Below are 144,179 nucleotides of genomic sequence, written 5' to 3'. Positions count from 1 at the left end.
ATATAAATTGCATTGTAGGATGTGTTCTTGGGGGTATTTTATTTATTTATAAGTTCAATTAAAAATAAACATAAGCAGGGTGTGGTGACTACATCTACAATTCCAGCAATCAGTAGAAGACTTGCCAGGAGTTTGAGGGCAGCCTGAGCTATCTAATAAGTGCCAGGCCAGACTAGGCTGCAAAGTAAGAACTTGTGATACAAATAAATAGAGATTGCACCAGAAGAATTTGTAAAGAGCTAGCTTAGATGATCCCTGAATCTTCTCACTGTAGTGCTGGGCCTAAAGCAAATAAGATTTATGAACAGTTGTTTGATGGCCCTGTATATGTAGGTATTTACTTCCTGAATATTAAATTTCAGCACATTATCCATGTAGACCACCAAAGCTTACTCTCTACATAAGGATCTGCCTTGTCAGAAGGCAAAAGCCAACTGCAGTTCTGGGACCATTTCAGAAGTTTAGCTTTATAGTCTATCAGACAGCTTCTAACCCTTTGGATCCTTTTCTTGGAAGCATAGCCATGTGATATTTGACCATCAGAGAACCTGACAGGATTCCCAGACATGAAGCAAGAAAAACACACACACACACACACACACGATTAATGTAATTTGTGTACAGTGTGTGGGAACAAAAGGCCCTTCCCACTGCACTGCATATCTGTGCAGTCTTAACTTGCAAACTTCATGTACATTGTATATTGATCCTACTCCCTCCTTACACACTCCAGTGACCTCACTGTGCCAAGTTAAACGCTAAACAAGATTACAAATTTGTAGGCATACTTAGTTTTATTTAAAATGCCTATTTTCAAATCTGGCTTCTTTGAGGTATCAAAATACCTATCATGAGTCACCAAAGATACTGGCTTGAAGACTGCCAAATGTTGCAGTGCACTTAGCCTAATTCGTTATCTGTCTGAGATTATAAAAGTAGTTAGCAGAGGATTTGAAGTTTCATCATTGGTCTGAAAGCCTGATCTATCTGTTATGAAAATGTATTATCTTGATCAGTGTATAATAATAAGATTTTTCTTTCATCTTTTGCAACTCATAGAGCACTGACACATCATCCCACACAAATTACAGATACCCCAAAGACAAAAAAAAAAGACCACATAACAAATAAAATGAGTAAAATACAAATAAGGTTAGTTAGCCTCATGGAAAGTGTATATTCAATACAAACTCAGAAATGTGTGGGTCCATTAAGGGCCCAGGGAAGCAGATTCTATATTAAGACTCATAAAAATGCATTGAAATTATCTGGCACCCTTGTGTTTGTTCTCTACTTCCAGGGTCCCAATGCAAGACCTTCTGCATGCTATCCAATACTGGACCACTGAACTACATGGCTCAGCCTGAAGATCAACTGGGCTTATAAAATAACTAATTAAGGTAGCTAGCTGCAGAGAGAAACCAGAATTGTTAGTTCTTCATCTCATGAAGAAACATTGATAGAGACTCCAAAACCTTCAAGGAACCCCCAGCTATGGATGATCAGACATTTGTTGGCTGTAATGCCAATTGGTCAGGTTCAGAGAGACAGTTGGCTATCTCATACCATAACCGAATGCTGGTTCCATGCCACGTAGATTCTGGAGCATTTACCAATTTCCCTAATGATGACAAGCCTACTATCACCTAACAGCTTGCTGCAGAATTTGGATATGAACAGGGGAAAGTATCTTGTAGTATCTTACATGGTTTAGGAAGAAAACGGAGAAGAGTTCAGAAAATGTTTAATTACATTTTATGTGCTTGTTTTCTCCCTTAGCAAATGGACTTAACCGTGACTGCTTCTTCAGACTTTTACACTATTTCTCAGGAGATTCAATACGAAAGCCACATCACTTCTTCATCATATATATGAGATAAATCCAATGAGGACATAGGAAGTCAGATGTATGTGAAGAATCTCTCAACATTTCCCTGGTATGTATAGTGTGTGTGTGTGTGTGTGTGTGTGTGTGTGTGTGTGTGTGTGTGTTTGGAGAGGGGAGGGTTGACGGCCAAACCAATGGCCTTGGCCTTTACTCTTCCTCCCTGTTAGAAAGGAGCTTGTTCCTAAATTCTTCAACAGACTGGCCCCTATTGTTATTTATCCTTTGCTTAAAACAGCAAGGAATCCTGATTGCTTTCCAGCTCAGCTCAGCCTGGTTAGCTACTCTACACAGAAATGGGAGGGAGAAGAACATTACATATTCCCATGTCTGCATTTCCTCCTTGATGCCAACATCATTAAAAACTATAAGTTCACATTCAAATTTCTGTACAATTAGTCATAATACTCAGCAGCTAGTCTTGGTGCCCAAGTGTCTTCTCTCAGTGAGCATGCTTCCTCTAGATAGCTACTCTAGTACTCAGCTCATGGGTTGGTCATGTGGACTGAATTTGATAATTTTCATGATTAGAAGCAATTGTACCAGAACAAGTGCTTGGTTACTGTTAGAGGGTGTCTTAGTCAGGGCTTCTATCCCTGCACAAACATCATGTTCAAGAATCAAGTTGGGGAGGAAAGGGTTTATTCAGCTTACATGTCTATGTTACTGTTGATCAGCAAAGGAAGTCAGGACTGGAACTCAAGCAGGTCAGGAAGCAGGAGCTGATGCAGAGGCCATGGAGAGATGTTGTTTACTGGCTTGCTACCCTGGCTTGCTCAGCTTTCTCTCTTATAGAACCCAAGACTACTAGCCCAGGGATAGCACCACACATAATGGGCCCTCTCCCCTTGATCACCAAGTGAGAAAATGCCCCACAGCTGGATCTCATGGAGGCACTTCTCCAACTGAGGCTCCTTTCTCTGTGATAACTGCAACCTATGTCATGTTGACACACAAAACCAGCCAGTACAGAAGGACTTCACATTTCCCTGCATTAAGTGCAAAATGTACAAGGGTCTTAACATGTAATGTCCAAATAGAACAGGAGAAAGATGATATGCCTGTGAGGGCTTTCTTTCCTATAGTGAGTGGGTATTTATAGTACTGCTAGAGCATCCCACTTTCCTGAAATGTTAGATGCTTGTGCTACGATTTAACTGGTACCAAGCCAATAAACACACAGCTCATGAAAACAGTATACTCTGGGATAAAATGCTCCTTGATGGGTTTCTTTGTCCAAGTTCATAGACAAATTAAATGCCTTAAGAAACTTTCAGGTAATGTATAGGTAATGCAAGGGACATTAGCTGTTATTCCCTTTGGGGAGTTATCCAGCAGAGCCATGCTTCTCTGGACTTGGAAATTGGACATTGGACAAGCTCCTAAAATTCCAGTCATGCCATCTATAGATGACTGTTCTAAATTTCAGTGCACAGTATCTCATTAGCCACATTGGTTTTAAACATAATATTATATCTTTGAATTCATCAGGAAGCACTCAGAGTTTCTGATAGCAGTCTGGGACACATGTCTCTAATAACAGCTTTTGCTGTGCCATGCCCCACCCCACCCCCTTTGTGTCCCTTCAAGGTACACGAGTTATTGAGCAGTCCAGGCATTCTAACATTAAACTGATGAGATCAGGCAAGCCTAACTGCTTTGTTTTCTAGAAGCCAAACAGACTGCACATTTACAGGATACAAGTAGTTCTGTTAGACAGGGAGGCACCACTGGGGAGACAGATGCTTATTAAGTTCGTGGATTAGAGCAGGAGGAGCTTGTGAAGGACTGCTTCCAGGGCCCAGCTCTCGGCACTGTGATCTGGGTTCCACCGTTGTCCCCGCTGTGACAAGGCAGCCAAGTGGAGCCTGTTCCAGGACAATCATCAAAGCCATCCAAGTCCGTTTCCTTTCTCTTGCTTGTTTGCCGTTTACTGTAATGTTGATTTAAGAAAAACACCTTGTGTCACCAGTTCTTTTAGACTGTTTAAGATCTGGGCAAATTCAAAGGTGATTTTAAAGAAGGTTATAAAAATGTCCTGGCAGAAATTATCATATGGCTCTAGCTAAGATTTCAAGTACTACATGGATTAGGAATGGAGAGTTTGAAGGACCTTGTTTTTTGTTTCTGATTTTAGTGGAAATGCTTTGAGTTTCTCTCCATGTAAGTTGATGTTCACTCTGGGCTTGCTGTAAATCTTCTTTATTCTGTTGAGGTATGTCTATTGTATCCCTAGTCTCTCCAGGACCTGTATCCGGAAGGTGTGTTGGATTTTGTCAAAGGCAAACATTATTGTCTCAGTGAATGGCTTACAAACACAATGCAACATTCTTTGCTATATTAAACGGTGGTAACCTTTAAAAACATGCTCCCGAGATACATGGGAATTCCTTTATGGCAGACTCCCCCAATCCCTCATTCCTTACTACCTCTCCTTCTGTACGCTTTTTACTTTAGAGCCTTTAATCATTATATCTCTCATCTGTCTTTACTTTGGTATTGATTATTTGTCTCTGTTCCCAAGCCTTTCTGTCTCTGAGTTTTAAAGAGAAATTGCTACAGGGTCAGGGATACATGGGCTGAAAGTTAATGACATTAGCTGCTCTTCCAGATGACCATTGACATGTTGGCTTACAACCCTCAGTAACTCCAGTTCCAGAGATCCAATGTTCTCCTCTGGACTCTCTGGAAAACAGACACAACAGAGTGCACACACACACACACACAAACACACACACACACACACATATGCATATATATGCATATGTATATATACATATGCATATATATGTATATGTATATATCATATGCATATGTATGTATATATATACACTCATATATATACATGTACACTCATACACACATGATTTTATATATATATATATATATATATATATATATATATATATACACATATATATATATATTTATAATCATGAGATGCTTACTTACAATGGACATTTAACCAATATAACTGATGTTTTTAAGAAGAAAATGAGACTGCAAAGACAGGAAGAAGGAGGCCATCTGCACACCAATGAGATAGGACTCAGGAAAGCATATCCATCCAAGATATAGAATCAAGGACAGACCAAAGTAACTGTCAGACCAAAGTCAAACTTGGAAAATATATGAGTTTATTAGGGGTTTCCCAGTATAGGTAAGAGGTTACTTACAGAAGCAGAGATGACTCAATGTCAGCCAAGTCACTGAAAACCCACACATCACTGGGGGTGGTGACTCATGAAGCCTATATCCTTAGAATTCTCTGCATGAACATGCAGTACCGACCCTTAAACTGGTGGGAGAGTCTCTTCCCCCAGGAGCTGTTTACTGTTCTGTAGTCTTTGTGGATTTCGCTTCAGCTTTCTCATACTTATGAATTTTGTTGGCTTTCTGAACCTCATGATCCTCCCACCTCTTCCTGGAAGGAATGCTTCAACTTGGAACTCCTTGATCCTCAAAGGAGGCACGGTCCAGGATGGAGTGCTTTAACTCTGAAGAGAGTGCTGCACCACAAGAGACAATGAGGAAAGAGCATGCTGACGACTGTTGAAGAGTTGAGGACAGTCCTCTTGTTAATATATAGCTTATCCTATAGCTATACAACTAATATGTTAATAATGCTTACTTTATATAAAGAATATCAACCAGTAATGTTGGGAGATCCCAATTATGAATGTAGATCACAGTATCATATGGCCCTCATAGCTATGTATGTGAATTAGAAAACATTAGTTGTATTAAAAGTTTATGAATGTTAAATTACCCAAAATTAACTCAAAATCAAAGACCTAATGAATTGCATGTATTTCTGTGTGTGTGTGTGTCAATGTTGCATGTCACATCTTCATCATAACACACACAAAAACAAGCAAGTTCACTCTGCATTGTGTATGTTATTGCAAAATGCCAATAGAAATGTTATGGTTTAGCTACAGAAAAAAAATGAAATCTTTTAATATTTCCTATCAACATTCTTAAATATATAGATATCAAATTAGTGTGTATTTATTTTGCATTGTGCTAGAGTTTTTAATTTAAGATAAAAGCACTGCTTGAATTTCTGACTTAAATTTTAACTTACACAAATTAAATGAGTTTGTCTTGTGCTTAAGACAACTTTTCAACAATTTGTGAAATGGCCCTAGACATGCTTTTATAATTTTGTACATTGCATTTATGCAAAACAATGTTCTCTGTCTTGGTTATTATAAAATTAAAACATTGATCAACTCTGAAAAACATTTTGGATGCTCTCTGTCCTGCAGTATCAAACACTCAGCCAACATTCAGTTCTTTATGTAAAACTAAACAAGTTTTATATACCCATCACTGTCTGAAAGTTAGTCTCATCTTTAATAAGTAGTAAAATGACATGCACACTAAAGAATTGTTTTAAAAACAGTTTTGTTATTTCTTATGTATATTTTGCATACTTACAATTTTTATTGATTTTCTCTTGCTCTGATAATATACCATGACTAATGAGAATTTATGCTGCATGCAGAGGGAATGCTCATAATGGTAGGGAAGGCATGGCAGCAGGCAGCCAGAGAAAGAAGCTGAGGGACCACATGTCCAACTACAAACAGGAAGCAGAGAGATCTAACAGGAAGTAGAATAAGGCCAAGGATTCTCAATGCCCAACTCCATGATATATTTTCTCCCCCCAAATGAGGACCAAGGTCATATTCAAATCCCAACCTCTGAGAGACATTTCTCATTTAAACTACTTTACTGATAAACCTTGGTCATGGAAATTTTCCCAGAGTGAAAAGGATTGGGTAATAGAGAACTGTAAGGGATGTCTTTTTGAGATTTTGATTTGACTTTTCTCCAGAATATCAGTACTCACAGGGCTTACTTTCTTCATGGGAACGCTCAACATTGCTATTGGGTTTATGAGAATCTCACCATGACAGTCACATTACTCTTCCTAATTGTTGCTGCTCTTCCTGTAGAGGGATTGTACATCCTGCCCCACTGAGTTCAAGTTTAGCCCAGTGACTTGCTTTGGAAAGCAGTGGGAGTAGAATAGGTTCTTTATCGGGAGTAGTTTGACAGACCTTCCTATGGTCACCCCATCAATCTTTTGCTTTGAATACCTAATGACATCTCCCTGATAGAGGCTAAGCGTCAACCCAGGAGAGATTAAATATAAAACAAGACCCAATTTAAAACACATTAGATAGATATGTAATGCAAACTGAAGATATTGTATGACGTTAATAATTTTGGGTTAATTGTTACTGCTGCAAAATCTAGCACAAGGTAATTGAAATTTCTTTCTTTCTTTCTTTCTTTCTTTCTTTCTTTCTTTCTTCCTTCCTTCCTTCCTTTTTTCTTTCTTTCTTTCTTTCTTTCTTTCTTTCTTTCTTTCTTTCTTTCTCCCTCTCTTTTTCTCTGAGAGGCAGTTAAAATATTAAGAAGAGTCACAAGACTGCAAATCAACATTTATTTTCCTCCTGCCTCATCTCTTTGTCTATAATTTTTTTCCATCAATGATTCTGGAGTAAAAACAATTGTTTAAGTATGTTAATTCCTGAGTACGTCTAATAGTATTTGATATGGGCTTCCCTTTCCAGATGTCATAAGCAAATCATAGAAATGTGACTGGAGGTTTCTGGCCCAGTGCTGTCATTGCACATAACCCCATAAACTCAAGCCCAGAGACACACATTGCTTTGTCCACGTTCTTGCAGCCAAGGAGTGACAAAATGAACTACAGAGTTAATACTAAGGAGCAGTTCCCATTCCAGACTTCAACCTCTTCAAGGAAATTCAGTAGGCTACAATGAGCTCTGACACAATATTTTTGTCTTTGAAACATTTGGAAGATGACTCATGTATATAACAGACACCACAGGAAAATAGACATGAAGCATTTTGGGGAACAAAATTATAACTTCTTAGTCTGTTTCCAAGAAGTGAGAGGAGACAGTTGAAGGAAGGCAAACAGCACTGGCTATCTACCCTCATTGGATCAAAGAGTAAATGCTTATCAGGACAAATAAACTATGTGGAGCCCTGAGCACATGAACTCCCAAATCAAAGTTATTTCATGACCACAGAATAAGGGAGGGAGAAACAGTACAAACCCACAGGCAAAACGTCTCTGGCTCTCTTCACATTGAGCCTTCTTTTGCTGGTTTTCAGAAAAAGTAAATGGGTATCACTTTTTGCTTCAGATCCCTTCACTCCTTTCTTCTCCAGGCAGTGAAAGAGCTGTCATTGTGTTTTTTTTTCCTCCAAAAACAAAAACAGGGATGACTTATGGGAAATCTATGGTCATGACTTACTAGCTCAGGAAGGGAGAGGGTCCTGGTGCGTCCAGGATCCCATTGCTTTGATTTTAAGTACATCATACAGATGTAAAATAATTCATTTGCAGGAATTACTAAGTGACTAACCTTTGATTCCTTTCAAGAGTCTCTGCCTGCATGGCCCTTTCCCCCACCTATGCATTGTGAGGGTGCTTGTTCAACAAGTACAGATGGCACAGGGCTTATTTTTATGCTCGAATAAACAATCTACCTCATTGAAATTTAGTATAAGGTAATATCAGGCAGGTATGAATAATTATAACTTACAGAAAGCTTAAACTGGATAGTCATTAGTATTTTTGATACTATGAAGTACGTGCTTATACTGTGTCTTAGTTAGGGTTTTACTGCCTTGAACAGAACCATGACCGAGCCAACTCTTATAAGCACAACATTTAATCGAGGCTGGCTTACAGGTTTAGAGGCTCAGTCCAGTATCATCAAGATGGGAGCATGGCAGCTTCCAGGCAGGCATGGTACAGGAGTAGCTGAGAGTCCTACATCTTTATCTGAAGGCAAAAGGAGAAGACACTCCCATGTGGTTAGGAGGAGGGTCTCCTTGCCCACCCCTAGAGTGACATACTTCCTCCAACAAGTCCACACTTCCCAATGGTGCCACTCCCTGAGACAAGCTTATTCAAACTACCACATACCTTAATGACACCTAACCATACCATTTCACTCCAGTCTGTTAATGACCCCACTTGCTGATAATAACAACCAGATCATTTGCGTTCTCAGACCCTCTCATTTCCATGGTATATTCTATCTGGGTTCTATACACCTTGCTTTGAGAGGTTACAACCAACATATCATGTGTGTACTTGCAGTCTCTCTATCTGAAGCAACTAAAGAATCTACTCCGGCATTCCCTGTTCACTTTCATAGAACACTTATATTTCTGCAACATTTCCATTAGACTTGGAAACTCATTTTATAAGCACTCAGAATAACCTCACTTTCCAGTGTACACTCAGCACATACATTCATCTTTAGATGACGTCATTGCAGCCATGATGGCCTTCTAATGAACCATCAATTTAGATGAGGTTCCTCAAGCACTGATATCATATATCTCTCTCCTAACACACAGCTACGTTTTTTTCTCTTTTTTTCTACATTCTACCAATACTGTTTGTTTTCTTAAATCTTTTCTCACGTGTTAACTGCTATACATTGCTCTCTTTGGCTGTAAAGTGTCCTCTATCAATCTCCTCTTCCTTTGAGTTTCAATTTCCTGTAGGTATATCAGCCAAATATTTCAAATAATAGAAACTCACAGCATTCCCTAAATGCACACAAGTTTGTTTAATAGCATAGAGACATCAGTCTTGCCCATACATGTTTCCACAGTAGCCAAGAAAATGTTCTATCTGATTCTGACTATTCTTTAAAATTGTCACTGTCTTCTTTCACTATAAACACATCCCTACTCAGGAAACATTGAGAGAAAAGATTAGACAAGGGAATGGATAGGCATGGGAAGGGGATACAGAGCACATAGGGTAGGGATTAATAGTGTTGAGAAAGGGCACAAGAACCCAACATAATCCAATGAAAAGGATACTCATAATAAGCAAGCCTCTGGGAATGATGGGACATATATAAAGCATTGTTGATCCCAAGAAAACAGAGATGAGAGAAGGAATGTAATAACTAACCAGATGAAAAATGTGACAGGTAGTAAACAGCTTTTAGTGGCGCTTGTGTTCTCCAGGAAATCTGAGCAATACTCAGAAATCAATCTTGAAAGAAACTCAATGTTCCAGGCCGCTAACTAGGAATTCCAGGGCTTTATGTAGCTGTTATTCTTCACGTCCCAGACCAGAACACACACACACACACACACACACACACACACACACACAGAGAGAGAGAGAGAGAGAGAGAGAGAGAGAGAGAGAGAGAGAGAGAGAGAGAGAGAGAGAAAGAGAGAGAGAGGGAGAGAGAGAGAGAGAGAGAGAGAGTTCTCCAGTTCACCAGGCATAAAATGCCTGGCAGCTCTCAGGGGCTCACCATATCGACAGGCAGAGAAACTTAGCTTGTCAGATAACATCATTATCCCTGGCCTGATAGGCACTTTATCTGGCCCCATGCTGATTCATGGGCAGTCTAGATGATGTACTCGTCTACCAAGCTTTGCTAAGAATAATATTTTTGATCTACAAATATAATTGAGTGCCATCACACATTCATAGTAGGTTACTTAAAAATTCAACTCTTTGAGCAGCAAAAAATGACAGCTGACACAATCTCTTGCACTAGAGGATGTTATTTTGTATATGTAAAAAAATATTTCAATGAAGATGGCCATCTCTTTCATGCTCATGTAGCTGACACTGTGATGAATAACTTTCTATTTAAGGATAAAACACTGGCTAATAATTGCTTAAAACACTAAAGTTTGCATCTTTGTTATCTCATATTCATAAAAATATTAATATGAATATATACTTAATATTCACATTATACACTAATAGTAGATATCCAAAGTAATTTCTAAGATTACAAAATTGGAGGACTTATACTTCCTAATTTCAAAATATATTACTACCAACAGCAGCTAAGGCAGAATGATCTTAGCATAAAGTTAGATGTGAGGATTCCAGGGCTGGACTTAATTCAAGCATTTCCTGATATAAAGAAGTGTCAAGCTGTATGAAAAGGAATATTCATAGAGGGGGGCTATGAACTGAGGGCTTTTCTTAACACCAACATGCAAGAGCATCTCTTTTGTTGCGGTTCTCATCTGACCCACATGCAAATCCCCCCCACCCTCTCCCTGTATTCTCACAGTTATTCAGTTGCAGCATGAGCTTGAAATCCTGGGCTTAAAAGCGGACCATGAATGATTTTTGAGATTTGGGTATAGTTGCTTTTAACCTAGACATGTCCTGTCAAAAGTGGCAAGCTATCTGTCCATATAGCCCACCAGCTACTCAAAGTAGAAAACAAGCCACAGAATCACAGGAGAGGAAGGTGAGGCAGAGGCATCCTGCCCTGATCCACAGCATGGGAAACTGCGCAGCCAGTTCTGCCAGGCAACCTGCTCTGGAAATGAATGTCCTGGGCTTTGCTCTGAGCCTGATTCTTCTACCTGGGAATTGTTCATGAGTGAGTTGAGGTTTTATTGTTTGCTTCCCTTTACTTTTTCCATGGGGTTCTGGCTTTGCTCCTTGAGACTCACTCTCTTTTCTCCCTATGTTAATGATGCTGATACAATCACCACAAGACTCTCCAACTGGGCGACATTCTGGGCGGAATCTCGCAGAAAAAAAAGATCTTCGAAAGGTCCTGTTTTGAGTCATGTGGTACCTTTGCAGAGAACTGAGCCTATTAGATTGTCCTTTGACCTCCGGACAGGTGCCCCACACGTGTTCTCTGACATGCCTGCTGCTGACACATACATAAACCAATGATTTTAAAAAATATTCTATTTAAATTTTTGGAATATACTCAGTTATATTATAAATGTTTTGCTTTAAAGTCAAGCTTCTGAAATTACACAGAACGTTCATGTGGGGTCATAAACTTAGGATTTCTTGGTCACATTATTTGTTCTAACTAAGCTGAACTACCTTCTAGGAAACACATTCTTCTCTTAATCTAAATTGTACAGTTTTAATTAGTACTGGGGTACATTTGAGGTTTTGATAGATACAAACTGCCTTAGTTAGGGTTTCTTTTGCTGGGATGAAACTGCCCACTGCTGAAGCAACTTGGGAAGAAAGAGTTTTCTTTGGCTTAGAAGTTCATATCTGCTGTTCATCACTGAAGGAGGTCAGGATAGAAACTCAAACAGTGCAGGAACCTGAGTCTGGGGGGCAGGAGCTGATGCAGAGGCCATGGATGGAGGGGTACTGCTCAATTGCTTGCTTCCCGGGGCTTGCTCAGCCTGATTCTTTTATAGACCCTAGGATCATCTGCCCAGGGGTGGCTCTACCTACAAAGAGCTGGGCCCTCCCCTATAAGTCACTAATAAAGAAAATGTCCTAAAAAGCCTGCTGATCACCCAATCTTATTGAGGTATTTTCTCATTTGAGGCTCCCTCCTCTCCCATGACTCTGGCTTATGTTAAGTTGACATAAAGCTAGTCAGCACAATGATATTTTGCAGTGTTTAATGCATGCTTAACATATCTATCTCCTGGAATGTTTACAATTCATTTAGGACAAAATCTTTGAAAATCCTTTCTGTGGTTCTATGAAATAACTGGCAGGTTATTTTTATCTATAGTACCACAACTCATTCCTCAGCCTCTTACCTCCTGCCATTCTCCTGCTCTCCCCTAGTTCTAGTAACTACAATTCTCTTCAATTTTTACAACTTATATGAGTTTAGATCATACACACTACTGAGATCATTCAGTCTCTGCTGTTGCTGTGCCTGCTTATTTCGCTTAACACAATGATGTCCAGTTCCAGCCATATTGTTCATATAATCGAGTTCTGTCCCTTCAATGGTTGGCTGACCTACTATCGTATGTGTGTACCATATTTTCTTTTCCATTCACCAGTTGATTGATTCTTAGGTTGTATGAAATGTAACAGGGCTGCAAGAAACATATCCCTTCAATATGCTGAATTAATTTTCTCTGGATGTATGCCCAGAAGTAGGAATGCCTGGTCATATATAATTTTTATTTTTACTTCTTTGAGAAAACCACCTCTATCATTATGGAAGGCTTATAAACATTGTACAAGCATATACTGTATTCCCTAAGTCGTATTTTATTTTTACAATCTTCTGCTGTCAAGACAAACTTAGAATAATTATTTTCTAACTCAATAAGTCCCTTTTTATACTTCTTCTATATTCTTCTTAAAAATTAATCAATTCTGACCTTAGATCATCTCTTTCTTATCTTTTCTGATACTCAGCTAGCAGAAACTAGCTAGTATGTTCAATATTTTATAGGAAGTCAAATTTGTTTAGCAGATTTTTCTCTTGTTACATATCCCGTCTCAGTATTCTCAAGTCTTATACTTATTGACACCTCATTTTTTTCAGCCTTGCTAAATATCTCTTGACTGTTTTCAGTTTCCTCTTGTCATATATTTCCAAAGCCAACCTCATAGCTTTTAGATTTTTATCATGCCTGTCATTCCTCCTTGGTTCAAATTTCTGAATCAAATGTGTGCTGAGGACGCTCTGAAACATATCATCCTAAATGTCAACTTTTGTTTCTATTAGCAGTCTAGTGACTTTTTCTGGGCCTATATGATGCTACACATGTGTCTGTGAACAATACGTAGTTAATCAGGCCACCTATTTCCAGGGACACTCTACCTAGAAGTATGACAGCAGCTAGTTTTAGCTAAGGTGATGATGCCAGGCAGGGTCTTGACTTTTTAGTTGTCTATCAAGCATTATCTTAAGATCAGTATTTATAGTGAGTCTATTTTTTTACTTTCTAAGCCAGTTCAAAGTTTAAAATTGTTTCGGCACACAAAACCAAATTAAACACTACTATTAACTGTTATATCACCTTTATACTACATAATTTTGCATTTTGATATCTGATAATTGGTGAAATTTCAATGCATGAAATCATTTAATAAAAATACTTTTCAATTAGCTCTCTGTACCTCAAGGGATTATTTGTAATAATGAGTCTTTGGTGTGTCTGGTTTGTTCTGGTTATGTTGAGGTTCATTCCAGCTTCCAAGTTCATACAACCCTTGTTCTCGCAGAACAGGGAGGCCTTAAGTGACATTTAACTGGTAGCCTTCAGCACCTGATCCCTGAAAAGACCAAAAAGAATGAAAGGTATGTGCCCAAGTCTACTGTGAAACAGATCAAATTGTGTCTTCTAGTGTTTCACAAGAAAGGTGTTAATACTCAGGTTTAAAATGAGACTGGCGTCTAGAAACCTTAAGAAGTCTTGACAAAATTGCTGACCTGGTGAGAAATGTATCCAGTACTTGAAGTTGGGTATGTTTAGTTTTAAGCTGATAGATTATGATCGTCTACTAAAAACTAAAGCATAAAATAGCATAGATTTATAATAATGATTAGACAGTAATGATGAGGACAATCTATTAAATCTTACATTGGTGAGTGAAGTGAGTTGATGAGTTCAACTTGGCCTTCTTCTTCCTTCCAATGCTCTTTCAGGTTTTCTGATCACCACCAACTCAGAATACTGATTGGGTCCCAGTAGACTCTCTGTCTGTCACCAGTACCTACTTTCCTGTAATTGCCTTGGCTCCAGGATAATCCAGTAGTTCATTTTCGTTGAAACTACATAGGAAGCTCTTTTATTGCAAATTCAAATACAGTTGCTCTTCTCAGACCAGGGAGAGTCTTCTACATGAAGGACTGAAGTCAGCCTGGACATGTTGCTTTAAGGAAGTCTGTGTTCATTCTGAGAATCTAATAGGAAAATAGAAGTGGGGTTAGCAACTAAGTGGAGCTCCTGGGACATTCAAAATTAATCCAGGGAGCAGAGAGATGAGCCCCATATGTTTTCAATTTTTCATCTACCTAATAATTTTTACATCATCTTCATGAGATTAAATTCATTATAAAGACTCTTAATTCATTTTACTATAGTTTGGTCATTATGCCTACACATGATGGATATAATGTCAAGTCCTTCCAGTAAGTAAAATATTTTCAGCAAATTCACTTTAATAATGCTTTACAGAGATTTTTGCAACAGGAAAAAGAAATGTCAAATGTAGTAAACACTATTGCTGTCTCTGTAATTCTTGCCACCACATCATATTCAGTGGGTTCAAGCCAATATTCTACACTCCTATTAAGAGTGACAAGGCAGGCAAGGGAGCTCTATACAAAAGAGAGATAATTAGAATATTCAGACAATGGAGGTGAAAACTTCATGTGGATTACTACAGACACATTCTCTTACAAAGGGGACACACAGCTGAGGACAGGATTGCTATGGGACAAAACCTTTGGAACTTTTGAAAGCACTGAATGACAATTTAGAAAGTCTGTGTACAAAAGCTGAGATTTGTTTTTAAACATGAATGAGTAAAATCTCTATCATCATTTGACTCCTGTTCTTTCTTTCGCAACTCATGGAAATCTGCCTAAGATCAAGCTCTGCTGCACAGCACAAATGAATGACTTCCCTTTTTATGCGGTGGGAGTTTTTCTGGAGGGCTCTTGTGGCCAGTGCCTAATCCTGTTTGACAGCTTATCTAATGCTCTTTCATTTAATTATGATAGTGTAAAATGAAAGAATTATTTTTCAGGTGACCAGATTAAAATAAGGTATAGCCCAGCGAGATGTCAGTAGGAGCAGAATGTCTGCCTCTAAGCTTGATGACCTAGATTTGAACCCAGAACCCATGTGGTAAAAGTAGAGAATTTGTCTTCTGGCCTACACACACACATACACACACACAAACACACACACACCACATGCACACTAACAGACACACAAACACATGCTCCACATATTCGTGCACACATGCAAGTGTGAGTGTGTGCTCGGGCACACACACATGCGTGCGCGCACACACACACACACACACACACACACACACACGAGCTAAATGAGTAAATAAGTGTAAACAAAAATGAAATAAAATCACAGATGAGTAGAAAACAGCTATGTGTACAAATAGAATGTTCACTGTTCCGCTATGGCGAGGCTCCTGTTGTAGATTCCTATAGGTGACTATGAGAGAAGTCCTCAAATGTTGCAATATTCTTACAGTGTGTTCTTTTTAGAAGAGAGACATGGGTGGATCTGTGACATGGCTCAGCAGGTAAAGGTGCTTGCCTTCAAGCTTGATGACCTGAGTTCAATTCCCAAGATACACATGCCAGAAAGAAAGAACTAGCAGCTGCATGTTTCCCCTTGACTCCACATGTACACTGTGGTATTTGTGTATCCATAGAAACACACACACACACACACACAAACACACACACACACAATTAAAAATTTTAAAGACAGGGGTGAGGGAGCCCTTGCTCATCTGCTCCCACAGGTGTTCAGCACTATGGGGACAAGAGGAAGATGAAGCAAGCTTTCTTTGATAGCATGCCACCACTGTGGCTTCTGAACCCTAACTGTTATCATTGCCTTTCAGTCTTTGCCTCTTCTGATTTTTTTAAGTCTTCCCACAGGAAGTGCCAAGTCCCTACTTGGGTATGGTACTCATTTTTCAAATATATCATAATGGCAAATTGATTCTTAGGGAATATGAGTGTTTTCTCTCCCTTAAGCTGATCTTCTATACACATGGGTCACCTTGTGTGTGTCTGCATTTTATTCCAACCAGCCTGTCACTGTTCTTTTAAACTTAATGCCTCTCTACGATTGTCCCCTGCCATGAGAGTACATTGTCCCCTGATCTTAAGTTCTGGAACTGAGGAGTTAAACATGGGTCTTAGCTAAAAATCAAGGTGTCAGCAGAGATTCTTCTGGAAGCTCCAGGGGAACATCTGTTTTTAGAAGCCACCTGCCTTTCTTGGCTCATGGAATTTATAGATCCCTTTCTCTGTCTTCAAGGCCAGATGTGTGACATCTTCAAAGTCTTTGCTCTGCCTCTGATCTCCTCCTTTCATTTATAAGAATCTGTGGGATTACAGGGGGACCACCCAGATAATGCAGAACAACATTTTATGTCAGTGTTCTTAACGGTAAATGTTTAAATTTCATTTCCAATGTAGACTAATCTGTAAGTTTATTAAATTGGGATGCAAACAGATCTTAGGAAAGAGAATATTTGGTTCACTGTAACAACTCAGGAATTTTTCATAGTGCTCTCATAGAGTGATCTCCCACTTATTTGTTGTAATTAGAAAGTCTGGATATCAAAGAAAATTGTCTGTTGTGATTGCTGCTAAGGTGACACCTGATAAAAACATAAGTTCTGTACTTTATAGTTCTTGCATCCCCATTTTTATTTTCCAATGCATTACCCACTTTGTAATTTAATATGCTGACCATTATATTTCACATACACTATGTATGCAAAAATAGGTCTGTCTAATGCAAGATCCATTTTAGTGAAAGAATGACAGCGAATTCCATCTCATATCATTATTTAACCATGAAACATTATAACATCATTTAAAGGCCCTGAGAGAAGAAGATAGTGATTATGAGTGCTAGGTTTCTAAGACAAGAAAATACTCAGAGCTTAACCTTGATAAAATTGAGGGAACCCTCAAGCCCCTTTATCTCCAGGAAGGAAACAGTGTGATGAAGTAATGGTGCAGTGAACATTACCTCATATGGGAGACAGCAGAGCCAGGATCTCTTGAAAGTGTCTCCACCTACATCAGCTAGGACCAGCAGCTCTTCTCACCAAACCTGAGATGTGAAGCTGGAATCTGGGGCAGCTGCTCAAACATTTCTGTTTTGTTTCATTTTGCTCATAGCCTTTCAACGTAAATGATAAAGACCTTCAGAGCAGGTTTTTACTTTATACAATCAGCACATGTTATGTGCATAATCAATCTAATGCAAGCATCTTAAAGAACATGCAAGATATATAGCTTCGAAATCTGTCTTTTTAAAAATGATCAGGGAAGTTTCTTCAGGCCTTTAGGCAGTGTGTGCAGATCACAAGATGGTGGCTGTGGGAGCAGTCTGAGAGCTGCTGTGGCCCGTTGGGTTAAGTTTCTGTACCCACTTCTCTACAAGTGATGCCAAGAAACAGCTGAGCTGCAGCACGAAAGGGGACTCCAGGCTTCAAGGTAGTCTTCTTCACCACCATCTCTGTGTGTGATGTTCAGCCTCTGGCTTTCGACTAGACCTTCTTATAAGCTCAGTAGATTATTTCAGACCCTCAGCTGTTTAATTTATTTCAAATGAAAACTTAGTGGGTTATAAAGAAAATAAAGCTACTAACAAAGAAAGAGAAATATTAGGTTTTGTTGCACCATTTAAACTTTAAGGCCTAAGATAAAATTGTTTTTAATGTTGGTTAGTCAGATTCATGTTGCTGTAACATAGTATTTGAGATAATCAACTTAAAAAGAGGAAAGATTAGAAAAAAACTTCCCAGTCCTTGAATTGGCAGAATTCAGATGTGACAGTTCTGAATTCTTCAAGGTCAGCTGTTCCTTTGTTCCTGGGTTTATGGTAATCTACGACATCATGCAGAGGGAACCAATATTGAGCCAGGTTGCTTATTTCAAGGCTGCAAGGAGCCAAAGAGAAGACACAGGGTGTAGTGGGGGATTATGCTCTTCAAACACATTTATTCAATGACCTAAGTTCTTTCATTAGGCTACTTCTCCTGAATTTTGCACAACCCTACAGTGCCATAGGTTAGAGACACAGCCTTTAGGGTGTGTGTGGGGAGTGAGGGGTGTGGCGTGAAGGGAACAAGGGAAGTCGAAAGGGTCAAGGTACAATACAGGGGGAAAATGTAGCACAAAGTGGAGTGATAGTAATCTGGGATATGCCTGCTGCTTATGCCACATGGTATGTATGTGTGCTGCCTCTTTCCTTAGTGTTCCTCAGTGATGAATGTTTTCCCTTTGTGTCTCACATGGCTTGCTTTGGTGACACTGTCATAGGAATGGTGAGCAAGCATGTGAAGACTTGACTCTCAGGCACTGAATTACTGCTTAGGTTCTCTATTGTCCCTTTTGGTCGTTGACACTGTCTTATGTAAGCACTGGCTCTGGGTCTGCATGATGACGATCACAAAAATAATGGGTTCATTTTCAAAAACTCATGACCATTCATTCTGTGAGGAGGACACTCACATATCCATACATCATCTTGCAATAATAGTAAATCAAGAAATAGGCAATTCAAGAGTATACAGTAGCACAAATTATCCTGACAAAAGACTCTTTCTTATATCTTTTTTTTTTTTTTTTTTTGCATTTTCTTGTTGAGCTTCCAGTAACCATGCTGAATTCTTACACAAATGTAAAGAGAAGGAAAGACCATGGGATGAATCTTCTGGTAGCATGTGCTTGGATCTTTACATCAAACCAAAGGATTATCATGATAGCTTTGTGAACAGGGAGAATATGTTGGCTCTTTTTTAAAATCATACTTGATTATTTTATGTTCCTTAAAGCTATAAACATTGGCCTAGAACATACAGCCTTTCAAGAAAATGAAGAGGTCTGCTAAACTCTTTATAGTTAATAAGTAGGAATAAAAGTTTCGGTTTTGTAATTGATTCCATAATTGAGATGCTTCTAGAAGCTGTCCACTTCAAAGAAAAATGCCAGTAATTTTGAAGGTGGTTCCTTCATTATTCTAGCATTCTCTTTTTCTTACTAGAGGAAATATTCCTCCTGCACAGGCTGGATAAAAATACTTATTCTGTATATATTTATGTAACTGGAAGCTTTGATACATAGTTTATCAATATGATAGGGTTGTTTTAACTATAAGACTTGGAGAAAGATCTCAAGACAATTGGAATGTCTTATAAATTATAGTGAATTAATTACTTCTTAGAATAGGTTATAGAATGCTTCTTAGAAAGAATCATTACTTTAACACCCCCTTAGCTGTTTTAATGTAAAAACAAATATGAGAATACTACTATCTTCTAGGCAATGCAGAGTACTACCTTAGGTAGGTTATTTGCACCTCAACCACATCTTGAAATATGGTAACCCTTTTAGTAGTTATATTTGTCATCCATGTGGCAAAATACCAGAAGAAAGCAACTCACGAAGGGAAGAGTTTCTTTTGGCTTACCTGGTGAAGCAGACCATCATTAAGGTGACAGTACTATGGCAGGAGTTTGAGACAGCTGGCCACATTATATCGCCATCCAGGAAACAAAGAGAGATGAATGCTGATGTTCAGCTGCCTTTCTCCTTTCTATTCTGTTCAGACCCCTCTTCGCGGAATAGTGCTGCCCACAGCTAGGTTGAGTTTCCCTTCTTCAAGTGGCCTAATCTACAAATTCCCTGATAGACATTCCCAGATGTTTGTTTGTATGGTGATTACAAATTCTATCAGGATGACAGTCTCTCAAGACTGAGAGATTTAAAGAGATGATAGCACTAATTATAACAGTAGTTTTCTGGGAGTGATTTCTTTTAAGAATTTATAGACGTGGTTATTATTTCTACATTATATACCAAAAATTAGGGCATAAACATTGTAAAGAGATTATGAAGTATGTGCAAAGCTTTGTTTTTTATCGTAGCACCAAGGAAGAGTGCTGAGAAAATTCAATATGATCACATGTTAAAAAGGCACTACATACACTTGTTATTCATACTTCTCTGAAGTTTTGTAAATTTATATTAATAATGCCTCTTAAATTTTAATTTCTAGTTTGCATTTCTGACCATAGACACGGCTTCTCTCAGTTCCCAGGGTCCTTATGCCCCTGAAGGGCTGCTGGGTAGCACATAGGATGGGCAATGGGGTTTGAGACGTGGAATAAGAATGTCCACATCTATGCTCTTCTGATCTCAAAATCCTCGGCCAAAAGTCCTATCTTTTCTAATGGCTTCACAGCAATGGAGCCTTTTAATTACAATGCTGCACTAATTGTCTCCTCCACATAAATTCCACTAAGTTCTGCTAAATATGTCCTTAGGTGACACCAAGCTTGAGATGTCAGTCCTTTTGTTAGACAGTTACTGTCACATTAGGAATTATATAAATTAAACATTATAGATGTTTCCCAAGCCTCATGGACCAAACTGTGGAGAGCCGTTGCTGCCTCAAGAAATGTGGTTCAGGGCTAATATCCACTTATCAGTGAGTACATATTGTGTGAGTTCCTTTGTGAATGTGTTACCTCACTCAGGATGACGCCCTCCAGGTCCATCCATTTGCCTAGGAATTTCATAAATTCATTCTTTTTAATAGCTGAGTGTAATTGTGTGGTACATTGTGTAAATGTACCACGTTTTCTGTATCCATTCCTCTGTTGAGGGGCATCTGGGTTCTTTCCAGCTTCTGGCTATTATAAATAAGGCTGCTATGAACATAGTGGAGCATGTGTCCTTCTTACCGGTTGGAACATCTTCTGGATATATGCCCAGGAGAGGTATTGCAGGATCCTCCATCCTCCAGTAGCACTATGTCCAATTTTCTGAGGAACCGCCAGACTGATTTCCAGAGTGGTTGTACAAGCTTGCAATCCCACCAACAATGGAGGAGTGTTCCTCTTTCTCCATATCCTCGCCAGCATCTGCTGTCACCTGAATTTTTGATCTTAGCCATTCTGACTGGTGTGAGGTGGAATCTTAGGGTTCTTTTGATTTGCATTTCCCTGATGATTAAGGATGTTGAACATTTTTTCAGGTGCTTCTCTGCCATTCGTTATTCCTCAGGTGAGAATTCTTTGTTTAGTTCTGAGCCCCATTTTTAATGGGGTTATTTGATTTTCTGGAGTCCACCTTCTTGAGTTCTTTTTATATATTGGATATTAGTCCCCTATCTGATTTAGGATAGGTAAAGATCCTTTCCTAATCTGTTGGTGGCCTTTTTGTCTTATTGACGGTGTCTTTTGCCTTGCAGAAGCTTTGCAATTTTATGAGGTCCCATTTGTCAATCCTCGATCTTACAGCACAAGCCATTGCTGTTCTATTCAGGAATTTTTCCCTTGTACCCATATCCCTTCTTAGAATTAGGAACAAAACACCCATGGGAGGAGTTAAAGAGACACAGTTTGGAGCTGAGATGAAAGGATGGACCATCTAGAGACTGCCATATCTGGGGATCCATCCCATAATCAGCCTCCAAATGCTGATACCATTGCATACACTAGCAAGATTTTGCTGAAAGGACCCAGATATAGCTGTCTCTTGTGAGACTATACCGCGGCCTAGCAAACACAGAAGTGGATGCTCACAGTCAGCTATTGGATGGATCACAGGGCCCCCAGTGGAGGAGCTAGAGAAAGTAACCAAGGAGCTAAAGGGATCTGCAACCCTATAGGTGGAACAACAATATGAACTACCCAGTACCCCCCAGAGCTCTTGTCTCTAGCTGCATATGTATCAGAAGATGGCCTAGTCGACCATCAGTGGAAAGAGAGGCCCATTGGACATGCAAACTTTATGAAGTTGGCTTGCTGAACTGAGAAGCTGGGACTTCACAGCAAGCGGTTAGTCTTCACAGTAGTTTGAGCAGCTATATGTAATCAGAGGAGGGAAGTTGCTTTTTAACTTCTGATTATCCCCAAATAGACTTTAGAGTCATTATCTGACCACATGCAAGATCACTTTTTACTCAAAGGTCATCTTAATCTCAAGACATAATAATGATTTTATGATTTGTTATGATTCAATTGTTAATCATTGGTAGTGGTTTGCTAGAATCTTATTGAATAAACTTCATCTCAGTTCAAGTCATCCAAAAGCAAGCATTGAATTTAAGCCTTTCTTGATTAGTAGAGGGAGACTGCCAGGTCAGACTCTGGGAAAGAAGATTGCTCTTGCAGTTTTGGCTGATGGAACTGAAGGAACAGGTTAGACCAGAAGCCTCCTCAGGACAGGCCACACCCACTCTCTTCTCTAATAAGTCAGTTCCTCACAGATACTGGGAGCTCGAACATACCTTACTGTTTCAAAATGTCTTTCCAGGCACTTGTTAGTGTATTAGCAGACCCTTTGTGGGTAAGAAATGCAGCAATCATTTGCCATTTATAACAGCAGAAAACTGAAAAATTTTCCAACTTTCTCCCAAGGTTTTGTCTCAGTAAAAGATTTACTAATATTATCAACCACGGGTAAGTAGTTTCTAGAATTGTCTAAACAACAGTAAAATATTTTTAAATTTTCTCCAAAAGAAAACAAAGAATTCTTCAAATTGACTTTATTATAGTACCACAATGTGTTCACTTCAAAAGCGTCATCTTTTCAGGCTACAGGAACGAGAAGAGAAAGATCATAACGTTCTTTGGTTTTCCTAGGTCAATTCTAATGAACACCTTGACTCTTGAGTAAACCTGAAACCAAACATCATAAAACAATTCTCCCATTTCACATTGAGACAGTTCTGCATATGCCTCTATTACTCTGCAGGAAAATTGTTAGGTTGAACTATCGCCCTTGGCACCCCATAAAAATTCTTCATACATACAGGACTTGCTTTGTGTTAAGGTAGTTTGTCAGCCCCTGGAACCTCTAAATTACATGGATGCAGTCAGTTATCAGATGCTGGGCTTTCCAATCTTCCCATAATCCCTTTCTCACATCTTTGATGTTGCTCCACGGCTTAATTGAGCTTCACTGTTTCCAAGATGGCATGGGAAGTGTAGAACACCCAAGAAAAGCACAAACAGTCATGTCTTCAGTTTCTTAAAACTTAAATTGTAAAAGTCGAGCTTGAATAAGAGCTTTGTATAGAGAACTTGGAAGACTCAATCAACTGAGTGCCCACCACCTTCCTGGCTTACCATAGTGATCCACTGACATAAATTTGGTGGTGCCTGAGTTGCTAGATGAAAAGTCTCAGGAAAGAAAATTGTGCATTTGAAACCATGATTCCTCACATGGAATGAAGCATGCATCCAACCTGTACGCATAGCCTTTTGGTTTTTTTGTTTGTTTGTTTGTTTTTTGTTTTTCAAGTGAGGCTCAGCAATGATGAACCACAGTGATGGACCCTGAAGATGGGAGAGACTCAGAGTTCGGGCAAAATCACTGTCCTTGCATCTCTGTGGTAACTCTCTGCAATGAGGAATAACAGCACGAATGTGAAGTCAGATGTAGTGATTTATCTGTGTTAAATGGAATTTGGGATTTGTTGTTCTCTCAAACTTTAGAGCCTTGATGTATCCCCAGAATAAGCTTCTTTATTTGCTTATTATTATTAACCATAGTTGTATTTTCACATCTTACTTAAAATATACCTAGGTAAAGAAAGAAACACCTTGGCAATAAACTTGCTGTCCAAATGCAGAACTTTTCCTTGGCAAATGCAATCATACCATATATAGAAAAACTTTTTGCACCTGAGGTATCTCTTGGCTTGAGCCCAAGGGATACATCAGGCCCCTTGTTAAAAAAAAATTACATGTTGAACCATCTCTCAATGATTTACAACTTCCTAATTTTGTCAGCCACAGAGTAACAAAATCAACTTAGTGGAAAATATCACTTTAAGTAATAGACATGATAGTTGAGGTAGTTGATATGGAGTATGACATTTTCCACATTGATTTCCTTCAGTCTCACAAGCTAAGGTTTTTCTTCACTAGATGGTTTTTCATGCAGGCACTCACAAGTGACAGTGGAGTGCTCAGCTACAAGCAGGGCATTTATATCACCTCCCTTCCCTCTTAGGCTCAGGGAACATCGTGGAAAAAGGGGTAGAAAGCCTATAAGAGCCAAAGAGGGAGGGGCCAAAGGAAAACACTATCTGCTAGGAATTGAAGAGCTTCTGTGCTCATGAACTCATAGCAGCCGCAGACACGTCTATAAGACCCGCACATGATCAAGCCAGTTAACGTTTTAGTGTGAAGAGAAGAGGGGATTCTCAACTGAGAAGAGTTCTTGAGGAGGTAAAATCAAAAATTTTAAGGCCGCTGTTAGCAAGACCCATCCTTCGGGGGGATGGTCCCATACCAATGAATATATGGAAAGCACAAACTGTGGGCTATGGCTTATAGAAAAGCCAAACTTAAAGGAGATATAATATTGGGAGGGAGGGGTGGAAAAGTGGGGGTGTATCTGGGAGTTGCCTGATCTGCCATGGCCTTGGTGGGGACAGAATGACATGATTCCTGCACCTGGAACAGAGCCAGCAGATGTGAGTCTCCCATAAGTTTCAATGGCTGCCATGGCATTAGTCTGGTTTGAATATTAATGTACATATTTAGCATTATTCCTTTAAGAGGTGTCCCCCCTGTTAATGTTAATAACTCCATGACAATCAGAGACAGCACAAGTCCAGGAGGCAAAGGTGTGGCTAATGTCTAAGCAAAATGGTAAATGCTGAATCATTCAGGAGAGCCCTTAAAGCTGTGGAGAAGAATTCTAAAATCATGAATTAAAAAATATAATTTCTCAACTCTACAAAAAAATAAGGATGTAATATGAATTGTATTAGGGGCTTCATGTATCTAAAGGAACAAAGGCAGCTGCATTAGTTAGCCAGCTCATCAGAAAGATAAAAATGCAGGCAGATTTCTGAGTTCAAGGTCAGCCTGAGACAGAGCAGTTAGTCCCTGTGTGGCAGAAATGGTAGTTTCAGGATGGATTGTCATCTTCTGTTCTCAGCATCTGTGCTTAACAGAGGCAGGCAGCTCTCTGAATTCGTTTGCAATGTTAAAAGGATATGCTATCTTCTAAGAATTAAGGGGCTGAGGTCATGGGATGCTGATTCATAGGATGATCAAAAGAAAACCTGGAGGAAATAACTGGATTGACATGTAAAATAAAAGACTGGGCTTATGATCTGCAGGAGATGAGTTATCCAGAGAATTTTTTAGAATAGCAAGAGAAAACTGCTTGGAGAACTGTCTTGAGCAGAAACCAGAGAGAGCGCTGTCTAGAGATCTCCAGAGAAAGCAGAACAGAAAGAGACCAGGCTGGAAAGCTGTCTCCAGCAGAGCATGGGCCACCAGCTTGGACCCATGATTTGACTTCGAGTCATTTGTTTCAGCTCTCCCAAACACCCTCTCTCAAGAACCTGGACCTAGCAGAGGGTGGGTCTTGGCAGGGAGTAAGGAGAAAGAGAAGTGCAGGGTGAATTTCTCAAAGTTCATTGTATGTATGGGTAAAGTTCTCAAAGAATCAACAATATATTAAAATAAATTAAGGGTCTAAAGTGATGACTAATGTACTGGCTAGTTTTGTGTCAACGTGACACAGCTGGAGTTATCACAGAGAAAGGAGCTTCAGTTGAGGAAATGCCCCCATGAGATACAACTGTAAGGCATTTTCTCAATTAGTGATCAAGGGGGAAAGGCCCCTTGTGGGTGGGACCATCTCTGGGCTGGTAGTCTTGGTTCTATAAGAGAGCAGGCTGAGCAAGCCAGGGGAAACAAGCCAGTAAGGAACATCCCTCCATGGCTTCTGCATCAGCTCCTGCTTCCTGACCTGCTTGAGTTCCAGTCCTGACTTCCTTGGTGATGAACAGCAGTATGGAAGTGTAAGCTGAATAAACCCTTTCCTCCCCAACTTGTTTCTTGGTCATGATGTTTGTGCAGAATAGAAACCCTGACTAAGACAACTAATAATACCCATTGCTTTTGTAGAGGACCTGGGTTCAGTTCCAATCTCCCACATGTTGTAATTCCAATTCCAGGGAATCCAATGTCCTTTGAGGGCACTGGGTACACACATGCTATGTGTTTGTATAGATAAGAGACCTGCAAGAACCTTCATGTCATTCTATAGAGATTATCTACCTTTATTATTCTTTTTTTTTTTTGGATAGGTTCTCCTCATTGGTCTGAAGGTCCCTTGGTAGACAGACTGGCTACCCAGCAAGTCCCAGGGACTCACCTAGCCTTATCTCCCCAATGCTGGGACTATAAGCTTCTGATACCATACCCAGCTCTTATTTACAGGAGTTGTGGAACTCTAACCCAGGTCTCTGTGTTTGCAAACCACAACCAGATGGCAAATCCTATTGCTGAAGAAAGTACTTGGTTGCAGGACATAGAGATGTCGATCTCTGCTCTCTAGGTTTCATAGCGCTGGAAGGTGCTAAACAACCTTGCAGGAGAAAGACAGCAGTGCTTTTAGCTATTACTGTATACTGCATGCTATAATTCTGACATGCCTTACCACCCATGCCCTTGGAATGCCCAGACTCTTCCAGTTTGGAGTGGGAACATTTATTCTGTGCCACTGCATGTTTAGAAGTAAGAAAATTACTTACATTCTTTATATATTAAAAAAAAAATTAGACTACTACCATAGCACCCTGAATGCATCTAACTTGTCTGATTTCAGGAGTTGAGCATGGTCAGCCTTGGGTAGTACTTGGATGAGAGACTGCCCAGAACTTTTAATTTTATAGGGGTTCACAGTTAAGCATTTGCCTCAATCAATGTAGACTTTGAAGTTTTAAACCATTGGCACTCCTAAAGGTTGTGGACATTTGAAGTCAGATCACACTTTGCTTTATAAGATAAACAAGAGATGTGGGAACAGATGGTGAAAGACTTTGATTAGAAATGATGTGTTTGGGTATCATCTAGGAGAAAGGTAGGGTTGTAATAGGTAATCTCAATTATTTAGAAGCTAGAATCCCCTGGGAGGGGAGCCTTTGGGAGGTTATCCTGAAAGGGTTAATTAAGTAAGTGAGTGCTGCTCCGAGTGAGTGGTGTCCTTGCCTGTACTGGGATCCTGGATTGTTTAAAAGGGGAAAGTGAGCCATGCACAGGTGTTCACCATTTTTTGAGTCTTGACTGTGGAAATGATGGGCCTGCTGCCTTGACCTCTCCACCATGGTGTATTGCATCTCTGAACCATGAGCCCAAATAAACTCTTTCTCCTTTATGTTTCTTTATTTGGGTGTTTTTGATCACAAGAATGAAAAGCAACCTAGATAGCCATCATTTATTTTATGTTTATATTGAAATGAAGGGTTTCACAAGAAGAAAGAAAACCCAGCTGTGCTGGTCCAAGTCTTTAAGGAGGCAGACTTGGAGATAGGCTCCAGCTTGCAAGGGTTTTATTAGGGGAAATGCCTGTGTGAGAGAATATGAGGTGGGAGGGAGCCAGGAAAGGCTCAGAGAGCCTTTGAAAGACTGTGAATCAAGTCTGAGCTCCATAAATGAGAGACAGAAGGAAGATTGAGTAAAATCCTCTAGACTACAGCTAGAGAGAGCCTCAACAGAGGGGTGAGGGGCACTTGAAGCTACTGTGAGTCACCATAGAGGTGACTGCTGCAGGGCAGTGCGAATGCCTCAGTCACCAAGATGTCCATGGTAATTGACCAGAAGCAATGCGAGCATAGGCTGCACAAAAGTAGTGCGGAATTCAAAGAATAGCTGAAGGATACTGTCAGTTAAATCCCAGGTAGCTGAAGGTTGAAACTACATCCTTAGCTGTCACACCAGCTAATAGAGTTTCAGAATTCTGACACCACCCAATCAGGGTATCTAGTAAGTAATGACCTATAAATGTCTTGCCTTGTTACTCACCCATCAGTGGAATGGCCCAAATCCAGGCTTCTTGGGCTTAACATTTAAGTAGCTGTCATCAGGTACCCTTGCCATTTACTAATGATATACTGCAGTTTTCAAACTTCTTATTCATACTAGTTTTTTCTGTGTAAATAAATTACCTTAGCCTTCACTGCCTAAAACAATGGCTATTGCTATCTCGCAGATATGCAGGTTATAAGCCCATAGTCCCTCAACTGGGTCCACTGTTTAGGATGAAACAGACTGAAATAAATTTGGGGGCAGGGCAAGGGCAAGATTCACCATTTATTTGAGAATTCTGGGAAAGAATAATTAATTTTCAGGATCTTTCAAAGTGTTATGAAATTTAGTTCCTTGTGGTTGTGAGACTAAAGTGGCAGTGACTTTGCTGGATGCCAACCATGGGTCATTGATGGTTTTAAACTCTGCTTCTGTAAGAAGTCCTTCTACCTATTGCCTCTCCCACCTCTTCAATTTTTTGTATAGTGTGTATATTTTTTGTGTGTACATATATATATATATTTATATGCCTATGTGTGTCTGTATATGTGCATGAACGAAAAAGCCAGAGGTAAACATTAGATGTCTCTCAATCACTCCACCTTAATTTTTGAGAATGTGTCTCCACTGAACCTGGATTTTACTGATTGGCTATACTGGATTCCAGAAAGTCATGGAGCTCCTCTTTTTCCTGTTACATATGGGCCACCATGGCTGTGGATCCGAATTCAGGTCCCCATGCTTATGCATCAGGCAGTCTAGAAACTAGGCAATCTTCCAAGCCTTTATTTCATTTCAACATTCTAATCTCTATGACATTATCTTTTGTTGCCCATCTTCTTTCTCCTTCCCACCCTCCTGTTGTTGACCACCTTCTTCTTCTTCTTCTTCTTCTTCTTCTTCTTCTTCTTCTTCTTCTTCTTCTTCTTCTTCTTCTTCTTCTTCTTCTTCCTCCTCCTCCTCCTCCTCCTCCTCCTCCTCCTCCTCCTCCTCCTCCTCCTCCTCCTCCTCCTCCTCTCTCTTCCTCCTCCTTCTTATCCTCCTTCTCTCCCTCCTCCTCCCCCTCCTCCTTCTTGTTCTTTCTATTTCAGTGTGTGTGTGCATGTGTGTGTGTGTTCCTGTGTATACGTGTGTTAAAGATAAAGAAAAACCAGAGTATGAGCTACGGAGATAGCACATTGGGTACAAGTGTTTGATGCACAAATCTGGCAACTTGAGTCAAATCCCAAAGACCAATCTAGAGTTGGAAGAAAACTAACACAACAAAGTTGGCTTATGAATTCTACAAGTATACTTTGCCCTCCTATATGCATCACACACTGCACATACTTGGGCACTTTAAATAAGAACACCTTTCCTGCATAGGCTTATAGATTTGAATGTTTATTCACCATGGTGTGGAACTATCTGAAAAGATTATAAAGATTGAGGGTGTGGTTTTGTCGGGGTAAGTATGCCCTTGTTTAGTTGGTGTGGCCTTGTTGGAGGAAGTTGGAGGTAGACTTTAAGACTTTAAAAACCTATTCCAAGCCAAATAACTCTTTCTCTTTCTGCTGCCAGTGGATCAGGATATAGCTCTCAACAACTTCTCCAGCACCATGCCTGCCATGCCTGCTACCATGTTCCCTGCCATGATAATAATGGACTAAACCTCTGAAATTGTAATCAACCTCCAAACTAATTGCTTTTTAAAAAATAAGAGTTGCCTAGGTCATGGTATCTCCTTACATCAATAAAACAGTGACTAAGAAACATACCCAAACTAATAGATGGGGAAAAACATTGATCTTTTATTAAAAATTGGTACTGGGGTATGTATCATTGGAGAGATTAATTCATTTAAGACTGATGGATTTATTCACGCAAACAGTCAACCAAAATTTTATTGATCAACTACTATGTGCCAAAACCTAGGATGTCTTCTGTGTCTTTGGTATGCATTTGTGAAGAAAGTGAACATTTCTGTGCTTAAGGACCTGTCTTCTATAGAAAATTCAAAGTTATATATTAAATAAATGTAGTAAATACAAAAGTCATATCTACTCTAGAAGGTTCTGATCATTGCAAAACAAAGAAATGGAAAGTATTTAATGACTAAAATGAAAAACAGATTTTATAATAAAACAGTATAGTCATTGAGAAGGTCATATCTGGCCACCCAGTTAAAATGCATGCAAGGACTAGACATGATTACATCTAGGAACATGCTCCAAGCACAGGCCATATCTAATGCAGAGATGTTATGCCAGGGAACTAGTAGCTTGCTGGAGAATCTGGGATCCAAAACATTGCTATCACAGAAGCAGAGAGTAGAATGGTTAGTGGGGGCTGGAGGAAGCATAGAGAAAGGATGAAGAAATACCTAATAATAAGAGTGGTGTAAGATCTGTTGTTATGTCTCCCTTTTCATTTCTGATTTTGTTAATTAGGATTTTGTCCCTGTGCCCTTTAGTGAGTCTAGCTAAGGGTTTATCTATCTTGTTGATTTTCTCAAAGAACCAACTCCTCGTTTGGTTAATTCTTTGAATAGTTCTTCTTGTTTCCACTTGGTTGATTTCACCCCTGAGTTTGATTATTTCCTGCCGTCTACTCCTCTTGGGTGAATTTGCTTCCTTTTTTTCTAGGGCTTTTAGATGTGTTGTCAAGCTGCTAGTATGTGCTGTCTCCCGTTTCTTCTTGGAGGCACTCAGAGCTATGAGTTTCCCTCTTAGAAATGCTTTCATTGTGTCCCATAGGTTTGGGTACGTTGTGGCTTCATTTTCATTAAACTCTAAAAAGTATTTAATTTCTTTCTTTATTCCTTCCTTGACCAAGGTATCATTGAGAAGAGTGTTATTCAGTTTCCACGTGAATGTTGGCTTTCCATTATTTATGTTGTTATTGAAGATCAGTCTTAGGCCATGGTGGTCTGATAGGATACATGGGACAATTTCAATATTTTTGTATCTATTGAGGCCTGTTTTGTGACCAATTATATGGTCAATTTTGGAGAAGGTCCCGTGAGGTGCTGAGAAGAAGGTATATCCTTTTGTTTTAGGATAAAATGTTCTGTAGATATCTGTCAGGTCCATTTGTTTCATAACTTCTGTTAGTTTCACTGTGTCCCTGTTTAGTTTCTGTTTCCACGATCTGTCCTTTGAAGAAAGTGGTGTGTTGAAGTCTCCCACTATTATTGTGTGAGGTGCAATGTATGCTTTGAGCTTTACTAAAGTGTCTCTAATGAATGTGGCTGCCCTTGCATTTGGTGCGTAGATATTCAGAATTGAGAGTTCCTCTTGGAGGATTTTACCTTTGATGAGTATGAAGTGTCCCTCCTTGTCTTTTTTGATAATTTTGGGTTGGAAGTCGATTTTATCCGATATTAAAATGGCTACTCCAGCTTGTTTCTTCAGTCCATTTGCTTGGAAAATTGTTTTCCAGCCTTTCACTCTGAGGTAGTGTCTGTCTTTTTCCCTGAGATGGGTTTCCTGTAAGCAGCAGAATGTTGGGTCCTGTTTGTGTAGCCAGTCTGTTAGTCTATGTCTTTTTATTGGGGAATTGAGTCCATTGATATTAAGAGATATTAAGGAAAAGTAATTGTTGCTCCCTTTTATTTTTGTTGTTAGAGTTGGCATTCTGTTCTTGTGGCTGTCTTCAGAAATCCAAAACACCATCAGATCCTTCTACAAAAGGCTATACTCAACAAAACTGGAAAACCTGGACGAAATGGACAAATTTCTGGACAGATACCAGGTACCAAAGTTGAATCAGGATCAAGTTGACCATCTAAACAGTCCCATATCACCTAAAGAAATAGAAGCAGTTATTAATAGTCTCCCAACCAAAAAAAGCCCAGGACCAGATGGGTTTAGTGCAGAGTTCTATCAGACCTTCAAAGAAGATCTAATTCCAATTCTGCACAAACTATTTCACAAAATAGAAGTAGAAGGTACTCTACCCAACTCATTTTATGAAGCCACTATTACTCTGATACCTAAACCACAGAAAGATCCAACAAAGATAGAGAACTTCAGACCAATTTCTCTTATGAATATCGATGCAAAAATCCTCAATAAAATTCTCGCTAACCGAATCCAAGAACACATTAAAGCAATCATCCATCCTGACCAAGTAGGTTTTATTCCAGGGATGCAGGGATGGTTTAATATACGAAAATCCATCAATGTAATCCATTATATAAACAAACTCAAAGACAAAAACCACATGATCATCTCGTTAGATGCAGAAAAAGCATTTGACAAGATCCAACACCCATTCATGATAAAAGTTTTGGAAAGATCAGGAATTCAAGGCCCATACCTAAACATGATAAAAGCAATCTACAGCAAACCAGTAGCCAACATCAAAGTAAATGGAGAGAAGCTGGAAGCAATCCCACTAAAATCAGGGACTAGACAAGGCTGCCCACTTTCTCCCTACCTTTTCAACATAGTACTTGAAGTATTAGCCAGAGCAATTCGACAACAAAAGGAGATCAAGGGGATACAAATTGGAAAAGAGGAAGTCAAAATATCACTTTTTGCAGATGATATGATAGTATATATAAGTGACCCTAAAAATTCTACCAGAGAACTCCTAAACCTGATAAACAGCTTCGGTGAAGTAGCTGGATATAAAATAAACTCAAACAAGTCAATGGCCTTTCTCTATACAAAGAATAAACAGGCTGAGAAAGAAATTAGGGAAACAACACCCTTCTCAATAGTCACAAATAATATAAAATATCTTGGCGTGACTCTAACTAAGGAGGTGAAAGATCTGTATGATAAAAACTTCAAATCTCTGAAGAAAGAAATTAAAGAAGATCTCAGAAGATGGAAAGATCTCCCATGCTCATGGATTGGCAGGATCAACATTGTAAAAATGGCTATCTTGCCAAAAGCAATCTACAGATTCAATGCAATCCCCATCAAAATTCCAACTCAATTCTTCAATGAATTGGAAGGAGCAATTTGCAAATTTGTCTGGAATAACAAAAAACCTAGGATAGCAAAAAGTCTTCTCAAGGATAAAAGAACTTCTGGCGGAATCACCATGCCAGACCTAAAGCTTTACTACAGAGCAATTGTGATAAAAACTGCATGGTACTGGTATAGAGACAGACAAGTAGACCAATGGAATAGAATTGAAGATCCAGAAATGAACCCACACACCTATGGTCACTTGATCTTCGACAAGGGAGCTAAAACCATCCAGTGGAAGAAAGACAGCATTTTCAACAATTGGTGCTGGCACAACTGGTTGTTATCGTGTAGAAGAATGCGAATCGATCCATACTTATCTCCTTGTACTAAGGTCAAATCTAAGTGGATCAAGGAACTTCACATAAAACCAGAGACACTGAAACTTATAGAGGAGAAAGTGGGGAAAAGCCTTGAAGATATGGGCACAGGGGAAAAATTCCTGAACAGAACAGCAATGGCTTGTGCTGTAAGATCGAGAATCGACAAATGGGACCTAATGAAACTCCAAAGTTTCTGCAAGGCAAAAGACACCGTCAATAAGACAAAAAGACCACCAACAGATTGGGAAAGGATCTTTACCTATCCTAAATCAGATAGGGGACTAATATCCAACATATATAAAGAACTCAAGAAGGTGGACTTCAGAAAATCAAATAACCCCATTAAAAAATGGGGCTCAGAACTGAACAAAGAATTCTCACCTGAGGAATACCGAATGGCAGAGAAGCACTTGAAAAAATGTTCAACATCCTTAATCATCAGGGAAATGCAAATCAAAACAACCCTGAGATTCCACCTCACACCAGTCAGAATGGCTAAGATCAAAAATTCAGGTGACAGCAGATGCTGGCGAGGATGTGGAGAAAGAGGAACACTCCTCCATTGTTGGTGGGAGTGCAGGCTTGTACAACCACTCTGGAAATCAGTCTGGCGGTTCCTCAGAAAACTGGACATAGTACTACCGGAGGATCCAGCAATACCTCTCCTGGGCATATATATATCCAGAAGATGCCCCAACAGGTAAGAAGGACACATGCTCCACTATGTTCATAGCAGCCTTATTTATAATAGCCAGAAGCTGGAAAAAACCTAGATGCCCCTCAACAGAGGAATGGATACAGAAAATGTGGTACATCTACACAATGGAGTACTACTCAGCTATTAAAAAGAATGAATTTATGAAATTCCTAGCCAAATGGATGGACCTGGAGGGCATCATCCTGAGTGAGGTAACACATTCACAAAGAAACTCACACAATATGTATTCACTGATAAGTGGATATTAGCCCCAAACCTAGGATACCCAAGATATAAGATATAATTTGCTAAACACATGAAACTCAAGGAGAATGAAGACTGAAGTGTGGACACTATGCCCCTCCTTAGATTTGGGAACAAAACACCCATGGAAGGAGTTACAGAGACGGAGTTTGGAGCTGAGATGAAAGGATGGACCATGTAGAGACTGCCATAGCCAGGGATCCACCCCATAATCAGCATCCAAACGCTGACACCATTGCATACACTAGCAAGATTTTATTGAAAGGACGCAGATGTAGCTGTCTCTTGTGAGACTATGCCGGGGCCCAGCAAACACAGAAGTGGATGCTCACAGTCAGCTAATGGATGGATCATAGGGCTCCCAATGGAGGAGCTAGAGAAAGTAGCCAAGGAGCTAAAGGGATCTGCAACCCTATAGGTGGAACAACATTATGAGCTAACCAGTACCCCGGAGCTCTTGACTCTAGCTGCATATATATCAAAAGATGGCCTAGTCGGCCATCACTGGAAAGAGAGGCCCATTGGACTTGCAAACTTTATATGCCCCAGTACAGGGGAATACCAGGGCCAAAAAGGGGGAGTGGGTGGGCAGGGGAGTGGGGGTGGGTGGATATGGGGGACTTTTGGTATAGCATTGGAAATGTAAATGAGTTAAATACCTAATAAAAAATGGAAAAAAAAAAAAGGAGTGGTGTAAGAGATAGATGGAAGAATAACTATTGGTGGTTTGAGGAATAGCAGGGTGAATAAACCTAAAGATTTTAAAACAAGAGAGAGGAATCTAAATGTATTCTCCATGAAGATGTGGTGACAGTAACAGTAACACCTAATACATGAATCAAGCATTATACTATAAAATAAATACATACAAACAGTAAAGTCAAATATATAAAAAGATGTGACTTCAATAGGATATCACACAAAGAATTAATGGTGAGACTCGTCATTGTAACCACTTCCTTGCTCTCTCTGCATAAAATGGATCATTATTGCTATCTTTTGTTGAGACAAGTGATATAGTATGATTGATAGTCAAAATGGATTTCTGCCACTGTCTTAGAAGAAATTGAGGACAGCCAAAATATGTCAAAAGAAAAGGGTGATCATTAGAACTCAAGGAATCAATAGTGGTGATCCAGCTAGAGTTTGATATACATCAGAATAATCACTAGGGGATTTTGAGGGTGAAAGTGATGTATCCATGGTTTTGGCCTGAGTCAGTATTATGATGGTGCTCAGTTGGATTGCAAAAGGCTGTACGAGTATAGATTTGGGGGGAAGATCAAGACTTAGGGCATGTCCAGATTTTGTTGTCTATTGGAGATGACTTCATAGCAGGGAAGGGTGAACTGAGAATAACCCTGGTGTTGATAGACATCATGCAAATGCTTTGGGCTCCCAGGAACATAAAGAGCATGGGTGCAAATGTAGAAGTCAAGTTGGCCAAGCTCTGGGCCCTGATACATCACAATGATGAGTGGTATGGAAGGACAGAAACCATGACCAGAAGACAGGTGTGACAAAGGATACAGGAGATAAACAATGAGGATGATCCAAAGTCAACAGAATGCAGTGGAGAGCATGGTGGAGCCATCTGTGCGCTTGAACTATAATTATTTGGTATTTATTTGCTACTTACATGGTAATATTCTCTCTCTCTCTCTCTCTCTCTCTCTCTCTCTATATATATATATATATATATATATATATATATATATATATATATATATATATGTATATATATATATATACATATATATATATCTTGTTTTTTCCTAATACTATCATTATATAATATAATTGACAACTGTTTATAAATGTAATACACATCATATGAATTATAAAAGAAAAATGTATCCTTGACTACAATAAGAAATCTATATCAACTAAAAGTCAGGAAAGGTTTGACTTATCCAGATCTTTTGATAGTTGCTTAGTACTAATACATTTTTACTATACTTCAACCTGTATTTTTTTTTGTAATGGTATAATAATTATTCTATTTCAAATCAACTGAGAGTTATTTTTATAAATGTATTTTAAGAAAATTTAGCATAGTAGAAGGTCAAAATGTACAGTCTCCACACAGAAGAGGTGAATGATAACAAATAACTTTCATGGTACAGTTGTTGATTTTAGCTTCAGAGCTAAACCTTTTTGTTTTTTTGTTTTTTAATGTCACTTGTACCAGAGAAGATGGTCATAGCAGAGAATATCAGGCTCTCCATTATCACTTCTCTTTGCTTTTCAACTTTTAAATCATGGACAAAGAAATATTACAATCTAGCTATTATACACACACACACATACACACACTGCTGTAAAAAAGTTCCTTACTGAAATGTTCAGTTAAAAAATAAGGAAAAGGAAAAACTAGTGAAAATGTAGTTACATGTGGAGTTTTGATTATAAATACTATTGTTCTAGGAAGTGTTCGTGAGCCCCAAAAGACAACCAAGGAGCTGATTCCGATGCAATCTCTTTAGGGTATCTATTTACAAACTGGAGCTTGGGCCACACCACCATCTCTAACAGCAACATGGGAGGATGTAGGTCCAAGCTCTTGTCTGGGAGGGGACAAGGCTTTATAGGAAATGGTGAGCAAGGGAGGGGAGTTTAGCCTGGCAAGTATCTAATTGAATAACTATCATACACTGATAGGTGGCTTCTCTGAAGCAAGACCATATACAATCATGCACTAATCTTTGACTAACTATTGCTAGGAAGTACCTAGGGAATATCTCTAGCCAAGAATAAGCCATGGGGTCGGTCCTTCCTGGTATGTGGGTACAGCTTGGGTTCTGTTGTATATCAAGTTCTTATGTATTATTATTATTATTATTATTATTATTATTATTATTATTATTATCTTTAAGCTAGAGACTGGTCCTAAGATGGAATAGGTTTGGCCTCTTAACACAAATAATACAAATACAAGTACAACATAATAAAATTAACTGCCGGCTTTGTGAATAAGCACTCTCTATTAATCATCTATATCTAGCAGTGTAATTAATCAACCAAGAAGTCCAGATTGACAGATCAAATCATTCTTCTCACCTTGCCATGATTTAGGGTGATTGAAAGGCACAGGTTCCTCAGACCCTAGTGATAGTTAGAGGCTGCAGACATTCCTATGTGGGGTCCAATCAGGGAGAATTAAATTCTTGAGAATGTCTTCTTTAGCAGGAATATGGTACTTTGGCAATGCCCTGATTTCCTCTTTTGCTTTCCAGTTGCCTTAGGGATGCCAGTTTCCTCTATTATAGGCTTTCTGCCTCAGTCCTGAAAGCAACGGGGTCCAGTAATCATGGATTGAAACTGGAAGCCCAAATAAACTTGTTCCATCACAGATTTTTTTTTTGGACCAATTATAGAAAGCTAATTCAATCAGAAATCTGAAGTCTTTGGAATGAGTCCTTATTGGTGCAGGGTTTGTCATAGAACTGGTCATAATCAATTGCTGAGTTAGTGTGATATGCTTCTGTCATCACAACATGTAAGTGGAAAAGAATCCCTTTAGAAAAATACCCATGTGGTGACTGACAGGATCCAACACTTGCCTAGAAGACCTTTCACAAAACTGCTGCATAATACAGATGCTTGTTGACCCAAAGAGAATAGTCCATGAGGAAATAAAAGAGAGGAAGCAACATGGAAGTCTCATTGACCACATCATCTTTTAGAAGTGACCCTCCATCTCCTATGCTGCATTTATTAGATTATGCCACTAGGTCCAGCTCATGTACAAAGAACAGAAATGACACATAAACTTAAACATATTAGGAAATAATAAATTCACGTTATGAAAGGCAGTTCCCTACTCTTAAGATGGGTGATGTATGGGGTCAGAGGTCATTCTAATTTGGTTTTGATGGTTTTAATAAAACATTGACAAAACAAGAAAAAGATTGATTTTACTTACAGTTTACAACGGTCTATAGTCTGGGGAGGCTGAGACAGGAACTTCTGAGACCACAGAGGAATGCTGCTCACGGTCTTGCTTCTCCTTACTTGCTCTGCTATCTTTTACATGCAGCCCAGACCTTCTTGCCCAAGGATGATAACACTCTGAGTGAGCTGGGTCCTCTGACATCAATAAGCAGTCAGCAAAATGTCCTGCAGACATGCTCAGAGGCCATTCTGATGGAAACAATTCCCCAACCGAGATTCTCTTTTTCCAGGTATGCGGAGGTTTGTGTCAAGTTGCCAAAAACTTACTGACACAGTTGTTAAATATAATAATGTGTACACGTTATTGAGACTTTTAAGCTTTTGGTGCCTGAAGTTCTTTCCTCCATTATAGATATCATCCAGGTGCACTGGAACTCTGTGGTTTTAATTACACCATCTCTCTTCCAGGCAAGGATAATTGCCTCCTAAAGTCAACACCTCAGATAGCAAACCGCTGTTGCCAATCCCTGTTCTTGCTCTGTGGCTTAAAATTGTCTGGGAGTTTCTACCCTTCAGGACAATAGACAAAGTTTTAACATGGTTTCTCTAGCTTTTTCCCTACAATTTACTTATCTCTTTTCTATTTTTGATTAGATTCTTCTTTTATATAATACACCCTGACCACAGTTTTCCTTCCCTCTCTTCCTGTCACTTCCCTGCATCTCCCCTTTTCTCCATATCCATGGCCCCTCCATCTCCTTTACAGAAAATAGCAGGCCTCTAAGAGACCACAGCCAAACAGTACAAAACAAGGTACAATATGACAAAGCAAAAGCCCTCATACTGAAACTAGACAAGGCATCTCAATAAGAGGAAAAGAATCCCAAGGGCAGGCAAAGGAGGCAAAGATATGCCTGCACTCACTGTTCAATTTCTGTGAAGCCATGTGAGGACTGCTTAGGTTGATTTAATAGGCCATATTCTTCTTAAGTTCTCCACCCCCTCTGATTTCTACATTCCTCCATCACCCTCTCCTGGGGGGGGTTCCCTGATCTCTGAGGTGAAGGACACAATAGAGAACTCCAATTTAGACTCTCTCCCTCTCCCTCTCCCTCTCTCTTTCTCTCTCTCTCTCTCTCTCTCTCTCTCTCTCTCTCTCTCTCTCTCTCTCTCTCTCTCTCTCTCTCTCTCTTGTATCTGGCCATGGGTCTCTGCATCTATTCCCATCAGCTGCCACAGGAGGCTTCTCTGGTGAATAATAAACAAACAGTACGTCAATCTACCCATCTATGAGTATAGCAGAATATCATTAGGAATCATTTCATTGATTGATTGAATTCTTCCTTCCTTCCTTCCTTCCTTCCTTCCTTCCTTCCTTCCTTCCTTCCTTCCTTCCTTCCTTCCTTCCTTCCTTCCTTTCTTTCTTTCTTTCTTTCTTTCTTTCTTTCTTTCTTTCTTTTTTTTTGGCAGCCATATTTGGCTATACACTAGGTCTCTGGCCTATCTAGTCTCCTATCCCTGTCCATCCGGACAGCATAGAGCATGGTCTACCTTTATGGGCTGGCTACTCCGACAAGTTCTACACCACAATTGCCCCAGCACATCTTGCAGGCAAGATAGATTGTAGGTGAAAGTTTTAGTGGCTGGGTAGGTTTCCATTTTATTTTTCTTTTCATAGCCTACAGAGTACCTTCTTATGTCAAAAAGATTAGACTATAGAGGTTTGTCTACTCTTGAATGGGACATGGGGTAGCCCACCTCCACAGGGAACTCTGTTCCAGCCACCACACTAACTTCTTTCATTTTCTTGAATTATTATTTTTCCCAGTACTAGGTGCCTGTACCTGTTATTTTCTCAAGCTTGGATGCTTTCTGTATTAGTCTCCTGACCCCAAACAGTTAACATTTTAGCTTCTCTTCTTCATCTGCAGAAAGAAAATATTACAGTAGACCAGCTTGGGCCATCTTAAGACTAACTCTAAACAGTGGAGCTGTTAAAGGATTTTGGCCCTAGAATCTTTTTGGCATATCACACCTTAACTCCATCTAAATTAATGCTCTTCACCAACTAACAATTGTATCATTTTTATTTTTCAGCATGAAAAGATCTTGGACTTATTCTTTCTGTCACTGTAAAGGAGGTTTTAGTCTTTTTTACATTACTAATAATATTCCTGTCTATATTAAACATGTTTCATTTTTTCCCATGAGTTTTTGGCAGGGGTATGTGTTCCTTTGCTGTGCACATTGATCAAACTCAGCTACACTTTGACTTTTTCTTCTTTCTCGAAGTTTCCACTGGTCTCCTTTTCATTCTCTAGCCCTTTCTTTTGAAGTCCTCTAATTACAGAAGTGTGGTTGAGATCTTCATCTGTAAGTAGAGTTCAGGTTCTAAGAGATAATGAGTATGTCTGCTCTCACTCTGATGTACCCCAGCACTTAGCTGTACAAGTAAATGCAGGGCTTCCTGGGGCATGCTTTTGAAACAATCGAGTAGATAACTGTTGATTTCATGACCTCAAATTCAAAACCAAGAAAGTGCATGTATACATACTTCTTTAATTTTCAGTGTTTTAAGACTTTGATTTTAGGCAATGGTTGATTTTTTTTTCTACATAATAAAGGAGGATACATCTTCCCCCTGTAGTAGGCTGTGTTTACCAGTTGTGAAAGCCATCTAATAGTCCGGAGAAAGGCGATTTCACCACCCTTGCCTTCTGACATTACAACAACATGCCTGAGCAGCTGTGCAGCACCAGAGCTGCCACAGAAATTCTTCTCTGAAAAGGTGATCATGTTACACCCCAGAGCCTGGGATCTGATTACTCTTGCTATAGAAGCCTGGAAAGCTACAAATGTCATTAGTGGCCATTAAATTACTTGGCTTGGCTTTCAAAGACTATCTCTGATGTTTGCCTCTGTGATCTCTCATGGCTGTAAACGCTATAAATTGGGGATGTATTTTCACAGGGATTCATATTCTTTGAAAGATTCTATGCATTTTTTTTGTCCTTCTGCAATGAAATCAGAGGCTGCACTTAAGAATTCAAATGGAGAAGCAAATCTTGGAATTAAGTCTGTGTGAGTATTGGCATGCTCAGACCCTCTTCTGAACCCACCCACTACTCCCTTCTGTTTTACCATGTTCAAGCACTTTCATTCTACATCTAATTTTAATGTGCAAACCATCTCATTCCCTGCAATTATAAAGCATGTGTTAGCACTTAAGCAGCTGGAGGGGGTTGCCTAAGGTAAGAGGATTGATAACATAGACCAGGCATCTTAAAAATGGCTTTGTGTGATCTGGCACTGCTAGCTAAGACTTTATGTTCATGGTTCCAAGCTGTCTGTCCGGGACTTAGAGAAATTCAGGCAGTGAACACACGGGGCTATTTTATTCCTGTTACTTGGTGTTGATATTTCAGGATATTTTTGCATAGCAAATGTCTAGTTAAGGAAGTCTGAAGGTATTCACAATCTGCTTTCTTAAAGGAGCTGGAAAAGGGAATAAATTTGTCTAAGGTTGATGGCGAAGTGATTGGAAAATATGACTAAGATCTAACAAAACTGTACCACGTTCTGACAGCATTGCAGAAAGCAAACAGATTTGTGAAAATGCAGATTTCACTGCTACTTCACCAGTGCCTCTTCTCATTACATCTTCAAGATTAAGAAAAAAAAATCAGCTTATGTCTACACGTTATCCTTACCTTAAGGATAAGGGGTAAGAATTCACATTTAAAGTCAGTACCTTGGATAAAAATAACCACGAGAATCCAAAGTAATCTTAGAAAATTCTTTAAACATCTGTAAACTTTAAACGACTCAGAATTACAATAAGTGCCCCAGATTTTCCATCTGTTTTACATACATCAAGTTTTCCAGGCCTAACCTAATTGTATTTTAATGTAAGCAGTAAAACCAAATAGGGATATTCTGTAGGTACACCATTTGCTTTCTGATCCTGAGACAATCCTACCTACATTGCTAGCATCTCAGCAGCTGACAGTGTCATAACTGGTGATTTTTAAAAATCGTGATTCCTTCCGTTTTTCCTCTTTTTTTTTTCTTCTTCTAATGATGGATTTTGGAGGCAACAATAGGTTCTTAGATTTGACTAAGTAGTGCAGTTAGATCCAACAATATGATCAGCAGGTGAGGGCATTTGCCACCAAACCCGATGATCTGAGTTTGATCCCCTGGTACTCATATGGTTAAAGGAAGGAAAAGACTCCAGCGCGTCTTCCTCTGACCTTCATATGTGAGCCGTGGCAGGCAGAGACACATGCACACATATATGAACACACTCACAACAAAGAAACTTTAAAAAAAATAAGCAGAGTAGTTAAATTCACATATAATAAATACAAACATAAACACTAGGGTCCAATAATTTAGAAACATTATGTGTGCCATAGATATAGATAGATATAGATATAGATATAGATATAGATATAGATATAGATATAGATGATGTAGATATAAATGATATAGATATAGATGATATAGATATAGATGATATAGACATAGATACAGATACAGATATAGATCTTCCCAAGACATCCACAACTTAGTTTTGACTCACAGCCTGTGGCTGAAAGTATTGAGTTATATGAGTTAGTTATTCATTTATAGACACTGCTGTGGGAACAGAATGGAGGATGGGGGGAGAGCGGCAAAAGAGACATATCACCAATTCCAGGAATCAGACATGGGAGACCAACATCAGGGTGCAGATCTGAATTTATTGCAGAGCACATACATTTGTATACAGTGCTTAGCCGATCCCTAGGCATAAATTCTTGGCCAATCATATCTTGTCACACTGTCATTTTGCTCCAATGAGAACTCTGCCTGCTGAGGTTACTCAGAAGCAGCAGGGTAGAGGGGAGCATTGTCACTTGTTATGCTTTCCACTAAGATAGGGGAAGCAGCCACCACCTTCACCTTAGTTCCTTTTTGGTGTCTCACTGATGTTCAAGGAGCCATCTAAGATCTAATTCAGTATACAGAAGCTCATGACTCTGAGGAGTCCCAGGAGACTCTGGCAGCTTGCTCTCCATTCTACTCTTCCCATCACAAGGTTAACCTCCACTGCTTTCGCTAAGTAGACATGTTTTTGACTTACTTATTCATCCAAAATGTATTACATATATTACACATCTACTATAAGCTTGACATGTCTTTTGTATCAAGTTTAGAGCAGAAGAAAGAAAGAAAGAAAGAAAGAAAGAAAGAAAGAAAGAAAGAAAGAAAGAAAGAAAGAAAGGAAGGAAGGAAGGAAGGAAGGAAGGAAGGAAGGAAGGAAGGAAGGAAGGAAGGAAACCAGGAAGTAAAGCCCTCTAACTTGTGCAGATTAAGTTAATTTATGAGTAAGCAAGACCAAATATTTTTTGCTTTTAATATTTTATTAAATGTTTTGGAATTCGGTACAATGTATTTTGATCAAATTAACTCCCAATTCCTCCTGTAAGACCTTCTCCAAATTCATGGTCTCTTTTGGTAAACTATTTTAAGTTAATAACCCATTGGCTCCACTTTGAGCATCCATATACTTTTGGGAGGGGGACCATCCACAGGAACACTGTTGATCTTCTAGGAGCCGCATTCTTAAAGAACCCCCAGGCATCCCTTGAAAAGAATCTGTGATTATTTGCTTCTGTAGACTCCTTACCTGTCAGACTCTACACCCTCAGCCCTAGAACATGAACTCCACAGTACAGCTCTCAAGCCCTCGCGTGGCCTGCACTGTGACATTTGCTATGTTAATGTCTTGTCCTATTTATAAAAGAATATCTTCTCTCTCTAATGGTTTGTGAGGATTAAAGGAAAAGTTGTATCTCTGTTTCTGTATGATAAAGGTAATTCCATTTAGCCTTATTTTTGTAAGTTCATCAAATCTTTTTTTTTAAATTTATTTTTTATTAGGTATTTTCCTCATTTACATTTTCAATGCTATCCCAAAAGTCCCCCATACCCACCCCCCCAAACCCCTACTCACCCACTCCCCCTTTTTGGCCCTGGCATTTCCCTGTACTGGGGCATATAAAGTTTGCAAGTCCAATGGGCCTCTCTTTGCAGTGATGGCCGACTAGGCCATCTTTTGATACATATGCAGTTAGAGACAAGAGCTCCGGGGTACTGGTTAGTTCATAATGTTGTTCCACCTATAGGGTTGCAGTTCCCTTTAGCTCCTAAGTGTAACTTTTCCCTTTCTTTCTTTCTTTCTTTCTTTCTTTCTTTCTTTCTTTCTTTCTTTCTTTCTTTCTTTCTTTCTTTCCTTTCTTTCTTTCTTTCTTTCTTTCTTTCTTTCTTTCTTTCTTTCTTTCTTTCTTTTCTTTCTTTCTTTCTTTCTTTCTTTCTTTCTTTCTTTCTATTTTTCTATCTTTCTTTCTTCTTTCTTTCTCTCTCTCTCTCTCTCTCTCTCTCTCTCTCTCTCTCTCTCTCTCTCTCTCTCTCCCTTCCTTCCTTCCTTCCTTTCTTTCTTTCTTTCTTTCTTTCTTTCTTTCTTTCTTTCTTTCTTTCCTTCTTTCTTTTTCAACCAAAGTTTTTAGTGTTCAGGACAGCAAAGAGGCAGATATTGTGGCTTGAAACAAAACACAGCAATATAAAAAGAAGCACACTTTTTGTGTGTGTATATGTATGTACATGCACATGTGTATGTGTATTTATGGAGCTATGCCACATATATACAGGTTCTTATGGAGGTCAGAAAGGGACTCCAATTGCCCAGAATTTGACTTGTAGGCTGCTAGGAGCTACCTGATATGGGTTCCAGGCAAGTCCTGTTGAAAGAATAGCAGTGTTCTTAATCACTGAGCCATCTCCCCAGCCCCATGAGAAAACTTCTCAGAAAACATCTACCCAACAATAGAGATTTTAACTAAGTGAATTTGTCAATAACTGTACTTGAGAGAAAACAACACATGAAAATGAGATGATCTCTTTTTTGAACTACCCAAAGAAGAAGAAAGAGTTATGAAATATAACTAAACAGCCTAAGAATGCCTTTGAATTTTGAGAACATTTTGTTTTCCTGTATATATTCCTTATCATATCTTGGCATTACAACTTGGACAATGACTGCCTACTATTACTTATAATTACATCATAAGCATGATGTCATAAAAAGCTGTGATGCTAGGACTCTGGAAGCTGAGAACAGAGTAAGCCACCAGACCTATATGGTCCACACATGGAGATGCTGCCTCAAAAATCGCCGTCTTTAGAAGTACAACCTGGGATATGAATTTTGTACTTATCTTCCCATCAAGAATCAGTAAGACTTGTAATTCATAAATTTCTAAAAACTCACCATTACATAGTGAATTCATGTGATAATAGTTCGTGTAGCTCATAAAAAGTCAAACTCAAATGAGTAATTAAAATTTAATATTTTATTATGCTTTGAATTCAAGCCTATATACATGAACAGTACAATCTTAAGAATTTTTTTTTACAAATTGACTTTTATATCATTCACATCAAACACTCAGACTGTTTTAAAGAAACATAAATAATAATAAATAATGTACTAAAAATTTAAAGTGCAAATATGTGGAAAAATTTTGTCACCCCATCAGGTAAATGCACATTGAAATCATAATCATTTTATGCCTACCCCCTGTTAGAATGGACATTATCAAATACATGGTAGCAAGTGACAAGAGCTAAGAGGGTAATGGAAAGGAATAAAGACACAGGAAACCACTGTGAACGCTAGATGTAAATTAGTGCAACTATTTGGGAAAACCGGATGACATGTCTTCCAAAAAATGAAAATAGTATCCCTAAATTATATGTCCTCACATCCCTACATCCTCTGTGTGTGTGTGTGTGTGTGTGTGTGTGTACTGAGATATGTATATCAAAGAGGTATTTGTACTCTCTTCATTTCAACATTATTGATAATAGCCAAGCTTTGGTAACAAAGTGTCCTTCAATCAATGAATGAGTAGAGAAAATATTCTGACATTATGGATGTTTTCATAGGTATACACACACACACACACACATATATATATACACATATATGTATACACACACATATACCTATATATCTACATATCTCCATTACCTTAGCATATATACGAATACACACACACACACATACACACACAAATACACATATGAAATGAAATACTATCCAGGCTTAGAAAAGTTTATCAACAAATATATACCTGGATGAATTTATAATCAATGAAATAGAGGCCAGTGCCGCAGGATCCACTTAAATATGGAACTTAAAGGGAATGATTTTATGGAAGAAGAGTAGGAAGTTTGCTACCAGGGGTGGAATAATACTGGTGATTTGGTTTCACCAAGACCAGCTTCCATTAAAAAAAAATCTGCACAATTGGGAGAGAGCAATGTTTCAAGATGTCAAATTGTGGGCTGAAGAGAAGTAATGAGAGAACACACAAATAGAGACTCTTCTGCAGGTTACTAATTAAGTGACGTTTCCAAACTCATAGCTTTTTAAGATAGAAAAAAGAAGGGGGCTGTTCAGTGAATGAAGCAGGAATAGAAACTTTTTTTTGAACTTCTTGTTTTTTGTTGAGATTAGAGCCTTGTCATACGTTAAATGGAACGAAACAGACGGTGGGAGAAAGGAGTTATGATAGATAGAGATGCCCCAAGCAAGGCAGGCACTTGTGAACTAACTACGTAAAATACTGTGGGAATGAATATTCTGAACACTAGAGCAAGGTCCCAGGAATGGATTTCTGTAGTGGGAGTTGAATGTATATCATAATAAACTGATCAAGAGAGAGAAAGGACAATATGTTTGATAGATTTTTTCCCAACGAATTAAAATCTATTAGGTACCATGTACTAGGTACCATGTACACACTGTATGCTGAACATCCTGTTATAAATATTAACTCCAACCACTGTACTTACTATTGGAGGTGATGAACCTTAATGACAGATGTTCTTTTTGAAATTATAGAGCCAAACTAGTTAGGAAACACACACACACACACACACACACACACACACACACACACACACACACACTTGCTTGAAGACAGTCCCTGGAATCAAGTCTACCATTTCAGAAGAAAGTAGAGGGTAAATAAAGATGATGAACTATAATCTTAAATCTGAGGTCTCTCTGGGGAAACAAATCTATTGCATGATTATAATGAGCCCCTGGATAACAAAGTACTTGGCTATTGAGGTACTATCCCTCTGCCTACCAATTCCATAGAGAGTAGAGCCATTTCAGCGATTCTTTATGCAGAGCAAAAGAATTCCCTCTTGCTTCAAGCCCATTTTGACCAAGAAATCTAATGAAAGATGAGGGGATGGTTATTTTCTGTGTAACAATGTGACGGATAACGGGGCAGGAAGTAAGATATTTCTTTGGTTCTTCCTCCCACCAGCACAGCAGAGCAGGAAGCCGTGCCAACCCAGGGCTACACAGTTGATTCTGGGCATCCAACACTTTAGCATTTTTAAGAAATGCCCCATTTGTAACCCCCAGGAGTATAGAAAAGCAGTATTCTTATATAAATTAGTGACTTCCTCACAGAAATAGGACTTGATATGAATTGAATAAACAAACCTGAAAGTTCAGACAGCAGAAGTTAAACCGAGAAACGGCGTTAATACCCCCAGGACCTCTATTAGGGAGGGAACGTCTGTTGATTGCGACAGCAAAAAGCGGGGCCACAGTTGCATTCATTGTTCAGTGAGCTTTTCTACACAGTTCAACCCACCGACAGCAATGAATGTTGATTGTGACCTTTGTAAACATAGTCTCTGAAGAGGCGGGGAGAATCCTGTCGGGTCCTGCTTTGCGGTTCTGTCTTCAGCAAACGCAGAGGGCCATGGAGTAGATGATGGTTAGCTATAGGGTACAATCAACGGTCGATGGTTTTTATTTGAATTCCAAACTCACCGACAGCGTTGAATGTTCACTGAAGCAACCTGTGAGGCAGAGATGTGCTGATTTAAACAGTATCTGTGGGAGTCTGGAGCAGGAGGGAGGCAGAGGAAAGCCCAATCCTTTAACCAAACCTGTCACACATTTTAAACCATTTCAAAAGAGTACAGAAGAAAAGAAGCAGGATTCCTCCAGCCCAGAGCTTGGCAAACCTCCACTTTGTGCTGTGTCAAAGAAAAGAATCGGATTTTTTTTTTTCAAAAGGGAAGAAAAGTCCTTTTGGGGGGAGCTTAGTTACAGGCTGTTAAAGACAGGGAGAATTTATCATTCAACAAAATTGGAACTATCAAAAAGCAAAACAAATAGTATCTAAGTATCTCATAATTTAAATATTGGTATGTATATAATAAGAACTGCAAGGACGCATGTAGGTCATGCAGAATCAAGCAGAAACCACTTAGGTTTTCTCAAGTTACATTGCTAACAATTTTGAACTTCTATGTTTACAATGTGCATGGAATAAGCATTTATTTTACAATAGGCATTTTAATTAGTATAATTTCTTTTAAACATACTTATTTTTAAAACAATCAAGGAATCAAACCAATTTAGCACATCTTTCTTTGCTTATGACACAAGACTTTAAACTACAATGAAAATTAATACAACCTATGCCTACTGCCTGAAATTCAACTCCTCTCACTTTGGTTATTATATCCTAATATTGTTATTTGTTTTGATTGAGTGGATCTGGCAGTAACTTCTATCCATTTCCTAGGTGTTCTTGAAATGAAGTGCATTTACAAGTTAGTATGAACTCTATTGAGCATGTCTTCAAAACTGATTTCAAATATCAACTTAAACAAAAATCCCTTTGTACTCCTCAAAACTAGGGTAGAAAGTTACTACATTATACTTATGTAGACTCTTAAGTGGCTTTAATAAGTATATATATATATATATATATATATATATATATATATATATATATATGTGTGTGTGTGTGTGTGTGTGTGTGTGTGTGTGTGTGTGTGTGTGTGTAACTATTAATAAAATATTGGTGAACCATTCAGTCCAAATTTTTATACATATTCATTTTATTTACTTAGAATATTGTATGCTAAACCTGTAATCATTTATTATCTTGTACACGAAGAGATTACAGGACAAGTGTCTCTGGCTGGTATTTTGAGGTAGATAAGGTAACGATCTGCTGATGGCATGCATTCAGACTTCAGATAGTTACAAGACATAAAACTGATGAATCTGAATAGTCCTGTGTGGCTTCCTTTGAGATAGCTTTCCTGCAGAGGGCTGTCTCTTGTGGAAGGAAAGCAAGTCTTCCTGGGACCATCTGTGTTATCAGTTTCACCAGAATGCATGTTGCTCATGTTCCCTTGCTTGACCACTGCACTATCATATTCAGGCCAGCATCCCATTGCTTCTATACATACCTGTCATTGCTTTTGATATCATTTTTTCAAGGCTGCTGAGCTGAGACTCTAAGCCATGATCATTGCCTTATCTCAATATACAAAATTGGAACTACGATCAAGCAATTTCCATCCGAATCACAATTAATAGCAAAGCACCGCAATGTGAGGGGTTTCCAGAACCTTCTAAAATTCTCTGTAGAAAATATAAGTCCAAATTTCTCAAATTCTTAGAATAAAATTACGGAGAATACTATCATGAAGTTCTTAGGAGATTGAAAGTGATTGGTGTTTAGTAAGAAATTAGATTAAACATCACATCACTGACATATTTTAACTCCTATTTATCCAATGAAACATGTACTTTTCTCATGGCTATAGTTTTTGATGAGAAAAACCTCTCAATAACTTAAACTCACTCTCCATGAGGAAAAGCACCTCTGCTCTTGCTGCACCTGCCTCACAGTAAGAGAATAACTTCAGGACGGTATTCTACAGGGGAAAGATGTCTACTTGCTGATTTAGCTTACCTTTCCTCGGCTTTCTACAATGCTGGTTCCAATCACTATTTTACTAGCTAACCTTGTCTGCACTGTTATTTTCCAAATTTGATAATTGGCTGGAATATTAATGTTGGACAGTATTGAAATTTTACATTTTCTGTCAGGTGTCGAGTCTTATTTGACTATTTTTAGAAAATGTTAAGATTCCAGGATTCTAAATTGGTGTTAACCATCTGCTTCCTTGCAGTTTTTCCTGAATCAAGAGCCACCAGAAATATGTCATTTGTGTGCACGTAGGCAACCATTCTCCCTTCATAATTTTTGGAAGGTCTTCTGGACAGGTTAAAACTGACTTGCACCATTGCCAAATTTACTTTAGCTTTTATTTCTCCTCCCGGGGCTTTGGAAGCATTAAGAAGTTCAGCTTTGCTTAAGGTTAGCGGGTCATAAATAAACCAAAGCAATTTCTTTGCTTTGAGCAAGAGGGTCAGAGAATACATGAAATATCACTTTTAAGCAAAGCAAACTTTAACATGAATTGACAGAGGAGCATGAAAAAGAAGCACAGTGCGCCTCAGTAAAAGGCCACAGGGATTCGGGATGCTGGGCTTGTCTGTTTTAGAAATAGACTGTATATCTTGTTTGATGACCTGTATTTAATTTAAGTGACTGCCTCTGCCAGTCCTTTCCAGAGGGCAAGTGTGTGAAATAGAGCATCTCACTGTCACTCTGCAGCCCTCTCTTCTGCCGGATGCCTTGACCTGAATTGGGATGGGGGCATTGATCTGACAAATGAGAGGGAAGGAGATGGCGCTGCCACGCACATTTCATCCTTAAATTCTAGTCAGCTGGAAATTGTCTTCGTGGTCTGGGGTAGGAACACATTCATAAGCTCATTAAAAACTAGTTTTCTGCTGTGAATATGACTCTTTTCAAAATGCAAGAAGTAAGAAATGTCATACTCGCAGTAGGAAACATTACTGCCTCCTCCTTTCCAAAGCAAGCGCATGCCCTCTGTGAAATATGATGAAGAAGATTCCAGAATGACTGGAGTTGGTGTTCTCAAGACGCCACTTCTTAATGTCCATGTCTATTTCTGTTGGGGTATCATTTATCTGTTCAAGAAATCTCATGAAATGTCTCTGCTCTAGCAATTTTCTCTTCCCAGTCAGACAGATAAGAGCTCAAGTTACAAGTGCTCACTCTTTGGGATTATTATCATAATCACAGGGTCCTCTGCCCATCTCAGTAGGAAAGGTGAAAGCATCAGAGAGGCCAAAATGGAGGCAGTACGGTTAAAGAGCTCAGCGGAGACCATAGGCATTGGTCTCCACCGAAGGGAAATAGGACAGTCACGCCAAAGCTTGACTGAAAGACAGTCATCACTTTAGAGATGAGGGCCCATAGGAATGATACTCCTCTCTTTCAGCACTGTTGTAATCTACATTATTCGCCCTACAAAATGTCTTATCGTTTTGCTTTCTGAAAGTAAAATGTCCTAGTAGTCTATTTAATAAAAATGTCAGTGATTGAAACAAACAAACAAATAAACAAAACACTGGATTGATTTTTAATGTACATATCAGCTACATTTAAGTATAAGAAACCCACACAGTTTAGTGTAATACATATACATCATAAATATTTTATGCTTTCCATTTAAAAACAATATACAAACTGAAATGTTTACAGTAATAAAAAAAGACTTAAAAATGAACCAATATAACTCCAACATGAACTTCTCCTTTATTTGCAGATATTTTAAATATAAATGAACCTTATATTTATTTTCTATTACATCTATTTGGGACAAAGGGCACAGATATGCTAGGCCTTTCATACAGAGGCCAGAGGAAACCTTTCAGGAGTTGTTTTTTTCTCTTTCTACCATGCAATGATGGGGATCTAATTCAAACTGATAGGCTTGGTCAGCAAGAGCCTTTAGTTGCACAGTCATCTCATATCTATACTTTTACATTTCTTTAGTCTTTTAAGATGCCTAGTCAGGCTGGCCTCAAATTCTTGATCTTCCTGTCTGTCTCAGCCTCTCAAGTGGTGGGACTATTTATGGTAAGTGTGAACCACCATGTTTGCGTATTGAACATCCCTTTCTAATACCCAACAAATATTATTTTGCTTACATCTCTCACTGTAGAATAACTGTTATCATATGCTGCGTTTTTAAATGTGGCAGTAGTTGAAGTCTACATTTCATCTCTGTTTGTGAAGTTTTCTGTGCAGTACTTTAAAAAGGAGCACCTCCGAGGTGATACGAGAAAATGAACACAAGAAGAGTACTAGAACTCAGGCAAAGGCTTGGGACTCGCCACAAGGGCTCAGTTATATAAGCCCTCTGCCTGGATAAAATCTGCATAATAAAATCCTTCTCATTTAGACCACCTAGTTTCTGTAAAACCTCCATGTAACAGATACTCTATAAAGTATAGCATTCCTTCCAATCATTACTTAAAGGCCAAATTAAGTCCAGGTCTCCTAAGTATTTAATGTCTTCCCATTAAAAAACAAAACAAAACAAAACAAAACAAAACCTGTCTTTTAAATTCTAAAGTTGAAATTCTCATATATAGACACACATGCCCATATACAATGTTCTTATAAGTATATGCAACAAACATTTACTTTTAATTGCATGTTGTCAAGCCCAGAAAGCCAGGCTGCGCTGCTGCATTCCCAGCAAGCTAGAATGCTCTGTAGCAGTGGTGTTCTTACCTGGCTGGTAGGTGGTGGTGACTGACAGGCAGGAAGAGTTCTTTCTAGACAGGTACTTCTGAAGACGGTGATGGCTACGTAAAAGTAACAATTAATCTTAAGCTCTTCTAAAGTTAGGAGCCCTTGATTAACCTGATGTATCTGTCTTTATCGTCAGCACTATGGCAGTGTGAGGACGGTGATTATTCCTGATCATCTGTCAAAATGGTTGCTTGTCCTTGGGCTTCTGTCCTACATTGCTTTAATTTAAATCATTATATCACACAGATGTGCACAACTGTGCTTAAGAAATTTAACCAGGCATCATTTAGAAAATGGTGTCCACTAGAAAACCCTTTCAGTTCTCTCTGTGTGTCTCTCCCTCCCTCCCTCCCTCCCTTTCTAGTGTGTTGTGTATCTGATGTATGTATTTTCTGAAATTGATAATTCTTCCTAAAACAAGGAAAGAGGGAAATAGAGAAAGAAGAAACAGAGTTTATTTTATTTCCCCAACTCAAGAACTATTTTAAATAAATCAGGCTGAAATATCCAAAGTATTTTTAATTTTTAAGTAATTATTACATAAATCCCTTGTTTCTCTTTCTTTTACTCCCTCCAAACTCCCTCCTATGTAGATCTGTTATTTAGAATTGCTAATTAATTGGTGCAATCTTTTCTGGGGAAAACTGTTTTGTCTACTTTCAGCATTCCTTAGTTTCTTATATTTCTTTGACTCGTTAATGATAGAGCCAAATAACTCATTGATATGAAAAATTAACTAGGGTTAAATTATGTTTCCATAGAGCTCACAATGACTGAAAGTCACAATAACGTGAAACTTAGAACAAACACTGAAATAAACCATTGAGCCAGAATTGAAGCGAGGATCCTGTTCATGAAAAACTTACAGTCCTATCATGACTACAGACGGTGGCATTGACATAGTGGGCAGTGGTTAATTTTTATAGAAAAAAGGTCCCCCAGAGCTCCCAGGACTCTTTACCGCCAACCAAAGAGTACACACATGGGAGAAGCCATGACTCCAGCTGAATATGTAGCAGAGGATGGCCTTATAGGGCATCACTGGCAAGGGAGCCCCTTGGTCCTGTGGAGGCGATGACCCAGGGTAGGAATGCTAGGGTGCTAAGTGCTAAGGCAGAAGTGGGAGGTGGGATAGGGAGCACCCTCATAGAGGTGGGGGGAGGGGACAGGAGGGTTTTTTTTTTTAGGGGAAACTGGGAAGGGGGTAACATTTTAAATGTCAATAAATAAAATAACCAATAAAAATGAAAATGAAACAAAACAAAACAAAAATAAGTGTCCTGCCCTTGATCCAAGACTGTGTAACAGTTGACTCCTCCCTTGACTGGGAAAGGACAGATATGTTAACTACAATTCAAAGTAATTTTAACAACATGAATTGATCTTTGAAAATTGAAAAGCATACACATATTAGAATAAATCAAACTTTTTCTGGAAAAAGAATAAATCAGAATCTTTGGAAAGAAGCAGAGCTCTTATTTATGCAATTTTTGTTTCCAGTGAAAGAGATCTAGTATACACAATCACAAAAAGCTAAACACAAGACGCCAATCTAGGCTCTTAAGATTTTGTTTCACTTGAAACAAGACATTTCATTTTTCTGTCTAGAATGTTATATTATAAAAATAGTTGAATTTTTAGGTTTTAAGAATACAATTGAACATCTTTCAAAATTTCTGTGTTACATTCAAAATTCAGTCTCTAACTTATTCTCTTAAGCTCTCTATTTTTTGAACTGCATTCTTTACTTACTATGTCATTAAAATACTTTACTGTTTTCATAGTTTTATAAGATATTGTAGATATATTTCTGGCTTCATAAATTGTCCAGGCATATGTTCTCTCAATCAACAGGGAACCAAATGTTCTATACATTACTCTGTGTGAACAATGCATATAATACAACTTATCTTCTGCAGGATTTTAGTGAGCCTTAAGTTTGTTGTAAAAAAAAAAAGAATAATTGAGATTGTGGGAGAGGGTTTAGCAGCAACAATAAATACATTTCAAAATAAAATCTGTGGGAATTAAAAAATTATAATTTTTTATACTTATAGCAGTCATGATATCTTTCCAGGTAACTCTTCTGCATGGTATAGAAGAACACAAAACATTTGAAGTATAATCCACCTTTCTATAAAATGTTGATTATGGCATGAAACATATTAAATGATCATATTTGAATATGAAATATGAAAAATTATGACTTTTTCTATGAGTTTTGGTATATATTGCAAAAATTGGATGTTTGTTTTATTGTCTCAATAAAAATTGCTGTGTTAAGAGTGAATAATCCAAGCAGACGATGGTGCGCGCTGACCTTCAGGGATGGAGCCAGGTCAGTTGTGTCGTCTTCATACATCCATGAGGCCAAGAAAAAATGTCAGCAAACATTAAAAACTCAATGTCATCAATATCATATTCCTATGAAAGATCCATGACATTAAACATGTTGGCTCAAGTTATATATCAAATATATCATAGCCATGTGTTTGAATTACTCCAAGCATGGAGGCATTGATCTTTGACTCTGATAACTGACCTGTTGCCTAATGATCCTATATTTTGATAGCTCCTATTTCTTAGTTTCTTAGATAAAGAATATTTCTAGAGGGCTCCACCATTATACATTTTTAAATAGTGCAGAGTAACAAAGTTATTTAATAAATAACCTATAATTTTTCTGCTCCTAAATCTAGCATCAGGTCATCATAGTCCCTGAACAATAGGATCTTGTGAAGGCTAGAGTGACTGCGATAATAAACTGGAAAAAGGAAAACACTTAATTTAGACATCATTTGATTTATGTCAACGTGAAAATATTCTTTTTAAAGGGTCTGTTATACTCTAGACACTTTAGCAATGCTATTATACATTGTGACTTTGTTTCTTTAGAAACTTACTTGAAAACTATACCATACTTGAATGTGTCTCCATAGAAGGAGAGACATGAGATCATTTTTCCATAATGAAAACTGACCACATCTTCTCTGTTGGGGTGCTTTCTTCTGAATTTACATATTTTCAGAAATATCAATGGGCTTAAGTTTTCAAAATCTATTTGCTATAAATGAGAGTTTGTCAAGGACAGGAGTGAACAACCTTTTATATTTCTAGCAGAGTAGGAAATTACGGTTGGCTTTACTGTGTATAATTCTAATACAATGCCCTGTAATGATGATTAGTCTCGATAGGGAATACTTTAAATCAAAAACACAATGTCACTGTACTCTACTTTTCAAAGGTATTCTGAACTAAATTTATAAGCAATTCATCTCCTGTATCATTCATGCATGGTTATTGGAAATCAACGCAGAGGAAAACTGGCCCGATTGACCTGTTTATATAACTACTTTCAACAATTCATTAACCATTAATGATATACAGGCTTTTTGCTTCCATTTTTTAAAGATCAAAAAGTGTATTGATTCAATAATTTTGGTTCAAACTCAGTTTAGGCACTGAAAAGAAATCCCCTCTGCAAATGTAAGCAAACATACTATTTTTCCTACGTTCCTGTCTTAAACCTCGATTTTACCATTGCCTGGAGGATGCTAAGCAGCTGCAACATTCCAATCATGTGAGTGAAGCACACAACTGCAGAGGAAGTTAGATTTCCTGGAATAGGGGCCATGCATACACTGATTTTTTTAAAAGAAATTAAGCTTAGTTTTAAATTTCAAACATGCACATTGTAAACAAATCCACGAATGTGAAGTACTTTATAGAGAAAATGGTTTTACTATACAAACAACCAGAACAAATATTACCCAAAGGATAAAGAGAAACACTTTAAAAATTGCACTTATTCTATAGTTTAATTGGCATTGAATCAAGAATATTGAATAATTTTGGACAAGATTAAAATAGTGCTGAGATCTGATGACCACTGTGAGCTGAGTCCCTCTTCCCTTTATCATCTAATGTCTAAAAATGTATTTACTTCTATTCTTAACACTATTTCATTTGTCCATATTGGAAAACATATTTTTATCCAAAATTACACAAGCAATCTCTGTAAATTGCATGTGATATATGCACCTGGAGACTTAAAGGTCTTTTGATATTTCCAGGTGATATTTAAAACGAGGGAAGAATATGTTAGTCTGGGGATGGGACCCAGACTCTAACCTCAATGTTACGTATTTCCCTGTGAAATGATTTTCTAAAAATGAAAGGGACATTTAAGACCCTTATCCAAGCCCATCCTTCTTTGATGTGAGTCTCTCACACCAAAATGTATGCCTGTAACCCCGAGTTGGGCAGAGACAGGTGGATCACAGTAGTGTATGGCAAACCAACCTATACAAAATGATATGTTTCAGGTTTGATGAGATACTCTGATTCAAAAAATAAGTCAAAAATTCGTGAAAGATGAAACTTGGCATCCCCTTCTGGCCTATTCATATGCATTTGCAGATGACCCCTCCTGCCCCTGACTCGACATGGGTGTTACTGTCACTCTGTCTCCTCTTTCGTCTTTCCACAAGCATCTTTTTCAAAGCTCCAATTTACACTGTAACTTGTGGTCCTCATATCTTCTTGAAATTGCATTTCTTAATGTTACATTGCATTTCTGCTTTTTTTTGTCAAAGGAAGAAATTTAGAACAACAAACCAAATTAGTCACCTGAAAAAAAAAAGAGGATTCCCCAACATTGCTTCAAACACATTGACTGGCCTGTAGACCCAATTCATTTCTCCCTACACCTTATATTTAACTAAGAAAAATCATGATGAAATTCAGAGGCATTATCACCCTAGAGAAAGAGTTTTGAAAATATACTACATGTCAATCTACTTTTACCTTTATTTCCTGGTTAAAAACAAAATAGACAAAGACAAACAAAACCCCTACCATTTCAGCAATAACATTTTTTAAATGTATCTGTTTTACTTTGTCAAGAAAGAAAATGTCTACTAAGTGGAAGTTTATTAAGCTAAAATCTCATCTGTTAATAATTTCACATTATTAACTGTGTGGCAGAATTATGACAAAAGGCACTTTGAAATGAATTATTAAATTTTAGAAAATAATCCAGATTTCAGTGTCCATACAAAGTACTCTTTATTCTGCAGCATTTCAAATAAACAAAACTGTGAGATAACTTTTACATTATCCTAATTAACCCATGATTTGATGGAAACCTTTGGTGGAATTCCACTATCTTTACTCTGACATTAGATAATTTATATCAGAAAGCTAAAAATGTCCCTTGGAGAGACAGAGTGTCAACCATAAGCTCTCATTCCTGCTATGGGAAATAACTGGAGGCATATGGAGAAAAGAATGGGAAGGACCTCAATTTTCCTCAGCCCTTAGACATAATTTTTACTTTACTGCAAGCTGCGTGGAAAGCATACATTTTATAAGCCTTTATAGTTACTAAAGTTATGTTATTGGAATGGACAGTGAAATTTTAAAATTAGATGTACATTCATTATTATAAATTTGCAATACTTTGGGAGAAATAGTGGAATTAAGATACACACAACATACTGGAAATTAAAAACATCTGTCCCTAAAATTCAGTACATTCACACTCTTGTAAACAGCATATGTTTTCAAACATGACTTTCTTCCTTAGCACAGTTGCATGTGTCTACTGCATGGTGGGGGCTGGAGAGGAAAAACACATGTATTCGAAGTTTCTTAGTGGATGAAGCTGCAAAAGCCTGAGCCGTTACAGTTAGTCCAAGCATGACAGAATGCTTCTATTTGAAGGAAACTATGACGGAGTTCAGCATAATGATGTTCCCAGAACTTATTTTCATGCTTTTATACATGTGATATAGGATCTGTCCTCAGACCTCAGTTATCATTTTTATAGGTTTAAGGATGCTATAGGAGAGCTATATAAAAACAGCTGTTCTGGAAGAGATTTTCTGCAGGAATAAAGATAAAGTTGGAGGAGGTAGTGAGTGGGGTTACTTTCTGGCTTTACAATTTGCTTTGGGATTCCCCACATATCATAAACAGAGAGAATTGCCACAAAGCCTTACAAAGACACAAGAAAGTTTCAGGAACAGGGAGATCAAAACAGGAACACTCTACTTATATGCAGAAGTGAGCATGAACACTCCGACTACTAAGTTAATCAGCAAGCGAAGTCCATAGGAAAAGCACTTGCTACCCTTCTTCAATAGGAAGCTTCCTCTGCCTCAATGTTTCTTAGTGGAAAGACAGAAAGAAGAGATGGAGGGAGGGAAGACACTGGAAGGAAAGAAGGAAAGAAAAAGAGGGAGAAATTAAATAGAAGCTTTCAAATCCAGCAAGGTGCTGGTCACTGGCAAGGTGCTGGAAACAGATGAGATAGTTCTTCTGGACTTGGAAAAGTTCAGGACCTCAAAAAGACTTGGTGGGTTTGCCTGTAATTCTAGCCTCAGGGAGGCAAGGAGTGAAGGATCCGGTGTTGAATTAGCCCCTAAATTAAAAAGAAGCAAAACATCAAGGGACAGAGAGGTTGAATAAAGAGCCAAGCGGAACATGGGTGCTTCCTGGAACTTAGAGCTCCAGCTCAGTAGAGAGGATGCCAGTTCTGATGCATTAAGATGTGCTTGTGCCAGGAATCTTCCTTTTCTCTGCTACAGAGAGTTGATGGCTAACTAAGCTGAGCTTGCAGTTTTTCCTGCCTTGGCAGTCATAAAGTTGACTAGAGTAATATATCTACATCTACATCTACATCTTTATCTATACCTATATCTACATCTACATCTATATCTTTATCTTTATCTTTACCTATATCTATAGGCATAGATATAGGCATAGATACACATAGAGTTGGTTGAATAAAACAGCATTGAGCATTATTTTCCACTGTGAGACTCAAAGCTACACAAGGATTTGATTTAATTTGAGAAACCACACATGAGGGATAGATACTTAACAAAACCTTTCTAGGTTAGATTGATAGACACCATATTCAGTGTGGACTTTCAGCTGAATATGGGTAGAAATTTAGATTATTTACCATTTGTTAAGACTAGAAGCATATACATCCAATCAGGAAATCTTGAGTAGCTCCAAAGGACTAATTATAAGCTAATGACAAAGTGTCACATATTAACGAAGGGAGCTCTAGTTAATTTTGCATTTACCATCAGAATAGATGAATACTTAGATTTTCAGTCTTAGCAACGAGTCTAATTTAATTCTGTTTTTCTTTGTTTCATGAAAGAAGAAATTAAGACGTAGACAACGTAAAAATAAAATACATAAAATACCACAAAAATTGACCAGGTATGAGAGGTGTCTGCATAATCTAGAGCCATTGCTTTGATGGTCTTGAACCTGCTGTCCCAGTGGAGCTTGGTGAAATTCATGGGTTAGTCTGTGTGGTATTTTATCAGATTCATTCCACATTCAAAGTCCTCTTACATATTTATTTCTGTTAGCTCGGCTCAGAGGTAGAAGGTAGAGAGTTTTGTGTTTCTTGTGGCAGAATGTATTTCTTCCTCACCTCAAATGGCATTCTCTTTTGCTTCACAAATACACTTAAAAATCTGAAACTTCAGAATTGCTTTAAATCAATGTCATCACAGCATTGCCCCATGGAATGCTAGCATCTCTAGCCCCAGCCTCCCTTGCCTCACCCAGAGAGCCATAGGCAAATACATTTGATCTCAAACTGTCACAAAATATCAATGTCTATTTTGTGTCTTTCCTTCTGAAGAGCACGTTTGCTTAATGGATTATTTCTAGGACAGAGAATTATGTCTTCATACTTAAAGATAAAAGTGTTTTCTGGTTCTTAAACCCCTGAATATACTTCTCTCCTCCCCATTTCCTCCTCCTCTCCCTTTCCTTTAATTAAAACCATTTCCTTTCTTTTCCATATCTGTAAGGCAAAAGATTAAATCAAGAGTCGAATAGAGAAGTCAATTTTACTTGCAGAAACATATATTAAACCTTAAAATATAAATATAATATAAAATATAATTCTAAATTATACCTTTCATTACTCAATTGATACCCTGAACTAATGGGAAAATATTCCAGTTCTACCGGACCATGTAGTGGTCCATAAGACACATCTCCAATATCAATTTGGACTTAGGTATTATCTTGACTGTTATACTGGATTAAATTTTATTTTGTGACTTGGTTCATGCCCAAGCCTTTAACCCAGCAGCATGCACATCAGTGGATTCTCAAAACACAAAACCATCTGGAAGGCTGTAAACAGAGCAATAGGAATGAGAAGTATGAAGCATGCATAAAGGAAATTTTCAGTGGCTCCATCTGGCCAGGCCCAAAGCTCATTCTAGAGTATGAACTGCTCAAATCTGTGTCTTATGAGGAATGAAGACCTTGTGTGCCTCCTGCAGCTGGACTATGTATTTCCAGCTGAATTTTTATGTCCCGAGTCTTGGAGAAGATGATAAATTAATTTCTAGGCCATATGTAAATTTACCTTGAAGTCAGGAAGGGTGTTATTAGTTTTTTAACACCTAATTCTTTCCAAATAGTTTCTACACATTACTACATGAACTAAAATGAAGAAGTCAGATAGAATGTGTAACTTTTTCATTTGAAATGAGTACTAAATCAAGTTAATTACTTTCCATTTCCACAAAGCTGAGCAGGCAGTTTCCTGAAAGCAAGAGGGACTCAGTTACTTGTCTGTTTGACTCATGGATCAGCTGAGGACCTAGCTGTGGTAGCTACTATCACTCTTAACCCAGAGAAGAACCTAGAGCACAGGGTAAGTGGAACCCCAGAGGCTGAGGAAGGCTGGGCATGGTGACTTAGTGTCACTCCAGAAACTCAGCTCTCTGGTGACAGCTCTCAGGCAACACACTGGAGGGCCTAGGCACACAATCTGTCTGAGGCTGAGCTTTGTCTTGGCTATGCATTCTTCTTCAGGAGGGCTGGCCCATAAATCAGAGGCCCAAGTCTGTCTAAGTCAGACTCTGGGAGGCCTAGGCAATTGTCTGCACTGGGCCTCTGCGCCAGGTGATTAGGGGCCTTGCAGGGAGGTTCTCAAAGCCTGAATTATATAACAGCCATTAATTAGGCCAGCCAAAATTGAAGTAGGGAAATAAGGAATGGAATTAATTTATAACGTATAGTAGGCAGTCTGCCCAATTGCTTTGGCCTAGGATCATAATTAAAAACCTACATAGTCTCTACTACGTGCAGAGTTCTTTTCCATCTTTCTGTAACACATATTGAACCTAAATGCAGTATATGTTTTTTCTTTCACAACATCTTCTAGGTGCATTATGTTCACTGGTATACAAGAATTAAATGATGCACAGGCATGGCCTCTGATCTAAAAACTCCCAGGGAAGTGGTTTCTGTTTTTGGAAGCTTTGTGGTAATAAAGAAGGTCTGGTCACCTTGCAGAGGAATACTAAGTGAGTAGAGACATTTCTCTTCAAGATGCCATTATCTTTATTGAAAACAGAAAATGCGGGAAATATAGAAATTAATAAGAAATTATATATATGTATATATATACATACATATATATGCTAAAGCATACATTTTATATTCATCCCTGTCTTCTTGCTTAGTGAACATATAAAATATACACAACAGATATAGGTGGTCAAGCTCTGCAAAACATTTGCTCTAAGGCAGTTCCTTTTGAAGAGGTAGAGTATGGCCAGACTTCTAGTTTATTAGTGTGTTTATAAGCTCAAACAACAGGTTACAATGTAGTACCCATGGCAAGAAATCATTTCAATGAATGAGCATTTAAAGTAATTTAAAGTGAGTAAAATTTCACAACCTGGGGTAATGGACACATATATTATGTATATTCAGATTATGTGCGGATGCTACCATGCTCAGTTCACAGTTTATACAGTGAGATTATAAACTGTCTCATTATTCATCTGTGGACACTCCCTAAGTAGAACTTTGTACAGCTCCTTCTTATCCTGAATCCTGTTGGAAATCTTTGTGTTTGCTGTGATGGTTACTAATCACATAGCTAAGAAGACAATGGCATGCTCTTTTCTCCCTCAGTTACCATCATATATACCTTCACTGTGATAGCGATGTGATAAATCTCTTGCACTGAATCCCCAGAGAACCTCTCAGTAGCTCCTACCCCTCTGTTTGGTAGGCTATCTTCTCAAATCAAAGTCCATAGATGATTTGAACTCTCTGTATTTTTTGTTTATTTGTTATTGTTGTTTTTTCCCTCTTGTCTCTGTCTTCTCTGTTTCATTTGCAAGATGCCCTTGCCATTAGCAGAGCATCCCAGACGGAGGGCACCCTTGACCCCCCTGGCACATGCCATCTTTTGGTCTAGAAAGCTGGACTGGCTTTTTTCACTTCATTTATGCTTCTGGTCCAGCATGACTCTTTGTGGCTTGGCTAGCTGTTTCAAAACAGCAGCCCTGTCCTTCTAACTATGAATTGAGTCTATTCTACTGTGCTCAATCCCATACATCACTACAGGCCATTATGCTAGATAGTATAGTTATTAATTATCATTATTAATATAATCATTGTCCATAAATTATGCAAACTTATCTTATATATAGTATATAAAAGTGTATCTAATATATGTGTGCATATAAGATGAGCTGTGTGCACATATGTGCACAGATATGTCAACAGTTTCCCTCTAGAATTTTGGTACATAAACAACCACAAACCAGCAAGAAGGAAAGAAGTAAAATACGAAGCCTGTCAAGCCACAAGAACTAAAGATTTCAAATAACGGTGTGGAGAAGAGAATATGAAATGAAATGATGGTAGAGTTAATACCAAAGTACATGAGTTTTCAGTCAGAACTTGGCACACAGAAGGAACTCACCCTGCCATGTTTATAGGAATAACATTTAAGAGGGTAAGGTAAACACTAAGATTTGGGTGCTACATAAGTCTGGGGTCATTAGTCCATCTGCTGACTGTGTGTCCTGTGAGAAGAGAGCTTCTGTCATACAGGCAGTTTTGCTTTGTTTTACACTGTTGTATTTAAAGTCTGCGAGGGAAATTTCTGTTCAAACATGGTAAAGTGCCTTAAACAAGCTAATCATTTCAATTTCTCAGGGAGAAAATAAATACACATCAGTTAATTAACTAGCTCCAAATAACCAGGACCTGACAGTGCACTTAAAATAGCACTACTCAATAAGTCTACCTCTGCTGCCCATGATGAACCATGACTTTCTGCTCTACCAACAGCTCCATGTGTCTCTGCAAGCAAGGATACATGGTATATAGACTTAACAGGAGATGGAAACTTCTCTGGGTCATGTATTTTTATCCTCAGTTTTAAATATAATTGCAGAGAGGGTAACAGGTTTCCCAAGGTCAGATTGAGAACTGTCTGAATCAAAAGCTGCTATAACCATCACTGCAGAGACTCACATGAGAAACAAAACAAAACAAAAAAACAAAACAAAACAAAACAAAAAAACCTCGTGTTCCTTTAATTTAGAACTATGTAGCTTTGGAGAATACCTTTTCCTCCATAACTAGGTTTCCTTGGCTGTAATATGCAAATCTCTGACTAGGAACTCTAAATATTATCCTATTTTTTTTCTAATTGTCATAAAGTTTGCTGCCATAGGTATTTCTTTAAATGCTGACTTCTTGAAGAAAATATTCTCAAAAGGTTGGCTTTATTTTTGAGCAATGTTGAACAATTTAAGCAACTTTGATTGATGAAAGAGATGAATAGAAATCATGCACAATGAAGAGTAGAAGCAATCCAAGGAGAGGGAGCTCTTGACAGAAGCAGGGAGCTTCCACATCTTATTAGGGAAACAGCACCTATCCTTGACTGAGCTCTGTATGTCTGGGAACCGAGAGGAGAGAGAGGCAGGAGGGTGACTGAAGCTGCTAAGCCTGGACTTAAAATGTGTATGAAAAGCTTTGGTACCTAGCTTCCTAGGTATCATCCTAAAGCGTTTGGGTCCTACTCAAGGGGCAACAGAGCGTAGATACAACTTCTACAGTCACCTGAGCCAAGGGTAGTCTTCTAAAACTATATGATAGCTTATGGCTGGAATTAATCAGTTTCTCATTCTCATTTCTTTGACAGAAAACTTTACAAGGCAAGGTAGACAAGGAGCAAATGGGGCTTTGAAAAGTTACTAGAATAAATTTCAAAGGTGTAAGGGCAGGATTGAAAAACTTTCCTACCTCCCTTCTCCCTGCCCTCTCCTGAAACATTGTCGCTGTCGCCCATGTAGCTCATCTTAGAAAGATAAATAAACACAGCAACTTACTGTCAAAATGACAGGACAGCAATGACAATAGGAAAACTAAAGGATTGGTTAGGTCTTAAGAAATCTGTTAGTATGTGAGTTCATGCATTACAGATGGGAACTGAAGGGTCCTCTAATTCACCTTTTCCATGGTCAAGACATTAAAGAATGATAAAGAGACTGATGAGAACAACCTCTGAACAGGCGTGAACTTGCTCGTTCCTTCCCTCTCTCTGCTCTCTCCTCCTCCTCCTGCTCATTCTTATTTATGCTCTGCAGCAGCCATCTGTGTGGAAATCCCACAAAGCTTCCTTTAGAGCGCATCTTCGATGGTCATTGTACAGCCTGGTACTCTTTGTTGACTCTCCTGCGGGGAGACCCATGAATGCCCTTCACTTTGAGTGGAGGGCAGTCATTCTATACAATTTACATGACCAGTTGCATGCTAATGTATTTACTAGAAAACTTCATTACAAACAGTATAGTTTTCATTAATCACCTGGAAAGTGCCTTAAATTTTAACTAGAAATATGCTTTTAACAAAAATGTTTTTATTTGTTTTTGTTGTTGTTTTGTTTTGTTTTTGCTTTTGTTTCCAAGTACCTAAATGCACCTAGACTTCTGAAATTTGACCATCTATAAAATTATGGCTACTTCTAAATTTAACCTTTATATTAATTCATACTAAATCAATCAAATTAGTATTATATAAATGTAAATAAATTAATTCAGCACATCCAAGCATGGTAATACATCATTGAAACCCTAGTGTTTGGGAGGGTGAAGATAATTTTGACTTTGAGGGCAATCTCAGTTACATACTCTGTCCTCCAACGTTCCAGAAAACTATCCAATGCAAACTATGTTACCACTACAGGGACAAATGCTATACATAACTATACTGCCAATGCAATTAATACTGAATTTCATTGTGTTTTATAGTGGTTAATTATAAAAAAAGAAAAAAAAACCAAAGGAGTCATTATACCAGTGTTTCAACTTAAAAAATTACACATGTAAATATAGGACAAAATCTATTTTATAGTGACATATATGTACATGCTTAACAATATTTTTATGCCTTAAGTAATGAGTTCCCTAGGAATGAGTTGGCATGTCAGTTACACTCTTAGCTTTCCTTCCCCTCAAGTCCTTATAGTATGTGAAAGATGACAGACATGGAATCCCACATTATCTCCTCTTGTTCTTCCTTTTTCCTCTCTTTAAGTCAACTGCATGCATTCTCTTTAAAGCCCCATTTTACCCAACTACCTCATAATGTTATAGAATATGTATCTTAAGTAACTTCAAATTGATTTTTTTAATTAAAAAGTCACTTTGGTCTTGAGTTGTATATGTTTCTATAAGCAAAAATTTAAAAGTGAAAGGGAGCATATTAATATAGAAAAGACATATGTTTCAAAAGCTTTAAAACAAGTGGAATTTAGAGGAGTATTTCACTCAAACAAATGATCAAACTAGGTGGGCAGTGGCTGGCTTTTTCAAGTTAATGTCTAAGAAACCACTTGTTCTGGAAAAACAAATGAGCCAACTCAGAAAGCCACCACAAAACGACTTGGCTAATATTAGATAACTTTTTTTTTTGAGAAAAGAATCAGACCAAATAGCTATTCTTCTTTGGAAATGAAATTTGCTGTATTAATATTTCAGAATGTTTGTATGTTTAATAATTATATCAGAACTATTGTATCTGAACTATTTTAGAATTATTACCATTTTTAAAACAAATAAAATAACTTTTATATTATTTTACCATTGGGTTACTATTATTATTATTATTATTATTATTATTATTATTATTACCATAATTGTCATTGTATATTTTGGCCTTCCATTATTAATTAGCATGATGTTCTCTTACACTAATTAATTAAAATTTGGAGAAATTGACATTCATCGAAGAAGATCAAAGCTGACCTAAGACAGGAGTCTCAGACAGAGACTCCTGCTCAGACAGAGACTATGGGAGTTTCAGGGAATGCAGATCAGAGCCTGGAATTCCATGTGAAGATCTGTGGGTGGAACCCTGTGGTTATACATATAAGAAGGACATTTGTCTTATAGGGCATGCACTAAGGAGCAAAGTGGCTCTATTATCTATTTTCTTAATAAGCCTCTTGGAAAGTAGTGGTCTAGAAGATTTTTTTAAATGTACTTCATGAATATATTATGAATTATGCACCACATAAATTATTTGTTATTAATTAAATTATTTAGTGACTTCATTGCCTGTCCTCTCTTCTGTGTAGAAAGCTGTTTATTACAAGGGAAGATATGTTGATGGAATGACTAGGGTTGGGACTTTCTCAGGCATATAAAGAAAAAGACAAGTTTAGTAGCATTGTGCTTGTTCATTTGCATTCGTGGGTGAAAAATGGTAGTCCAGTTCTTTGGCATGGAACTAGGTTAATCCAATGAGGAAGGAGTCATATCTAGATTTGGCTGTGTGTGTGCAAGCACAAACAGAGTTTCTATTCCAGGAAATTCAATACCAGTTAAATGGAAAATAGTCCTGGTGATAATGACTGAACTTCTTCATGGACAGGTAACTAGTACTTCGGAAGATCCTTAAGTGTGCTGTAGAAGAGAAATGTTTTAATTCTCTAAACATGTTTGTGATCTTTATGCTCTGACGGCTCGGAGGTTAAGAACACTGGCTGCTCCTCCAGAGGTTCTGAGTTCAATTCCCAGCAGCCACATGGTGGCTCATAATCATCTGTAATGAGATCTGGTGCCCTCTTCTGGCCTGCAGGTGTACATGTAGACAAGACCCGATATATATAATAAATAAATCTTTTTGTTTTTGTTTTTGTTTTTTGTTTTTTAAGAAATGTCTTTCAACATTTCTTCTTAAAGGCAATGAGACTAAGGCTTAAATATTTTGCTCTTAAACCCAACAAATATAAAACAGGAGGCTTGCTCTCCTGACCAAAGAATTGCAGGAATGTTGGTGCACACCTATGATCCTAGCTCTTGAGAGGTGGAAGCTGGAGAATCAGTTACATAGTGAGTTCTAGGCCAGCCTGGAATACAGGGACCCATGTCTTTAAACAAACAAGCACACAAAGAAACAAGACAATGGATTATGGTGAGGAGGTAGGCATGATGCCAGTCTGTAATAGAAGCACTATGAGACTAAGGCAAGAGGACTGAGAGTTCAAGGTCAGCCTGAGCATCATAAGAAAGCAAAACAAAACAAATATAATATACAGCATGTTGCATACTTGACATAATCTGTTTAAGTGTTACTCTGTTTACATGGCTTTGACCTAGCTTTTAGAAATGTCATGGTAAATTAACTTCAGTGAAACCAGTGGCGGCTGTGCACCACATGGATGATAGAGACAGGGGAACAAAAAGAACCAGCACTCCGAATGAATTATAAGCTGTGAGATTCCCAAACACGATCCATCTTCCAGAGATCATGTCTCCAGAGATGGGCAGCCAACTGCACTATGATCTACTGCAATGCTTTTTAAAGAATTCATTCAGCAGAGGGATGCTGAGATGTATGGTGTATGAAATGAGTTTGATAGGAGAAAGGCATGAGCTGGTACTCTGTCTTGGCCCTTTAATAATGAGTGGAGTGTATGACAGGTTTTTGTTTTTTAGCCCTGGCTGTCCTGGAACTCACTCTGTAGACCAGGCTGGCCTCGAACCCAGAAATCTGCCTGCCTCTGCCTCCCGAGCGCTGGGATTAAAGGCGTGTGCCACCACGCCCGGCATGACAGTTATCTTTTTAAAATCTCACTTTATTCTCTGCTACAATGGGTAAGGAAGGTCAAATGAGACTCCTTAATGGTTGATCTATATATACATCTATAGACTTACCTAACCAGTATTTATTAACTTATAGACTATAGTGACTATATTAAAAATATACAATACTTTTGTGATGGCTATTTCATATCATTGCAGTCCATAATTTGAAGAAAAAACAAGAATTGCCTCTATAAAATGCATAAGATCATGTTATCAGGGAGAATTCTCAGTTTTACAAGATTGAAGTTAAGAAGAGCGGAATGAATATTACATCAACACTATAGTTTTAGTCATTAGAAAAAAAAAGAAACATTCATGTCAGAAAATATTTTAAAATTTAAAAAACTTAAAAACAATTATCAGCATCCTGCTTTCTGTCTATCCAAAGAAAGCACTAATAACAAACCAAAAGCGTAGTACCCAAGATCATACTGGCAAAAACACGGGTGTTCCTACCTTCATACTGACAGAAGTCACATGTACATAAGGACAAAAATCACAAGATCAAAGGTGCTTGTGTCATCAAGATCACAGGTGCTGATAGTGACAAAATCACAGGTGCTTGTAGCAAGATCACAAATGTTCTTACTGACAAGATCACAGGTGCTCTTACGGACAAGATCACAGGTACTTACACCTTCTTACTGATAGATCACAGGTGCTCACACCTTCTTACAGGTAGATCACAGGTGCTCACACCTTCTTACAGGTAGATCACAGGTGCTCACACCTTCTTACTGATAGATCACAGGTGCTCATACTCTCTTACTGACAAGATCACAGGTACTCATACTCTCTTACTAACAAGATCACAGGTACTCATCCTCTCTTACTGACAAGATCACAGGTGCTCTATACTGACTTATGCAAGTTTACAAAAGGATCTTTATAGCCCAAAAGCACTGAAAATAAAAGATTCAACAATTACTTTGGTGATTTGTTGTTGTTGTTTGTTCCTTTTAGCATTATTCATGACAGGCTAAAAGTTATTGAGTTGAATGAATGGTGGGTATATACATACACACACACACACATATATATGTTTGTATAATGAAAAATTATTTGGGAGAAAAAGAATATTCTTCCTCCAAATGAATGAAATCTAAGGGCCTTGTAATAATTGCAATGAGCCAATTAAAGGAAGGTTATCCTTCCATGTGAATTAAATAGGAGAGCCTTGAGATAATTGGAATGAGCCAATCAAGTGACTATACACTTGTTCATATGATATAGCAGAATAGTCAGATCCAGAGATACAGAGAGTGCAATGGCAGATGATGGGACACACTGGGCATATGTTGTATTGGGGATGCAGTCCTTTGGAAGAGTAAGAATGTTCTAGACATGGATGGTAATTTGAGCTGTTCTTTAAATGAATGCTTTGTAGCATTAAAATATATTTTTCATATTAAGTGCAAATTCTATTAGTGTTGACCTCATATAATAAAAAGTAAATTTGGATAAAATAAACTGACTTAGTAAAGCTTTGTAAAGTTACTCAAGTAGCCACTAATATGTATTCATATGCACAAACATATTTCACTCATTTAGATCTGTAAAGAAAGCCTTGTTGAGTTTCATATCACAATATTCTAAAAGGTTTTACTCTTCCCATATGCACTCCAATCCTCCAAGTATAACAGTTCATGGCTTCAATTCCAGCACTGAGGAGGCAGAAGCAAGCAGTTCTCTGTGAGTTCCAGGATAGCTTGGTTTACATCACTCATTCTAGGCCAGGAGAGTTTCATGCTGATATCATGACACAGAATAAAACATTATAAGAAACCTAATTAAACCAACAGGAGACAAGTGGCATTTTACAGACTAAGCAGGTTGTACTTATATATTGACAAATACATATGTGTATATATGTGTATTGACAAATTATATATATATGTATGTGTATATAATACATATATACACATATATATATATAATACACACACACACACACACACACATATATATCACACAATGGGCTCCCCCCCCCAAAAAAAATCTATCCCGAATCCTAGGCATGAATGGGGAGGAGAGTCATAGAGTCATAGTGTAAAGTTGACAATTCCCCACATGTGCAGAGTTTCCTCTCTATGATAGCACTTCCAGATATGGCTATTCCTTCTTTTCCATTGCTCCTAACAAAAGAAAAATGTATTTTAATTGAAACATTATAGTGTGTGGATCTATTTAGCTCAACATATCTGTCAGTAAAATATGTGTCATGATTTTTTGCCAAACATTAATTCAATGTGGGCACATTTAACCCAATTCAGTAGAAGAACTAAATTGTCCCTCTTCTCAATAAATATATCTGTCATTCCTTACTTGGCTTCTTAGGGAAGTGAAACAATGTTGTATTGTCTTAGATAGTCCCAATTTGAGAACTATCAGCACAGTTATTCTTTTTATTTCCATGTTTCAGAGAGAGAGAGAGAGAGAGAGAGAGAGAGAGAGAGAGAGAGATTCTGAAGTGTAGGAATCCACTTATTTGTAGTGACTTGCTTTTACCAAAACTGACACACCTTTTCATATGAATATTCTCAGCTAATGCTTACTTAAGAGAGTTTCAGAAAACAAAACAAAACAACAAAAACAAAACGAAACTCTCCCATGAGAGTATTAAAATCACTTATTTTCCACCTCAGTTTTAAAATGAGCAAGCATAGTATGTAAAACCTCATTATTTTTGTGTGACCTAAACCTTCTCTTGCAAATACATTAAGTCCATTCTACACCATGAAGGATGAAAGCAAAGCTCTTCAGCCAATTAGGAAGATAGCGTGTGCTCCTGGAAGTTAGTTCTACTCTTCTCACTGCTGGTACAGATGTATAGATCCATGTGTTATTATATAAACCACCGAATGAGATGAATGTATAATGCTTTTACATAAAGTGTAGCATCCTTTTTTGTGGATCTTTAGGAATACTGAGTGAAATGTTAATTTTCAGAAGGGTTTTATTGTGAAGTCACTATAACAAACATTATGTTAAAAGAACATATTCCAATTAAAACTCGTTTCTTGTATGGCATTTGAAACATGCCATCTGTAGAGAATGCCATCCCAGAATTCAGAGTGTGGTGCCTTTTTGTTATATTTAATACTATTCTAGTATAAGTATGCTTTTATAGCAAATATCTTGTTTGGGAGAAAACAAAATTCTTATAATTGACCCTGCACTTTTAATTTCTGTGCGTCATGTATAAGCATAACATGCATATGATATATTAAATAGATGGAATGCAAAAATATAATTATGAGAGAAATATATTATACAAAGGAATGAAAATCTATAAATAAAAGCATGCCCTTTGCTCGACTTGATTCGTTCAACTATAGTTTAAAAGACAGTCCTTTTACTTTTGCTATCAAAAGAGAAAAACAAGGGCAAGCATATATGGATTCTTTAATTGCGACATCCTGACTGATTGCAATGTGGTATCCAACATGACGCGATGTTTTGACTACATGGCTGCAGCAGACTATAATTTAAATGCCATTAAAGAGACACAAGGCCTAGCACCAAGGCAGGAATGCTGTGAAATCTTTTGGTCTGCAGTCACAATGCAGATCAAGTTGTTCTCTGATCTCTCAGTACTGAAGTCTGCTGTCCAGAAGGAAAATATTTTTGTGTGTGTGCTTCCGTCTTAAACTAAGACAGACTAGATTTTCCATCAGCGTCACCTAGTTAACACCACGTAAAAAGTAGCACACACTTTATGGAGCAGGGCTTTGTTTTCTCCCATCCTTATTTTGGGCTGCATTCTGATTGTGTACTGCTGAAAAAAAAGAATATGCCCAAAATCTCCACATCTGGTATAAAGAGCCTAGACTCTGAACATCTGGTATAAAGAGCCTAGACTCTGAACATCTGGTATAAAGAGCCTAGACTCTGAACACATCCGTGTGCTGATACAGACCGTTTGTATGTACTCAGACTGTTTATATGTTTTTATGTTAGGAAGTCAGGACTTCGTAGTTCACTGCTCTTCTCAGTAATTTTTCTTCTCGATCAATGGCGATATATTTTGCTCACAAGGCTAAGCAGAGTGTCAGCACAGTTTGTGCCTCTGAGGAGTCTCAAGAGTTAAAAGATTGAAGTAAAACAGTCTCCACACCATAGAAAAGTATATGCAAGATTCTAAGTCACAGACAGATTACTGATATGTTCCTACTTTTGCATTAAATTATAATTTTAAAACGTATACTAGCTTCTCAAGGGAAAAAATGGTCTGAAGATTTTCCTAGCAGATTCATTATGCTTCCATGGAAAACCAGACAAAGAAAAAGCCATTTTCCTTTTAGACATCTTCTTATGGTCCATTATATGTGACACTATAAGATCTGTCTCCAAATCATCTATTTCAGATAATAATATGTTGGTGATAGTTTTCAAATTTTAGTATATTTTAGATCTCACACAATTGTATGGTGACTTTTTTATTTTAAAAATGAGTAATAAATTCTTTAAAAGAGAGGAGGTTAGAAATACCTTTACCAAGATGCAACCTATCTACTCTCATAGTCAATAAACATTTTTAGTTTCTTTTGTAGGTAAGAACTTCTCAGTAACTAAAGGCAGTCTATTTAATAACCAATGATAGTTCCAGTCTGGGGATATGACTCGGTGGTCGCAGGCTTGCCTGGTATGTGTGAGGCTCTGGTTTCAAACCCAAGCACTATACAAAATAAAATCTCTCATTCAAATTTATCACGTGGAGAAATCTTGATAATAAACCTTACCAAAGCTGGCTCACATACTTAGAATGTCCTGTGCATAAATCATTTCTAATTTCACCTTGTTAACATTTTATGTCATGACATAAAAGATTCTGACAATGAGCCGTAGAAGTGAGATGTCTTTGGAAAGTTAAAAGTGATTTCTGAGGTGTGAGAAAAGCCAAAAACAATAGGAAGACCAGCTTAATCAGTTCTGACGCATATTGTGTCCAACAGAAACAATTCGAAGTCATTTTTGCACAATACTCTTCAACAAGCAAGCCTGGACCTGCTAAATGACATTATCATTAGCCTGGCCTTCTAAGCAATTTCAAGTGGTCTCTAAGCCAGATAAACAGGGGCATCATTTCTGTCTACCCAGAACCAAGTCTATTGCAAACACTTCTGTTGAGGGATCTTTATTGAAAGCTGAATCTCCTTCTGGGTAAGACTACAGTCTCCTCAAGTGCAAGTCTTTGCATTCCCCTTTGCACATGTGCAGACTGGTGGAACTTCACTGCAAATAGAGTGCCCCGTGTGCTTTTGTTTAAGTAGCAGTGAAAAGGACTGTTTTGTTCAATGTGTTACAAAGCATCAACGGTGTGTGAACGGACCATCATAAACACAATTCTGCCGTATTGATTCTGAAAATACCTCACGTGTGTCTGAATGCTCAGGAATTGCAGAAACCAGTACAAAACTTGCTCTTACTCACTGTGGGGCAATGGAAAGTGAATTGTCACTAAGAGAACAAAAATGCAGACAGATAAAGGCAGCAAAGCAATTGGACAAGATGTATTGTGTATTCTGTATGTAATTTTAAATTGGGTTTTTAAAAATTCATCTAAACATCTTCCTGGGCTTTGTAATTGCTACTCAGAAGGATGTGCCCTGGCAAGGGTTTGTAGAACAGTGAAGGTAGAAAAACCAGCCACTATCCAAACAAAGATTTGTTTCAAAGTAAGCTAAGCCTTCAGTATTAAATGTCACACAAAAATATTAGAATAATGTCCAGTAACTTCTGGTTATCAGAGGAACAATCCTCTAAAGCTAAGCATACTGTAAAAAAATTAGTATCATATGAGCATATTGTAAATACACTGTCAAAAATTTTAGCCAAAAGTGGATACGTATCAAAGTCATTGCATGAATGATACAAGCCTGCTTTAATCATTTGAAAGAAATTGTTGAATTATGAGAGATTATTAATCATTATAAGTGCAAAATTAAAAAATAATCAAGCAAAGGGAAATATTGAATTAAGTAGCAAATTAGGGCAAATAATATGCTATGGAGAATGTTTTAATGTTTTGGAGTATGAAATGAAAGCAAGATGAAAAAACAGAAATAAAAATACAATTAGTAAACTAAATAAAAATCATATGCAATTAAATTTTTGCCAAGTGGCACTGTGAGCTCCAGCAATCCTCAATCTATTCTGGAGCAAATCAGTTTAGTTTCTAGAAGATTGCTGGCAATCATTTTGATTAACAAAATGATTATAGAGCATTAGTAAAATCCATCTCTTAATTTTGTGAACAAAACTTACTAATGCTCTTAAAATGAGGATAATCATTATGGATATTTTTTGGAGATGAATTAATAGCTAGTCCATTCAGCACTCACTCCTTTTGATCATTTTAAGAATCAAAGCAAGCCACGTAAACAGCCCTAGTGTTCATCAGCTTTAAATCACAAAATCATTCTCTACACTTATTTGATGTCAAAAGTCAGTTGGATTTTATCAACACTTAGTGACTCTGCATTTCATTTGGGAAACTCTAGATTTTTTTTAACTGATTCCTAAGTATTTGAAAGTTCATTTGTTTGTTATGTGAAGTTCTATATGAAAAGAGACAGAATGGTAAAATTCTCCCACTTACTGTTTAACTTAATTCTCTTCCAACAGTTTAAATAGGACTATGTCTTGAGGTACACGTCCTTCTAACATTGATCACTGAAGAAAATGAGTGTGTGTGTGTGTTGCTAAGCAAATGCAACCTACACCACCTGTAAGAAAGTGGTTGATATTACAATGTGTCTCTCATGAGTATATGACTCCAATATGTGTGTGGTACCAAATGGTGTGATCACTAATAGCCTTGATTTTGAGTTCCCAGAGAACCAGAACAATGAGTGTTCTTTGGAACATGTGCTTAACTTCCTGCAATGGGGCAGGAATCGCAGCTGTGACAGTAGCTGGGGGCTTCCAGATGTCAAGGCTGTATGGACTCTGAGGTAATTGCAGGAAGAAAGGGATACAATTTTGTTATCACTGATTATCCTCCCCATTCAACACCCTGAATCCAGCATCAACAACAGCACTTTGTATAGGCACCTGATGAGCGAGAGGGCCTGTGTCAAAGAGATTTGCGCTTTTGCCTCTGTAGAAAAGGAAGGCTAAGATTGTTAAACTACACAGAAGACAGAAAGAGCAGGAGACACAAACCTACATTATTACAATTATAACCATTTTAGTCATTCTAAAACAAAAGACAACTTCTAACCCTTACTCCCAAATCTGGATATTGTTGCCAAGGTGTTAGAAAACAATGGTTTATAAAGCCAGGAAATAAAAAAAAGTTTAATTATTAATGTTCTAATATAGTGTTTATCCACTGCATTTGAGAATATAAAATATTTACTCACTAATGAATCAGTACCTCTATTCAAAATTCTTCAAGTAACACTAATTGAATAGAGGGGAAAAGTTGATGGCTTTCCAATATTCAACAGGAACAATTACTTTCCATCTTCCCTCACTATACAGTCAGAACAACTACAAGATTTCAGATCTCTGTAAGCTTTTATTCCACAGGTACACTCAAGTGGTCATAATTCTATGTGGAATCTTAAAGCACACATGTATCAGTGTGGCAGAATATACTGTCAACCGTAACACGTATTTACTGACAAATTAGATATTAATTCAATTGACAAGTGTCTTGGTTTGAAAGGTTTGTGTTGTTTATTTGATTAAGTGATTCAATGTTCCTGCCAAATAAGCAGAAGAGTTGGTGCCCTGGTTTAGTGTGAATGCTATAATTCAATTTTGGATTCATTCTTCCAAGCACGATGAAAAGAACTTCATATCATCTTCATTTCTGCTGTCTTCATCTTCTCCTAGAACACCAAGCATTTCCTAGTTTCTGTGGAAAGCTGCATGTTAACAGCTGACTGACTGGGTTGCAGCATAATCTTCAAATAAACGGTTACACAGCGAATGGCACATTCTTACTTGTGTTTCCGTCATTGTGTCACAATGGGAGTGAGGACTAGAAGCTGACTTGTGCCTTAGGCTGAGCAGTCTCTGACGTCTGACTCAGGAACCTCTCAGGTAGCTTGCTTACTCTGAATGCTTTGAAATAATATACAAAGAATAAGCAAACACTCAACACCCTGTAGTCTATGTTTAATGGCCACAATTCCCACAGTCTCATCCACATTATCAACTATACCATGTGCTCAGGTGTATGGCCCTCACCATCATTGAGGGAAGCCATGATATCTGTCAAGATATGCTTTGCAGTTTTAGCTAATTTATGAAATGTCCTCTATCCCATGAATTAGCACTTACTTCAATTTATTTGAATCTTAATGAATTATAAGTACCAGTACTGAGTTAGTAGAAACCTGTAGTACATGTAAGCAATAAAAACATATAAGACACTGGACATTCAGGGGAGGTTGAACTTTGAAAAAACAGAGTTGTTAATTCTTTGAGAGCATGTGGGACAGAGTTAATCAAAAAAAGATGAATAAAGTATTGATGATGGATATTTTTGTTTTTGTGTTACTATATACTATATACTTTTAAAATTGGGCTGACTGCCAATTGTATTTCAGAAGGGATTGCCTGTTTTGTTTTTCTCTTAAAGTTTCCTGTCTTTCAATATCGTGTGAAGGATTTTGTAGTAAACAATTTCATTTATAATCCATCCATTCTGCTGGTAAAGCTAAGTTAGTTTATTACAAATGAATATTTTGAGCTTATGAACTTATTTATTTAACCTGTAATAGTCTTTGCCATTTCTAACAAAGAGTAAGTTCTTAGCTCCAACTAAAAGTTGGTTCCTGAGTGTCGGAAAGCTCTGCAACAGTGACCGTTTGACCCCGCTGGACAACTGGTCATATATACAGGTTGTCAGAAATCACTTGAAGCAGAGAAGCTGGTCCAAAGCTAAGCAATCTGCATTTTAACAACCCTTCGAATAGTCCTGGTACAGCCAAAGTTTGTAAAGCTCTGGTGTGAAAAAGTCTGTGATAGTGAGAAATGCCTTTAGCCACAAACTTGCTGAAAGACTACTTTCCAGTCCATCATTAAACCAAGTTGTAATTTCTCTTTGATGTGAACTCATTCACTATAAAAAGTTTCTTGTTCTTTTTTTTTTTTAATCACATGAAACATCTACTAGCAATAAGTTCTCATATCTATTCACTCCTTTTATTTCAGATCCTGTTATTTACGACCAGGGAAAGATTCCACTATAAATTTAAAGAATTATGTCTCATATCAAACCAAGCACACTTATTATAAACTCTTCATAAAGAAAAAGAGTAAGCTATAGGCATAATGCCATTTTATGATGTAGTTACTACAAAGTGGAGCTCTAAAGTCTTCTGGCTTTTATATCTAACTCTTGACACTACAGATATACAGCTGTATGTTCAGTGATGCTACAGTTAACTCCTGAATGGATACGAGCCCAGCACTTGCATTAGCGTACAACTAAGGCCCTGGAAGGAAAGCCTGTTGTCTCACCATACCATGGTATGTGCATCTGGATGACTTATTAAAATCTGAGACTGTAAACACGTTATAACATATAATGAAGGCATGTTTAAATTTTACTGCCTTCACATCACCTGGTAGCATAAAGCAGAGAACCACAGAAACAGAAAAACTGACAAAAACTAAAATGAACAAGGAGAAAAATCAGCTTTGTCCTATAGGTACACAATGGGGAGGCCACATTACTCACATACGTGTAAAAGCACGCGAGTGTGCAAACATATGCACACTCACTCACAGGGAAATTACTGATTTATTCAGGAAATTAGTCTTCCTCAGTTAACAGACCCAGATTACTCATGTTTGTCAGTGTGAGCTCAAACTACACTGAACTGTCTTAGTAACATTAACAGTTTTGAAAAGAACAAGCTAAGGCCATGGAATGTATTTTCTGTGTCGTAGTCTCAAGCTGTACTCACAGAGCATTTTCTTTTGATGACTCATCTTCTTGGTTTCTATGAGACTATTATAATTTTATCTTTTTCCTTCCAATCGAAATCACTACCAGCTTACAAACACAGACACAGACACAGACACAGACACACACACACACACACACACACACACACACAAAAGCAAGATGTATCAACTTGGTAGTTTCTCTTTCTGCCTGGGAAGGACCATGATTATAGTCCTATTTCCCTGGTGATCATACATGTTCGCTTCAAATTTTCTTCAGTGTTCAATATTTTATGTGTCTTCTCAAGAAACCTATTTAGTAGTTGGACAAATTCCAAATGGATGACAAAGTACAACTAATACCACTTTTATAAGCTCAGTTTCCCATGGAATTATCCAAATCACCTTACTTTCTTCAATGTTGTCAAAACTGGATTCTGAAAACATGTTATTATATTTAATGATAACACATAAGAAAAGTGTTTCATATCCAAATGAAAGCAAATATTTTATATCAGCATAGCTAGGCACTTTGGTTTGCAATAAAGCAGTAAGTACTAGCCCACATTCGATGACTCTTTTTTTTTTTTTTTTTTTTTTTTTTTTTTTTTTTGAGACAGGGTTTCTCTGCAGTCCTGGCTGTCCTGGAACTCACTCTGTAGACCAGGCTGGCCTCAAACTCAGAAATCTGCCCGCCTCCGCCTCCCAAGTGCTGGGACTAAAGGCGTGTGCCACCACGCCCGTTGATGACTCTTAATAGTCTTATGTTATCACATGAGCGATGCAGGTGATGGGCACACAGCTAGAACTACAGATTTATGTACACACATAAAATACTGGTTTGCAGGAGCATTTCTGCTCTGTTCAGAAATCTGCTGCATACACACACACACACATACACATACACACACATACACACACACAAACACATACACATTCTCTATTAAAGTAGGTGTGAATATCTAATATAACTAACTTTATGTATAGATCAAGGAAGACCAAAAATATCTTGCAGGTAGCTCTCAGTCAGGGGGAGCTGGTCTCTGAAGGACCTTCGGTTGTATATGAGTGGCTTAGGGAAGGCGGAACTGTCACACAGCAGGTAGGAGCCAAGGCTGAAGAATCTCCCCATGAAAGGAATGATATAGATTAAAATATCAGCAGAGGTCAGGAGGAATGACCCTGACCTAGAGAAAAATAACATACTTTTCCCTCAATATATATTGGCTCTAGGCTGGGCAGTGGTGGCACGCGCCTTTAATCCCAGCACTTGGGAAGCAGAGGCAGGCAGATTTCTGAGTTCAAGGACAGCCTGGTCTACAGAGTGAGTTCCAGGTCAGCCAGGGCTACACAGAGAAACCCTGTCTCAAACAAACAAACAAACTAACAAAAACAAAAAACAAAAACAAACAAAAAACAAAAACAAAAAGATAAAAACAAACAAAAAACAACCATAGTTGCTATAATTCCTCAGTTGCCCACATGGGAAACGAGAGCATCCATCACAGTGGTATGGCCCCATAAGACAAGTGAAGTTGCTCTCTACCCAAAGCTCTACTCTAATTTCCAAGGCCTCCCAAGAGTTTTCACCCCAGTGCAGAAAGCATAGCTAATTGGTTTGGATCAGCAGGACATCTCCACTGAAGGTTTCGTTTTGTGCTGAAGTTCTGAGTTCTATATCGCACACCTTGTGTGAGTGCCCAGGTTGGTGAATCACCTTCTTGGGAAAAGCAAGCGACTGTGTAAGATTGCACTGCCCATTTTGATAGTGGAGGAAACACTGTTATCAATAAGACTTCATATATCATCTCCCTATATTTTCTAAAATCAGAAGGATGAGCAAAAACATACAGCCCAGTTTCTAAATGAAATGGATTATGATCAATGGTCACCTCTCAATGTGCTTTTAAAACCTCCTGATAGAACTGGAATACATTCTCATGTATATAATGTGACCCCCTCCCATAGGTATTCCCAGATCTCCCCAACTAAAGAAGCCATTCACAATATAATATAATTTTATTACATAAAATTAACCCTGGAGAAATGTGGCTGACAGAATTCTGGTTTAAGTGTTTTCTGTTTTATTTAGGTGCAACCTCAGTTTGCCAGATGTTTGTCCTGCATAGATAGCCAATAGCATCTGTAGGTGGAGACTGAGAACCACTGAAACGTTATTATGGCATCAAAGTGTTTACTTCAGTAAAGCAAAGGCTTTACTGAAGAGACAGCCATCTTTAAAACATTTCAATCAAACCATCTGTAGAAGAATAACACCCTGATTTCTTCAAAACACCTTAGGCTTGCATTCTTTACCATAGGAAAGTGTGGCAAGCTTTTTGGAACTACGGCACCCTACTTGCCAAATTTAAAAAATCTATACAAATTTCTGTGCTGATTCAAATATTAGCAAATTTTTTAAAAGAAATTAATTTTCTTAGGAAAACTAGTTAATTGGTTTAGGGTTAGAATTAAAATTTTAAGTCAAGAGTGGTGACTAATACCTACAGTCTTAACACTGAATACAGAGGCAGGAGGATGATCATGAGTTTGAGGCCAGTCTGTGCTGAAGACTAAGATGTCTCAAAAACAACAACAAAAGAATGTTAAAATCTTAATGTACACAATTATTTATTGGTGTGCTAAATATCTTGTTTTTTTTTAAATTATGGTAACCATGTCTTCCAGAATAAACTGTATTTCCTACAGAAACCTGCCAATACTTCTAAAGATGGGATGTATCGGTTGTCTGCCATGCCTCTTCTCTGTGCTCACAGAGCTACCAGTTCTCGTGGGGATATTTATAAATGAGAAAATGGGCTTTCATCTCACCCATTTTTTTTTTAACAAAACAAAACCAAAACCACAATACTGAAACGGAGGAAGGAATTCCCAAAGGTCTAACACAATTTATGCATGTACTTACCTTCCTGTTGTCTGGGCATCCTCGTGAGCAAATCAGAACTACAGGAAAGTGAGCAAACACCTTCAGAACAGGGAAGAAAGGTAAACAGAAGCTGCAGATGTGTCCCGAAGAAAATACTCAATTCTCAGCAGAATTCTGTTGATTATCATATGTATACAGATGTCAGAAGATCTGAGATTGACATCAGTTTGCTGTGTGAACAATATCCTCAGGCAATTTCAACACACACTCTTGTCTAGGTTGGATGGTAATTCCAGTTTACTGTATGTGTGTCTTGATAAGGGTATTTCTCCTCAAACATTTCTACACCATCCTCTCTGAGTGTGCAAACCTGTAATTAAGCTGATGGCACCCTCTAGCTAGTCTGATGACCTAGGAGGCAGTTTTAGGACTTCCTGCTTTCCACTTGATATGAGTCACAATGTACAATTTCTGTGCTTACTATCATTTCTAGGATTCTATTTAATTTTCTGAATATAAGGATATGGCTAAGTTATAAGCAGAGAACTGCAAGTGCACGCCAGAGCATGCACCGCTGCCTCTGGTCCACTGAGTATTCTTTTAGATGCAGTGTCTTCTTTGAGCTCTCAGCAGGGGCCAGAAGTCAGGGGCCTGGTAACTTATTTATCTTTTGTTTTGCTTTAAAGTAAAGAAGTGGAAGGAAGGAGAATCAAACATGGAACTGTCAAATCTAGGATCCAATCAACTGGGAAGCGGGGTCACAGGCATTGGGACTTGGGTACTGAGTGTGGAACGGATTCAGTGAGGACTTCTCCATCTTGCCACATAGCACATCCTGAGGAGTGGGGTCCTTCTCTGTGCAGTTTGCTCTTCCCGGCTCTGGTTCCAGTCTGCAGTCACCTGACTCCATGTATCCCCTGATTTTGTTACCACCACAGAAAGAGAAATTATAGCCTTCAAGCCTCCACTTTCTTTCTCTTAGCTATAGCCCTCAAGTTCCAATCTGTCTGCCCATTTAACACAGTTTCTTTGTTGTTGGTGTTTTGTTTTTTGTTTGTGTGTGTGTGTGGGGGGGGGTTGACTCAGAGTGTCAGGGTGGTTATACTAAAAACAAACAAACAACACATAGCAAAAACTACTGTAGCGTTGTGTGTACATTTTATACACAGAGAATTGTAAAGAGTCTTGAATTTTTGATGGGAGGAAAAAAGAAAGAAAAGAAAAACACCCTGGTGGGAACACAAAACAGCACAGAGAACACATAATCGTGACCCTCATAACTGAGATTGCCATGTGTCGTATTAAACGCCACCATTTACCTAGATGTCTTGCTTGATAGAGACAGTGAGATGCCTTACAGATTTTACACAAACACGTCATTCAAAGCCTTGCTGATCTATTTTCTTGTGTATGATGTTTGGTTGGGTCCTTCAAAGGGCTTCAAGGGTTACTTTTATATTTACAAAGACTGAAGATGAAAGCTGTTATTTGAATGCAGCTTTGCATTCGGTGGTACCAAGATGCTTATTAGAAGTGCCCTGATGAGACTGTGGAGTGGCACCTGTGTATCACTCTCCTCTAGTGTGTACTTAGGTGTTCTGGCTGCCTAAGAAGCAGCTTAGCTTTAATGAAAGGATAGTAAACAACATAAATTATAAAAGACATCTGCTAAGGAGATCAAGAAAGGGGAGGAGGAAAAATGTAGGTAATAAAAAGAGAAAGGGGGTGAGAGAGAGAAGAGAGGAGAAAGGAGAAAGAGAGAGGAGAGAGAGGGAGGAGAAAGAGAGGAGAGAGAAGGAGGAGAGAAAGAGGAAAGAGAGAGAGGAGAGAGAGAGAGAGAGAGAGAGAGAGAGAGAGAGAGAGAGAGAGAGAGAGAGAGAGAGAGAAATGCTGGAGTGTGTGTACATGGAGACACTGGGCAGAGAGGAAAGTCTGACAGGCAGAGAACAAAGTGTTTCCAGGGATCTCAAAGAAATGGTGAACCTTAATCACACCCTAATTTTAGGGTATAGCGAACCAACCTCTTTAAGTTCCTCAGGGACATGCACGTACGTAGCTGTGGTTCCTACTGGATTGCCATTGAACATGTAGATGGAGCTGCCTTCATTCTCCTTCATGGGATTTTTTTTTTCCTTGACTCCAGAGCCTATGCAAAACAACAAAAAGACCCTCTCTTGAACTCAGGCAAACTATCCAAAGCTCTTTCTTACCTTTCACAGGGATGGCTTCCTCTCCAACAGCCCATAAGGACTGCTCACTTGGACCCTCCTACACTTTGCTAGCTTATGATTAATTTTAGCAGCCCAGAAGTTGCCAACTTTCATAAACACACCTTTTCAATTACAAGAGTCCTTGTTAAAGGTAAGCTAATAATTTTAGCTACCTCCAGACTATGATTTAACTATGAATATTCCTTTTCCACAGAAAACTAACCTTGTGTATTTCCATCCAAAAAAGCATCTAAAATATTTTTAAATGCTTCAATTATCAATGAAATTTACTTGTACTCTAAAATATCTTAAATATATAGTTTAGCGTTTTATTATCTCATTTCTTTGAAGAGTCAACCTTACTAGTGGCATCGTGCTATTTTATACAGTTCTCACAGCCTGTGATCATTGTTGAAATGTTGAGTTCTCAGGGAAGAAATATTGTGATTCAGTAATGTGATTTGAATGTAAAAGTGTTTCCTATCAATATTGAATTAGAGAAGTCTAGCAAACTAGGAAAAAAAAAGGAAAAAGAAATAAATAATGCCTCACTCCCCCCAAAACATTGTTTCTTGTTGCTGATTATTGATTTTTCTTAGGTTGATTATTGTGTATTTTTTCTTTAAATGTATTTCTCTTATTTTTATTCCCAAAGACTGTGGCTATGGCTGTTTTTCTTCAACGCTATCTTTTTTAAACCTCATAGCCTGTCCTTTTCCTGGATAGTCTGCTTTCAGTGTCTTTTGGATCTGAGCTCTGGGAGGTCTCTGAGGATCCAGCTCAAGAGAGAGAATGACCCTGTTGGCAAGCAGTATGACTCAGGGTATAAACCACTTGACTTGTCCTCCTGGCAGAGGCTCCCCTGGCGTGGGGAGAAGCTGAAGAGGCCTGTTTTCTAGTTGAAAGTTTCCCATCATGCCAGTCTCCTTCAGCCTGTGTCACTAAGGATTCCATTACAGTTAGTAGAGCAGTGGTCAAGGTCGGATAGAGAAAATCAACAGGGCTGAGTAAGCATGGTGTGTATACTTTAAAAAATTTTAAAGCCGAGTCTTGCACTTCAAGATACAGAATGTTGAGATATTATGAGAAGAACACACACCCATAGCTACTGCAGTAGCCCCAGTGCAGAGCCCTGGACTGCTTTATGCCAGTGAACAAGCAAGAGACATAGACCCTCTTAGCATAGTGTGCGCTAAAGTTTGTAAGGCAATAAATATCTCACATCCTTTCCCCTCAGCACATACATCTGCATTTAGAGAGGGAGGTTTCCTCCAGATATTGATCTCCAAAGGTGAGCTGCAACTTGTAGAATTCTTCATGTTCTAGGCAGGAGGACTGAGATGACATCAAAGGCAGATTGCGACGTGGTTTAATTGAGAATAAAAGTTATGCTTCCAGCCAAGCTGGTGTTTGTTTTCCACAAGTGTACTGATGTTTTCAGTCCCCTTTAGGTGGGGGTCACTTTAACACCAAATATGAAGTATGAATTTTGATGACTAATATTAGCAATATCTTTAAGATGCTAATGTCCTTCCCTGTTGATCATAATAGCTAGCCCTAAAATGTGTGTGTGTGTGAATAGAGTTTAGATAAAATAGTTATGCGATTACCTAATAGCCTCATTATCCTTCATGATACTTCTTTTTGAATTCTCAAGTGTTTTGTAATGCCTCTCAGCCTCCCTCCCCTCCCCCTCCCCTCCCTCTTTCCCTCTTTCTTTCTTACCCTGACATTTCCAGAAGCTAAAGAAATTTAAGAATTGCAGGATCTTGTAAAAGGTACAGGAAAGTACAAACTGTGTTTATTTGTTTTTAAATTTGTTATATAATTTAAAAAAAAAGATTCCCAGTGCAATTTCTTGGTCTATTACCCCTGACAGCTACGATTAATTATATTTTAACCTGTTAAGGGCTCACTTTCTCAAGTATATTAAACTAAGTTTTCTGCAAACACTGAACTCATCTGAGTAGTGGGGATGGGTGTCCAGGCAGACAGGAAGAAAAGCACACTCTTTCTCAGTAGACAGCCTTTCTTTGTCTCCCAGCCCTGGCCTTTGCACCTACACATTGCCTGGCATGACGGGGAGGCCAAGCAGATGGCCTTCGCTGTGGAAGCCAGGGCTCTGGGCCCACGAGATGAAACCTGCATGCTTGGGAAGGCTGAGACAGTCGCCAAGGTTTCATGTGTAATAAAGTACTCGCTGCCTCTCCAGTAATGATATCCTGGGGGCTGCTGTGAGGAGGTTCTTTTCACTAGAAACATACTCGTAGGAATTTAATACTATCTTGCTAAACCCTTTGATTGAATAAGGTTTTAATTTTTTAAAAAAAGAATTCTTCTTACTTTGTAGACTCCAAGATGTGAGCAAGTATGAATTCTTACTCTAGGATCAACATCTCTACTAAGCTCGGGATTCTTTTGCCTTCTTAATCACGCGCTTCAACAAATAAAATATCTTACCGTTGCCTGTCTTTTTTCTTTTTTTTTTTTCCCCCTTTTACAGCCTGCCTGAAATACTCTTCGGTTAAATAATATTTGTTAGGCTTTGATGCAATCAAGTGAAATTTGAGTCTTCGGAGCGATTCAGCCTCGCCTCGTGGAGACCGCACATGTGTGTCAGCTTTGAGTTTTTCTCACCAGTGTTTTACACATGAAATCTATTTTTCCTTGAGAAAATGGAATCTTTGTGTCTTTGTCTGGAAGGCTCGCTGTGCTCAGGCGTGTTCCGGCAGGAGCTGTGACTGCCAAGGCCCTGGGGGAGGGGCCTGGCAGTCATTTGTCAGCTGTCCTGCATCTGTAATTTCTGGCCACTCAGCACTATCAGAGTCTTAGAAACGGGGCCCGAAGGGTGGGGGAAAGAGCTTGTCATTGATGAAAGACAAACCCCAAATAACTGCCTGATGTTGATGACCAAAGGGAAGAGAGAGTATGAAAAACTTTTATTGTGTCCTTTAATGAAAAGGATTTTCATTTGAAATAGCTAATTTATGAAATTGCACATGGTAACATTTCCAGATCTCAGTCTAGAAAGGCCGTGTCCATATTGTGTTACCAATTTCACTGCTTTTACCTTGGCAAGCGCTCCTGAAAGTATTTTAATTTTCTGCCATTGACTTCTGGTTATTTCTGCTCTTGTGCCCTTGTAACAAAACTGACAGCACAATTAAACATCTGCATTTTAAAACTGGGTTTCTCCCCTGACTATTTTGCTTTGCTTCTAAAATTTCCAGATGTTTTGGGTTCTTTATGATTTTAATGTATGCAAATACATTTGCTTATACTTTAGAGAAAATGGAGAGGGAAGAGAGGGAGGGGAGGGAGAAGAGAGAGACAAAGACAGAGACACAGGGAGACTGAGAGAAACAGAGACAAGACAGAGTATATACTAACTTGGATTGAGCAGAAGAAAAGCTTAGTAATAATACATCAAGCAGCAAATCAATATTTTCCCCGTTTGTAGATTTACATTAGAATACATTGTGGTCCTTAGCACTTTACTATTTTATTTGAATTTTGCAACTCAGTTTTGTGACTAGAATTCGGGATTCACACCTCGGTGTCCTCATAACTGGGTAGAGGCATGCTACTCTCTGTCTTTTCATTTCAGGGAGAGATAAGTTGAGGGGTAGGAGAAGAAACAATGTATTTCAAATGAGCATATGGCTTTGTGGAACTTAAGGGGATTGTCAGTATCTTGCCGGAAGTGTTTGAACGTGAGGTATAAGAGTGTCCCTAACATTTTAAGGAAGTCCATTTCCCATAATTAATAACAGGAAACTGGTAAACAGATTCTTGTGTACAAGTGAATCCAAACGGTAACATAAACGAAAGCAAGGAAAGACCCAAACGCACCTCGTTCATTTACTCCCAAGGATTATGTTGTGGTATCCAAGTGGTTCAGGCCAGAAAGACTTAGGAGATGTGTGTTGCCATAATCCTTGGGAGTAAATGAGTACTCATTTTCCATTCCTGACTGTCTAGGACATGTGCTAGGGAGAGTGCAGCCATTTCTTCCATAGTCTAAGGTCTGCAAGGGATCTCAGACAACTGACATAGTTAGTAGAAAAATGGCAAGTAATTATGAAGGAAGACAATGTATTATAAAAATATTATTTTAATATGTTTAGGCCCATTTCTACTGTATCCTATGGGAGATGGTAAGACCTAGTAAGGGAATTTGTGTACATTTAAGGTGTTTGGAGAAGTCGATGAGTAGATTTGTGAGTCTCAAACTAAATGCATCATTAATTAGACAGATAACAGGGCAGGGCGATTGACCCACTTCTGCACAGAGCTCTGGGCTAAGCTCTCTGAGAACTGACAGGTCTTTATCTTCTAATTGTATCAAAAAATGGGGACTGTCTGATCCCAGCGCTGACCTTGAAAGCAGCAAACTGAAGTGATATATTGTGTCCCTGGGTTTTGGGGTTTTGTTTTCTTTCTTTCTTTTTTTTTTTTTCTTTTTTTTTTTCAGAAATGTTGAATTCGATCTCAAAGTTTGAAGTTTCAAAAGCAGAATTAGCTGCTTTATTTATATTGAATTTTTAGAGTGAATCATTTCCTCTCTGAAGGGGAACAAAGGCCTGTAAGAGAAAGGCGATTGCCCTGCAAAGGTTAAACATAAGACACAGCCCAACTAAAAGTGCATCCTTACTTCTGTAAGATGGGGAGAAAAAGAAGGAAAGCTAACCAAGGTGAGGGTCAGTTTCATTTATTAGGTCCATGCAGTGTAAGTGAGAATGCATGCTACCCATGCTATCAGAGCAGACACAGCTCCACGGTACCAGGGAGCTGCAGACATCAGACCAGGCCTTAGTTCCAGAAAGACGAGGCTAAACAATGCTCTGCATGGCAGGGCTTCTGGGATGCACAGACTCATAGATGACCCTGGACTTGTAAACCTTGCCATCTTAGCCAACCCGTCAGCACCTATAGAGTTAAAGCAGAGAAGTTGCACTAAACATTAAATAGGCCTAAATATTAGTGTGTTTGTGTGTGCACACACATGCTTGTGCACAGGCATGCACACGTGCTCGCGTGTGTACGTGCATATGGATAAAAAGAAGTGGATATGTCTCAATTTATCTATCTAGCATGTACATTATCTGTGTGAATTTTAAGCAATGAAGTGAGTATGTAAAAACACTTAAATTGGAAAAATAAGAATGCAATTTTGTCAAGTTGGATAAAATAAAGATATGGTTTTGCTAAACCAAAGATAAGATAATTTTCTAGGCTGTTAAATCTTAGAAAGCCTAGAGGTAAGAAATATATGCAAAAATTAAAGTGAAATATTTAAGGCATATTTTGTTAAGGATAAGATGGACAATGTACAGGGTTGATTATTAGCAAAATTTCAACAGTGTAGTATTCTCTCAGATCTCCATAGAGACAGATGCATGCTAGTTATACGTTGATATTTTAGAAATCATAAAATATGTTCCTTTGTATTTAAAGTAAAGATCCTCACTGGAAGCTTTTTAAGGATAAAGTACAAGGTTTATTACTTAGTTTTAAACTATTATTTAGTTTAAATACTAAATATAATTTTACATGAAAGCAAATGAGGGCTGTAGTTATAGATATGTAATCAAGTGAGTGCTGTATGTGGGTTTGAACACTCTGAGATTGGGGAAGGAGAGGGAGGGAAGGAGAGAGGGAGAGAGGAGAAGAAGGAGGAGGAAGAAGATGAAGAGGAGGAAGAAGAAATTAAAATTATTTATTTTTTACAGGATCATTCACTCTGTCGTATGCTCATGCTGTAATATTTAAAGATGTTCATTTGTGAAAATCCTTTGTCCTAAGAAGTATGTAGTTGCTGTGAGTTAGTGTTCAGTAGAGTGATCAAAGCCACCAAGACCTGGTTAGGCTGATTTCTCAGGTTGTGTAGAACTGTTGATGGCTGTGACAACGGTTCTTCCTTGCGCTGACGCCAGTAGAACATAATGGTTAAGACCCTCAAAGAGGCTAACAGGGGAAATTTAGTATATTTTAAAAAGAGAACCACAAAAGGCCTTGTGCATAATTGTCACACCAAATCATCTTCTTGGTCTAGGAAAGTACTAAGACTGTAGTGGTGGCTCTGTGTATCATCCACACACGAGGGGACCGAGACAAGGAAGAGCATCACACTTGGAAGCAAGCTTAGTCTCCAGGTAAGTTCTAGGGCAGCCTGAGCTACAGATGGAGAATCCATCGCAGAACACAAAACAACAAAATTTGCTTTACTTCTTAAAAATGACATGTAGAAGAAAACAATATTATAGTGTATGAACTATAATATTGTGTATTCCCCCGGAGTTGGACAAATGTCTATATCAAAAGGGGCTGTTAGCGTAGGTCAGTGGAGGGCTGACTGACTCGAGTATACACGACCCTTGACTGAAGAGCTAAGATTTATAAAGCAAAGTCTTTATTTAGGTCTACGGAAATGATCTCAGCTCAGTTTCAAACAATATGGACACCAGTTTCACTCTCCTGTTTGTTCATCCCTTCAGTGAGTGACAGATGGTTTCTCTGTCTTCTCTTCTATTTTTCTCCTGCTTCTCATTTATTTTTCAGTAACCTGTTTCAAAAACACCGAGAATCTGCTTCCTGGGTCTTGAGTCTGCTATTTGTTTATGTACAAATTTTCTTTTGTCCATACTTAAAAGAGATAAAAATGCTTGCATATAGAAGGAAGCTAGCAAGAATTAGCCTTAGCAACAATGTAACACAACTGGTTCAGAACGAATTTGTAGTAGGAGCCAGAAGGCTTCTGTAGTTTGAAAAGTATCAACTGGGCCTTGGGCTAGCCTCATGAACAGAATACACGGAAGAGGAGTGAAGTAGCTAGTGCTTTGGTGTATTTCTTTCACATAATTCAGAAGTTTGGACATTCCCTTCCTGTTCCTTCTGAAGATTGCTTATCATCAAGCAAACATCTAAGACTGTCTCACAGTACCCCAAACAGGGATGTTCTTTCAAATTCTGGAGATCCTTTTGTCTTGCGTTTTTGTGTATTTAAGTGACCACATCCCTACACATTTCCTGTCTTTGTCATTTTTTTCTAAACACTGTAACCTGTAATATACACTGGGCCCACAGGAAGAAATTATGTTATTTTGTTAATAATGTGCTAGCAGCAGACATTATTAAGACAGAGGAGCAATTTTTAACATCTTTTCAATCATAAACAAATGATGGTTGTAATGGCCCTGCACTGAACTAACAATTAAAATTTTACAGGCAGTATAATTATAGGTCAGGAATGGACATATATAATGTAATTAAATATCAGAATAACACTCATTTTTCCCATGATAAATAACAGAATCTACTCAAGATATATTAAAAAGAATTGTCTGCCTCATAACAAGAGCCAGTAAGGTTTCATTGCTGCCAGAGAATTTCTTCCTTCAGCTGCCCCTTTCCCACCATTTACAAATAGAATCAAATCCACTTGGCTAGACATGGAAAATTGTGTTTATAAATTCTAATTTTAGAAAGCAAAAATACAGCATTTGTCTTAGTGGCTTAACAAGTATTCATAACAACCCCACCTATAGTACATTTTTAAAAAACTAATTGAGCCCTGTTTGTTTTTGACAAAAGTCTATAGCATTTCAGAAGGCAATTTTAAGTAGAAGTTGTGTTATTATTATTATTATTATTACTATTATTATTTAAATCTAAGTAAGAAACATAAATGTTGCTTGAAAAGAGTCCCAATATTAATGAACTCTGGATTCTCAGAATAGTCTGTAGAAAAACCAAGCACACGTGATTCATCTCAAATTTTGCTTGCTGCCTGATAAATGATTTGTTGAAAACTTATTCTCACATGAGACACATGCTTTCCTTCGCAGAAAATGAGAGAATGCGCGGGCAGCTCTTGAATTGAATGGGTGCTACACCATTTGGCGTGGGCTGCAGCTGCTCCAGAGAGTTTTCAGTTCTGCTTTTCAGGGTGATGGGACATGCTTACGCCCACCTACAGATGAGCAGGCAAAACACCTCTGCCTGGGTCTAGAGATTCTTAATTCCCTCCCTAAGTACCAATCACTCTTAAAAACAGGCGGTGTGCCTATATATATGGCAAGTCTGATGACTTCACTGGATTTTCACATTTCCTAGGGGAGGAACAGTCATCTTTAGTCCTTTATATCAAAGAAGAACAGGGGTATTGGAGGACAAAATTCTGCCTCCACCCTCTGGTTATCATACCAACTCCTATAGTTCTAGACTAAAAGTTATTTCGCTAAAATGCTCAAAGCAATACCATTGAAATTAAATTTACTTTTTCCTTTAGTCATATTTTCTTTTATCATTCATCATGAAGTAATATGTTTTAAAAGAAAATTTTTCCTAACACTGTGGATTATAGTAGTAATTAGCAGTACACTGTATTTACCAAAATACTTTCTTTATTTTCATGTCATGTTGTTAATTTCCCATCTGTAATCTAAGAAGTATTCGTCTATGGCTTGATGTTCTGTGGAAAAAAATATCTTTTATGCTTGTTATAGGCTTAGTAAATTTAAATGTTCAAAATATTTGCAGTTGTAAGAGATAGAATATTTTAATTAGATTGGAACCTGCTGGACCCTGAGCCTGAAGAATGTTACCACATTCTATTGTCCTCTTCCCTGTACCCACTGGGATCATCAGAAAAAAAGAAATGCAACTCTTCTATAATCTTTTCAAAATTATATAAAATTTGCAACAGTGCTTAAGCATCCGGGAATTTCATAAATATTATCTCCAAAGAGACAGAATCGAGCACCAATAGCTCTGACAGAACAAGTGATTACAAACTACACTTCAGCAAGTGTGTGCGCGTGCGCTGTAGTGCCTCTGCAGCAAGAAAAAGCTCGGGTTTCCCTTCCCTCCAACAAGGGAAGGAACATTGAAGAGAAACAGTATTTTCATTGGAACAAAATGGACACACCTGGTAAGGGATGGCCGTGTTCGCAGAAAATGCTCCACTTGCTCTTGGTTCTCCTTGCTGAGGGTGGTCTGTACAACTCATGAGACTTCTTTCTCTATTCTAGGCAGTCCTTCCCTTTTCCACTAAACACAAATAACCTCAGGCAGAAGAAAAGAAGAACTCCCTACTCCCTGCACTCTTCTGCCTCCCACACTTACTTCCTCTGATCAGTGAGTCAAACCATACTAAGGACAGAATTTGTGAAAAAACAAAAACAAACAAACAAACAAACACCCTAAAGGGAATAAAGAAACACCCAATACATCATTACTAGAGAAGAGAAGTGTCTAAAATTATCTTTGAACACATACAAGCATACAAGATGCTCACTTCTTTTGATTTAAGAATAAGCCATTGGTAAACATTATTAAATAATCAATTATTTAGCTTCCCATGACTAATGGAAAAGATGGAGTACTTTTCGTTTGCTTTGCTTTACTTTGCTTTGTATTGGGGAGGGGCTTTGTTAGATTGAACTTCGCTGATTGTTTAGAAAGCATGTTTCATGTCCAACTCTCTGTTATTCTAGTTCTTTCTTGGCAGAGCAAATGAAGGATGTAAATGGTGCACAGCACATTGAGTTTCCAGAGGAGGAGGTTACAAAAAAGAATGAAGTGAATATCGAACTCAGGAGGCAGAGAGTCACCCTGAGTCAGAGGTGAGCCTCCTAGAGTATGTGAAATGAACATTGTGTGTGTGTGTGGGGGGGGGGGGGATGACGCACATGTATGTGAGAGGAAAGACTTTAGTATCAGTATCTGGTTTTCCTGACTAAAACTAAGCAGCTGTAAAATGTGCTAGCATGCTAAACACCTAGGTGCCTAACAATGACTAAACTTGTATTCAGGAATAATAAGAAAAGAATAAGCAGGAACTCTGTTGTTCTGATATGAATTCTCTAGTCCAATATGGTCATTTTAATGAAATCTTTTGGCAAATTTATTAATGTGTTCAAGAAATGCATGGCTGGTTAAAGAGGCATTTTGGGAGAAAAAAAAAAAACATGTCCTTGGATAATGTATCAGAATAAGCAAATATGTCAATAACTAGAACTAGCAATAAACTTATATTTTAACATTTAACAACTTGTTTAGTGTATCTCTGGGTACCCTTTTTGTGACTATGCAAATTTGAAATACACATATCTTAAACCCAAGTAACATGGGCAACATGGCTCACAGAGACTTAGCATAGCCCTGTACAGAATGTTAGCTGTAGATGCTCAAAATGTCTTGCTGTACATGGGTTTTCAGTACACAAAATCCAAAGCATAGCTGAAAATCATGCTGCCCATTTCCTTCAAACAAATTAGAAGTTCTTTATGAAACCAGTCCTTTAACATCCATTTTGTCCAAAATCTGCTCAAAATACTTTATACATTAACTCAAATCTCTTCTTGGATCTGTAGAATAAAAACACAGGGAAAATGTGAAATTTGGTGGCCAGAACAGTAGCTTTGAAGCTCTGGGACCTGGCATGACTCGTGACACAAAGCATGTCACCCAGGCCTCTCTGAGAGCTGGCTTAATCCTGACATTGAGCTCCCTGGAGAATAAGTTGGAGAATAATTATCCTATGAATGTCATACAATGGAACCTTCTCATAAGGACACTTTTTAAATCAACATCAAGTTGAACCTTAGTACAGTCTTGGGGAAAAATAAAACCTTGGTGCCAATTTAACTATTTCCAAGCTCCAGCTACGTCTTGACATCTACACTGCCGTGCACACCCTGGGGAAGCACACTGTTCTAAAGGGTGTTCTCTTCACCCTTACACAATCCTTCCAGACCTGTTCTACAACAACAGTCATGATGTCTTGTTGGCATAAAAGAGAAATCACACAGACCACTGTTCAAACATTTTAACAGCTTTAAAATAAAACCTCAAATCTTACCCATGGCTATAAGTACCCTACATGACCCGCCCATTCACTTCTTCATTGTGCCTCTTACCACCCCCTTCCTAGTCACTCTGTTTTGACTACAATGACCTCTTTGTTCTTCCCTGTTCACCATAATGACGTTTGTATTTCAGGCCATTTATACTCCTGTATTTCTGGTCTTGAAATTTCTGGAGTTTATGTTTTCCCCAAATCTTTTCGTTCACAACTTAGGTAAAATATTTCTTAGGTGCATCTTTCTCAACACATGTGTATATAATCTCAAAGCTCACTTTCACTGAACTTTGATTTCTCATCTCAGTATTTATGGCATATATGGTTATATTCTAATATGTCTGTATGGTGAGCTAGGAACTTTGTTAACCATTTGTTTACCATTATCTCCTATGCATTGAGAAGACTGCTAGGAGTTAAATGTGGAATCAATAAATATTTATTGAATAAAAAGAAATAGCTAACAATCAGATGCAGAAGAATAGAGAGCACATGACCTCTTTGGCTTATATTTATTTCTTGAACTTTCCAGTCATCTCTTCTCCTGGTTATATAATGGTACTTCTATTTTAAAATGCCTGTGCCATGGCTTATTTGATGAGCTCACCATTGTACTCTATAATGATTGATGCCATTATCTTCAATACTGGCCATTTGCTGAACACAGACTTACAAAGTCATGGAAAATTAGGAAAATGAATTTATATAATATAAATCAAACAACTCCAATCTGAATTTCAATTACAAAGGGTAGTTTTATTCAGACTGTTGAAATAAATAAGGCTCTTTGAATGCTATCATTCAGACAGAAAGAACTTGGTACTTTCAATATTTCTAGAGATATTTCAGTCATAGGATTGCCTCTTTGATGTCTTCATGGTTGTTTTTCCCCTAAGTCCTTACCCATTAATTCAATATTTCAATAAACATTCACTTGGCATTCACTGTATCAAGGGCTTCTGTTGAGGAAATGAGACCTCCATTTATGGAATAGTCTTCAAAAGATGAAGAGATACTACAAAAGGAAAATACGATAAGTATTATGAACAGGATAGAGCTATAAAGTTATTGGACTTTAAAGGGATTCTATTTGTTAAGTATGGTTAGGGGAGATGAATCTTAGATGATTCAATCTCAGTTGGACTGCATCTGAGTGTTCAAAAAGAAGTAAAGAAAAATCATTTCAATAGGAGGAAATAGCATAAGCAGCCATGAAAGCTATATGGGATCATCAATAGCTTCACATAATGATAGGAAACTTGGGCTATGAGTGTTTATATGCCTACACTGTAGACGAGGGTTCTTACTCTTTTATAAAAGCTAAATACGCTTGGATACACAGTGGACATGTGTTCTTCAAGAAAAAATTATTTCTATTGTTTTCTCCAGGTTATAATTTAAAAACCAAAAGAAATTCTCAAAGATCAAAGTAGATTAGAAAAGTCACCAAGTAATATACACCATTGAGAAGAGTGGCCACATGACCAGCTTTGAGCTCTTGCAGATAGAAATGACATAATCGTTAAATGATTCTTTGACATTGTTGTAATCAGGATATGAGGGACATACTGCTTAAATTTGTTAAAGTTATCAGGGATCAGCCCATATGGTGAGATGTGTACATGTGCATGAACAGTGAAGTACTTCTAGTTTTGCATGCCCAGTGAGTACACACCTGGGAAACATGCAGACCCTTGCAGAAATCTGCTCTTCTATTTTGGTATTTCTAGTGAGCGGCAACAGGTTGTCTCCCATGTGCAAGTAATTGCAACTCCACTATAAAGTTCTTGATCTGGTCCAACTTATTGTGTTGTGTTCTACATACAGAAAAGCACAATCCTTTTTGTTGTTGGCGGTGGTTACTTTTAAATATTCTTGTAGAAACTGGATCCTTAGCAAGGAAGAACAGCTATGAGAGTTGCTGGAATGAGCATTGCCATCCCTTCTTTGAGGAGGCTCCTGAGAATCAAGGGTGACTAGTGAACGTTCTTCTCATGTGCACTACAGGTGTGCTTTATACTCACAGGCATAACGTTACATTTAGTCTGAAACCACACTGATTGGTTTGTCTGTAAGGACAGGGCTAACAAGGGGAAACGGCTACTTATTTTTAATTCCTCAATTAACAACATTACATTTCATACTCCAACCCTAGTATCTCATTTCAGGAAACCTGAAGTAACTCATGTGAATGAGTGCCTGAATTCACCTTTGGAAAGGTAAACTCCATCCTCTCATACTTGGGTTTGTCACCTTCTAATGGCTGTCAACTCTCTAATAAAAGTACTTGCAAAACACAGTTGTGCAAATGAATCACATGCAGCGGCACCAAGGGGGTTCCCAGAAGAACCTAATCTGCATGTTTGCAGAGTTGATGAGAAGTCAGCCAGCCCCTGGTTGCCCTTACACTCAAACTTCAGCTCTTCCTGTCTTCCAGCCTAGACCTGGCCTACCCTTCAGATTCTGGTGTTTACCATCACCTACAGTGGTTGAGGCAATCCCTCAGCCCCCACACTGTGACAAAAATTTTTTAAAATGAATGCAAGAAGATTCTATGTCTTAAAGATGGCTCTCTGAATATTGACAAGCTTCTTTGGATATTTGAAACCCTTGGTCAATCTGTCCCAGACTCCTTTTTAAAAGCTAAGCCAATAGATGTCTTTTGGATGTGTAATATTATTCTTATTCTAAAATTAGTCCAGCATATAGGGCTAGCCTTCTTGATCTCAATTATATACTTCTTAAAAGGCTCTGAATAGTGGCTGTTTTAAGTTATTGCAGCTGTATGCTATGGCTGATCTGCTGTCTGCTGCCCTTGGATAGCAAAGGGTAGATACTAGTGGAAGAGCCAAGAATAAAAGAGAATAAAGGAAAGTAATGAAAAATTCACAACTAAACCAAGATTCCTCAACAAATGCTCTGAAAACTGAGTAATAATATATAGCAAAACGACTTGGCTAGAGAGCTTCAGCTTCTCTTCTTTGGATTATTGGGAGAAAACACTTTCAACAGAATTAGACATCCTTAGAGCATATGTGAATCTCAAGTAGTTTTTTATATGATGGGGTATTTTCCTAGATATTTCCCCATATTCTATTATTTAAGCGTCCACATTAGACAGTTTTACTGGGACATCCTGTCGATGTATAGAAGGGAAGAGTGCATGTAAAGGCTATGCTGCATTTGATGAAGAGATTAGGAAGTTGGTTGGTATAGGGGTGAAGAGTAGTGTGAGAACTCAATCCTCCCAAGGGTAGCTTGCCGGGAACATCAATTGGTTTTGTCTCTGCAATTCTCAGAGCCGTTCCTGGGGAAAAAAAATAGGTTGTCTATGTCTCTGGTGTAAATGTTCAATGGTTTTTTTAACTATGGTTAAATTTCTGTGAATCACTTCAACTTTTAGGTAGTAAAGCCACTCCTTACAATGTGAGCGTGTGTCTGTGTGTTTGTGTGTGTGTGTGTGTGCACATGTGCATGTGCATATAGTTTGTTTGCTATATTTATAGTGTCAATAAAGAGTTGAAACTCAAATTTTTCTTTTTAAAACTTTCTTTTTACAATGGAGGAGCTAGAGAAAGTACCCAAGGAGCTAAAGGGATCTGCAACCCTATAGGTGGAACAACAATATGAACTAACCAGTACCCCCTGGAGCTCGTGTCTCTAGCTGCATATGTATCAGAAGATGGCCTAGTGGAAGGAGAGGCCCATTGGTCGTGCAAACTTTATATGCCTCAGTACAGGGGAACTCCAGGGTCAAGAAGTGGGAGTGGGTGGGTAGGGGAGTGGGTGGGAGGGTATGGGGGACTTTTGGGGATAGCATTGGAAATGTAAATGAGGAAAATACCTAATAAAATTTTTTTTAAAAATTATGTCTTTCTTTTAATTTTTCTAAAACACCTTTGAGGACATGTTTTTTACTCCTGATTTTTCCTGTGTAAACAATTCCACCAACTAAACATTCTTTGATCTTCCATTCACTCTGTTCCATACTCCTTTATATTGTAATAAAGAAGTTAGGAAGAAACACCCGAGGATGTGAGCATGAATATCACCATATCTTCTTCCACTCTCTACACTAACTCTGTCTCTCTCTCACTCCATCTGCATTTGCTCTCTCCTATCCCTAAGGAACTGATATTTCTGCAGGGTGTATACGTTTTTGGATGGTTTTTAAGTGGAGCATCACAGTCAGCTTATGAGATATCCCATGATGCAGTTTTTCAGTCTACATACTTGAAGGTAAGGACTACATTGGACAAAATAGCAGACTGTAGCAGGAATGACAATGGTAGTCGATTTCCATTCATTTTACTTTCTCACTGCTGCTGAGTGTAAGTGGGAAAGAGGGAGTGATTTATTGCCTCAAGAAGGTCAGGTGTTCCAAACAATACATAGCTCAAAACAAATGTTTGCTTTTATACAGGAGCTCATATTGCCAGCAAACTGCACATGTATATCTCATAAGCTTACTGTGATGTGCCACTTTAAAATTGGTTCAATCGTGTATGTATAATACTTTCTAATTTGGGAAATTATCATTTCCTCTTGTAAAATAATTGATTACAGTTTTTCATATTTCATTATTCTAAAAAAATGATAGTGCCTATGAAAATGATGACAATATGTCAAATAAATATATGTTAAGACTTACAATGGAAACATTCTTCCATTAGGCAATTTAAACTTGACTATAAACAAATAACTTTGATTACTTTCTTTTTCTTGTGCTTTACTAATTTTTGTAAATGCTATTATTTCAAAATATTTGAATCCTTTATTATTTCAAACCACATCAGGAATCAGGGTGGAGATTGATTCCTTCCCTCATCGTATACGAAGATATCTTCACTTCTTCCTTGAGTGTTTTCAGTAATCTAGAGGTAGCATTTCTCTTTAACAAGACAAGCACAAAACAAAACAAAACCCATCAAAAGGAAGAGAAAAATACAATTCTCCTTTTATAGGCACAGCCCCACTTGCACATGCAAGGCTTTGGGTTCAAGTCCCAGCATTTAATTAAAAAAAAAAATCTTATTTTTTCATTAATCTCTCAGTAAAGGAAGCCTCCATCCCATAAAAGCATTTGCTACCCATTCACATAAAGGCTTTGCCAGGTAGTCAAGTCTCTTGAAATTGTTTGCACTGAGGCAAAGAAATGCAGCAATACATTAAGGACATAATCCGAGGACACAAAGACCTAACAGTAGTTCAGCAATAGCTAGTAAAAAGCCACATTGACAACAAAAGGCTCATTAGGGAAAATCAGCTATGTTGTCAGAAAGGGAGAACACACTCCAGAGAGCACATCATTGTGCCTGTTATGATTGCTATTGGGAAACCTACTGAAGTGTCACTGCCACAGAAATGAGAGAAACGTGCAGACCCACAGAGAATGCGTCTCATGGCACTGTAAGGCTAGCATGTGCACCTGAATCTCTCTATGACCTATTCGCTATGCCGACTTCATTTCTGAATGCCCTGGGAGCTCTATGCCCCTTCCCCAGTCAGAACGCCCACAACTGGCCCACAACTCATTTGTTTGCTGCCAGCCTAACTTTTATTTTCTTTATAAAATAATTTTGTGTGTTTTAGCTTGGAAACTGTCTTAGCTCAAAAACTTTGTAGGGATTCACATTGGATGAATTAAAACTGCTTATAAATCCAGCTCTAGAGGATCTGATGTTTCTAGCCTTTCATGGATACCTGCACTCACATGAATACATCCCCTTCATACACACACACACACGAATACAGACACATACATACATACACACATGCATACACACAACATATATACATACACACACATGTACACATACATATATGCATACACACACTCATACACACACATGCAACAAAACAAAACAAAATGACAAAAAAAATCCTAATGACTAAAAACCCAGAGAGTGAGAATAGAAACTAGTAATCGAAATTCATGACAGAAATTACCAGAATGATGGGTGTAAAGTTGTCAACTTCTTGACTGTGTTTTCTTAAAATTATTCATATAGGGAAGCACAAAGGACATAAGGGTATATGAGCTCATTTGGTTGCAAGCATTATCTTTGAAAAAAATCCCACTGAAGAGAACAGGAGGTGGCATCTAGCAGTCTATTTTGACAAGAAGGACCATAGTTCCTAAAAAGAACTCATTTCTTCGCTGCTGTTTCCACATCTGCAATAATCAGGCATCCTTTAAGTCCACATCACAGCATGCAGGCACATGTCCCATACTATTAGATACTCTTTAAGTCGTTACTAGATGTGTGTGTGTGTGTAAGTATATATAAGTACATATGCATATATAAGTAAATATGTGTATAAAAGTATATAAGTGAATCATATATATGTATATAGACATACACTTTCTTCAGATAAATCCCATTGAGCAACTTAAAGACAGTGCCTAGCTTATAATTCCCAGATGCTGTAATACCTAAGGGCTCAGACTAGAACCAGAGGTGAGAGACTCCTACCTATGCATCTAAATGACTAGCTTTCTTCTGTTTTTATTTTCAGTCACAGTGAGATGAGGAGAACATCAAACCAGTAATGCCTTTTAAAGTTCAAGTTGGCATTAATTCTAAGAAGGATGTAGCTTTATGTCATATTATCATGGCTCATCAATACTTGGATGTTCAGGTCAGATAGATGTCTAATGAGTTCCAATCCAGGGAAGACTGAGAAGGGATGTGTTTAGACATCACAGAAAAGCCAAATTACTTTACTTGATAATATTTCTGTATACTAATCTCTCTTGATACACACCATAACAATGTTTGGCCAGTGCAGACAATATACCAGTCTTTTTTTTTTTATTGTTAGTTTTTTTGACAATTTCATAGGTATATGCAATTCATTCTTGTAGTTCTTCCCTCCCTCATCCCTCTCTTTTGTCTTTCTGATCCTGTCCCCTTGCCTCTACCCATCTGTCCCTTTCCCAGATTCACAACTCTTGATTTTGTTTAATGACTAATTTCTTTTGATCATTGCACTGGGCCTACCTGTTGATACCTGGGGTACACCAGGGGTACAAAGGAGAAGGCAATGTCTTATTCTTTCTCTGGTTCTAAATATACAGTTTATTTTTAAAGCAGTTATATTTATTTGTTCTAGGAGCCTGTGTGATACCCCGTCAATTTTCTTCACAGTTTAACAGTTTCTCGTTTTTTAAATCTCCTTTACCTACTCAATATGTTATCTTCTATAATTCCATCTAAACCGATGTAATGCCTCTATTAGAAATGTTTACAAATTTTACATCTGTATTGCTTCTCTATAAGTCATTCACAGTAGCCCTGAGGTCCATCTCATAGTTTGTTCCATTCAAATGAATGGAACCACTAAAATCCTTTCAAAAGGAAAAGGGCCAAGCTGAATCTCTAAGCACATGACTCAATAAAAAATATTGAGCATCAGTTCTGGGTAAGGCAGTGGGAATATATATATAATGGGAATTATATATATTGTATATATATATAATTCATGTTCTTATTATCTGAAAAATATGTTGACAATATTCTCTCTAGAGGTTTCATGGAGATTTTAGGAGCTAGAATATGTAACTAGGAATATAGAATTTTCAAGTCTCTTGATTTTCTTTGATTTAACTTTTTTCTAACAAATTTTGGGTTACTCAGAAATTCGATGAGACACATAAGACTTCCCTCGGGACTTACTAAGTGTTCAACTAAAAGCTTTAAGACGTGACACTGTAACTAAAATCAGCTTGTTCCCTGGAGGAAACAAGTTAAGTTTATGCTTGAACATTTTCCTTCTGAAAACTCTTGATTCTGGGTAATTTAATGAACACACTGCAGAATCTTTGGTCAGTCCCATGCTGTTATGTTCATGGGTTTCTTTGTCAAAGTTTAAGGAATAAATCAATATTCTTTATGTTTATGTGACATTTCATTTGTAGAAACCTGAAGTTTGAAGACAGATAGCTTACACACCTATACAATCCTAAATGGTCTGAAATGTCAAGAAAAGACACTCTCAAGACTCTTCTCTTTGAACATAGGCCAAATCATTGAAATTGGTAAGGTTGACAAGAGGAATTAAGCATCTGTAAGTCCTAGCATTACACAAGTACCATAAAATAATGTGGAGGATGATTCTCAGTGCACATAGGGTTATTGAGTTGGGGAAACTGGTCAGCAGACCATCATCAATGAGTCATTGCTCTCTGTTGCTTTGAAACTTGCTATTGTTCTTAGACCCTTGTTTTAACTGTTGAACTCCTGCATTCTATCAATCTTACCATCACTATCTCTCTACTTTTATATACTCTGCTCATAAAGAGTGGCTTATTTTGTCTTTTCCTCAGTTGTAATTAACTTTAATGATATTTGAGGTAGACAGACAGATTCGTCATGTTCCCTAGAAATTGCCCAAACCAATACCAAAGAAGATTTTCTTAAGTGAGGATCCTGGAAGTGTGTGGTGCTGGGAATCAAACTTGAGTCCTCTATGAGAGTCTTACCTGCTTTTAACGACTGAGTCATCGCTCCATCCCCAGATTTTTGGGGACACGGTGGTTTGAGAAGCCGTTTCTCTGTGTAGCCCTGGATGTCCAAGAACTCACTCTGTAGACCAGATTGGCCTCGAACTCAGAGATCTGTCTGCCTCTGCCCCCCGAGTGATGAAATAAAAGGCAAGCGCCACCACCCCACAGCTCAGATTCAATTTTTTAACCCTCTAGTAATCTCTTGATTTTTTTTATAGAAAATAATGTTGCACATTTCACTAACTAAATCTCTTAAATTCTGAATTTTTACTCTAAATGACTGACCTTATAAAATATGAACTCTTACTTTGATTAACAGATTGTTGCATTTTATGCACACTTTAATAGGCATTGGCAGTTTCTAGTCCAATTTGGTTCTTTCTTTAGCTTAACATCCCATTTACAAATGTCTTGTAAGAGGATTAAGACCTATACACTCAAAAGTGACAGAAGTAATGGGATGCCAGCCCAAATGTAACCATTGACGATGTCTCATGTGCATCTGAGTTTTTACAAAAGCCATTCAATTTGCATCTTTTCTATGTTTGTCGACTACTTTAGAAGCAGAGATAGTTTGGGCACGCAAATAGATTGTAAGACATTTGTGGCTGTCAGATTCATGGCATGTTTTGAGTGGTTGTTTGATTATCATGTCTTAAAGGAACAAATTAAATCTTTTATATGGACCGCACTAGAAAAATAATTTCAACACAGTTAAAGCTTTTATGTCTTGAGGACTACTGAAATGAATATGAAAATCACTATTGAAATCACTTGGTATAATATTTTTCTCCATGAGCTCCCATTACTCATGCTGCGGTCCTGATTCTGAAACTATTTCTATGTCTGACACCTGAAACTCTAAGTTCAAATCTCCGTGGTCATTTTGTCCATTACTGCTGTTAAGTTGGGTGACCTCACACATAGTCTGAACTAACAGACTTTACAAGGCAAGCTGCTCACAAACAAGGAATTTGAGCAAGTTCCCATTTGCAAAAATTCACAGTAAAAACTTGGCAAAGTTCTCATCATTCACTCAAGGACTAGCTTCCCTATAATAAAAATAGTGCCAGTGCCAAAATTAAAACCTCGTACATTTCATAATACATTGAGAAAATATTCATTATTTGATTCTTCCTATTACCATGTAATTCAGCACCTGGGAAGCCCTGGGTCAAACCATGACTTCCCAATGATAGCAGTTAAGCACTGTCCCTCCCTGCAATGCTACTGAGTATTCCCAGATGATCAGAGAGTTCTGGAGAGGGATTCCTTCTCAACAGAATCTTTACCTGTGAGTGACAAGTTTTCATCACTTCATCAACAAAATAGATATTTTCACAGATGACACACATTCTCAGGAAAGCAGTAGGGTCAAGGAAAGATGCTCCCCAGAAGACACCTACAGTCCAGTGACATGTTTAAGAGCAAAATAAATGAAAGCAGACAATATTATATAAATGTGAGTCTGTATTTAAAAAGGATAGAATATTTGTATAACATATAGATTATTTTGAGAGCTGGGAAGTCATCAGACAGTGAGAGGTCTAACTGTACTAGCCTAGAGATTTGTAAACATCTTGGAGATCTAGCTCAGTCGTTGTCATTCACTGATAGGAAACAAGAGGTCCATAGGGAATCACTACACCATCCAGGTCCATAGAGAGTCAGCATTTCCAAAGAAACAACCTTTCGTGGTCCTTAACCAAGGTGTTTCTTAGTTGTTGAATAAGCATAATGAGAACCAGACATGAGGATTCTGAAAAACTGTTAATGAATTAACCAGGGTGTGTGTGTGTGTGTGACACTGACTATGTAATTATCTGCAGTGGAAGAGTACTGGTAGCTAATGAATATGAGTAGCCAAAGATAACAAACAAAAGAAAAACCTCATTGAAATGATAGCACATACATTTGTAAGTCTTAGGATAAAATAAGATGAGAGCCGATGTCTATACTTTTTAATGTACTGTATAATAAAAAAGTGATGTTTGACTAAATGGTTTTATCTATAAAATGTACCTAAAATAATCTAAGATTTGTTGTGCATCAATAATATGCTTTTAAAAGAAACACTGTATTATCCTGCACATCTCGCATAAATAAAATCAGTGATTATAAGCTTGTGATAAACCCTGAATAGAATAGAAGATAGAAAAGAATGGAGCCTTTCATATGCCTCATTTTCTTCTCTGGGTCATGTGAGGCCATTGTCTTGAGTCAAAATTTATTACTGGATACTAATTACCCAATGTTGTGATAACATGCAGTTTATAAATGGACACCAAATACAGTCTGCACAAACACCCACCTTAAGTATCTGAGCCAGGTACCTCAGTTATATGTCTGTTCCATATAAGTGTTAAGATTTTTGGGCTTAAGTTGTAAATTACTACAGATATGTCCTCATGTACTTTTTCCCATGTAGTTTATTTACTAGGGAATCTACAAAAGAAACCAATTCATCTTCCCTATGTGTATTAATGTTCTCCTTAGATTTTGTATAAGAGAAGACATTAAGTGATGACGCAGGTTTATGCTCTAATGGCTAGGTGCAGAAAGATCCCTGACAAGTCTGTGTCAGAAAGTACCACCATACGGTTAATGCAAATCTCTGATAACACATACAAATGGGAAAAATTTTCAGAAATGCATTCATTTCTTCTCTTAAAGGTCAGCACGTAACTCAAAAAGAAGAAACCAAAATATAATGCAAATGTTAGTATTCCTTTCCATGGCAGTATTTACTGAATTTCCTTCAAATACCAAGCTGAGTATAGTTCTAAGAGTTTGTCAGAGTATTTTAAAATAAAGCATCATTACAAACGGCTTGTGGAGTGTGGAAGGTGAGTCCGTTGATGCAAGGAGATGACTCTAATAAATGGTCCTTTATAAAAGCAGGGGAATGTGGTAAACAGGATGCTAAAACATGATGTCATAGCCTTGTTACCCACACCTTAGGCAACATGAAGACACAGTATAAAGTATTGACTTGCACAGGCTCCACAGAAAGAGAAGAAAGATGTAGGCTTTCTCAGTATCTGCCATCCAAGTTAGTGGAGACCAGAAGAAAACTCTTTCAATATCTTACCACAATAGTTACCAAATTCTATACATAAAGGAAGAATGCATCGCAATCATTCCCCCCTCTTTGATTTTAAGATGAATTTTAAGTGGGCTAACTAGGAATTTTACATGTGATGTCTCATTTTTTAACAGCTTCTGACATATAATGGACTAAACTATGATAATGCAGATATGAAAGATGTGCAACCAACTAGAGGACAGGACTCTATTCTGCAGTCAGAGGAAAATCTGTGTGTTTCCCCCCTTAATTGTTTGGAATAAATAAAACAACATACTAAAATTTGTAAATCTTTGAAGTAGGAACATAAATCTAAATATTATTTTGCCATGAATTTCCTGTGTAGTTTGAAATAGTTTAAAATTAAAATGAAGTCTGCTCTATATTTTTCTAGCCATAAGGAAGATTTGTATATGACTACACCAATGAAATTTTAAAGTCGTTTTTAGTCAAAAATTAGAGATTTAATTTTGTTTAAACTTCAAAAATACATTTAAAGTAAGTGAACTTAGATCATGTAGAATGCTGCCTGCTAAGTAAAGACTGTTTTTTTCAAAAAAATAAAATACATTCTAAATCTTTTAAATATAGTTTTTAATACCTACCTAACTTTCTTTGTTTTATGTTTGAGTTTGGAGCCATCTCATGTTTCATCCAGGCAATTAATCATTAGATTTTAGACGCGTAAATCTGTCTGTTTCTCTTAAATTATCGACACTTATCAAATATGACATAAGCACATAACTATAATTTATAAAACTCTCATAGCTAAAAGTTTTCCAAAATGCTATTGTTTGGGATATATATATATATATATATATATATATATATATATATATATATATATCCTTTAGTTCCATGTTATAAAATAAAATTAATCTTTTAAGAGTAGGCAATGTAAAAGTATGTTTAGAGCATGTATATGTTTCAAAGAAATACCTAAACAAAAATATCTATACTTCCTACCAAGAGATGTGGTTTGGGTAGAAATAGCTATTTTAGATATCCTCACAAACATATTACAATTATACTGTAGTAATGTGTTTTAGATTCAGGTTGTAGTAATGTGTTTTAGATTCAGTTATACCTTAAAGAACGGCCATACTCACTGCTTATAAACTACAAAGGAAGTGTGTCTAAGTTTATAGAGCTTTGGAAAATGTTCCCATAACGACTGTGTATTTTTTAACATTCAGCATATTTTGCTCATTCAGGACTGGAAGTTTGCTCAGAGTGACCCATAATGTTCAAGCACTTGCACAAATGTTGCACCTGGAACAAAGAGGAGTGAAGGGGGCAAAGGTCAAAGCCAAGCCTTAATAAGCATCGACTAAACAGACTTCAGACTTAGTGAAAAGTCCAGACGCCCCCTGCAGCGTCATCTTACATCTGATTTTTCTCTTTTCAACATGGAGTATAATCCATAAATACCACCAAATCACTGGCAGCTTAGCCTCGGGTTTTAGTTTAGGGTTTTGTTTGTTTGTTTGTTTGTTTGTTTGGTTGGTTGGTTGGTTTTTTGTTTTTATCTTCTAGAGACTCCCCCCACCCCTTTGCAAAGATTTAAAAATTTAACCCTTTGCATCCCCCTATTAACCAATGAATGCCACGTTAGCTTACATCTGTAACCCTTTCCAGGACAAGAGGTGCCTTGAGTGTTTCCAAGGCAGAGTGCTGGCTGAGGGATTCCTATTTGCCTAAGACGTTTTGAATAACATTCTGATGAATGACTAATGGATCAAGACGATCAAACTTCACAGTCAGCAAAAAAGTGTGTCTTTCATGCATAGTCCACTGTGGTAGACTTAAATGGACACTTAGAGGATGGCCTAGTAGGTCATCAATGAGAGAAGCCCTTGGTCCTATGAAGGTTCTATGCCCAGTATAGGGAAATGCCAGGGCCAGGAAGTGGGAGTGGGTGGGTTGGGGAGCAGGGGGAGGGGATAGGGGATTTTCAGAGGGGAAACTAGAAAGGGGGATAGCATTGAAATGTAAATAAACAAAATATCTAATAAAAAATAAGAAATATAAAAAAATGTAACTTTATTTTGAAAAAACAAAAACAAAAAAACAAAACCTTAAAAGGAATTGCCTTTCTTCCACTTACTATCACAAAGAAGTTAAATTTGCATATGAGTTTCTATATGTGCATATGAGTGCTGAAAATGTCTAAATTTGGAGACTCTTCTAACTTCAGGTTAGGTGACACAGTCTGTCCTGATAATTTTATTGGCTTAATCTCATGGCTGCATGCTTTATTATCTCTCCTTTAACCTTTATTTTCTTTTAAACAATGCTTTTCCTCCAGGAAATATAGTTGGTCAAAGGGAGAACACAGAATAAACTGGGCATCCACCTTGAGCTTAGTAACTGAGAGAAGCCTTCCATTTGGAGGTGGGCTCACTGCAGGAGCTAGATGTGAGAGAAGCTGAGGCAAATTCAGTGGCTTGTTATTTACGACATTGCAGATTTTCAGAATGCCAGAGACATCTGCATGAGCCCCTATATTTATCCTCCCATCTATTCGTATAGCACCACTTCCTTTACAGCTAAGGATATAAAATTAGAAAACACAAGAGCGGACTGGTATGGGTATGATCCATAAGCCTCTCAATGAAAGATGAGGCTAACTGTCAGTGAGCACTAATGGCTGGGTGCACAGCATACTGGATGGGAGGCGTCTACTGTACAGGAAAGATTAAGCTGGAGAAGGCTCCTAAGCAAGAAAACCAGTACAAACAGTGTCCAGGGAGAGCTGAAGGGGGACCTGGGTTTCCACTGGATCTCAATCACAGAGTCATTGCTACGTTTCACAGGACAGGAAAGGGACACCGTGAGGGCAGACATTTTGTACAGCTGCAAAGATTCCGTAACTGTCCATAATTTTTCCTGGACTTTTTTTTTTTTAACCAAAATGAAAATTAGGATTCATGAAGCAAAATCAGAATGGGAATCTCAACCACAAACTTGCAAAAATGAAAACTACTAACACTCACTTAGCTTAATGAGATGTGGCGTTATTGTTGCATTAAATACTTTTAATCGGCCTTGACCCTCACAGAATCAAGACCTGCTTAGTAGCCAATGGTACTACAGAAAAGAGGAAAATAGAAGTAGCTGAGAACTATCACCCTTATTTAAAACTGTTTCTTGATTATTTAGTATGAATGATGAAGAATTTCAATCCCAATTTAATTTAATAATCCCCGTGATCCCATTCTCCATTATTTTCTATAGCCTGGCTCTGATTCATGATTAAATCAACTCCGTGGTTCTGATGGTAAAGATAAGCTGTAGCTAGTTATAAAGTAAAACATTAGATGGCACTTTACTCTCATTTCTATTGTTAGGTCATAGTTTTGATCTCGTAAGATTTTAAACATAGTCACACAGGGTAAGGCAGAATTGGGCAAATTGGAGCAGTGAACTCATATTTGTAATTGGCTTTTCCAATTTTAAGTCAATAAGAAAAATATTTAATATGAGAATAGCTCACATGCTTAAAGACATGATGACAGTCCTCGGTCTCATGTATGGAAGTACAAGTTTGACTCACAGAGAGTTACAGTAAGCTATCCGAACTTTAATTTTCCCAAAGTTTGTAAAAAATTGACTTCATGTACTAGTGGCTTAGACCACAACTTTCAGAACTGTAAATTCTAGCAGTCCATCTTGATATTTGTATAATTTTGACACAAAAATCCTAATGAACGTTACCATTCCTAAGATGTATAAATTTTCAAACATTTGCATGAACGTAGCTCATGACAAAGCATCTCTTTATTTGTCAATCTCTATATTTGTCAATATATTTGTTACATACTAGGCTGTCCCCCATCCCAAATAATGAGTATAACCTTGAATCCAGGGCCTGCACTGCTATAAAGCCTCTATAGGATTTTCCAGTGGCACCAATAATTGATATTTACTTTCTTAATTTCTGTCTGCTTTTAAAATGTGCACCACGAGTTCAACTTTTCTTCTAAGATTTTATGTCAAAATAATGTCAGTATCTCACAGTTTGCCATTCCAAAAACATACTTAGAACATAGTACTTTTAACTGTAAAAATGAATATAAAGATAATGATTTGAGTCAAGAATTTATCCAAAAGAGCGTCTGAGTATAGCTCAGTGGTCAAATCTGTGCTTAGCACACGTTAGGCCTTGGGTTCAAGCCTTAGCACCACAACATCCCTAAAATGAGCTTGACAACAACAAAAAAATTATGGGTGCCTACCAAAGTAGATACCCACTTTCAAAGCATATATAACTAACTTCATTGAACTATATATTATGTATATACATATGTATATACATATATACATACATATCTCATCTTCTATTTCCAGTATTATTGTTAGAAAAAGTATGAATAAACATCAAGGAAAATATTTTTCATTTCTTATCATTCATTTACAATATATCAAAAAATCTTGATAATTAATATTTCCATAAAATTGAAAATGCATGCAGATAATACTAATAAATATCATGTATACATATGACATAATAATGATTTACATAAGGAATGGGGAAAATAAATATGACATTCTATCTTCCTATCTCAATTCAATTGTTATGCTACTATTTTAAGGTACTTTTTTAAAAAACAAAGCTGTGTAAGTGAATGACAATTCTTTTGGATTTTTATGATTAAATGAGAGAATCAGATCAACTAATTTACACTAAAGAATAATCATGCAGTTATTTAATGTTAAACATTTTCAATATTTTCAGCTAGTTTGGATAGGCTAGGAAGGGTAAAATACAAAGCCAGAGCTGAGGCAGAGGCTTACAATGCCTCTAGTGATTTCTGTCCCGGCCCTTCCTCTGCACATGGTCAATTAGAATTGAAAATCCTGTGCTGATTTCATTCGCTGGAATTTTTAAGCAGGTCAGGAAGAAAGATGTTATTGAAAGGAAGAGTCTCATCTAAATAAGAAAGGAGCGTGTGGCCATCTGGTCTTAGCTATACGTATAAAAAGTTATTTCAGCTGAACTAAGGGTTGGTGTTTTAAAAGATGTGCCAAAAATCAACCCAAAATTCATTTATTTGTTTTATATATATATATATATATATATATATATATATCCTAAATGTTTCTGTTTAAACTTCCAAATATGCATTTGGTTCATTTCCTATCTGTGATTCATGAGTCGGTCTGACCCCAGTGTCTCCCTGGGCCTGAGTAGGTTGCAAGCAGAGGGCCAGTCCATCACTTTCCATACTCTCTGCCATCACGAGGGCATCTAACAAAACAGTGGCTCTTTTGTAAGTTATAAAAATCACTTTGATAGTATTCATTCCAATTAATCTTGAGTTCAGCACGCGTTCAGAGTGGAGGTAGGAGATTTGGAGCATAGAGCAGCTGAACCAGTTCCCCTTCTTAGCTATTGCGACCAGAGTTTCCTTCCATCTCTGAACACTGCTTGGGCATCTGTGCACAATAATTTCAGGCCTTTAACCTACAGGGTAAGCTTTAAAAAACACAATCTTTTTCTTCATGAGAGATTACGACCACAGAGTGTACTTTCAGGAATCAACTGGGTGCTCAGAAACACAGTCTAGTTCTGTAGTAATTATTGTTCTGTTCTTCAAATTTGGATTGAAGTTTTTGAGTTAGGAAAGTAGTAGGGTGTGTAGTATCTATAATAATATCTCACCCACTTTACTCAGTACCTGAGCATGATTCTCACTTAGAAGAATCATAACCAGTGGATCTTGCTACCCAAGTTTCATTGTATTAAAGTACAGTCACACTCTACGTTTCAAACCCTCTTGTACAATAACAAAAATAAATTGTGACCACAATCCTATATTCTAGTGTGCATGTTAAATATCACCCACACCTGGTCACAACCCTCAGCTGATGCTGAGGAGCCAGTAAAATCTACAACAAAAAGACTTGGAGTAAGAATATTCTGTGATCACCAAGGCTCTTGATGCATCCCTGACATGAAAGGACATGGGTTGTTTTCTGTTTGGGTACATCTATCTCCTGTTTGTTCTGCTATTTCCAATAAACCATTACCATTGTGTAAGGAGAACAAACTATAGGAAATTGTTTGCTCACAGTTATGTTCTGAAACACCATTTGTTCTTGAACTGGCCTTACGTCGTCCAGCTATTTCAATCAAGTCCATTATCTTCTTGTCTTTGAAAGATGCCTTTCTAGTAACCTGTATCCCCAGAGGGCCAGGTCAGGTCTGCCTTTTAGAAAGTAGGGTGGAATCAAAAACAGCTTGTTCATTTTCTCTCTTGGAGAAAGAAATTAAATTATTTTTCATCAGGCCAGAACTTCAGTGTGTGTTGGGAGGGAACCTTTACACGAAAATAGAAAGTCATGCCTTAGAAAAAGTTATTTACTTGTTTACATTGGAGTGTTACGCCACAGAAATACCAGTCAACTTATATAATTTTTGTAAGTACAAAATGTGTTAATTCTTCAACTGTATGCTTTTCTGGACAATAATCAAATGAAGCAGTAATTTTTTATTCTCTTGCTTTAAAACAATCACATAATACATTGGCAAATAAATCCGTTGTTCTGTTGATCCTTTACTGCAATTGTTCACAGACACAGGCTTTCAAAATCTTTTCTAAATTAGAAGTACAAAGAATGAATTTCAACGCTTACAAAACTGAATATCAAATGCCAGGCATGTCTGAGCTAGCAAACATATCATAATTCCTACATTATTAATAAGTTACATATAAAAACTTGATAAGGTGTAGAATGCATGTGGAATTTTTCTCCATCTCTATCTCAAATTACAGGGTGGCAAAAGAAATTATCTTTCTTCCATTCGACATAAGAAAAATAAAATAATACCATATGTATGTTAATAAAGATCTGAGGACTTGATTGGTAGGTGACTCTTTAGGGAAGACCCCCAAAGTAGAGATGAAAAATATAGAGTGAACAACTGCACAAACACTGAATCCAAGTTCCAGCTAATCCAGAGACATACGCACAAAGGCACAAAATGGGCATCGCTTCAAAATCATTTGTATAAATGATTCTTTCCTTGAGGAATTTTAATAGTAAAAATCAATTAAAAGTAATCGCAAATGACAAATACCAATTCATAATGACTATTACTTTTGTAAAATTTTGAGCCAAATTATTTTAAAACGCTTTTCATTTCATCTATTCATATTGAAATCTAGCCACATGTATAATCAGCATGTTAATAAGGCGTACTAGAAGCACAGAACTCTGGCTACATGACTATATCATGATAAGCACACCCATACTGCCCCGTAAACACATCTGAGAGAGAGAGAGAGAGAGAGAGAGAGAGAGAGAGAGAGAGAGAGAGAGAACTCTGAATAAAAGACTGCTTTCCTATGTCTGTTGGTTAACCCCGCAAACACTTGAACTTCCTATGGGCACACACCCAGCAGACGCTGGCGTCTAGGTGATTGAAAATGTTGCCCACAAAGGCAAAATTTTATCTGTGATGACATCACCAACTAACCTGGCTTCGTTGTGATAGAGTGATGTGTTTTTCTGGCTCATGTGTGCGCCTTAAGTGTGTGGGAGACAGAGAATGAGAAAAAGACACAGAGGCAAAAAGAACGATGCTTACAGAACTGCAGCCTCAGAAACCCTCTGCAGCCCTCTCAGCAAGGCTTGTAAGAACCTTCCCACAGACCTCAGACTTCCCCCCCACCCCGATCTTATATAGCTTAAGTTTGTTCAAAAATGCATTCCCCACACCAGTGAATTCTGTTTCGTTTAGTTAACACACTGTAAATCCTCAAATATTCTGCCAGGATCCGTGGAGATGGGATTTCCACACCAAATGAGGCGTGTGCTTCTATGCGAAATGGTGCAGGAGTTGCAGTGTCCCTGGAGACCTGCCTTCGAGTGCTTGAGACATCTCGGTTTTAAAGGCAATGAAAGGGTTAAAAATTGAGTCTGTCTAGGGTAGGAGAAAGGGGATATTGTTGTCTTTAATCTTTCCGCAGTATGTGTACGACTTCCATCCCGGATCTGCACATAGTGGTGGAAAGGCTCGGCATGCATTGCGTGCAAGCTCCTTGATTGTAGAAGGGGGGTGGGGGGGGGGGGGACCTGGCTGGAGTCCAGACAGGCTGGAGCTCTGTTGATCATTATGTCTAGCCTTCAGGTGTCTCAGCGCACAGTGGGCGGCAGTGGGGGAGGTGTAGATAACATGAGAGAGCAGACAAAGAAAAACTGGTGTATTTTTAAAAGATTATGTGAAATTCTGTGCTCAAGCCTCCTTTAAAAAAAAATGATTCCTAATGTCTTGGACTTTCATAATTACAGCACCGGCTCGGCTCTGGCACCTCTCTAAGCCGTAATTAGTTCTGTCTGGAGCCTCTGAATAATTCCTTTCAATAATTGATGGAGTTAATATTCTCTTTTAAAAATGGGGAGGGCAGTGTGTTCTTATAAACTCTCTTTCTGTCAGAGTCTTTGTTGTTCAGAATCTTCATCAGTCATAATCACACTGATCTGATTTGCAGTTTCATTTCTTATGAGACCAAACATAACTTTTTAAGGATTTAGATGATTCTAGAAGGAAAGACACAATCCAGCATTGCTGGATTACCCTAGTTGACTATGAAAAGAAAGCAGTAACAGGAACAATTTCTACCATTTGTTTCCAATTGTTTTTTTTTTTTTTAAATGCTGCTTTGAATGTCACTTCTGTTTAAAACTCCATCAAAAAAAAATCTTACCATAAATACAACTTAGATGTTAGCTATAGCCTTGCCTCCTCCCGCAGGAAGACATTCTAAATTATTTTATTCTTTGAGGATTCTTCTATGAAGAAGCTTCGGCATGCTTCCTCCCCACCCCCCACATCCTCACCCCACCCTATTAGGAATTTTAAAAAAATCTTTATATGGAGGCCTGGCTCCTAAGACAGAAAGCTGTCTTTTCCTTCTCCACACTGGCCACTTTCAGCTGCCGTCACTCGTGCCCGGACCTCGTTTCACATTTTGTGGACAAAAAAAAAAAAACAAAAAACAAACAAAAAAAAAAACAAAAAAAAAAACAAACAAAAAACAGTTCAGTCTCTGTCATTATTGTAAAATTTAAAACACTTCAAAAATGAATCAAAAGAAAGCCCTGGCTTGAAGCCATTGTTCAGATTTAAGAGCTATTTTGCCTCCAAGTGTCTTTAGCAGTCTTTCATGGCTAATTATAATAACTGTCAGATGTCTGGAAAGTGTGGGGTGCCCTAGCCAGTGGAGTCAGCAAAGTTTGCCTTTTATTTTTCCTGGGGACAAATCAAATCTGATTAGACATAAAGAGCGAAAAGAAGAGAACTAAGTACACATGTGTGTGCCTTCATTTTTTTTCCCTATGAACAAAGCAGCATGCTGGAGCAGTGTCCCAGTGCGGAGTCTCCTACAGCTACTCTTCAGAAAGCCTTACTTTTCTTTTTAATTCTTTATCTTTCACAGAAGAAAGCATGCAACAAATGCTCCCCGGTACAGTTCCCTGCCCTTTGGCTACCTTTCAAACTACGCATAAAAGGATTCCCTGGCAAATCTTCGAGTATTTGGGGCTTCTGGCAGAAAACTATTTTAATCAGCGCACTTGACGGAAAGAAATGTATACTTACAATTTTCAAATGCTGCTTCTTGCTCTAGTTCCTCGTCCCTGCAGGGCGAAGCCGAGGCTTCTCTCCGGAACAAACTGCGGTGCAGGTGCAGAGTCTTGTTTGCATGCCCAGGAAGGGGGGGAAGCATTTCCTAAAGTCACTCGGAACTCGCTACTTGTGCTCAGGCATCCCTGCTCCACCGTACTATCTGCAGTTCTGAATTGAACTAAATTAGAGCCCATGCGAAAGGCAGGGGCAGGCAGTCATGTGAGAGACACGCCGCCATCCTATTGGCCACAGAACCATAGCTTAGGCATTCTGCCTTTTCCACTATTGGTGAAGAGTTAAAACTGAAAGCATTTAGATCCTCCTCTCCTGCCTATTTGTCCTTTATGTGTGGAAGAATGACTGTAGGATTTCACAGTGACAGATCAGTTAGGAGTCACTGAAGTCACCCTCCCAGAGACTGTGGGAGGGGGTGAGAAACTCAGCTTTTGCAAGATCCCCCCCCCCTTTTCATCCCCTTGACCTGCAATTTTGTGTGTGATTTGCCTTCAAGAAAAATGTTGTTGTTGCTGCTCTCCCTTCAGCTCCAGTGATGATAGAAATAGATTATCATTGCATCCCTTTGCAGAATTTGTCAGGCTGAGGAGCACCAGGATCAAGGACTTCCAATGATAAGTTTTCTGATTTTATTTTAAAAACTAAGAAGGTTTTAGTGCAGTTCTAAACCAACATACTGAATTATTCATGAGTGACACCGGCAACAGAATTAAGGTTTTTTTTTTTTTTTTGAGTCGTTAGCTCATTCTGTAGAAAACCAAGGGGAAAGTAACGCTGAAAATATCAAAAAAGCAAAATGCCAGGGAAATTAAATGAGAAACTCAAACTAAGTCAGCTAACGTGGATGAGGAAATACACTCTTCTCCCTCAAATTCCATCTTTAATTACCTCTTTAAGCAACATAAAATGTCCATAAAACTTGGAGACAAACTGTATTTTCCAGTTATCCAGGGGGATATTTACACACCAGGGTTCTTAAAACACCTGAGATATTTGTCAAGACTTAAAGCTTAAGGTCCCATAAAATCATCGAATCCCACTCTCTCAATACCGAAGCATGCCTGACAAATAATGGCTGCCTTGTAACACTAATGCCGAGTTAAACCAAATGAAAGCAATCTTGCTGCAACATCATCCTGCCCTTGCTGACAATACCGCCAAAGAGCCAGTCACTCTTATATGTAGTCAGTCTTTAGGATAACCCAGTCTCTTTTACTACTTGCATTTCTCTACGAGAAACTCACACTTTCCTACAATGGCATCTTTTGGATCTTACCCCATTATTTATGTCTCTATGAATAGTTACGTTATTTAAGGGAGCCTTACTTTATGTCACGGATGTAACAAGACTTCACATCTTTAGTCCATCTTCACAACAGTAACTTCATTAGCTTTTTGCTTATATTTTATTAATATTTTGAGAAATTCTTAGGATATAATTTGATCATATTTACTCTCTCGTCCCCCACCTAACTCCTCAGCAGTCTACCCCCATCATTTGTATCTCTTTCTGTTGTTTTCTCTCCTTAAACAAGCCACATAGTCCAGTTTATTCACTGGTATGGGGCCATCCACTGGAGCACAGTTGATCTACCAGCAGCCACACCCTTAAAAAAACCAACTTTGGGTTGCCCTGAAGTTGTTGGCTGTTGCTCACATTTCATAGATGAGGAAATGAGCTTCAAGCTACTCCAGGTCCTGTAGCTGGTAGCTCGTGCCCTGTGGCACTCATTCATTTACATGTACAACTCTTATTCGTCTATAGAGACAGCACCGGAGTTCTCCCAAGGTGTCCACAGCATCATTTGCCTTGATTATTTCCTTCCTGGTGTAACTAACGTATTTGAATATCTATGCATAGCTATGGGATATTCACTATTCAATGTAAGCTAGGTTCAGATTCAGGTAAGTGGCCCATAAGGGACTGGAAACACAGGTTAAGGACAACTGTGGAACCACATTTACATCTGAGCCCTGCAAAAGGTTCAAACTGTAGCTTATGGCCACAGGAGCCTGGAGTTTTCTAGAGTGTTGTTCCGGCCACTATTACTGGTCCAAATGTTTGAATGCAATGCTTAGTAGGACAACAAGCCCTAGAAATGTTCAAAACAGGAGTCAAAGGGTCCATCTCAAGCTGGGAAAGTCAGGGGGCAGCCATTACCCCTTGCACTCTTTCAGAGAGGGCAATTAAATGCCTCTGTGCTACTAAACCTCACCTATAAATTTCAATCTTCCAAATAAGTCATCCTCTCTGAAATATTTTAAAGCTCACTGCTTCTTGTCATTGGAAGTATTCTTCCCTTTTTTGTCCTGTATACTTTTTTTTTCTTTATCTCTAAGGATTTTTTTTGTTGTCGTTCATTTCATGCACTGTGTTTCCTCTGGTTTCTTTACAGATATGTTTTTTGTAGTCTCCTGTATGACTTTAGTTTTCACTCCACAGATTTTAGCATACGGACAGATGGCACTTATGAATGCTGCATTGAAGCAGACTTACTGCAGGATCTGATGAAGAGGAATAGCTGTTCCCCCTTCACCCCAGAACTGTCAATTACAGTGTGATACTGAAGAGTGGTTTCCATTTACCACACACTGAAATTGTAGATCTTGTAGACCACACAACATCCTTTCCTTTGGATGTCTCAATCCCATGAACACAACACTTTCAACATCAAAGTGACTGGCTCTTCCCTGAATTTTACAATATCTCAATGAGAGTATCAGTGTCTACCAGAGAGCCAGGGTGACATGGAATTAAGATCCAATCTTTCTTCGACAGACATCTTCGTATCTAGATAACTAGCCTCCCAGTATTACACATCTCTTGACTTGCTCTGTCCCATTCCAGATGAGTGTTCTGAATTATGCATTTTGGTTAGGACTATATCTCATCTTGTCCCCAGCCATATGGAAACTCCACCCCTTTTTCTATTGGTAGCAATGAAAATAGAAATAACACCAATAAGTTCATTTCATGATGATGTGTTGTTCTCAAAATTTCAAAGTCATATGGATGTACTTTTGAAATGTACTCAGATAAGCATTTTAAAAAGTTTTAGTCTTATAAAAATATGTGTGTTCAAGGCAATAATTTTTGCTTCCAAAGTGCAGACAGAAATCTATTTGAAAATGAAAGTTTTTGATGGCAGAATTAGACATACTAAGTTACATGCCACCAAATAAGCCTGATACAAAACGTGTTGTGAATCCTAAAATGTCTCCAAGTAACCACACTTTTCAGTAATAGTTTATTATATTTATACCAGAGTCACTACATCTCAAAGCCCTTTTACATTCATCTCCTATTTATCTAATATCAAACAATCAAGGCAGACGTATAAGCATTACCCAATTAATACAGGAAAACTAAAACCTGGAAAATTCTATGACATCTAGAAATTACAACATGGAAGCAGATTTATGTCTCTGCACCCCAACATTTAAGGCTACAGTAAGGACAGAATACGCAGTGTTTTACACATGCAAATAACTTACTTGATTAAGAACTGAATTATGGCTTTAAACTTTCATTCCAAAGGAAAAGATTCATGGAAGTTTCTGCCTTTCACACATTTACGTTCAAATTGCTTTCATTACAAAATTAGCTCTTGGTAGTAATTTTCTTTGCTTGTCATGGGTGGTCTGAGTCTTGGGTGGGAAAATTGGGATCAGATGAAAATGAGCTATCTGAACAGGAAGTTTCTCAGCCACTCTGAATTTACAATAAGCACACAGTGGGAAGTGTGGCCAGATCACAGCGAGATGAGCCAAGCACACTACATACAAAGCCTCTTCCTTTCTGTTAAATGCTAAAAGACAAATATTTGGGGGAAACATAGATTTATTTTTTTACCTTGAAATATATAAATGCTTTTAACTTTTCTAGGCTTGTTATTTTCTCTGGAGTACTAAGACGACATTTCTTACAAGTAAGCAAAAGTTAAATAATTTAGACAATGAAAGTTAGCCAAATATACACATGGTTTATTCAGGGCAAAGCCAATAACTCAATATTTTGATTTTTCATTTTCATGTGGCTGTTTTGGCACCAGGTAGAATAGAGAAAATAAGCAATTTGACCAACTGGTATGTTAATCTTTCAGTTCCAAACCCTCAGCTGATTTAGAGGCAAAGTTTATTTCCTGTTTTCCTTTGATTATAGAAGAGCAGCTACAGAGACAGATCCTCTGTTTAGAATTAAGTTAACCAACACAAAGTGACATCATTGCTTCATCAGATTAATAACACACTTAGTTTTAGACAAAAGAATAATTATTTTACGGGAGTTTGATCCTCACTTGTCAATACAACATGCTTTGATATTCACTTACAGAAATGCTTCAAATCATTGTGTCCATGGAGATCTTGAGGTCATGTTAAAATGCTGCCTGTTTTTATAATAGTCTGAAGTATGCCTTAGATTCTTCATAGTAAAAGTCCTGAGTGATGTTGATGCCTCTGGTTAACTGGCTTTCTTCATGCACAAAGCCCTGACATTTATATTAGGACATAACATTAAAAACCAGCACCGTGAGGGCCATGGGGTAGTTGTCCCAAGGAGAGTTAGCCTCTAAACCTTTCCATTTATTTAGCTTCCCCTCTTTTTCAGCTGTCGCCCTCGTTCCTTGTTGTACCACAACTTGCTCTCAAAGGACAGAAAATGGCATCTCATTCACTCACTTAACTTCAAAAGATACCTCTGAACTGGACCCAGAAAGCTGCACCCGTTCATTCTTCACATACCAGCAAACTGAATCTATAAAACTCAGCTGCTCTCCTCCCCACACAACCCCAACATGCAGCCATGCAATGTGCTGGCTACTCCATTTGTCTATTCCAGGTTATCCTGCTTCAACTTCAGTCGTGGTCACATTTTTTTTTTTGAACTCTTGAGTTGTTTCTTTCTTTCTCAAATATTGATACCTTGGGCTTGCTTTGTGTGTGCTTTTAATCTTTTGTGTGGTATTATCATTTTTTCCTAAACAAAACTTGAAATTAACCTGCTGCTTCTCTGAAACATTTCTGTAGTGTTGTTCTGGACTTGATAGGTTAATAACAATCCCTAGGATCATTGTCCTCCTAGACAGAGCCCTTCCAGGTAGGTACAATGAGAGAAGATAAACCATCCGTCTGTGTAGCCAGCAGGGAAATTAAAGGCAATGGGACACTCAGGGAGAAAAAATGGCAAGAGTAAAATTCTTTCATAATCCTTAAGTTAACACTATGCAGTACTTCTTCACTGCCATCGCTGGGCACATGTGCTTCTTCTGACAGGACAGGTACAGTTGATTATGATGGTCCAGATCCTCGGTGTCTAAGAATGCCCATGTGTTTGTGACACAATGGCATGGCAAGGCTGAAATATTATAAACACTACTTACGAGTTGAGTATACTCATGGAAAGTTCTACTGAATTTTTTTTTTTTAACATTTAGGGTTCTTATTTGACAAAGGTTTGTCTTACATTTTTTATTTGTTTTAGAAAATATTCCTGAAACCTCGACAGCAGCTGACTTGACCTTTTGTTTAATAGTAGCTAGCATCTAACAGTCAACTAACTTTAAACAAGTTAGCTACTGACCACACCCCCCAAAAAAAGTGAAACACATCAGAAGACATAAGGGACAGTTTTATTCTGTGACTTGAATTTCTTAACCTGGATAAATTCATGCCATCCTGGCCACAGCAAGTATTTATCGAAGTTTTCATTACGAAAAGTGTTCAAAAGTGTTCAGCTTAGCAGACAGCACTGTAGTTCTGAGATCCATCTATACAGTCAACTCTAACTTCACTTCCAGCTCTTGGGTGGTCTAATGTTGAGATAATTAATTAAGGCCCAGGAAAAGCATCTGCTGTCCACATTTCGTCTTGGATGAGAGAAATTATTTTATCCATTACTTAAAGAAAGTTAATACCCAAAGGCTACACATTAGCACTGTCTTGAATTAGGACTCACCAAATCTGAAAACCAGCTATTCACATGGAATCTACTTTAATAACTTATGAAAATTTAAACCAAATTGGATTAATAATTTAAGGAGAGAAGTTCTACGAGTGAAGCTTAAAAATGTAAAGCTTCACTATAAGCAGTGCAAACAGTAGACAGAAAATGTGTTTTAACATTTGTCTTAAAAGCAGGAGAAAATCCCTGGTTAGCATTTATCAGAATAATACATAAAGGAGGGAATGAAAAACTTAATTCAAAGGTTTGAAAAGGGAAAAGCATTCCCCAATCCTCCACATTAAAAAAAAAAAAAAAGCCACTGTGTCATAGTCATTTCCTTTTTTTGAGTTAAATTGTCTTTAAAAGTAGTGATGGTGAAGAAAGTGAAAACTCTTCCATTTTCCTGCCTCAGGAGATGAGTGCTGTTTTGAAAGTATTTTATTTAACCACTGCCATTAGGGAGTGGTCCAGAGGACGAAGAGCTATGGAAACACCTCAGAGACACAGTCAGGTGGGAAGTGTGCTAGTACCTGAGTCTCAAGTCTGCATGGGAGGAGAGTAAAATGGAATCATGGAAGGATCTAAAACTTGAGTGCTGATGTCACAGGACAATTCTTTAGGTTACAATGTGTGATCAAATAAAACTCCACCCTTTAAAACTATAAAGGGCGTCAGGCTGGTTACTTGCACTGCAGCAAGGTACAGCGTTTCAGTCATCCTGAGAGGAGCATATTTTATCTCAACTGGTTCAATACCCCTTGATCAGCTAACACTGACTAGATCTATTGGATCCTTCTAGATCTGTCTTCTAAAATCCCCATTGTGGGTAGCCAACTAATGACTGACCCAAAGTGAGACCCATCCCATGAGAGAGACCCAACCCCTGACACTATTAATGATACTCTGCTTGCAGACAGGAGCCTACCATAACTGGCCTCTGACAGGTTCCACCAAGCAACTGAAGGAAACAGATACTGAAACCCACAGCTGAACAAGAGGCAGAGCTGTGGAGAGTGGGGTCTTGTGGAAGAGTAGAAGATTGAGGGAACCAGAGGGGTCAAGAACACCACAAGAAGACCTACAGAGTCAACTGATCTGGGATCATGGGGGCTCACAAAGACTGAACCACCAACCAGAAAGCATGCATGGGGTGGACTTGGGCCCCTTACATATATGTAACAGATGTGCAGCATGGTCCCCATGTGGGTTCCCTAACAATTGAATAGAGGACTGACTCTAACTCTCTTGCTTACCTTTGGATACCGTCCCCCTAGCTGGTCTGCCTTGTCTGGCCTCAGTAGGCTAGGATGCACCCAGTACTGCTGAAAGTTGATATGCCAGGACAGGTTGGTATCCATGGGGGTCTTCCTTTCTCACAGGACAACGGAAAGAGGAAATGGAGGAAGGGAAGAAGAGTGGGACTGGGAGGAGAGAAAGGAGGGAGCTGTGATCGGGATGTAAAGTGAATAAATACATAAATAAATTGAGCGGGGAAGCAAACCCTATTGCAGAATTTCTCAGGCAACAGTCCTCCGTGGTCTAGCTATGAGCCTTGGCCAAAAAGTCAATTAATCCAATTTCTTTGTTAAGAATGGAAAATTATAACTAAGAGGCTTGGGTTCAGAGTAAGGTGCAAAGGAAGGAAAGGCCTTCATACCGTAAGTAAATGGGTCTCAGTGACTCGAGAAATAGTTAAGGTGCAATTTTAATATAAAAAGACAATTGACTTCTTTAGTGTCAGTAAACATTCTTGAAAAAAAAAACCTGATACATATTATCTAATCTTTGTCAAAGACACCATATGAGTTTTAAATAATTTTTATTTGTAATATGCATGGTAAGACTGAACCAGTCAGTCAGAAATGGTTTTTGAGAATGTACTATTTACCAGCATCATCAAAAGAGAAAACAGAAACTGAGAATAATGTTCTTTTCTTATATTATTGGAAGAGATAATAAGATGTGACAAAAGACACTGGAGCAATGTATGTAAAATGGCAAGCAATTTTAATTCCTAGGTTTAGTATAGTAGATGTATAATATATGTGTATGTATGTGTGTGTGTGTATATACATATAAAAATGTGTATATATATGTATGTATATAATTATTCTGTATAGTATACTGTGTAGATGAGGCTATCCTAAAAAAAAGATCTCTCATGTTTATGAGAAACAAATCCAGCCAACTCTAATACCACAGCTGTCTGGAATATAGCTCTAAGCATATTTCTTATGACTGTGACCCTTTGATGTTTTATGTTCTCTGGTGCCTGTGAACTGTCTGATGTTCATTAAGGTCCTCAGATCAGTTTTTCAATCAGTGTTTTCACTCTGTCTATGTCATTCATCACTTCACAACCAGATTGTCTCCCTGATTTAAGGTCATAACAACTCCCTAAGAGGAGAGGGCAACTCCAGTGTACTATTGTTCTTCAATTGATTCTGACTTCCACCTTTAAAGGGGGCTTCGCACAAGTATCCAGAGCTTTGCAGAGAATGACAGGCCACTCTTCTTATTTGCTAACACCCATGAAGAAGATCAAACACCTCGTCCCCAATGCAAAGTCTCAATGGCTAGAACTGTTGTCCTTCCATCCTAGTGCCTCAGAGCCATAACCCTTGAATCCCTTAGCATTTTCAGATCCCTGGAGACATTGGTGTGCTCATATCACTGATAGGAGGTTTACCTAACTCCATCTCTGCCTCTCAGCTTTCACACACATTTGCTCCTGTGCCTGTCATGTTTTGTAAGATGAAGGAATAGAAATCATACTAATACTTTGCTTCCATAAGGAGATTGTGCTGTGTGCATCAAGAGCACACACTGTTTAGTTAAAGCGCCTCCAAAACTCAGAATTGCTACTCATATCTGAGCAGCCCTTTCATGGCATTTTCCAGAATATTAGGGCACCTAATTAAATTATGTATGCTGTCTTGCCCAAATAAGGCATTTGTTTCATTTTAATGTGGAATGACATTTATTTCTCTATCCCAAAAGATTTCCACACAGCTTTACACACAAGGAAGTCTAATTTTATATCTACTATATCTATATAATGACATTGTTTTTGTCTTTTATATATTTTTACTCCCTTTAAAGAAGTAAAATTCCCTTACCTGTATCTTAAAATTGACAATTTTCTTGATAACTGCTTTCAACTTTTCTCCTCATTTTTATGGCAAATATTCTTGTCCTATGACCACATTGTACTGAACACAGCATTTTGAGTGCACAATTTAGAATCCACATAATTATTTTGAATGGGTTCTTTTAATGTTTCAGATGACTATTGAAATTCATACAATGGGGTCAAATTGCAATTTACAAACTTTTGTGCATATCGAAGTGATTTCTTTGACTGTGATAAGTTTTCCACAAATGATGGTGATAGCAGTCACCTACTGCTGGTCTGTGCTTAATTTTAGTCATTTTTATTCATGATATTCTAAGCCGTGTATATTAAAGATTGAGTAACTTCTAAAAGTGCCACATTTCTCTGAGATACAGTTTATTACACTGCTCAAGTCTATACATCATAAACAAACAATTCATGCAGAAAACTGTGTCTGCTATTTAGAGGGAGGTAAATAGATAAGCTGTCCAAGCCACAAAGAACTAGAGCGTACATAATGCACGTTTGAGATATCCTCTTGCTTAAGTTACATGAGTTCAATCAATATCCTGCAAAGGCTTGTTTCATTTTTATTTTATTTTTTGGTTATGTTTTGTTTGGGTACTGTCAGAATTTTCCATTAAATTATCTATTTCAGAAGGCATGTTTCTTTCTCAGTTTCCAATTTCATTTGATTAGTTTTCTTTAAATCCTCTTGCCACGTATGCAAATTATCATCTATCACCATCATCGTGACATTCTTCCACTGACATTCCATCATCAAAGAGCTCCACTGCTTCCCTATCTCTTGTCATATCACATTTAGCCATTTTATCTGATGATTTTAATGCCTGGAGTTCTGTGTCCCTCCTCTAATTACAGACATTCTCTAACATAGCCAGAACTCTCACGCACAGTTAGAGTGACACACCATGCTAGACGTACTCACTACAATCTATCCCTCTTCTTCCTCCTGTCTACCATTGCCTCCTGCATGTGTGCATGCCCATGTATGTTCTGCATGTATGAAGGTGTGCATATATCCTGTGTATATGCATGTCTCTCTGTGTGTATGTGTGTTGGCTTTTCTACTCTTTTTTTCTGTTTCTTCCTTTCTTAAAGACTGAAGGCCTGCCTTACAAACTTCCTCTATAAGTGTCTCCAAAATAGCCTTGCTTATCCTTTAAAATGTCCTGTATACAAGGCCATGGATAACCTCTCACCAAATAGCTTAATCTTGTCTTATTTTCTTGCTTCAGTTGTCTGTATTAATGGTAGCTTTTACATACTTAGAGGCTTAGTGTGCACGATATGCAACAATATGGAAAGCAAATGGCCTGTTCCCTTACACATATGCTAGAGTCATGAAAGCAACCAAGAGCTGCTGGATTCAAGGCCTTGCATCCACTCATTCTAAGGAACGGAATCCTTCATAGGGGGAATGTCTCTACTGAATGTTAAATTCCACATAACAAATGAAATGCAGTCAGGATACAGTAATGTGAGCCCCATGAACACACGCTTTGCTGGCTGAGACTCCTGTCTGTTCAAATTCCAACGCTTCCGTGTTTCCTTAAAGCTCTGTAATTCCTTGACAATAGTTTATGCTTTCTACTTTTCAAAGAATATGGCAAAGCACTAAGGACATGCTTAGCATTCTATAAAACATTTTTGCCAGAATGTGCTAATTCAAGCCATAGCAATAAGGAATTTGGGTACATCAATTTGAATCATTTTTACTGGAAGTTATGAAAATGTATGTAATTAGAAACACCTGTTATAAAACACTCAGGTGAAATTCTACAAGTGCTTAAATGTTCTGTGAATGAACAGTTCAGTTCTTAAAGTATAAACAGGTTATTGTACCATGGATTTTTAAGAGTGGGCATTTTGTGTACACCAAACCTTAAAATGATGGAAACACAAAATGTTATTCAAAAATAAGCAAAGTGAGCCATCAATATTAATAAGACAGCTGCTTGGGACTTCTGAGTGTTGTTTAGCAATGCTGGGTGACCTGGCTCCTATCATGAAAGATGACTGAAATATGTAGGCTTCTTTCTGGTAGATTCTCCAAATATTTAAGCTTTTGTTACAGGCGATGGGTGATGTATTGCACTGGTGTTGAGTAACAGCACCTGGATGCCATGAACGTAATGTTAAGGAGTAAAAGATGGGATGCAGGATTTGGAGATGTGGAGACAATCCTGATTATCCGGCTGGGTCCAAATGTAATCATGCGTCCTCATCAAGGAGAATCAGAAAGTTGTTTGAAAGCCAGAGAAGAGACTATACACACAAAGGTGGAGCGACCTGCTGGAGGAGGAGAGACTGGAGTGATGTGGTGACAAATCAAGTCTCACCATCAGTTGCCAAAGAAAAAACAGCAGGCAACCTCCTGAGGACCTGAATGAAGCTGGCCCTTGGCCCAGGGATACAGAGTTTGAACTTCTGGTTTGAACATACATGAGTAAATGTATATTAAGCCATATATTTCATCAACTGTGGAACTTATGCATGTTAGAAGATGATAAAGTCCACCAAAACCGATGAAAAACAGTAAAGTTAGAGAAGTTATAGGTTCCATGGTCACTATTCACAGTAAAGTAAAAATCACTGACATATTTTACACCAACAAAGTATTCTACATTTTAAAAAATATCTGCTACCATAGTGTTTTTATAAAAGCACTTAGAAATATGTTTAAGCAGCAAGAATAAAAATTGGCGAGATGAAAATAACGAAATGTTTGTGGAAGAAATTGAAGCTTTAAACAGTGAATGAGCTCCTGAATCCTATTTCAAATACCATTGTGGTCAAATCCTGGGCCACAGTGAGCTCCAGTCAGGGCAGTCCTCATCAAAACTCTATTGACGGTTTTGCAGTACTGGTTAAAACCAGTCATAAAGTTAATAGGGAACGCATGTCCACCGTAGGCAAGCTGATTTTAGAAGGACATCTCTGGAGCCATCACACACTGTATCACAAACTGTGTAACAAAGCTATAATAATCAGAATACTGTAATTTTAGCCGAAAAACTGACATGCAGAGCAATAGAACAAAGCAGAGAGTTCCGAAGTAAACTCGAATATACTGGGACTAGTTCTTGACAAAAGCTCCAAGACAATGGCAGGGTAAAAGGACTGTCCTTTGGTGTACAGTGATAGGAAAACTGGATCCCACAGGTTTCCACTGGATTCTTATCTTAAACCACAGGCAAAACCAGCCACATAAAGCCTTCAAGACTCAAGCATAAGATTGGAAACTGGGAAACTCCTTGAAGAAAACAGAAGGAGCAAGACACAGGGAATAAGTCTGTAAGCAGCACTCCTCCATGGACTCTATCAGCTCCTGCTCCCAGGTTCCTGCCCTGGCTTCTTTCAGTGATGGATTGCTGTGCAGGACTCTATGCTTGAAATAAACCCTTTCCTTACCAGCGGTTGTTTTGGTTGCAACTAGGAGAAATTATGTCAAGTAAAGTAAGGTAGACACAGGAAGATGAATCCTGCTTAGCATCATGTATAAATGGATCCCACAAGCTTGAAGTCATATAAACAAAATGAGAGAGTAATTATAAGGAGTTTGGGATGGGAAAATGTGAAGAACTTCACTTATAGATGAGTAAGTTCCATAGAGCATGTATTTAATAGCAACCTGTTATGTAATTAAATTTTACAAAGAGAGTAAACATTTAGTATTCTGACCACATGTACACACATGCCCACCCCCTCAGCACATAGATACTTACAGACTATCTGAGATTATAGGTATGTAAATTATATCAGCTTTATTGGTTATTTCACATTATCTACTTATATCAAATATTATGCCTCTACTTTAAATAGGTGGAATTGTCTGCTGGTTGCACCTTAATAAAGTTGGCAAGAGGAACGACCAGGCTTTAATAGTCTTTGGTTATGTTTTTAATTTTAACCAAAATGAGGGCACTCTGGATAAGGGTCCTCAGGGCTGGTGTGGCTGACAGAGAATGGCTAAGCAGGTGTCATGTTTCAATCTCACTCTTCCCCAATTTATTTCAGCTTATCAATCAGAGCCAGCCCCCTTTTTCTCTGAGACAGATGCCATCTTTGACTTTGGGTGCACTTAGTTTAATACTGGACACATAATAAAGGGTGAAGGAAACTTGTTTTCGTTTGTAAGCACATCAATTGGCCTTTCTCGCTACCAGTGGATGAATCTGTGTTCCTCCATGTCTACAAGAGCCATATTTAGCCTCATACTTCCTCCGTGTGAGAGGAGAGTACCATTTGTTAGTTCTATTCCTGTGAAAAGCACACTATGCTCTTATTACTTATTGGCTCCAGCTCTGGCTCTGAATTTTCGCTTATCATTAAGTGTTTGCAAAAGACTTGGAACTACAGTAAAATACTTCATTATGAAAGATGCCAGCCAGTGAAATAATTTGGACGTAAATTTTGTCACATTTGGTATTATCTATTGTACTCTGGTTTATAAGAAAATCAGTACTTAAGTTTGTGTTCAACATCTAGTGGATACCTAATTGTAACTGTTTTATCCACCTGAACATGAAACTCTGGAGGAAAAATAATCCCTCTGAAATGTTAAAGATAACAGAGGGACTCCTGTAGTATTGTACAGGCATAACATTGCTTCTTGAGATTTGTAGAAAGTCCCATTTGGTGTTAAAAGTTTATACTTGAAATAGTAAGTTTCATCTATATTTCCTTTGAAACTGCAAGTTAAACATTGGTCAGGCTCTGCACCCCAATGGGAAACCCTGTTGTTAGTACATGGTAACGTCCCTTAATAAACTCCTGCTTTGAGTGTGAACCCTCGAGCTCTCGCATTGGGGCAGTTAGTGGGCAGTTGGTGGTAGCTTTTTGAAAGCTGTTGAGCCTTTGGGAGATAAAACCTTCCTGGAGGCAGGTGAGGCAGAGGTTTGGTATGCTATTCTGGTCACACTTGCAGTTTCTCCACTCTGTGGCTACAGAGGCAATATGGCTGGCTCCTTTACAATCCTCCTACCACTCCTTCTCCACTCCAAGGACAGACTGCAACCCTCACAAAGTGTCAGCCCCCAACCTCCTCTTCCTATACATTATTTCTTGTCAAATATTTGGTCATAGCAATAAGACATGTTGCTAATGTTCAGAGAATTTTCTTAGAAGGATGCATGAATTTAATATTTAAAGGCTGTGAATACAGGTTGTAGAACAATTTATGTGATGCCATGCCTTTACCATTTTAGTAATCATAACTGAAAATTTTAAAAAATATATTTTAGACATCAGTGAAAAGACAAAAGCATTCATAATTTTCAAATAAATAATTCAGTTCTACATCTGACACTTGCAGACTTCTATAGCACTTTAACTGAGGACACAGTAGCAAATAGCCATTAGGAAATGGCGTTTTGAATGGCAAGAATTGTTTTTTTCCCCTACAAAGTCTAATCACTTTGTATTTATATCTAACGAGTACTCATTATTCATTTACTGAAATATATATATTAAATTATCTTGAAAAAAGTGAACATTCTGGCTTCTTAATGTGCAGTCATGTGAGCACTTCTGCGTAGCTTTCAGATTGCCCAGGAGTCCTGCTCTGGATTTTCCCATAATTGGATCTCATCCAGTTAATGTACGACCCCTTTTAGCCCTTATAATATCTGTTCCATAATGAGCAGGAGAAGGGAAAAAAAACCACTGTTGAAACTCTATCATGTAGTAACTGCAGCAAGAAGATGCGGTGGTTCAATTTAATATGTAGTAGCTTTACTAAGCAGTGGAAGGAAACGTTCACCCCCAGGCTGCCCTGCTGAGGGGCCGCATCCCTCACCCCTTCCAAGCACAGAGGAAAATAAATCCCAGGTTTTCATTGTGTGGGGGATGGGAAAGAATCACAGATCACTGATTAACATTAACGTATAGCACACAGCCTTCCCTCTTTCTGTTAATGCTGTGTGCTTGAAAATCTGGCTACACGGCCTAAAAATCAGACATTTGAGGCTAAAAATGTTTTTAAACGTACTATAATATTTATTAACTTAGAGACTTGGAGTAGTCTAATACTGCCATATATATATATATATATATATATATATATATATATATATATATATATATATGTGTGTGTGTGTGTGTGTGTGTGTGTGTGTGAGGAAAAACCTAGCAAAACCTCTTATAGTAGATAGTTTTGGATATTTTAAAAATATATGCTTAAAAGCACTTGGAGAGAGGGAGTTTAATGAAGGTCTTCACTCATTTTGGATTTCTTTTAATGTTCATCATGTCAATCTATCTTCAGTCTAGAAAAGTTCGATGGTATCATTAAAAGGGAATTATAATTCACAGTGTATTATGACAACGAAGAAAGGAAATATTCCAGCTTTAAACAAACTCAAACTTTTAGGATCAAAAGAATTATTCATAAACATTGCAAGATAAGCTCTTTGAGCTTGACACCAGTAGCATGGGGAGAACTTCAGCAGGACAGAAATGTTTGCAATCAAAGGAAGAAACATACAGATTTTCATGAAGGGTGAATAATGAAAAGGGTCCTAGAAACTACAGACTGGAAAATTTGATGTGAATTCAACATCATGATTGAGAATTTTTAGAAAAGATGGGAAGCGATGAAGAATTACACAGAGCAGAAAGCATAACCTAGGGTGGTGCACAGGCTTGTGCAATGGTCCTGGGGTGAGAGCATCCCTTCCACCTCACAAGAGCACAGTTCCAATACAGAAGCAGGTAAGAATGGGGAGCTAGTGGCATACATCATGGACCAAGTCACTGGTTAGGAAGAATACATTTTGTAGCCGTTTAGAATATTCCATTTTTTTCTGATAGTTCTGGATAGGTGTAAAAGTTACGATCACTCAGTCAGCTGGTGTTAAAGAGCAAGTTAGATGCTACGATTTACAGTTTAACAAAACAAAGTCAATGTCTGCCATCCCATAAAACTTCCTGCATTAAGAAAGATAACTTTCAAAGTCATGCCAGTTTATCTTCATAAGTCACATCCTTGGACTGGAGAGATGGCTCAAGGATTAAGATAACTGGCTACTCTGTCACAGCACTTGGATTCAATTCCCAGCATCCACGTGGTGGGACACAACTATCTGTAACTCCAGTTCTGGGGGATTTAACGCATCCTTCTGGCCTCAGTGGGAACTACACTTGTGTGATGGGTAGATATACATGCAGATGAAACACTCATGAGCATAAAAAAATTAAAATAGAAACATACTCTCTTATACTATATTTTATCTAAATGATTTGTTCTTTAAATTTTTATTTATAGCAGTTTACTGGTGATGAAGATTTCAGATGTTTTGGGTCCAGATGATGATTTAACAGCAAAGGAATGCACACTTGAGTTTTCCAATTTCACAAGTGACGTCCCCATGCAAAGGATCCTTGATTTTCTCTCCTGTCACCTGCTATATTTTATAGATACAAACCAGCAGAGTAAAATCTTAAGGGATGGAAATACAAAGGTTCATTACTTCCTCCTCCCTCTAGCCCCACTAACATTTCCAGAATGCAACAACAACAACAACAACAACAACAACAAAATGGATGAATTATAAACTGTTTTTTACTTGGTTTTCTTTCTAAACTGTTCGAGAGAGTACTGCAAGCTCTCAAGAAAACAAAATGAAACAAAACCCCCCAGAAGTTCAGAAACGTTTACAGGCTTCCAGGACAGCAGGATGCCTTTCTTCTCAGTTGAAATTTCAACCTTGTGGTGCCTTCCTCTTTGAATTAATTGTGCAATTGAATAAATTTTGAATCAGCTAAGGAGAAGTGCTGCCTGTGAGTAGAAACCCTGCTGGGTTGGATTACTTGTACCTCTGGAGACAGAGCGCCACAGTGAGCTCTCTGCTTTCTGGGAAGTGGAGGGAAGCAGTGGTGCCATAATCAGGTGAATCAATTAGCTGCTTATTGTAGTAGCAAAGGAAGAAGCAGGCAGGATTGTGAGCAAAGCCATGCTGGAAAAACAAAGTGGAGAGTTTCTGGGTCATGTCTGAAGACGGGGTTGAAGGAATGCCCCAGTGTTCCTTACTTAGAGAGTGTCTCATCTGCTTCCTGTGACAATAACTGAGCTTGTGAGACAGAGAAATTATTAAGAGTTAAGATGCTCTTTAAGAGATGTGTGTGGCAGAGATGCTCGAAGACAACCTTCGGACTGAGCACCTGGACCCCAACGGAGGAGTTAGGGGAAGGACTGAAGGAAGGGAAGGGGTTCGAAACTCCATAGGAAGAACAACAATATCAAACAATCAGACCCCCAACCCCACTCCCACGCAGGAGCTCCCAGGGACTAAACCACCAACCAAAGAATACGCATGGGTGGGTCAATGGCTCCAGCTGCCTATGTAGCAGAATGATTACCTTATCTGGCACCAGTGGGAGGGGAGGCTCTTAGTCCTGTGGAAGCTCAATGCCTCAGCTTAGCAGAATGCTAGGGCAATGAGGTGGGAGTGGGTGGGTGGGTGGGGGAGCTCCCTCATAGGAGCAGGGGATAAGGGGGATGGAATAGGTGATTTGTGGAGGGGAAACCAGGAAGGGGGATAACATTTGAAATGCAAACACATAAAATAACCAATAAAAATAAAGGGACATGTGTGGGGTGGTTCAAAATTCAAAGGCCTTGTCTGGTGAGGCTGTCTTGCTGCTTTAGAATAGTGTGGTACTTAGGGGGGGCGGGGGAGCAAAAAGGCACGCAGGATGAGGAACAGGGGACCAAAGTCCTTCAACAAGAAGGCATCCCTACAAGAAAGGCATCCACCCAACCTGTCCATGATGTTCCTAATTGGTCTTTATGGGTACTGCACACATGTGATGCATAGATATACATGCAAATGAAACATTCATTGGGCAGAAAAGAATGAAAATAGGAACCCAATGTTCTCCTCTTAGGCTCACTTAAGATACTGCCACATTGAAGAATTGAGATTCTCACACAAGCTGTATGTAACAGTTGATCTTACAGCAAAGGAGCTGCAAGTGGCTCCGGCAAAGAGAACTAAGTGCTAGTGTTTTCTGAGACAAACAATTCAGGGAGGTCAAGTTGCCTTCTTTGGTTGAGGGCTAGATGGAAAGCAAGATCAAGCACGACCTTATACTTTTTTATATGCTAGTGGAGCATTTCTGAAGATCAGGCAAGGTAAGATAGGATATAGAGTCTGCCACTTAGACAATCATCTTGGCCAGAAATTAAAGATGAAGATTTATTATTATTATTATTATTATTATTATTATTATTATTATTATTATTTTAAGGAATTTAAAGCTACACAAAAGCATAAAAAAGAAACTATAGAAATGGAGGCTGACATGTGGATAGGCACAGAAGGATAACGCACACATCTGTTATGAAGGAATTTAATCTGAAAGGACACAAAACTGACTCAAGTTCAGACCTGGGCCTTCAACATTCTATGTAGTCATTTCTAAATGGATCTGAATGATGGTGAGATTTCTAATGGTAAGAGTTGAAGAAGAAATGGGAAGAAAAAATGGAATGAAAAATGACCCATAGGGTAAGCTGAACAGTAGGAGACGACACTCATCTCTCTTCAGAATGTGAGAGGCTTAGTCTGTCCCCCATATGAGTAAGACCAAGGTTGGAGAGATGGCTCAGCAGTTAGGAACAATTGTTGCTCTTATGAGGACCCAGGTTTGGTTCCCAGTACTCATGCCAGGTAGTTCATAACCTCCCAAAACTCAAGTTCCAGAGGACCTGGTACCATCTTCTTATCTTCCTGAGAACCTTCACACACGTGGAACACATACATAAGTTCCAATAAACACACATAAAACAAAAATAAGTTAAAAAATAAAACAGAACAAAACTGATGTTATTAGGTATGTAACAAAAGTTGGTAAGAAGTAGAGCACAGTAAGAGGAACACAACATTTGCTCAAGTTCAGACCTGGACCCTGACCTTTCTCTACAGTCACAATGATCAATGGACGGCTATGGATATGTAGATGTGGTTGATGCTCAAGTATCTCTTCCTTCTAGCTAAGAAGCAATCAGTACCCAGAAAATTCATAAGGCCAGAGCTACCACCAACAGCTTAGTCTTTAATTTACCAGATACCAGTGTCCCCCTTCCCACTGAACTCACACTAGCATAGTAACCTTAGCCTTTTTACACTTACATGAGTGTCTCCTCTCTGCCCCCTCTCCATCTTCCTTCTTCACCATGGACACGCTTATGATATTTCCCATTCCTGCCTAGAAATCTTCCAAGTTCGTTAGGAATAAATCAGTTCATACTCCCTCCTTATGGATCTTTTTCACAGGTTTCCGTCTGCACATAAAATAAAAATTGTGACTTTCAGGGCTCTAATGTTCAAATCTGTGGCCCTACTTCCCTCTGCATATTGAGCTAGTCTCCCACTCAGTGCTGTCTGCCCAGTTGAACTCGCCTACTCTCCAAGGAACTCGCATTTCACCTTGGGAATTTTATTTCCTGCAATCTCCTTCACAGAATGCCCTTTCCACCACCATTAAGGCTGCTTCTGTCAGTCTGTCAGATGTCAGAATAAATACCACATCCACAGAGGTGACTTTATAACTCTTATTTAAAAGAATTTCCCACTCTTTTGTTAGCTTATGTTTCTCTCTCTTATATTTTTTTCCACATCAGGTACAACTATCACTGCAGGAACACAGCTCCTTTCTATACTGTACAGCATGACCAAGAGTTATAATCAGTTCACTTCAGTTGAGTCAAATCATGTAACAACATTTAACCTTGAATTTGGATATTTTGCTTCCTTGATTCCGATGTGTCTTTGGATATTGTCCTAGGTTTGAAACTCAACTGGTAATCATAATTAAAAATTTTATTCTTAAATTGTTCTAGGTAGTAAAAATTATTTTTATTTATTTAATGTCTAACAAGTATAGAATAATTGGTTTATTTATTTGAGATAAAAATGATTCCATTTTAATTAATTAATTAATTTCCTTACATCCCAATCAATGCTTCCCCTCCATCTCCTCCCAGTCCTTCCTGCTCTCTTCTCCTCCCTGTCCTCCAGTCCTCCCCTTCCTCTCAGAAAAGGAGAAGCCTCTCATGAATACCAACCCACCATGGCATATCAAGTTGTAGTAGGAATAGGCATATCATCTCCTATTGTGGCTAGACAGGCAGCTCAGTTAAGGGAAAGGGACCAAAGGTGAGCAACAGAGTCAGAGACTGTCCCCTGCTCCTGCTGCTAGGGGTCCCACATGAAGACTGAGCTGTGCAACGGTTACATATGTATGGAGGGCCTAGTGATTTCATCTCTCTCTCCCTCTCCCTCCCCTCTCCCTCCCCTCTCCCTCCCCTCTCCCTCTCCCTCTCCCTCTCCCTCTCCCTCTCCCTCTCCCTCTCCCTCTCCCTCTCCCTCTCCCTCCCCTCTCCCTCTCCCTCTCCCTCTCTCTCTCATACACAAAAGCATGCGTGCACACACACCATATGTCCACACATGTAAAAGAAGAAAGAGAAAGGAGTGGGAGAAGAAGGAGGAGAAAGAAGAAGAAGGAGGAGGAGAAGAAGAAGAAGGAGAAGAAGAAGAAGAGGAGAAGGAGAAAGAAGAAGAAGAGAAAGAAGAAAAGAAAGAAGAAGAAAAGAAAGAAAGAAGAAAAATAAGAGTAGTTTAGTAGTATAACTTTAGAATATGATCAATAAACTCAATAAAACACTCAAAGTTTTCACTAGTTTCATATAACTCAACACTGATTAAAAATAAATTTATGAAGGACAGATTAGGCTTGTAAAATACACACTAAAGTTATGGTTTGTTATTTTGATAAAATGAAGTCACATAGAATTTTGCTTGTCCCAAGAAAGCACCCTATTTTGGGGGAAAGTTATAATGATCATAGCTTTGTTTTTATTAACATCCCTTCACAAGTCATTAATAAATTAATAAATTCAGATTTGCTCCATTTTGAAAGCAAAGAGATAAATTACGAACGTAGTTTGCTTTAAAAGTTCTACATGTGAAGTTTACTTTAGCTTAAGTTGAACCTCAAACCAGAGCAGGAAAAGAAAACCTGGGAACAGGATGCTGAAAACAGAGCAGGGTCAAAGGAGGGAGAGACCAGTGAAGAGCTTGTGAAGGAGAGGAAGAGCTCGCCAAGGAGTTTGAAGCAATTGGAGATCTGCTAACTGGAGGAAACAAGTTGCCTTTTAGCCTAGTCCAGTGGCTCTCAACCTTTCCAATGTTTTGATCCTTTAATACAGTCCCCCGGGTTATGGTGACCCCAACCATAAAATCAGTTTGTTGTTAGTGTATAACTATAATTCCTGCTGTTTTTCTGAATCATAACAGAAATATGTTTTCCCATGCTCTCAGGTGACCTCTGTGAAAAGGTCATTTGACCCACCAAAGGGGTTGAGATCCACAGGTTCCGAACCACTGGCCTATATGGTTAAAGGCAGGACATTGTGTTACCAAAGCCCAGTAACTTCACTGTGGTCGTTAGGGACAAGACCACGGGGGCTGCAGACCTGGCAGATTCACCCACCCTTGGAAACCCTCAGGAAAAGCCAGGCCTCTCAAGTCTTCTGTCGGCCTCCCCAGCTCTTTCCTAGGTTAAAGCCTCCAAGGATCGGCATCAGAGACCTTCTGGTGTAGCTCATGGATGCTCTCTTCTTGCAGCCATGAGTAGAGCAGAGAAAAGAGGAGTGTGGTTCTGACAACAGGCCAGGCAGGATCCTCCGCTTAATGAAGTCTTGTGGCATCCGTTTGCTGCACTGAATTATACTTCAGAAACAAGAAGGAAGCATATGCCAGGATCTGCGTGTGAGTAGAAGCCTACCAAGCTCTACTTGATGGCACATAAAAATAATTATTTTATTATGGGAATGTTACGATGTTAATGTGTCTTAATCCTCATGCTTCTTTGTAAGTTTTAACCCACATTTCTTTGTCTTGTTTAATTTTGGTGCCCATAATTTCAAAGCCTCATGCAAATATACTCACCTTTGTGCTGAACTGAATATAGCCCAGCAGTAACTACAGGAGTCTGTGCTGTGCTGCCTGCCCACTGACACTGTTTATGAGGGGAACTCACCAGAGGTGAGCACGCGTTTACAACCCACAGAAGGAATTGGTGTTGTGTGTGCTATTGTTGTAAATATTGTTGTCCCCAAAGGCTTAAGTGTTAAAGGTTTGGACCTTGATTTGACAAGTCAAGGAAATGATCTTGACTTAGGAAGTGCTGTCTATTAGATCCAGGGTTTCCCTCGAAGGGGACTGTTGAACCCTGGTCTCTCTTTCTGATTGCTTCCTACCTATGGAGTAAGCAGGTTTACTCTGCTGTGTACTCCTATAGTTAGGTGCTGCCTTGTGTGGAACTGGATGCAACGAAGCCAATTAATCCCTAATCATGAGCCCAACTGAATATGTTCTAAGCTAATAATCTCGATTTCCTATGGCCATGTGAAGCTGAGAAAGAAACAGGAAACGGCGGTGCTTTTTATGAACAATGCACAATTCTGCCTGCAAGAACACAGGGGCCACATGAGATGGGATACAGGTCTAGGAAAGTGCAACACTGGAACACGGCAACCCGCATGTGATTTGGAGCAGGCTCAGATTTTATATGCTAGACTAAGAAAGAAAGGGCCCAGGAAACAGGGGTGATGAGGACCTTCCTAACAGTGACAGTTTGCTCTATTCCTCAAAGGAACTTTGTCATCTGAGCAAGAAAATCTTAGAGCAGTTTCATTGAAGATTAAGTCTTTCTCGGTACACGGAAAACCATGAAAAACTGATAAATGGCGATTATATTGTGTACATAATGAAAAATAAGAGCTCTTAGGATGTGTAGCAATGGCAAGGTCACATTTTCAATTAATAACTGTGAAAGCAAAGCCATAAATGTCGCACCAAACACATATTTGGCAGTGACTATGACTTGATTCCTTGGCTATCCAGACAGAGCCCATAAAATAGTGTGAGAAAAACAGTTTCCACTTATATCTACATATTCCTGTAAATGTGCAGATTTTTGACACATTGTGCCTTTAAGACAGAGGAAAGAATGTGGAGTTGCTCAGCTTAATAGGCAGTGTCAGCTCCTTAGGAGAGAAATGTAAGGCTTTGCTGATCTATATACCCAAGTCTCAGGAGGAATGCATGCAAGGATTAGTTCTGAGGTGAGAGAAGGAAGGCAGAAATGATTTTAAATCAGATGGTATCAACTTTGATGTGCTTGCCAGGGATCCAGCCACACAGCTGGGAGGAAGCAGAATTCTTTGCTACTTTTGTTTCATTCAAAAGGAGATCACACTATGCATTTTGGAGATATCTGGCATTTATTGCCGTATTGTACAAAAGGAATCAAAGACTTTAGTGGTTTCATCCTCTTAAACAACCAAAGCCAACAGCTTTTTCCCCATGTGGAACTTTAAGGACTAATTACTAATTGCTTTCTTTGAAAAACCATTTTGTATAATAGTTTGTAGATTAAGCATCCTTTGCTGGATTCCATAGTTGGTTCCAGCAGAAACACGAGATGGCCACAGTGTTCTTGCATGTCAGTGTGATGCTCACTGCAGGTGAGTTAGAGACAGGGGTGGGGGTGGGGATCCACCTAGCAGATTAGTCAGACTGGCATAGAACACTGGAGTAGAAAGTCTCTATGGTTTAAAGATGAGGGGGATATACTAAAATCTGCCTTGCACTTCAGAAGAAGTCATCTGTTAACAGGCCTGAGAAGGATACCAAAATAGGGAGTTGTTTGTTGCCCCTTCATATCACTGCTTCTCAGGCAGCTCACAAAACAGCACTTAAAGAAAGTACTCTGAAGAGAAGCAATAATATTCAAAATGAATAGTCCACCAAACATTCTCTGGGCTGGTTTACCAGGCAGTGCTACACTGAGAACAAAGAAAATGCTGAGAGTTACAGGATATTAGTGGGGCACCAATCTGATGTCCTTCTCACACCCGAGAAACAGGTGTGCCCTGCACAAGTGAGCTGTGCTTTTTTGGAGTCTGGACTTAAGCTCACAAGCTCACACAAGGCAAGTTCATTCCAAGTTCCATGCTCTATTTGTGAGCTTGGCATTGAAATAGTTTCAGCAATTAGTAGAATTTTCATGTTGCTCTTCAGAACTGACAGATTAAGTGTGTGTGTGTGTGTGTGTGTGTGTGCACTGTTCACCAAAATGTCAAACCAAGCACAAGTCTACGTGCATGGGAGTCTCACAGAAATTAATGACTCAGCAGACAAAAAGACATGGACAAGAATTCCTGGTTCCACAGAGTAGAATTCTCTGTTCAAAGAGACCAAGACATAGGAGTCTTAAGAGATAGAAATGAGTTATGGACACAGTGTTTTAACTTCAAGCTGGTAGTGACTGTTGCTTATTTTGCTATTATGGAGAGTGAACTTTAACATGCACTAAAAAGGACTTAAGAACCAATTATGAATTGAGGCATAAGTGAGGATCTTGGGGTACAAGAAACAAAAGTGGACAGAGAGAATGAAAGCCCCCTCTAAGTGCTGCTAATAATTATTTTCAGAACTAAGTACTTGCTGCTGTTGTTCTAATCTTCTCTCATACATAACATCCTGACCACAGTTTCCCCTCCCTCCATTCTTCCCACCACCCCAGATCCACTCTTTTGCTATTTCCCTCCCCCTCCCCCCACACACAAGGTGGCATCTCAGAAAAATCAACTGAACACAGAATAACAAATCACAAGACTAGGCACAAGCCCTCATGTCAAGGCTAGACTATCCCATATAACCAGAAAAGGAATCTTCTACGGGGAGGAAAGGGTGTGTCCAGAGGAAAAAGAAAGAAAGCACACAAAAGAGAAGGCAGGGAGTAATTTCATTGTTATTTCTCAATAGCCTGCCATATTTCACATACCCTCAAATTACTCTTCCTCCTCACATGCACATATATGGAAGAATATGCTGTGCACATGTGCAAACTTTCTTTTTGTCCACAAAGACCTATACTTTTGTTTCCAATGACAAGCTTTTATTAATCATCCTAACCTTTTCTCTCAGTCACTACATTTTCCAGTTCTAGAATTTTCATTTGATTTACATTAATGATTTTCATAGCTCCCATCTTCAAATTACTCCCATGGTCTCTATTATATCCATCTACGTTGTGATGTTTTTTAACATAGTTTAATGAACTTCTTCAGAGTTCAAAATTTTTAACACCTTACCATTTTCAATAAGTGTTGTTTTGGGGTCTATTTCTGGGAGTCCATTATGACTTTTTTTTTAGAAGGTGGGTTGAACTGCATTTTTTGGCAGATAGCTAGTGTATCTTCAAATGACCTAGTTCTTTTGAATGTTTCTGTACATTTTTTAAAAGAAGTTTCTAGTTTAGAGCTAATACAGAAATTTCTAGAATGAAACGGTGTGCAAACTTAGCATAGATGTCACACATGACTTCTCCCCACTCTGGCTTCTTGGAAACTTTACATCCCTACTCCCATGAAGAATTAGAATCTAGTTAGGTCCTGGCTCTCTTTCTGGTTGTCCATTGCCTTTCCTCTAGATCAGTGGTTCTCAATGCTGGGATCATTTAATACAGTATTGTGATGTGGTGACGCCCAACCATAAAATATTAAGTTGCTACTTCATAACTGTAATTTGGCTACTATTATGAATTGTAATATAAATATATGATGTGGAGGGTATCAGATATGCCACCCCAACCCACAGGCTGAGAACTGCTGCTCAGGTCTCTCCCTGTTCACATATAGTTCATGTCTGAGCCACGTTATGCGGGGGCCTTTCATCATATTTCTGGCTCACTTTTTTGAACAGCTTTCTTCTCTTTAGCAGTCTGTCCTGTGATTTCCAGCTGCTTTAACAGCTTATTATTCTTCTTATTTGGTTGACATATTTATCTCAATATTCTACAGCCTATAGACAGAGCTCTAAAGGTGACCATTGCCATTGAAATACTACATTTTGAGGAAGAGAAAAGAGAATAAGGGAAATTCATGAAACTATTCAAATACAGATGGCACAGATAAGAATGAAATATGGATAGATTCTGTGATTTGTAGTCTGTAGTTTACATAGGGCAAAACAGCAGAGAACCAAAGAGTTGGAATTATATTATACATAGCTAGCTTTGCCAGGTAAAAGAATTTGATTATCTGCAGGAATGACTTCTATATCTTTTAACCATCAGGGCTACAGGTAACTATAGTAACAATGCAATGCATTAAATTTTGTCAACATGAGAATAGAAATCCAGATATATCTACATATTTATAGTACTTCAAAATGTTGACCATGTAGGCATAATATGTAAACTGATGGGGCCAATTTAAAAAATACCACCAAATATTGATTTCACACCCATGATATCAAGATTAAGATGTATTAAGTTCATATTTGATATTAATATTGACAAAATGTCTCACTTCACTCTGGAATCTACTTGTTTGATTTAAACATGTCAAGGGTCTTAACAATTTCTCTTGTGGTTGCTTATATATTTAAAATATTTGAAATAGAAGTAAAATATTATTTCAATAGAAGTAAAATAATCTATTTCAACAGAAGCTTTAAAATGTAGGTGATATCAATTAAGCATGATAAATGAAAATAACATTGATTGTGCTCTACTTAAGGTCACTAAAATTAGATAGCTTTATGAATAAAATAAAAATGAAAGCTGGAATTAAAAAGCATAGGGAATAACGATTAGCAAATTAAATCTTAAGAATAGCACCAAATTAATTTTTCTGTCTACACAGAACTTGGCATCAAGGTTACTTAACCTTCTCCACACTGTTTCCACTCTATGGTGTTGTCTCCACTTCTGCATATAATTAAGACATGCAAATGTAGAACATTACACTACCTACCACGTACAATTACAGACATGCAATTTCACATTTGTTTGATCAATGTATTTCCTGTCAATTGCCTATAAGCATTATAAAGGCACAAAAGTAAACCAACATGCTGAGTTTTGTATTTTATTTATAACAGGAGTGGCTAAAATAAACCTTCAAATGCATAATTTAAGTAATACAGGGAGACCCCTGCAATGCTAGATGCTTGGGAAACTGAAGCAATAGAATCATAAGTTTGAGGCTAGCCTGGACTAAATTTCAAGACTCAAATCTCAAACTAAAAACTTAAAAAACAAACACACAAAGATTGGAAATGAAGCTGAATGGTAGAGTTCTATCCTACTGAAGATAAGACTCTGAGTCCATCTTCTGAGGTCTTCTTCGATTTCTTTCTACAGAGACTTGAAGTTCTTATCACACAGATCTTTCACTTGTTTGATTAGAGTCACACCAAGGTATTTTATATTATTTGTGACTATTGTGAAAGGTGTCATTTCCCTAATTTCTTTCTCAGCCTTTTTATCCTTGGAGAAGAAGAGGGGTACTGATTTGTTTGAGTTAATTTTATATCCAGCCACTTTGCTAAAGTTGTTTATAAGGTTTAGGAGGTTCTCTGGTGGAATTTTGGGGGTCACTTAATTATAATACCATATCATCTGCAAATAGTGATAGTATGACTTCTTCCTTTCCAAATTGTATTCCTTTGACCTCCTTTTATTGTCTAATTTCTCTGGCTAGTACTTCAAGTACTATATTGAATACATAGGGAGAAAGTGGACAACCTTGTCTAGTCCCTGATTTTAGTGGAATTGCTTCAAGTTTCTCTCCGTTTAGTTTGATGTTGGCTACTGATTTGTTGTATATTGCTTTTATTATGTTTAGGTATGGGCCTTGAATTCCTGACCTTTTCATGACTTTTACATGAAGGGGTGTTGAATTTTGTCTAATGAGATGAAATTCTTTGAGTTTGCCTATATAGTGGATTACATTGATGAATTTCTATATATTGAAACATCCACACATCCCTGGGGTAAAACCTACTTAATCCTGGTGAATGATCGTTTTGATATGTTCTTGAATTCAGTTTTCAAGAATTATATTGCATATTTTTCCTTCAATAATCATAAGTAAAATTGATCTGAAGTTCTCTTAATCTGTTGGGTCTTTGTATGGTTTAGGTATAAGCGTAATTGTGGCTTCAGAGAATGAATTAGGAAGTGTTCCTTCAGTTTCTATTTTGT

General features: G+C 38.1%; 2 long non-coding RNA genes and 2 other non-coding genes across 7 annotated transcripts; all 4 read right to left on the bottom strand.

The window, feature by feature from the left end:
* Positions 1 to 4,999: 4,999 nt before the first annotated feature.
* On the bottom strand, positions 5,000 to 20,943 carry Gm34353. 2 transcript variants are annotated; one of them, XR_387448.3, is made up of 4 exons: positions 17,426 to 20,943; positions 14,264 to 14,586; positions 13,800 to 13,955; positions 5,000 to 5,394 (listed from the first exon to the last, which is right to left on the bottom strand). It is a non-coding gene; the product is annotated as a predicted gene, 34353 (long non-coding RNA). The 2 variants fall into 2 exon arrangements; XR_387447.3 differs by lacking the exon at positions 13,800 to 13,955.
* Positions 20,944 to 48,059: 27,116 nt separating this feature from the next.
* Positions 48,060 to 48,139, bottom strand: Mir181b-1 (microRNA 181b-1). The gene has a single exon (NR_029820.1). It is a non-coding gene; the product is annotated as a microRNA 181b-1 (primary transcript).
* A 97-nt stretch (positions 48,140 to 48,236) lies between these two features.
* On the bottom strand, positions 48,237 to 48,323 carry Mir181a-1 (microRNA 181a-1). Its single transcript, NR_029795.1, has one exon. It is a non-coding gene; the product is annotated as a microRNA 181a-1 (primary transcript).
* Positions 48,324 to 51,757: 3,434 nt separating this feature from the next.
* Positions 51,758 to 116,314, bottom strand: Gm4258. Of its 3 annotated transcripts, none has more exons than XR_003948014.1 (3): positions 115,993 to 116,311; positions 81,757 to 115,350; positions 51,758 to 55,317 (listed from the first exon to the last, which is right to left on the bottom strand). It is a non-coding gene; the product is annotated as a predicted gene 4258 (long non-coding RNA). The 3 variants fall into 3 exon arrangements; XR_003948015.1 differs by having other exon boundaries at positions 51,768 to 81,816; positions 83,739 to 115,350; positions 115,993 to 116,314; XR_003948013.1 differs by having other exon boundaries at positions 51,768 to 83,863; positions 115,993 to 116,256.
* Positions 116,315 to 144,179: the final 27,865 nt, after the last annotated feature.

The sequence above is a fragment of the Mus musculus genome, chromosome 1, assembly GCF_000001635.26.
Source record: "Mus musculus strain C57BL/6J chromosome 1, GRCm38.p6 C57BL/6J".
Taxonomy (NCBI): Eukaryota; Metazoa; Chordata; class Mammalia; order Rodentia; family Muridae; genus Mus; species Mus musculus.
Note: the sequence above shows the minus strand (reverse complement) of the source record. Positions and strands in the feature narration are given on the sequence as shown.